Below are 134,869 nucleotides of genomic sequence, written 5' to 3'. Positions count from 1 at the left end.
TGCGATCGTTTAATGAACACTACGTTTGCTTTGCTCTGTGACGGGCGCTGGAGGAGAAAGGCAAGGCCGGATATTCATTACAGTGTGGTAGGGGAAGCCTATACGGTGGTGGCAACTCAGAAGGGGCCTCCGACTCCAAACTGAAGTTGAGGGGTAGAGGGGATGAGGGAGGGGCTCTTGTCTGGGAAGATGTCCCAGAGGTGACATGTAGCTGAAAGACAGACGTAGTTCTCCGTAAACCTGGTGCGAACAGTATTTCAGGTGGAGTGAACCATAGGTTTCAGGGTTCAAAGGGTAGAGAGAATGTGATGAATTTAGAGAACTGAAAGTATTTCAATAGGGCTCCAGGGGACGTTGACCTGGAATTAGGCCGCGGCAAGATCATGCAGGTCTGTGTTTAGATTTTTTTTTCTGTAAGCTATGTTGATGTCCTTAACAGTGTGTCATGGGTGGCGACAGTCAGGCTTTTGTTTTAGAGCTGTCCAGGCGGCAACAGTGGGAATCCGAAATCAGGGAAGGCCGAATGGACCGACGTCCTAGCCTCGGTGTCTTTTCTCTTGCCGTTTCTCCCTTCATCAGAAATCTCCCTCATCTGACTTTCGCATCCGCGGCCCGGGATCGCCAGATGACGTCACTCCCAGGGGGAGTCGGTCCCGGGCTCACCTAGGTCGGTTGCAGCCTATCGCCCCCTGGCGGTCCTCTGGGGAACCAGTCTATAGCGCCCTCTGGAGCCACCAAGTGTCCCGTACTGTTAAAGCGACAAAGACAGGGGAATCTGGTGTAGCCGGTTCGGCTTGGTGATCGCCTTGGTGAACGACCTCGAGTCACCTTGCCCAACTGCAGTGACCTCATCTGGGGGGATGAGGGGTTTGTGCTGAGTCAGTTTTTTCCCTAAACTCATCATTCAGCCGACTGAGATGCTTTTCTAAAATTCTCTCCCGCAGGCCATTAAAATTATACAGGAAAATGATATGTGTGTTTATTGCATTCCTCAATAAAAGCTGTAACGTAATGTGTACTTAGATCTCTTCTGTTTGTTTATTACTGAAAGAATTGTCCCAGAAATAAAAGGCAACTGTATTTACCGCACCGATTCAGAGGCATATACATTGTCAGGAATCACTTTTTAAAGATACCATGGGTTTGACCTAGATTCAAATTCTGACTTCACTGCTTTTCAAACTGCGTGACCTTGGACAAATCACCTAGCTTCTCTAGATCTCAGGCTTCTCCACTGAAACGTGCTTGTGAGAATTCAAAGAAATTGCGTCTGCCAAGTGAACCCCCCAACACATGCTCCCCACCCAACCACTTTCCTTGCTGAATGTTTCTATTATATTTTTTATTATATATTTTCTTTTTTTTTTTCAGTGTATGTGTGTGTGTGTGTGTGTGTGTGTGTGTGTGTGTGTCTTCCCCCACCAGAATGTAAGCTCCAGGAGAGCAAGGAATTTCATCTGTTTGGTTCACCGATGTATCTCCAAAGCTTAAAAGAATTGTGGTACATATCCACACAGATATGGATTGAAGAAATGAATGAGTAGGAACTATTATTCATAAGTTTCATGGACGGGGTGGGGGGGGGTGCAGGAATGTGTCCCACATTGCAAAGTACATGTGTGGGGGGCTGGGGCGAGTCAGGCTGTGCTCTTAAGGAAAGCTCTAGGCTGTACCGCAGTGGGTCCCAAAGAATAGGGCTTGGTGAGGGAGACCCAGGAGCTGTGGCCACTGCAGGTAGGATCTGGCTGAGACTGGAGGTCATAGTAGGAGGTGCAGGAGGAAGAAAGCCTGAGGATGGTGAAAAGAAGGGGGGCCAGCACAGGAGACAGGGAATGCAGGAATTTGGCCTTTGAAAGCAGTTTCCATTTCCATGCCTTGCTCTGGGTGCCTTGGGAACCCTGGGCTCAGGGGTGGGGGAGAGGAGATGACAAGTAAAGCAGGGCTCTCCCTGAAGCACCTGTAATGAACCAACCCATGCTGACCTCCAAAGGCTTCATGCCTCATCTCCTTCCCAGGAAAACCCCTTCCAACCCTGGAAAGCCTGGTGAGGATGGGTGGGGCAGGGAAGAAAGAGGAAATGGGAGAGACCTTGGAGGGCAAGTAGGAGGGCACCCAATCGTTTTTTGGGGGAACTGTAGGAGGTCCAGGAACAAGCTGAGACATGGCCTTGTTTCTAGCCCTTGTGACTCCAGCCAGATCCGGGATCACATCCGTCTCCCTTCCTGGCTGACCTCTGGGGGCGGAGGCACAAAGAACCGCAGGTGTCATTGTGTCCTGTAATCCTCACACAGACCTCAGGCCTGGGGATTTTTATCCCTCTTTTACAGATGAGATTTCTGAGGCCCCGTGTATGGACGTGACTGGCCAACATGCCCACACAGCCTCCATCACAAGAGCCTACGTAAGACCAAGCCCTTGCCTTCAAAGGACAGAAAACACAAAAGCAAACAGAATATGGTGCATTAATTATAAAAGTACTGAAATGAGCTGATGTGAGGAGTGGAGACCGTGTATGGAGAGGCCAGGCTGACCTTTCTGATGAGTTCATGTTTTAGCTGAGAAGGACCTAGCTGTAGGAAGGGTGTCCAAGAGAACAGCAAGTGCAAAGGTCCTGAGGTCTTCCAGCTAAGCACAGCAGTCAGAATTTGAATGGAAGCTTGAGTCTCTGCGCCCAAAGTCTGTGCTTGGCTCCAGGAATCACGATTCCAGGTTCTACTGCTGACTGAGGAGAAAGCAGGAATCAGAAAGCTGATAGGGTACAGGCAACATATAGCATTCAACCTCTTATGTATGTGAAAATGACAAGGGATAGGGGCTCATATTTCCTGAATCAGTACTAGGCCACGTGGTATAAGGAAGATGATTGGACTGATGTATGAATTTACACCAGTGAAAAGCCTCATAAAGTATTAAAATTCAGCCCTGTTTCCCTGTACGTTTAGTGAATCATCTTTATGAAAAAGAATGACCTTTTAGCTGGAAGGAAAGATAAATTCGGTGCAAATATAAAGCCTATATTATGGAAAATGATCTAATTGGTTGTTTGTGATTAAAGCTTTCCCAGAAAATCTGGATTGCCTGAAACAGTAGGTCAGTAAACATAAGATGTGGTTCATGGGGGACTGGGTCATTTCTAGTGTGTAGAGGGAGAGGCCTGAGGCCACCAGGGCAAGGAACTTGTTCATTGAACTTTTCCATGTCCTGGGGGGGTTGGCCAGCGGATGAGCATCTCCCGTGTGACAGTTTGTTTCACTGTCTTTGCTTTGATTCCGTGACAAAGATAATTTGCTACTAGTCATCGACTCACCTCTTGTGTGCCCTGACTTTTACATGTCTATATATCTTTGAGGTGGGGATTAGTCTCCCCATTTTACAGAGGAGGAAACTGAGGTCCAGAGAGGTTAAAGAAAATCTTGACTGAGGCCGCAAGTTAATGGGGTGCTGCCACCAACTTCTGTTTGATTCCTTTTTTTTTTTTTTATGTTTATTTATTTTTGAGAGAGAGAAAGAAAGAGAGCGAGCAGGGGAGGGGCAGAGCGAGAGATATAGACACAGAATCCAAAGCAGGCTCCAGGCTCTGAGCTGTCATCACGGAGCCCAACACCGGGCTCGAACTCACAAACCGCCAGATCATAACCTGAGCCGAAGGCGGATGCTTAACCCACTGAGCCACCCAGGCGCCTCTCTGCTGATTTTCTCTGAGGTGACTACTGTGTCAAAATCCCCCAGGGAGCTGATTAAGAACACAGGCTTCTGAACAACCTCGTATTCAGCTTGGACTCGCTGGGGGTGGGGGGTGGCCCAGGAATTTGCAGCCCATACCCTGAGCTTTACTCTGTGTACAGTCCACCCTGTGCTCCCTGAGCCCTCCTGCACCTGCCCGATCTAGATCCCCAAGGATCCCCAGATCCGAGATGGTGTTACACACTCACCCCAAAGGTCTGACCCCACGATGTGGCCGATCTCTGCAGCATAGTAGGACCCTGGTTCCTGGCCTCCCTCTGCCCCAGCTCGTTGTAACATCAACCTTTCCCCGCTCTGGTTCTTAGATGTACCAAGTGAAGTCACCCTTTCCAGTGACTAGATTGTGTGCCAACCCCAGGGGTAGGGAGGAAGGAAAGGCTGGGGAATGAAGGGTCGTTCCCCCCCCCCCCCACCCCTTTTCCAGTGGGTAGGAAGAGCTGGTTTACAGGAAGTGTGGCCACAGATGCCGACCCTCTGACCCTCACCCTACTGGCTGGGAGGAAACTAGAAACGACGGGATTCACCAATCGGAAGGCAATATGCAAATATAGCCCTTTGTTAATTGCTGATGGACGGATGAGTAGCGTTCATTCATGCGGCCCTGGTGGAATTTACATTCTACTAAACTGATAAACCCAGAAAAGAACAATAGAATTTCAAGCGGGGTGAGGCCAAGAGGACAATGCACCAGGGAGCTGTGAGCCCGCACTATCAACATCCTCTGGGGGTATATTCTAAGTGCTGCAGGGGAGGGCAAGACCAATTATCCTGGTGGTGAACTGAGGGGTGAGAGAGAGGAGGTGCCCGTGAACAAGAAACCAAAGTAGGAGCAGGAATTTCCTCCCCAAGAGAAGAGAGTTATGTGGGAAGTAGGACTTGGCTGGAGGGAAGGGTGTGCAGGGCAGGAGAGAGCAGAGCCGGGCGACTTCGGGCAAGTCACTTCACCTCAAGTCCTGGCTGGCGGAGGATTAGAGATTACATGTACCACACCTAACGTACCGTAGGCACTCAATAAATGCTAAATTAAAGAAAGCTCTAAATGGTAACTATTGCTGTTATATGGGGAGAGGCTGTTATATCAGTTCTCTACGTTCACGGTTTGGGTCCTATCCGTTTGTCCTTTCCTTCCCCCCAAAGCTTGGACCTTCAAGGTATCTGTCTTCACCTCTCCCTCCGGAGCTCTGCACACCCGTGTTTTTGTCTCCCTGCAGGAAATGGACTCCAAGTACAGCAGGAAAGACTCGGATAAGCTCCAAGACAGGACTTCCTTGTCTTTCTGTTGGAGTCGCAGCTGTTGGGAGGAGGGGGGCAGGGCACATTTCCCACAGAGAGAATTCTGGAGCTGGAAGAAGTCTCTGAGGTCATTTATCTAATCCAGGCTTTTTCTTTTTTCTTTTCTTTTCTCTTCTCTTCTCTTTCTTTTCTTTTCTTTTCTTCCTTTCTTTCTTTCTTTCTGGGACAGATACCAAAGTAAGCAATGCATGTTACATCAGGACAGGGTGAACTCGAGTTTTATGGAGCCTGAAGTTTATAAAAATTTGGAGACCTCATTAAAATAAAAGAACATAAAATTAGGTATTCATTGAGACTGAAAAAACACATTCTTATAAATGACAAACTTTAAAAAGCTGACAAATACCATAATCGTAAAGCCAGAGCAATAAGCCATTTTTTCTTAACTGCCTGACATTCCATGTAATACTTTTTTTTCTTTTTCTTTTCTACAATTTGGGCTGCATCCTCTTCAGAGAGCAGTAACTTTATTATATTTTCTATAAGGAGAAAGTAAGGTCAGGCTTCCAGCATGTTTGATCGAAAAGAAGTTTTTCATTTTATTATGTTAGAAAAGTTTTTCTCAGGGCGCCTGGGTGGCTCAGTCGGTTAAGCGTCTGACTTCCGCTTGGGCCATGATCTCACGGTTTGTGGGTCAAGCCCCGCGTCAGGCTCTGTGCTGAAAGCTCAGAGCCCGGAGCCTGCTTCGGATTCTGTGTCTCCCTCTCTCTCTGCCCCTCCCTGGCAGCTCGCACTCTGTCTCTCTGAAAAATAAATAAACGTTAAAGAAATTTAAAGAAAAATTTCCCAGCTTTATAATCTGTTATTGGTAATGTCACATAAATCTCAAAGTTTTTTTAAATTAAAAAAATTTTTAATGTTAATTTTTGAGAGAGAGTGCAAGCAGGGGAGGGGCAGAGAGGGGGGACAGAGGATCCGAAGGGCTCTGTGCTGACAGCAGCGAGCCCAAGGTGGGGCTCGAACCCACGAACCCCGAGATCATGACCTGAGCTGAAGTCAGACACTCAACCGACTGAGCCACCCAGGTGTCCCAAAAGAGTTTTTAAAAAAGGAATCTCTACACCCAATGTGGGGCTCGGACTTACAACTCCTAGATCAAGAGTCGTATGCTCTGCCGACTAAGCCAGCCAGCTCCCCCACCCCCTCAAATCTTAAATTTTTGATATTGTCACATTTGGGGAGGCCAAATTTTCTGTGCTGTTTCATCGGGAGCTGCAAAATTTTGTCAGAACAAAATGTGTCCTGCTATAGAAAACATCTGGCATGACGCACAGACGCTCGCTGTTTGCGCTGCTACGGGCGTGTGTCCTACGACAGAGGTGTTCTGATCCATTCTGTTCCGCGGGATTCCCAGCAAAGAAGAAAATCGTGCGTGGCACATTTACAGTTACATATGCTGTGTGGTCGACTGTCCTCCCAATGGTGCCGAGGTCTCTTGTAACCAGGCATCGGCGGGAACTGAATCCACCCCCCCCCTTGTGATTCCACCCATCTGAAAATTGGAAGAGTTTCCCATACACTCGCTTCTGGCTCTGCACAATGCAGACCTGGGTTCTCCTCCATTGTCCACCTTCTTCCCACATTGGGTGCCAAGGGTTCATATCGTGGTGACGTGGTGATAGGACCTCTTTCCCTGCCCCTTTGTGTCAGGACACCAGCTGAATCTGGAGCGTGGGTATGGGTGATAGGAGTGTTTCTGGAAACCGTTGTCTATAGTAGGACAGCTAGCAATCACCTAACTCTTCCTAGAAGTGACTGTGAGCATTATAATTATAACCCACTAGGGGCGCCCGGGTGGCTCAGTCCGTTGGGCGCCCAACTTCGGCTCAGGTCATGATCTCACGGTCCGTGAGTTTGAGCCCTGCGTTGGGCTCTGTGCTGATGGCTCAGAGCCTGGAGCCTGCTTCAGATTCTGTGTCTCCCTCTCTCTCTGCCCCTCCCCTGCTTGCTCTCTCTCTCTCTCTCTCTCTCAAAAATAAATAAACATCGAAAAAAATTAAAAAGAAAAAAGAATTTTAGTTACACGGAACAATCTCCAAGATATATTGTTAAGAGAATAAAACCAAAGTGTGGGACAGTATGTATGGCAGGCTTTCACCTGAGAGGCATGGAACATATTTCTGGAAGGAAGTAGGAGAATGGTATCCTCCTCTGGGTGGTTGTGGGAACTTGGGTAGGAGGAAGACTCACTTTTCCCTGCACAACCCTCTCAAGCTCTATGAAGTATTTTATTTATTTATTTTTATTTTTGAGAGAGAGAGAAAACGCACGAGTCGGGGGAGGGACAGAGGGCGAGGGAGAGAGAGACTCTTAAGCGGGTTTCACCCTGAGCACAGACCCTAACTCGGGGCTCAATGTCAAGACCGAAATCAAGAGTCAGATGCTTAAGGGACCGAGCTACCTGGGCGCCCCTATGAAGTATTTTTTCAATCACACGTATGTCTTAATTTTTCATTTTTCTGAGATAGATGCTTAACAATTGACAAACTATTTTTCTTGGTAATTAAAACAAATTTTTTTAACGTTTATTTTTGAGAGAGAGAGAGAGAGCATGAATGGGGAAGGAGGGGGGGTGGTGGGACACAAAATCCGAAGCAGGCTCCAGGCTCTGAGCTGTCATCGTAGAGCCCGACCTGGGGCTCAAACCCACAAACTGCGAGATCGTGACCTGAGTCAAAATTGGACATTCAACTGACAGGAGGCAAATTCTTTCTCTCCTGGAGAGAGGTTACCCCTCCCTTCCACAACCTCCTAAAAACACAGTGGCTGTGCCCTGTGGCTGGAGCTCAGACTCCAGGTGCGGCCTTAGGAGGCAAATAAATTAAATAAGTTGCCATTATGAAGTCCAGGGAAGCTCTGATTTTAAAATAACTCAATTGTGGGGCACTCTGCTGGCTCGGTTCGTGGAACATGTGACTCTTGATCTCGGGGTCGTGAGTTTGAGCCCCACGTTGGATGTAGAGGTTACTTAAAAATAAAATCTTAAAAAAAATAGCTCTATCGATATATAATTCACATACCCTATGACTCAGCCATTTAAAATGTACAGTTCAAGGGGCGCCTGGGTGGCTCAGTTGGTTGAGTGTCCCATTCTTTTTTTAAAAAAAAATTTTTTTTTAACGTTTATTTATTTTTGAGACAGAGAGAGACAGAGCATGAACGGGGGAGGGGCAGAGAGAGAGGAAGACACAGAATCCGAAGCAGGCTCCAGGCTCTGAGCCGTCAGCCCAGAGCCCGACGAGGGGCTCGAACTCACAGACCTCGAAATCGTGACCTGAGCTGAAGTCAGATGCTCAATCGACTGAGCCACCCAGGCGCCCCGAGTGTCCCAGTCTTGATGTCAGCTCAGGTCACGATCCCAGGGTTGTGGGATCGAGCTCGGTGTTGGGCCCCGTGCTGCATGTGGGGCCTGCTTAAGATTCTCTCTCTTCCTCTCTCCTTCTGCCCTTCTCCCCCACTCTCATGCTCTGTCTCTAAGATTAAAAAAAAGTGTACGGTTCAATGTTTTTTGGTATATTATTAATTTTTATTTATTTATTTTTTTAATGTTTATTTATTTTTGAGACAGAGACAGAGCATGAACGGGGGAGGGTCAGAGAGAGGGAGACACAGAATCTGAAACAGGCTCCAGGCTCTGAGCCGTCAGCACAGAGCCCGACGCGGGGCTTGAACTCACAGACCGTGAGATCATGACCTGAGCCGAAGTCGGCCGCTTAACTGACTGAGCCACCCAGGCGCCCCAGTATATTATTAATTTTTAAAAGTTGTACCAACTCATGTATAACATAAAATTTCCATTGTAGCCATTTAAACATTTTTTTTAAGTTTATTTATTTATTTTGAGAGAGAGCAAGCATGAACGGGCAAGGGGCAGAGAGAGAGGGAGAGAGAGAATCCCAAGCAGGCTCTGCACTGTTAGCATGAGCCTGACAGAGGGTGGGGGGGGCTCACATTCACAAACCGTGAGATCACGACCTGAGCCCAAATCGAGAGTCAGACGCTTAACCTACTGAGCCACCCAGGTGCCCCGAAATCTGGATATTGAAAACTAGTGGGTTGGTTGTCTGCCTTTTGCCAGGAAACGGACAGACTCTGGTGAGCAATCCCTTATCCTCTTTGCAAATCAACTCCTGGGGGCTGGGCTGACCGTGACCTGGGGCCTGAAGGCTGGGGAGGGCGGGGCTGGGGGGGCTCTAGATATCTGCAGGGGAGAAGGGCATGTGAGTCTACAGGCAGGCCCCTGGAACCTCCAGCTGACAGGTGGGTGGCCAGGGCAGGGAGGAGCAGCAGAGGGAGAAACCAAGACCCAGAGATCTCTGGACATTGAGCTGGAAGGCCATGGCTCCCAGCCCCTCCTGCCTCAGCTGGGGACACCGAGGTTGGGGGCTGTCCTGTGCTCACTGGAGAGGAGGGTTGTCTGCGGAGCTTCTGCCCTGTGAAGGCCCCTGAACACCTCACAGTGAATCTAATGATGTAGGTGAGGGGCCTCGCAATGGCCCGAAGCATGGAAAACAGTGAAATGCCAGCCATTAGCTATTAATTACAGAATCCTAATAGCCGAGCTCCTCTGATGTGCCAGAGTCTGTATGTGAAGCCCACCCCATATGTCCTCTCGTTTAGCCCCGTGGCAATCTTGTGAAGTAGAAATCTTTAAAACGACTTCTTAGGAGCGCCTGGGTGGCTCAGTTGGTCCGAGTCCGACTCTTGGTTCCGGCTCAGGCCATCATCTCACGATTCGTGGGGTCGAGACCCGTGTTGGGTTCCGCACTGACAGCACGGAGCCAGATTGGGATTCTCTCTCTCCCTCTCTCTCTCTCTCTTTGCCCCTTCCCTGCTCATGCTCTCTCTCTTTCTATCAAAATAAATAGATAAAAAAAATAAAATAAAATAACTTTCTAGGTGAGGAAGCCGAGGCGACCTGGCCAGCCCAAGATCACACCGTAAGAGGCAGGGTCAGGACTGGAGGGTGATGTCATCCCACTGAGGCCCCAGGGCAGGGCAGCTGTTCTGGACTTGGGGCCACCGTCCCCGCTGGTGTCCCCAAGTGGTCTCCTCTAGCACCGTGCTGGCAGCTAGTGGTCCCCTGAGAGGCCTCTGGGAGTTGCACGAGGGCCCACAACTGCTCTGGGTGGTGCCTCTCTGAATTGTGAAGTTGACCGTAGAAGTAGGATGGGGCCCAGGTTCTATACTCCTTCTGTCCCCCTGGGAGGCAGAGCATAGTGCCCGGGTGCCCAAGGGTCTCCATGGATTCTGACTAAGGGATGGGCACAGAGCCGAGCTCTCTGTCAAAGTAAATAAACATTAAAAAAAAATTTTAATACAAAAAAAAAAAAAAAAAAAAGAAAAGAGCAGCGGTGGAAGTAAGGGCTGCTCCCCCTGGAGAGAAGCAGCCGGGGTGCCCCAGGCGTCCTGGAAGGACGGGCATTGTTAGGGTGGTTGAGCAGGTGTTCCGCATGGCCCGGGGCAGATCCGGGGCCAGCTGGGCATGGGGAGGAGATTGTCCCCGGGGAAGATGTTGACTCCACAGGAGGGAGGTCTGTCTAGCAGCTTCGTGGGTTCAAGGTGGACTGCAGGCCTTGGGAGGGGGTGAGCCTGCTCCGGTGGGGGGGCTTCCTCTGCCATTTACCACATCAGGGCAGATAAATGCCTGTCCCCCTTCCCTTACAGACACAAAGACTGCCCATCTGCCCTGAGGCAGATATCGTCCTGCCCTAGAGTTTGCCAGCAGCTCTGGAGCAGGCTGGGAATGCCAGGTTGGGGGTTATGATCCAGATGTTTCTGTCCCCCAGGGAGCTGCCCCATCAGCTGTGACCAGGAATCAGAGCGGACCAGACTCCATTGTCCACAGGAAGATTGAGTGGCCCCGGGGAAGAGGGGGGATGGGGCACAGGGCTGGGGTCTCCTCTCCCCCAGAAGAGCCCTGCAGGACCACCCCAGGAATAGAAACAGTTTGATTTACTTGTTTAATTTCTAGAGAGACTTTCTGTATGGAAAATGTCCCTCTCGCTGCTTATACGGAGCCAAACACAGAACATTATGGCCTCTTCTGTAAATCCTTCCAGCCCCGTGTGTGCATAGGTGGGTGTGAGCCTGAGAAGGAGCCTCCCTGGTCCAAAGGGCCTGGGTAGTATTCTGGGTGTGTGTTGGGGGGGGGGGGGAGGGGAGGGAGGAGGTGATGGGGCCGTGCGCCACGAGATTGGAGCCCTTGCAAATACCCATCTGCTGATGATCCGCCATCCAGCCACCCATCCACCCAGCACCGCCCTCCCCACCTTTGAGCTGAGATGGACACGTTAAGGCCCATCCAAAAACTGGGGAGGAGTTCTAGGTGGAGGAAAAAGGCAAGGACAAACGCTTGAGGCTGGAATGAGCTTGGTGAATTCAACGGTCAGCCTGGCCAGGGGACGTGGGGGGTGACTCAAGGCAGCAAGGTGGACAGGACCAGATCAGGTGGGCCTCATCGGCCAAGAGGCGAATTTGGATTTTGTTCTAAATGCCGGAAGAAGCCGCTGGAGGGTTTAGAGCAGGAGAGTGGGGGTGTTTTCACTTCCATTTGTAAAGATCGCAGGGGATGGGAAAAGGGTTGTGGGGCAGGAGTGGAGGACGGGGGTGGGCGGGAGGGGTAGTTAAGTGGCTGCAGCCCATCCCCCACTTCGCCAAACTCCTTCCTCCTTCAAGGTCCCTCCCCAATTCCAGGTGAGGCAGGGATGATCCAAGGGCTCCAGTGGACCTAGGTGATCCCGGAGGGACGCCAGCTGGGCATGTGGCCAGGAACAGCCAGCAGCTGGGGCTCAGAGTGGAGCCAGAGAAACTGGTGGTCAGGTTGAATAAAGAAGATCTCTGAGCCAGAGGAGGCAAGAGCTCTGTGGAAGTTTCTTGAAGGACAGACGGTCAGCTGGTCAGAACTGGAGAATCAAGACTGGACATCCACTGGGGCAGAGCCCGAACACCCCAGCAGGCCTAAAAACTAATATTTAATAACAGCAAACGCTTACTCAGCTCTGAACATGGCTCAGGACTGCGTTTAGCAATTTGCGTACATTCTCCCTTAAGGTTCACGTATGCCCCGTGAGGTGTGACAGTTCCCATACTACGGATGGACAAACGGAAGCCCAGAGAGGTTACGGGACTTGCCCAAGGTCACACAGCTCGAGAAAAGCTTCCCTGTGCCTGAGGCTAACACATCCGAAGGAAGACTGATGGGGCACCCGGGTGGCTCAGTCGGTTGAGCGTCTGACTTCGGCTCAGGTCATGATCTCACGGTCCGTGGGTTCGAGCCCCGCGTCGGGCTCTGTGCTGACCGCCTGGAGCCTGCTTCGGATTCTGTGTCTCCGTCTGTCTCTGTCCCTCCCCCCACTCACACTTTGTCTGTCTCTCTCTCACAAATAAATAAAAATTAAAAAAAAAAAGAAAGAAAAAGACTGAGGCTAGGAGGGCTTTGATCTATATGGAGACCAGAAAGCATACATCATGAGCCCCTGGCTCCGTCCGGGAGATGGAACCCCTAACCTGGTGACGTGAGCTCCTGGCCACCTGGTGGTGGTACATCGGGCTGTCACCAGCATCTTTCCCCTCACCCACCACATGTTCCTGTCCAAGCTTCCCAGGCTCTGGGAGAAGGGACACTGGCTTCCCAGGGAGGGCTGTCCTCCCAGAATCTGAAGCAGGCTCCAGGCTCCGAGCTGTCAGCACAGAGCCCGACGCGGGGCTCGAACCCACGGACCGTGAGATCATGACCTGAGCTGAGGTCGGACGCTCAACCGACTGAACCACCCAGGCGCCCCAGCATAGGATAAGTTTTTCAATTAAATTAAAAACACTTTCACGGTCACCCTGAGAAGAAGGTGCTATCAGCTCCCTTTCACAGATTAAGAAACTGCAGTTGAGGGTGATTTGCCATGGCGACTCAGCTTGTAGGTGACACAGCTAGGACACTTACCCATCTGATACCGGTGCCTCTGTGCCCCCACCCTGTTCTCTCTGCCATCCGAAGGAAGATGTTGGGGAGGGGGTAAGCAGGGAGGGAAGCAGGATGTGTTGGGCTGTTTGTTCTTTAGGAGGAGAAGGACAGGACAGGAGACAGACAGGGATCCCCACAGGCCTCGGGATCAAAGTCTCCCAACGGCAGAAGGGCCAGTGGGCAACAGTCACCAGAAACCGGGGGCTGACTCCCCACCAGGCACCCAACGCATTCCAGAGGCTCACCGAGAGGTTTTGATTTCTTCTAAAATCGGAAGAAAATGAACTTTCGGGTAGAAAAAAGTGTGGGGTTTTTTGCTTTTGTTTTTGATTGAGGTATAATGGACGTGTCATATCATGTTAGTTTCAGGCATGCAACGTAACGATTTGATACTTGCGTATGTCGGGAAATGCCCACCATGGTTAAGTCCAGTGACCATCCAGCACTGTGCAGAGTCGCGCAATTTGTTTTTCTTTCTCTTTTCTTGCATGAGGACTTTAAAGATCTACTCTGTTAGCAGCTCTCAAATATGCAAGAGTATTATTAAATATAGTTACCATGCTGTACCTCCCATAATTTATTTATTTTATAAGTGAAAGTTCATACCTTTTTTAATTAAAAATTTTTTTTTGTTTATTTTTGAGAGAGAGAGAGAGAGAGAAAGAGAGAGAGACGGAGTGTGAACAGGGGAGGAGCAGGGAGACAGGGAGACACAGAGTCAGAAGCAGGCTCCAGGCTCCAAGCCGTCAGCACAGAGCCTGACGAAGGGCTCCAACTCACAAACTGTGAGATCATGACCTGAGCTGAAGTCCGACGCTCAACTGACTGAGCCACCCAGGTGCCCCTGAAAGTTCATACCTTTTGACCCCTTCACCCATCTCACCCACCCCTGAGAAAAAATGTTTAATATATAACATTTTTTAAAAGTTCCATTATAGCTAACATGCAGTGTTATGGTAGTTTCAGGTATATTAATATATAATGTATAATTTATTATATAGGTAATATATAATATACAATATATTATACCTATATAATATATAACTTAAATATAATAATTATAATAGAATTTACATATTATTATAAATTAAATATAATATATTACATATTATACATGATATATAGGTATAATATATTACATATTATATATAGGTACATTGATAGATTCATTCAGTGCAGTTGTAAAATATAATTATATATGTGTATATAAAAATATATGTGCATATATATATATATATATATATGTATTAATGTAAGAAGGGGCCCATGAAGGCAGAAGTGCCTTGAACCCGCAAAAGTCATAATGGGGCCCTGGAGGGTTGCCAGAACATTCCCACAGGCCTGGGGACTCAGATGCACCTGCCGGGTAGGGGCAAGCCACCTTCCTCACAGCCAACACAGGTGGGGCACTGGGCTCCTGGTCATAATAATAAATAATATCTGTTAACTATTAACAAAGCTCCAGGCTCTATCTCCCTTAATCCTTATAACACGTATGGTCTCATTTTACAGAGGAAGAGATCGATCTGAGAGGTTAAATAACTGCTCCCGAGGTCACATAGCTGGGAAGTGATGGCACCCAGATTCCAGTTCCAAATGATATCCGAGGACCTCTTCCTGCCCCAGGATCCTGGAACTTTCTGCAGCCTTTCATTGGTGGGGGTGGGGGGTGGTTTGTAATTAATCGTGTTTTGGTTGTTTCCCGTGCTCAAGCTTGTCTCCCCTCTTAGGCTTGGTCTCTTTAAGGCCTGGCTGTGTTTCTACTTTTCTTCTTGGAAGCTCTCAATCCCATGCATTGCACAAAGTCCTACGTACCCTGTGTGGCCAGCTCGGCGATGTCCTTCTTGGCACCCTGGAGGGGCGCACGCTGGCAGTTTTGCTGTGGCTGCTCCTCGCTGCTGCCTCTCACGGCAGCCTGATGGCCTCCTGCACAATTCAGGGAGGGCAGCTCTGTAAGGCCCATCGCGTAGCCTGGGAACCTGCTTCCGTTGCCACTTTATTCACTTAACGCTGTACCACGAGCAACGGTGGTACATGGCCACCGTGGCCATGGAGGGTCTCCAAAAAGTGTGATTTAGAAACAATTTTTTTAAGTTCATTTATTTATATTGAGAGACACAGAGAGAGCATGTGAGCAGGGGAGGGGCAGAGAGAGAGAGAGAGAGAGAGAGAGAGAGAAGGAGAGAGAGAGAATCCCAAGCCGCCTCCATGCTGTTAGCGCAGAGCCCGGTGTGGGGCTTGAACTTACAAACTGTGAGATCATGACCTGAGCAGAAATCAAGAGTCAGACGCTTCACTGACTGAGCCACCCAGGCACCCCCAAAAATGTGATTAAAAATTAAAAAAAAATTTTTTTTTTAATGTTTATTTATTTTTGAGACAGAGAGAGACAGAGCATGAATGGGGGAGGGTTAGAGAAAGGGAGACACAGAATCTGAAGAAGGCTCCAGGCTCTGAGCTGTCAGCACAGAGCCCGATGCGGGGCTCAAACCCACAAACTGTGAGATCATGACCTGAGCCGAAGTCGGATGCTTAACTGACTGAGCCACCCAGGCGCCCCCAAAATGCGATTTTTTTTAACTTTCTTTCTTTCTTTATTTTCAGAGAGAGAGACGGAGCACAAGTGGGGGAGAGTCAGAGGGAGAGGGAGACACAGAATCCAAAGCAGGCTCCAGGCTCCGAGCTGTCAGCATGGAGCCTGATGTGGGGCTCGAACTCACAAACCGTGAGATCATAACCTGAGCCAAAGTGGGACGCTGAACTGCCTAAGCCACCCAGGTGCCCTGGAAGGTAAGCAATTTTATTTTTTTAACATTTATTGATTTTTGAGAGACAGAGAGAGACAGAGAACGAGCAGGGGAGGAACAGAGAGAGAGGGAGACAGAATCTGAGGCAGGCTCCACGCTCTGAGCTGTCAGCATGGAGACCGACACGGGGCTCGAACCCACGAACTGTGAGATCATGACTTGAGCCAAAGTCAGTTGCTTAACCGACTGAGTTACCCAGGCGCCCCAGGAAGGTAAGCGGTTTTTAAGAGAACCGGGCTGGAGATACAAATGTGGGTGATTTTGATTTTTTGTTTCTTTTCTTTCTTTCCTTCTTTCCTCCCTCCCTCCCTTCCTTCCTCCCCGCCCCCCTTACTTTCCTTCTTTCTTTCTTTTAAAATACCTTTCACTCATATCACACACATACGCAGAAAAGAGTCCGATTCAGAATGTGGTTGTGTTCCCCCGCCTTTAAACATTCTCCCAAAACAAGTGAATGTGTCCGTTCTTTCTACTTTGTGCATTCTTCTGAAACCTTCCACAGTGAGCCCGGATGACCATTATAATCAGAAAAATCCCACCTTTACAAGGGGTAGTTTCTGTTGATTAGGGAGTTTCCGTTTCCAAAGCACTTGGAGACTCCTTATCTCGCTTGGGCTTTTTACCGCAGCCCCGGGAGAAAAGCGAGAAGGGATTGATTTCCTCGTGGCTTAAGAGGAGGAAATCACCCTCCTCCGGGGGCGGGGAGGGGACTGGAGGTGGCGTCCCATCAGCTCCTGGCACCAGAGGGTTCTGAGCAGGGCTCGCCTCCCCCCCACCCCTTCCAGAGTGGCCATTGCCAGCTCCGATGGAAACCGCTCTGGCTTGGCCAAACCAGGGCTCTAGAAAAATCCCGCTTCTGGGAATCCACCCTCAATAAGTTGTCAGGAGGCAGTCAGATTTTATACGCAAATAGATTTAATGCAGCAGGACTTTTAATGGCATCCGTTGAGAATTAATGTAAGTGTTCAGCGGGAGGAAATTGGGCCAATAAATTGAGTCATTGAAAAGTGGCATATTTCACTGCCATTAAAATCTAGTTCTGAAATATAGATTTGTGGGTTTCCTGAATGCAGCAGCATAAACAATTGCCCAGACAGAGGGATAAAAATCCACAGAAAACCGTGAGGAGTGAAGTGTGCCATAAACAGAACAGGTGCCCTCCGGGCGGTAAGGTTATGAATGTCTGCTTCTTTTTTTTTTTTTTTTTAATTTTTAAAACTTTTTTTATTTATTTTTTGACAGAGAGAGACAGAGCATGAGTGGGGGAGGGGCAGAGAAGAGGGAGACACAGAATCCGAAGCAGGCTCCAGGCTCCGAGCCCTCGGTGCAGAGCCCGACGCGGGACTTGAACCCACAGACCGTGAGATCATGACCTGAGCTGAAGTCAGACGCTCAAGCGACTAAGCCACCCAGGTGCTCCTAAAAGAAATTTTTTTAATGCCTATTTAATCTTGAGAAAGAGAGACAGAGTGCAATTGGGGGAGGGGCAGAGAGAGACAGAGACACAGAATCGGAAGCAGGCTCCCGGCTCCCAGCTGTCAGCACAGAGCCCGATGCGGGGCTCGAACGCATGAACAGTGAGATCACGACCGCAGCTGAAGTCAGATGCTTAACTGACTGAGACACCCAGGCGCCCCTATTTTTTTTTTTTTTAAGTTTATTTATTTATTTTTGAGGGAAAGAGAGAGAGGCAGAGAGAAAGGGAGAGAATCTCAAGCAGAGCCCGTGCTGTCAGCACAGAGCCCGACTCGGGGCTCAATCTCACAAATTGTGAGATCAAAACCTGAGCCGAAATCAAGAGTTGGACCCTTAACCGACGAAGCCCCCCAGGGGCCCCAACCGTGTACCGTTTTTATTTTTATTTCAGTTTTATTTTTTCACACCTTTTAATGTTTATTTTTGAGAGAGAGAGAGAGAGAGAGAGAGAGAGTGAGCACAGTTGGGGGAGGGGCAGAGAGAGAGGGAGACACAGAATCTGAAGCGGCTCCAGGCTCTGAGCTGTCAACACAGAGCCCGACGCGGGGCTCAAAGTCACAAACTGTGAGATCATGACCGCAGCTGAAGTCGGACGCTTAACCGACTGAGCCACCCAGGCACCCCTATTTTATTTTATTTTTTAAAATATTTTTATTTTTGAGACAGAGACAGACAGAGCATGAGCAGGGGAGGGGCAGAGAAGGAGACACAGACTCCCAAGCAGGCTCCTGGCTCTGAGCTGTCAGCACAGAGCCCGACGTGGGGCTTGAACTCATGGACCGAGCCGTGAGATCATGACCTGAGCCGAAGTCGGACGCCCAACCGACTGAGCCCCCCAGGCACCCCAACTGTGTATCGTTTTTAAGACTTACACGTACAATCAGAAAAACCATCGGGTGACGGGAGATGACAAAACAGAAGTCTCTCAAAACGAGTCTCGACATCGCAGAGAACGAGAAGCTTTGAGCTTTTTAAAAAAATTTTTAATTATTGTTATTTTTTAAAAATTTATTTTATTTATTACTTATTATTATTATTTATTTATTTTTAAGATTTTATTTTTTTAAAGCTTCCAGCTTTTTAAAATTTTTAATTATTATTGTTATTTTAAAATTTATTTTATTGGTGTGCCTCGGTGGCGCAGTCGGTTAAGCATCCGACTTCAGCCAGGTCACGATCTCGCGGTCCGTGAGTTCGAGCCCCGCGTCAGGCTCTGGGCTGATGGCTCAGAGCCTGGAGCCTGTTTCCGATTCTGTGTCTCCCTCTCTCTCTGCCCCTCCCCCGTTCATGCTCTGTCTCTCTCTGTCCCAAAAATAAATAAAAAACGTTGAAAAAAAATTTAAAAAAAAATTTATTTTATTTATTACTTATTATTATTTTATTTATTTATTTATGTATTTTTAAGATTTTATTTATTTTTTTTTTTTTTAATTTTTTTTTTTTTTTCAACGTTTATTTATTTTTGGGACAGAGAGAGACAGAGCATGAACGGGGGAGGGACAGAGAGAGAGGGAGACACAGAATCGGAAACAGGCTCCAGGCTCTGAGCCATCAGCCCAGAGCCTGACGCGGGGCTCGAACTCACGGACCGTGAGATCGTGACCTGGCTGAAGTCGGACGCTTAACCGACTGCGCCACCCAGGCGCCCCAGATTTTATTTTTTTAAAAGCTTTGAGCTTTTGTAAAATTTTTAAATATTATTATTTTAAAATTTATTTTATTTATTACTTATTATTATTTTATTTATTTATTTATGTATCTTTAAGATTTTATTTTTTAAAAGCTTTGAGTTTTTGTAAAATTTTTAAATATTATCATTTTAAAATTTATTTTATTTACTTATTAATTAATTAATTAATTAATTTTTAAGGTTTTACTTTTTTTTAAAAGCTTTGAGCTTTTGTAAAATTTTTAATTATTATTGTTATTTTAACATTTATTTTATTTATTACTTATTATTTTATTTATTTATTTACTTGTTTGTTTGTTTTTAAGATTTTATTTTTTTTTTTTTTAAGCTTCGAGCTTTTCGCACAGCAAGTCTCCCTGTTCCAGGATGAGGAAGTGGGGCTCAGGACCTTGGGTGGCTTGCCAAGCTCACCTGCTGGTTGTGCTGGCTTGCGATGCCCGGCTGGGCGCTGGTCCTGTGCTGGGCCGGGCACGGGGCAGGAGGCTCCGGGCTGGGCTGGGTGTGCCCGGACGAAGAGTGTCTCATCCGTCCTGGGAGATGTGACGGGGGCAGACACCTGGGCAGGAGGGACCAAAGTCCTCATGTACGGCCTTGGGGGAGTTAATGTGTAATATTCTAGAATATAAACTGGGCTGTGAGGCGTGATCTTGAGCCCAGACCTCCAGGAGTCGCCGGGAGCCACACCGGGAGCTGCCACCATGTCGGTGAGGATGCCGGCTTGCCCACTGCCCACCTCCTCCATTTCCCACATCTGTGCTTCAGTGGGGCAGCTGGCGGGGGGCGGGGGGAGCGCAGCTGGAGGAAAGCCACTGCCCCTCTCCGGGCCTCGGTTTCCCTGTCCGTAGACCGACCAAGTCGGACAGACGGTGTCCACAGCCCTCTAGGGTAGATGTTCTCCGCTCCCTCCACCACCACCCTGCTGGGGGAGCCGGAACCTACCTCTTCCCCTCTCTAGACTCCGTATCTCGTCCGTAATAATAACTGCCAACATCTACTGGGCTTTAACTTTTTTTTTTTAAACGTTTATTTGTTTTTGAGAGACAGAGAATGAACAGGGGAGGGCCAGAGAGAGAGGGAGACACAGAATCTGAAGGAGGCTCCAGGCTCTGAGCTGTCAGCACAGAACCCGACGCGGGGCTCGAACTCACGGCCCGTGAGATCATGACCGGAGCCGAAGTCAAGAGTTGGACGCTCAACGGACTGAGCCACCCAGGGGCCCCTCTCTTCCCTTTTCTTATAAGGATACCAGTCACATTGGATTGAAGGCCCACCCTAAACAAATCTTAAGTTGATTACATCTGCAAAGACCCTGTTTCCAGATAGGTCGCATCCGTAAGTTTCAGGTGGACGTGACTTTTCGGGAGACGCTGTTCAAGCCAGTACCTGTAAGGTGCAGGATGTGACCGTGACTGGAGGGGTCAGTGTGGCAGGGATGAATCACTCCCCACCCCCTGCCTCCCAAGGGCAACTTTGTGGCCCAGAGACCTTCCCGTCTTTCCCCTTCTCTGGTCGTCCCATCCCTGCCCTCTCTTTCCTCCTTCTCCAGAGATCACCTAGTCCAAATATCCTACATTAATGATGGGAGAACCGAGGCCCAGAAAGGGAGGCAGCTGGCCCCAGGTCACTCAGCCAACCAGGGGCAGGGTCGGGACTCGATCCCTGACCACCGACTCCTGCCCCACTCCCCAAACTGGCTTTGCCCCCCGTTGTCTCTCTCAGACTTTGCTGAGTGAGGACAGGGATCCCGGGTCTGCACGCTCCCACCGGCACCCTTCTCTGTCCAGAGGCACCTGCCCCTGGCCTTTCTGGTGCTCCCGTCCCGTAGCAACCCCCACCTCTATCCTTGGGGGCTTTGCTCCTTCTGTTTCAGCCAGGCAGCTCCCAGGAGGTGGTAAGGGAATGGGGTTGCTCTTCCCTACACGGGCCCCAGCCTGACTGGTCCAGGGTCCGGGGGGTGGGGGGGTGGGTGGGCAACTGGGGGGAGACGAGAAGACTCAGCCCGCTCACGATGTCTGCTTGTAGCCGTGTGTGCGCCTCAGAGCGCCCATCTGTGACAGCTTGCTTTGTGGCAGGACATCTATGTTTCTGGTAACGTCTGAACATCTTTGGGAGGGACCGGATAACCTTGTCTCTGAGGGGCAAACTTGTCTATCTGTGAGACGCTGGAGGAGAATTTTAACCCAGCCTGTCTGGTTCTCAAGATGGCAATCCAGCTGTCACACCAAGCGTCCCTCTGACGGGTGAGGCTCTCCTGCCTCTAACCCCCCGTTTTCTCAACGGCGGGGAGATTTTTCCCACCAGGGGGCATTTGGCCACATCTGGGGACATTTGTGCTTGTCACAACTGGCGGGGAGGGTGCTTCTGGCATCTGGTGGATACAGACTGCCAGTTCCACACCCTCGGATGCACGGGCCATCCCCACGACAGAGTCATCCCGCCTCACCAGTGTGCGGGCTGCTGGCTCCACTCTCCTGGGCTGCGCACAGCCTCTTTTCAGACCTGCCTTTTGAAATGTCCCGCCCCTGGGACAGCCGGGCAAGCCCGCCGTGTGTGTGTGTGCACACTGGATCGCCTTCCCCCTTGGTAAAAAGAAGGCAGCTGCCAGTGGGGGAGCATTGACTATCCTCCCAAGGACGCTGCCCTTGGCTGTCAGCAAAGCGCCCCAGCCTGTGAGTTTCAGGCGTGCGGGCTCCAGGAAAAAACCCAAAATCTGTGAACAGAAATCGCACAACGTAAACGTGTTCTCCCACGGGATGTTTGAGATCTTCGGTACCTGCTGCGTGTGTCCTCTCCCCCCCACCCCCAACCACACGCCTTCCGAGCATGGATGTGGGAAAAGGGACATTTTGTAAGTGTTGGGTAATGAGCTTTGAAAATAGCTTCAAGGGGCGCCTGGGTGGCTCCGTCGGTTGGGTGTCTGACGCCCGCTCAGGTCGAGATCTCACGGTCTGTGGGTCTGAGCAGACCCACCCCGCCCCCCCCTCCCCGGGCTCTGCGCTGACAGCTCAGAGCCTGGAGCCTGCTTTGGATTCTGTGTCTCCCTCTCTGTCTCTGTCTCTCTGTCTCTCTCAAAAATAAATAAATAAGCATTTAAAAAAATAGCCATCCTCCTTCCCCATTAAAAAAAAAAAAAGAGAGAGAGAGCTTCAAGACCCTTCCTTTAACCACAGAGCAGCTGTGGGAAACTTGTGCTATATAGAAATCTAGGCGCTGTGCTCTGCAAACGTGACCTTGCCCCTCCCAACGGCCTGAAGATGGGTGCTACTAACCTCAGGGCCCCCGGCAGTGTCTGTCACAGAGGGGGCGGCTTAGCACTGTTTGTGAATGGATAAATCAAATGAGCCCATTTTATAGATGAGGAAATGTAAGGTCTGGAGAGGGACTTTGATAGGACATGTCAAGACATGTGACTTACAGAGCTTTATAGTTCCTGGTTTTGGATGGGCCAAGCCCTGCACGCCTCTGTTACAATCACTTTCTGTTAGTAAAATGGCTCCAAGGTTTTGCAGAAGCTGAACACATCCTCATTTGGGGGGTTCTGCTAAGGGTGCCTTCATCACCTGAACCTATTTGGGAACTGTAAGGTCAGCACAGACCACAGTACCCACTTCACAGATGGGCATACTGAGGATCCCCCAGCTGGGCCCCATGTGTCCACATTCAGCTGTTCTCATCAGGCTGGGTGGATGAGAGTGAAGCAAAGCAGGGAAGAGGGAGTTCTAGAAGGCTCTGACCAGCGCACTCTAGCTTTTTCCCTTCCCAGCTCAGTGCCCCGTGAGAAGGTGCCTGTGAATGGGGGCCGCCAGCAGAAGGGCTCTGGGCATGTGCGTGACGTGCTTCTCCGTTGGCACAGGGAAATTTTGAGATCGTGAACATGGACATGAAGTTGGGCTCAACCCTGAAGATCAAGGGCAAGATCGCCAGTGACGCCGTTGGGTGAGCAAGGGGAGAGGCCGGGTGGGCCCGACCCTGGGAGGGGGGCTGTCCACAGGCCTGGAAGTTGGGGGCAGGCAGGGCAGCCTTGTGAGATGGTCACAGGGGAGAGCGACCTCAGGGGCCTTTTTTTTTTTAAATCCTTTGCTCGTGCTCACATCCCTGCCATGCCCCCGGCTGGCTCCCCTCCTGTTAGGGGCCTGCCTTCACCTCCGAGGCTAGGTTTGGGGACCCCCAGAATTTCACAACTCGTGCTATTTGCTCAACTCCGTGGCCCCCAAAGACACTGAAGGGGGTAGGCAGAGAAGCCCCTAGAGATCTGCCCAGCCCCCTGTGGGTCAGGTGTCTCTAGGGAAAGCCAATTCCACCCCTCCCCCCACCGCCCTCCTCACCCAGCTGAATGGGCAGAGGCCAGCCTTTCACACACGTTACACCAGAGAGAGCCACCAGGGGGCGCCAAGTGGTCTCTTTTGTATCCTCTCCCTTAGAACTAGCCGCACTTCTAATTCCGTTGTTAACAGCTCGGCACTCGGGCTCTCCCGTGGGCAGAACACGGTTACAGAATTTCTTGGGACTGATCCGCAACCGCTTTTGGTTGAGGAGAGGCGGGCAGAGGCGTAGGGTAGGAGCCAAGAGGAAAATCGCTCCTTTCTCCTACTTGGGTTCCCTAAGTATACGGTCATGGTCTGAGACCTCCCAGTGAAGGCACCCTATTCATGACTCAGAATGTTCTACTCTCAGGGACCTTGGCGGTCTGACCCAGGCTGTAGGGATCCTGTCAGCAGGTCACACGGCCCCCTGATCGAATACCTGGAATGACAGGGAGCTCGCCACTTGAGGTTAGCCGTTCATGGCCACACTCAGCGGATCTTCAGATACCTAAGAACAATGCTCTCCCCCGAGGACAGGTACCCCGAACTCCTGAGATTGTCACTATCAGTCCCCCTCCTGTCGAGAGCCTTAGTCCCTGTGCCAAATGGAATGACGCTCCAGTGCTGAGTCCGAGCAGGTTGTCACCTCCTTTGTTTTAAGGCACAGGCCTCTGTTAACGCTTTTCTTTTGGGATTTCTTTCAGCTTGTGGTCAACCAAGACCCCACGACCCAAGCAGCTTTACCCAGGGCCGGCCCCTAATCCTTGTCACCCCCTTTCCCTGCAGATTTGCCCTTAATCTGGGCCAGGGGTCATCTAAAGTCGACCTGCATTTCAACCCACGCTTCAGTGAATCTGTCATTGTCTGCAACTCACTGGATGGCACCTGGGGGGAGGAGCAGAAGGATGGTCACATGTGCTTCAGCCCAGGGTCAGAGGTCAAGGTGAGGTCAGAGGGGAGAGGCGCCCGAGGAGGGTGTCAAAGAGAGAGCCCAGGTGGGGGCGGGGGGCACCCTGGCCTAGACCTGGGTTTGGCACTGTTGAGGCCAACCCCGGGGCTGCCGTGGCCCATTTTCCAGGGCCGCCGGCCTCCCTGACACCCTCCCTCCTGCCGCAGTTCACCGTGACCTTTGACAATGACGGATTCAAAGTGAAGTTGTCAGACGGGCACCAGTTGACCTTCCCCAACAGAATGGGCCACAGCCACCTGAGCTACCTGAGCATACAGGGTGGGTTGAGCATCACCTCCTTCAAGATCGACTGAGCGGAGAGCACCGCACCGGAGTCAAAGACCCCACTGCGGATTCCCGATCCTGAGCTCCCGCTCCGTCACAGATCAGCGGCCGCTGAGTCCCGGCTGCTGGCCAGCAGTTCCTGCCCCTGGGACCCTACTTCCCTCCCCTGAGGCTGAGACCAGACAAAAGAAGCCACCTTTACCTAGCCTTCCTGCGTCAGTGCTTGTGGTCATTCCCATAGCGCTCCCAGCAGCCTCGTGCGACAGGGAAGGAAACTGAGGCATAAGGTCGGAGCGCTGCGAGGTGGGGGTTGGGACATTCTCCCAAACACCTCTAAGCACCCGCTGCAGCCTCTCGGTCCGCAGTTATCACCGGGGCAAGTGATTAGTGATTACGGAGGGGGGGTTACGGAGCAGGCCCCGGTTCCAGGCACCTGGGCCAGGGGCTGTTCCAGGAACTGTAGATAAGGGCTCCCACCTGGGCCTCTTATCGCTGGAACATTCATTCCAGCCTGGTTACTCATTACCCCCTGCTTTGGCCCCTCCCCTCACTGGGGGCCCTGGGGGTGTGGGTTTGGGGGGGGGGGAGAGATTCTTTGGTTTTCCAAACCCGATACTGAAGGTATTTTAAGCAGGTGGAGCTGACTTTGTTCTCCCAAGTCCCCAAGCATCTTGCAGGACGCCTTTTATCAAAAAGCCTTTTTTAATCAGGACCCAGAAGCAGGTCTGGGGTGCACAGGAAGGTGGGATTCCTCCCCTGTGAGGTCGCACCTGACTTTTCTCTGGGGTTGGAATGTTGGGGAAGCAGCCTTAGCAAGGGCTGGGGCTCTGACGGGTGCAGGAGGGACCCTGCTGGGGGCAGCTCTGGGATGAGCTAGGGCAGGACGTCCCTTAGGGAGAGGAGACAAAGGCCCTGTGTGGTATGCTCCCCGTCCCCCCCCCCCCCCCCCCCGCCCCAGCAAGGACAGCTTTTCCAGCACAAAGGCTATACTGTGAGGTTGGGCTCTCCAGCCAGTGGGGGTGGCAGAGGGTGGGGGGTGAGCCTAAGGAACGGCCCTGGGTCCAGAGTGGCAAGGGGCTAGGTAATGCAGCCCAGCAGGGCCCACGGGAACACCCAGGTCCCAGAACAAGCCTGGTCTCCTCCGGCCTCCCTCCCATGTCTGTCCTGCAGAGGCGTGGAGGGGCTTGGGGGCAACTGGGTTCTCCCATCTATCGTGGACAGGACGTAGCTATTCGGTGCTGGCTCTGCACTGTTCATGGGCAGTGCCCTGAGCCCTGGCAGGGTCCTGAGCCCACGGCCAGCTGGTCACACCTTGACTTCATCGTCCTCCTCAGCATCAGCAAACTCAAAGGTGTTTGCTTGCACCGTGCTGGGCACGGGGGCCCTGCTGCCCGCCTGGGGTGCCCCCCACTCTTCGTCCAGGCTCTCCCAAGAAGCCCGAGCCTGGGGCAGGACCCCCGCTAGCTCTCGCCGGGCATCGATCTCAGTATAGCGGTGGCTACCCTGGCTGCCCCCCCAGCCTGCTCCCCAGTGCCTGCTAGGGGCCGTGTCAGCAGGTATACGGGGACCCTCTCCCACCACACTGGCCCTCACCTCAGCCAGAGGGCTCAACCCGGCAGTCACCCCATTGGGGCAGTGTCCACGTGGTTGGGGGTTTGAGGCAGGGGCTGGGGGTCTTGCGGCAGGGGCTGGGGAACTTGAAGCAGGGGCTGGGGAACTTGAAGCAGGGGCTGGGGTCGTCTCAGCTGCAGAGGCTTCTGAAAGGCTCATGACCCCCAGCAGCTCGCTGAGGAGAGATGGCCCCAGGTCGAGGTCCAGGCGGAAGGACAGGAGGGAGTCAGAGCGGCGAAGCTCGGGCTCGGAGGGGAAGGCACTATCACGTTCTCGGTCACGAGGCTTTTCCGGGCGAGGCAGGCGGGAGATAGTGCAGAACCCGGAGTCCGGGCCTAGAAGAATGGGGAGAAGGGTCATAGCTGGGGTCCCTAACCAGGAATCGGGGCGGGGAGGGCCAGGACCAACCCTAGCTTGCTGTGTGGCCTCTAACACGTCACTCTCTCATCCGGCCTCAGATTCTCCCATCTTTCCAATATAGCGAACCCTGAAGTTTCTCACGGGATCTTTCTATCAACCCAGAAGTTGAAAATGGACACAATTCTCATTCCCACTTTGCAGACGTAGAAAGGGAAGGCTCAGTCTGGGACAAGGGGAGAGGCTTGCCCAGGGTCATAGGGTCTGAAGGGGGCAGAGGCAAGCCTGGAGCTCAAAACGTCCTGACTCGCAGTCCCAACTGATGGCCACGGTCCTCTTGCATGACAGTGGCCGATGGCTGCCGGCGAACCCATAGCACGTGGACGGGTTTGTGGGCACGGGGACGGAACTAGCAAGCTGGGGTCTGACTGCACAGAAATCACAGACTCAAAGGACAGGCGGATGCCCTGCGAAGGACCTCTGGTCCAGCCTCTGGCTCCAAAACTACCATGCCCGAGGCACAGTGTGGTCACTGTGGACCAGCCCTCAGCGGAGTTTTGAGCTGCGTTGCTGGGGGCGGAGCACCCGAGGAAGCCCCTGGCAGTGGGGCAAAGCCACAGGGCAGAGAATGGCCACCAGGTGGCAGCAGGGGCCCTGCTTCCCAAGGCGAGCTGTCCAGCCGAGCTAAGGTTGCACCTGCCAGTCCCCCACCACGGCCGGGAGGGCCCCCTGGCTTCTGTCCGCGTGAGTGGTTTTTCCAAATTTGTCAGGTTCTGTGCAAATAACAAAAACACAGCAACAGCCCCGATGTCCTGTCGCTGAGTCTTAGCAATGACCCTAATGGACCCATTACACATACAGGCCAGGATTGAGCCTGCAGAGGTCAGCCGGCGTGCTGGACACCGGGTAGAACCAGGATTCTAATCCAGAGCCCGGACTCTCAGTCTCGCCACCGTGTCATTCTGACACGAGGGGGCTGCTTCCGTGGAAGGGGACGGGCTGGTTCAGCCATGGGCCCAGACACAGGGAGGCGAGTTAGAGTCGGGGAGAGCTGGACCGCCCTCCCCTCCCCTCTCAACCTCAGCGCGCTTTGCGGAGTGAGCTGGTTTGCGACCCTTGTCCCCGCCCCACCCCCCCACCAACCCCTTCCATGGTCTGGGGTTCGGGCCTGACCTCCACGGTGGGACCAAACTAACGCGGGGCAAAGAGCTCACTTGGTGGCTCGGCCGTCCCACCGAACACCCTGGGCCTCGGCACCTGACGAACGAGTGGCCAGCCCAGGCCCTCACCGTAACCGGAGTGGCCGTCTGTGGAGCTGGCAGGGTTGCGGTCGAAGGTGAGTTTGCCGACCACGAGGCTGTCGTAGGCGGCCTGGTTGAGCTGGGGCAGGGAGATGGCGTTCTTGATGATGGGGGACACGGCGGGCGGAGCAGGCGAGGGTGCGGGCGGGGAAGCCATCCGCCGGGGCGGTGCCCCTACCCTCCGCACCTGCTGTAGCTTCTTGGCCAGGAAGCTGCGGGGTGAGCGGTGAGTGCTCCCCGAGCTGCCACCGTGGTTGCTGAGGAAGGACGTGTCGCCGAAGACGTCCCCGCCGCGGCCCACGTGCATGGTGTGGCGGAAGTCGCCGAGTGGGGGGCTGATCATGTCTGCCGTCAGCCGCCTCTTCCCCTGTGAGCCGGACACCCAGCCAACCGGCGAGAGCTTGCCCAGGCTCATGGCAGAGGCTCCTCCGGCCCCCTGGGGGCCTGGCATCAGCTCCCGCTCTTCACGGTGGATGGTCCGGGCCCCCCCCTCCCCGGGGCCGGGGCTCAGGATCCACTTCTCAGCTCCTTCCTTCCCAGAGGAAGGGGGGTGGACGGAGGCTGCTCCTGTGCGCTCCTGAGGTGCTGCCCCCTCGCGTGTCCCTGAGGCCTGGCTCTCGGCCCCGTGGAAACCGCTACGGATGCCTGTCCCGACACGGAGAAGGTACCAGATGCTCCTCTCTGCCCGGCGGTGGAGACCTGAAAGAAAGACAACGATGGTAGGCCCCGTTGGGGATCCTGGGTCACACAGCGAAAGGGAACAAGTGACTATACCCACCAACCCCCATGGGGGATACCGCCCACGTGCTGAGCGGGCGCGCAGACGACAGGCCGGACAATTCCGGGAGGAGGACGACGCTTAGGACCAGGCAAAGCAAACAATAGTGACCCAGTAGGAATTGTGGTTGTTGCCTGTGAACAGGTATGGACCGGAGGGGGGCACGAAACAATTCATCGGGCTGCACGCTTGAGACGTCTCTCTGTAAAAAGCATGAATGGTCCTTGTACGGAGGCCGTTTATGAAGCACCTACTAAGTGCCAAGAAATGACCTGTTACTCGTGTCATTCACACGACACCCCGGAGGGAGGCGCTATTTTATTTTGTATTCTTTCATTTTTTAAAGTTAACTTATTTTGAGAGCGAGCGAGCAGCGAGGAACAGAGAGAGAGAGAGAGAGAGAGAGAGAGAGAGAGAGAGAGAGAGAGAATCCCAAGCAGGCTCCACACCATCAGTGCAGAGCCCGATGCGGGGCTCAAACTCACAAACCTCAAGATCGTGACCGGAGCCGGCGTCGGGCGCTTAACCGACTGAGCTACCCAGCCGCCCCGGGAGGCACTATTTTAGGGAGGAGAAACTGAGGCACAGAGAAGTGAAGTGACTTGCTTGAGGCTACATAGTAAAAATGGTGAGGCAGAGCCCTCCCGACCCAGAGTCCTCGAGCCCCAAGCTACATTCTCTTCTGCGGGCGCGTTGAGCAAATCACCTCCCTTCTCTGTGGGTGAAATTGTCTTTCACTCGGAGAGGCCAGGAGGGAGGAGGTGCCTTGCCACAGGCTTTGTGCACTGCTGTGTAAACAGCCTGCGCGGAGGTTCCTTAGAACCCTCCGCCTTCAAGGTGCTTCCTGGAAAAAGGATCCTGTGGTCAAAAGTGGCTTTTTCCAGCTGCCTACTGCATGCCTGAGCGTATTCAAGGCTCTGAGAAGGCCCGCAGGAAAGACCTTTACCATTAATTTTTCAAATTGACGTAGGAGCCTTGTTGTCAGGGAACAAGTTTTGGAAAGAGCTCAGCAGGTGCCAAAAGCGATTCCTTCCCCACTCCGTCCCCTCCTGATCTCCCCCACCTCCTCCCCAGTCCCAACCTTCTCTAAGCTTCTTCTGGTCTGATCCCATCCCTTCTAGCATCATAGAAAGTGCAGTCTGGAAAGTGCAGACACCTATGAGCCTACGGTCTGACCTCTGGTTTTCCTGTGGCCCACAAAGGGTCCGAGTTTGCTCCAGGTCCTATCAAGAGAGCTAGTTGAGACTTGAACTCAGAGCCTCTGACTCATGGCCCTCTGATCGGCTCCTGGAGCCCCGTCTTGTCTCCCTAGATTGGCAACACACTCTGAAGGTGGGGCGGCTGCCTGGATTTTCCTGCCTTCCTCCCTCCCAGCACCCAGCCTGGGCTCCGCACCAGCCAGGTGCCAAATCAACAGGGGTTCAATCACAGGAGATCTTAGTGATGACCTTCATACCAAAGGATCACCCTTTGCCACCTTCCAAGTGAGGGTAGGTGGGGGATTCAAAGGCCTCGCAGGATGACCTTGAGCAAGTCACTTACCTCCACAGGTGTGGGGCCTCAGCTGATAAAAGTTGATAAGACCTAGATGTGTGCCTCAACTTTTTTTTTTCCGCTTGTTTTTAAATACCGCTGCCACCTCCAACATACAAAATCTCAATACTGCCCTTTGAATGTTATTTGAAATTCAAAATCGGTTAAATAACAAGATAAAAAACAAAGAAAGCAATAAAACAAAGCTAGCTTTGTTCTCGGACTGCATTCTGGTCCCTTCCCACCATCTGATCCACCCCCCAGCCCTAACTCCTCCCCCTTGGAGGGGGGGTGTCTGAATCATCCCTTTCCCTGGCACCCCCAGCACCAAGAAGTCCTCGTGGAATGTTTGCTGAAGTTAGGAAGCACTCTGCAGCTGGCCACCCATTACATGATGTCATCCGACTCCAAAGGCCCCGCTGTTGAGGTCATGAGGGTAAGCCCATTTTTACAAGCAGAGCCGAGGTTCCGAGGGAAGGGACTTGGCCAAGGTCACCTGGCAGGTGCATGGCATGGGCCAGGTTTCCTAGCTCTGCAGAGACGACGGATGAATCTCTGGGCGGGAAAGGAACGGGCCGGGGGTGGGGGCGTCACTCTGAATGCCACGTGAGGGGCCACTGTGTCCGCCGTGTGGCTCCACCCACCTCTCTCCCAGCGTCCACCTTGAAGGAGCCACTCTTCTCTCCACCGAGAGGACTCTGGCCCCCACCTAATCCCCATGGCCGCCTTAACTCTCGAGACCAGCTTCTGCTCCAATCTTGCGACGCTCCCACCTCCCCAGTGCCCCTGGGCACCTCTGAAAGGTCTCTCCTTACCTCTCCACCTTGCCCGCTGCGACAGAGAGACACTGCCGGGTGGTGGGGCCAAGGACAGGGCAGTGCTACTGGGGACCCGTTTTTCCCACGTGGGAAACAATAACAGCATCGAAATCTGGTTTTTTCCCAAAGGAGCGGGAAGAGCGGAAGGTGCTATAATTAAACCCCCAGGTCCCGGAGTCAGGCGGCCCCGGTTCAAATCCAACATATGAACACGAACATCTCTGACTCTGGGCGTCCTTGGTGGGAGCTATTTGGCACCTGACACTGACTTCAGGGTATCGCTGGCAATCAGGTGTGTCCCATCTGGCCCTGGAGGAGGAAGGGCTCCAGGCGTCCTGGTGCAAAGCCTACCTCCCTGTTGATGCGCATGACACCCATTTTACAGGTGAAAACAATGAGGCGTAGAAAAGGGGACCGACTTGCCCCGAGTCACAGAGCAAGAAAAAAAAAAAGTGGTGTGGCTGGCAGCCTCCCCAGGATTCTGTCACCATCACTAGTAAATGCCACGGGAGGGATAGGACCACAGCGGCGGGGCGAGGGGCGGGGGAACAGCTGTGGCAGGAGGCAATGCCCAGCTGCCGAGCTCCAGAAGGGCAGGCCTGGGAAGCAGGAGGCTGAGCTGTGCGGCTTCGGTGCCGGTGACCAGGCAAGAGTGGTCACCAAGCGGCCTGGGTGTCCTAGCAGTCCTCATATTTACCCTACAGAAGACAGTCAGGCGAGGGCACTTGGTAAGAGGTTACTCAATGGTGGTAATGACGCAAGGACAGGGTTTGAGGCCGAGGGCAGGGACCGCGCGTTAGGAGAGGCCGACAGGGGCCGCTGTGGAGGCACCTGTGGTTCAGAGGAGGCTGGGGGCTGTCTGACATTGGGGGAGGGGGCAGAGGCTGGGGCAGCTGCACCCCTGCGCTCACCTGGGGGTCACCCCAGGTACTGGTGCCTGCCAGCTCACCACCTGTCATCCAGGAGGCCACTCACACGCACACAGCCCCTTCCCCACCAGTGTCCAGCTGGTTAACATCCCAGACCGCTGGACAGCATGACGGTGCCTGGATGAGGGCTGCTATGGCCCTGGAATAAAACGTCAAGTCCCTGGGGCCTCTCATACCCCTGGAAGGCACACCCCATCCCCCAACCCGGTCAAGGTGGAGACACGAGCAAAGTGAGGCCAAAAAGGGGCAGCAAGCTGTTTGCAGGGGCAGCGCGGACCCTGGGACAGGACTCTGAGGGGTTAGATGGGAGCACCAGGGGCCATGGGGGAGTAAGAGGAAAGCAGGTTAGAGCCCAAGCCCTCTACTCGGTGAGGCGGGAGGGCCGCGGCCCAAGTGTCGCACAGTCCTGGGTTCCAGCCCCCCCCCAACGCGTTTGCTGCGGTCTCGGGGGGTAGTCCGGCCGCCTCTCTAGGCCTCAGTTTCCCGGGCTAGCAAATGGGCTTCAAGCTGGGCGGACCTTGCGTGGTCGAGGCAAGAACAGAACAATGTCGAGGCCGGTCGAGATTGGAAGTCCGGGAAAGACTTTGGCCAGAAAACGTTCCCTCTGGGAGGCAAGGAGTTCGGATGGGGAGGGTCGCTCCACGGGGGAGGGGAGAAGGGACAGCCGGCTGTCGTGGCCCGAGGGGAACCGGACGGGATGACCTCATCCCTGCTCGGCCTGGAATGCGGCGGTTGGGGAGGGGGCAGGGTGCCTGGTCCATCTCCCCTGCGGTCCCTCCCGCCCCCCACTTCCCGCTCTCCGCGCCGGCCTCGCCAAGGGGCCCGACATTCCGGCACTTTCGCCCCCTCCCCGTTCCTTCCCTTCCTTTCCCAGGGCAGGAAGGAGCGTAGACGGCCCTCCGCGCGCCCCCTCCTCCCGCAGCCGGCTTTACCGCTCGCCCGCTCCAGTGCTCTGCGCCCCTCCGCTCGCCCGGGACCTTGCAAAACCACCCCCAAACTCGGAGGGTCCCCGCGCCCTGCGCGACGGGCCTTCCTGTTGGCACCCGGGGCGCCTTGGGCAGGCTGGCCTCCTCCCTCCCTCCCCCCCCCCCACTCCCCTCCCCGGTCCCCGGGAGCCTAAGAGGGTGCCGGGTCCCCCCCCACCGTCCCGCCGGCGTCCACGCCCACCCGGGGGAGGGGGGCGCTGTTACCTTCGCTCCGCGAGCCCCGGGGGCCCGGGGCCGGGGGCCGAGGGGCGGGCGCGTCGGCCCGGGCGGCGGCGGCGCGTCCCGGCGCGCAGCCCGGGCGAGTGGCTGGGCCGGTCTGCGCCGCCCTGGCCGCGGGCTCCGCGGGCTGGCTCCGGGGGCGGGGGCGGGGTGTGGGCGCGCTCCCTCCCCGCGCCTCGCCCCTCCCGCCTGCGGGCGGGGCCGGGCCCCCTCCGGGGCACCGATCGGGCCGCCCCGAGTGGCGGCGGGAGCTGGAGGGGGGCGGCGGGGGCGCCGGGCTGGCGGGGCGGGGAGCCGCCGAACGTGCGGGGAAGCCCCGGCGAGGCGACTCGGGTCGTGTGCGGCCACCCCTCCCCCACCGGCGCCCCGCGTGGCCTTGGGGCTCCGTGACCTGACAACTCCGGCTCCTGCGCTCTCCAGCCGCTCCCTGTGGGAGTTTGGGAGAACCCAGAAGCCCGCCCGGGGCCTTGAATGCCGGAAAGACTCGCCTGGACCCTGAGCTCTCCACGCTGGGATGCCCGCTGTCTTTCTCCCGGTCCACCTGGCTCTCAATCCTCTACAGGCCGCAGGGGCGTCGGGGGCGCAGACCACAGCAGGCTACTTGCGGAGTGGTGGGTGGTGTGGTGGTCAAGGACGGGGGGGCCCTGGAACCCCACAGCCTGGTTTCCCAGCCTGCCCTAGCCCCTGCTTAGCCTTGCTGTGCCTCGGTTTCCCATCTGTAAAATAAGATAATAACAGTAGGCATCGGAGGTCACGTTCTTAAGTGCTCTCTGCTCTGTCAGCACCTAGGAGGCTTGCGGAACAGGTAGATGAGATCACACCTCAGATGGATGGGTTTAGAAAGCATTATTGCGCACCCCCCTCCCCGAAACCCTACCCAGGAGGGGCAGGGGACAGCTATGCATGGGCACCTGTGTCACCCTCAAGGAGGGGAGACAGGGCTCTGATCCCTGCCTCATGTTTTTTTTTTTTTTTTTTTTTTGCCCTCCTCGGATACTCCCCTCAGACTGTGAGCTCCCTGGGGACAGGCAGAAAATCCTGGGGGCTGTCCTTGCCCGGAGACACCCCTAACAGCCTGCAGGGGAGTGGAGGGGCCCGACAAGTTTTCCCAGAGAAGGTGATACCTGACTTAAGTTGTAAAGGACACATAGGCGGGGGGAGGGCCGTAGGAGTGCACACGCCTGTGTCGTATGGGGAGCCAACCCAAGCAAAGATTCAGAGCTAAGGATCCACATGGAGGAGGCAGGCGCGGCTGGCGGAAAGCCTCTGAATGCTGTCCTGGCTGGAGACGAGGGCCATATTGACACACAGGGGGAGGAGACAAGGTTTGGCTGCTCACGGAGCGCTGGGCCTCTTTCAGCGGTTCCCTGAATGCTCCTGCCACCCAGGGACGGGGTTATTTCCCCAGCTGGAGAGATGGACGGGTGGGGAAACTGAGGCACAAAGAATTCCGGCACTTGTTCAAGTGGCACAGCTGTGGGACTGAGACGCCCGTCGGTCAGAGCTCAGGCTTGGAGGGGCTTTGTCCTGGAGAGAATTGGGGATGGTCTCAGGGGTGCTGCAGAGCATGGGTGAGGAAGAAGGGCAGGGATGGTGGGGAGCACAGTCAAGGGCTAGGAGAGAACTGGGCCAGGTGTTGGGGGCTTAACCTTGGGCCAGGTGTTCAGCCTCGCCCCGGCCGGGATGGGGAAGCCAGCAGGCGGCATGAGTCAGATGTGTATTTTTGTTTTTTGTTTTTTAACATTTATTTTTGAGAGAGCGAGACAGAGCGCGAGTGGGGGAGCGGCAGAGAGAGGTGGGGGGAGACACAGAATCCGAAGCAGGCTCCGGGCTCCGAGCTGTCAGCACAGCACCCGACGCGGGGCTCGAACTCACAGACCGCGAGATCGTGACCCGAGCCGAAGTCGGTCGCTTAACCGACTGAGCCACCCAGGCGCCCCTCAGATGTGTACTTGGACGGTCTTACTCTTAGCCAAGAATGGACTGGAAGGGCAGTGATGGAGCCAGAGACCAGTGGCCACTGTCACTAACAGCGTTAGTAATAACCTGCCTTTATTGAACATCGAATGAACCCCGGGCCTTCCAGTCTCCTACCGGCACTGTGACATTTAGTCATCGTGAGAGCCCCATAGCGACAATCCCGCCCTCGTGTCCGCTTTGCAGAGAAGTGTAATGACTTGCCCAAAGCCTCCCGCTGTGGCAGGATGGCCATACTTCCCTGTTTGCCCAGGTCGGTCCCAGCATAATTATTAACAAGTCTTTCACTCTCGAAGGTGACCTGGTTAGACGATACATTACTTGGTGGTTCTAGTCAGAGGGTCCCCAGAACGGCTGGCCTTCGAGGAAGCAGTTTAGTGCCGTGGCAAAGGCCCTGACCTCAGATCTTGGCCCGGCGGCTTCCCAGGCATCGTGTGACTGTGGGCGAGTCACTTGGCTTCTCTGAGCCTCAAGTTTCTTCTGTCTGTAGAATGGGTATAATGCCAGCGCGGGCATCTGCTAGTTGCTGCCAGCCCGGAGATGGCTGAGAAAGCAGTCTGAGCGGAAACGGTTACCACCCACCGCACGCTGGCTCCGTCCTCTCCAACTCCCAGCCGGGGGCGGGGGACCAGTGCCTGAGAACCTTCCCGCAAGGTGCCAGGCACTCTGTCTCCACTAACTCACGGTGGAGCAATCCATGAGTCAGGACTTCTTTGCCCCATTTCACAGACGGGTAAATTGACGCTATGAGCAGCTCTCCCTTCGTTCAAAGCCTCTCTCCAGACTGAAATACCCTCTCCACGGAGACTGATTCAGCTCAGTGTGCCGCTCTGGAGAATGGGAGGAGTGGAGGGGTCTTGGCACCCTTGTGAAGGCTGCAGGGATGGGCAGTCCCCCATTACCCCTGCTTTGGTCCTCCACTGATTTCTCGTGGTCCCTTTCCCTTCCCTGTGGAGGGGCGGTGGCCAGGAGCGCAGGGGTTAACCCTGGGGAGCCATAATAACCGTGTAAAATGCAGAACAAATGTCTGCCAGCGAGTTACTGGGAGCCCCTAGCTCCTCCTCTGTCCTAGAGGAACCGGGCCCCTTCCTTCGGCCTAATCACAGAGCTCAGCTGCCCCCTCCACTCACCCCTGCAGACCGGGTGGGCTGAGGCTTAGGGCTTATGGGAAGGAGGCAGTTTCTGGGCAGGGAGACCTCTGTGGAGCTAGAGCAGGACACAGCTAGAGCGGGGCACTTCCCCCTTGGGGACTCAAGTAATGCTACCGGCTGTCCACCCGGCTCCAGGGAGGTCTGGAGTGGGATCCTGGAGCTGAGTGAGTTGGCTTGGCCGTACCCGTCAGCCCTCATCCCGGCTTCTCCCTGGGGAGCAGAGCGGGTACCCTTTCCCTCCCAACGTCTGGGTGGGGGTCTGGGCAGTTTGAGCCCATGCTCACTGGCCCATTGATTGGTCTTCCCCGTCTTCTCTCTCCTGAGTGTTCAGGGGTCCGTCCGCCCATGGATGCAATTACCAACCCGTCTTTCCACACACTGCCCACACTCCTACTTCTGCGTCTAACTCCCCCTCTACCCATCTATTTACCTACCCATTCGTTGACCTCCTACCCACGCCCATCCAATCACCTAACTACTTCTTACTTCCGTTGACCCACTGCCTACACCCCCGTCCGTTCATTCATCCACCCCTCCACCCGTCTGTCCTCACCCATGCATCCTTCCACCCCCGTCCATTTATACGCCTGTGTGTCTACCCACCCATTCTATCCATCCAGCATCCTTTGACCCACACCCATTGGCTCACCCACCTGTCCCTTCATGCATTCACCCGTTCTTTTCCCTGTCCTTCCGATGAAGCGCTGGCCTTCACTCCCACCTGGCCTCTGTTGACCTTCACAGGTCTCTGGGCACATCTTCCTTTCTCTCGCACTTACAGACCTCACTCACCTGCTTCAGCGGGTCACCCTTGGGCAAAACGTCCTTAAAGGCTCCTTTGAAATGTCCCCTCCTCCTGGAGATCCTCCTTCAGAGGAGATCCTCTCCTCTACACCTGCTCCATCCTCCATATTGGTATCTGTGAATCTTCCCACGAGATGGTGATGTCCGTACTCCTGGCGCGTTTGGGGAACGAATGGTCACGGCGTAGGAGAGGAGTCCTTGTCTAGGATTGCCGCCACCATAAGGGCAGGTGCCCTCCTCCTGGGACCACTCTAGGGAGAGTCCCTGTGGGCTAGACCCCTGGCAGGGGCTCGGACACACACAGGCATTGCAGGGGAAGGCGACAGCATTGGGTTCTCGAGGGAGTTTGTATGGTAGACCGGCAATGGGGCCAAGGAGACTGTCGCCCACGCGATACCTGTGCGACCCAGCGTGTATTTGCAAGTCACACAAACTGAGTCCAAATCCCGGCTTTGCCTCTCCCCAGCAGAGTGACCTTGGACAGGCCACTTTGCCTGGGCCTCATCTGTGTCGTCTCTGATAAGCCGTAAGTGTCACTGCCTGACCTGTAACTAATGGTCAAGAAAGGGTAGCGAGATCACTATTGTTAACCATCCTCCTTTCCCCTGGAGGTGATTTCATTGAACACGTATGAAGTAAATTCCCTCTGTGGGTCAGGCCCTAGGTTGAGGTACCTTGTGAGGAGGCAGCAGTGAGTAAGGAGTGTAGTTCCTACTCTCCAGAGTCTTCTGGTCTGGGAGGGAAGATATAGGCCAGGATCCTGGTGGGGATGAAGGGCCAAAACAGTGGTAGAAGGGGCCAGGGAGCCAGAGGACTAATGGAGGAGGTCTAGGGAGGCTTCCTGGAGGAGGTGCTATTTGAGCTGGGCTTTGTATCTTGGGGTAAGATTGCCCACAGGTAAGCTGGGGAGAGGACAGGGCTCAGGAGGGTAGGGGATGAGCTGGGAAGGGTCTACTATGGAGGATGGGAGAGAGGCCTTGAACGCCGGGCCCTCTGTAGTGTGGCCTGGGCTAGCCCGGGCCACTGCTCTGCCCCCCCGTGATGGCTGCCCTCAGGAGTGGGGTGCCTTGGGATCCCTGTTGGGGTTTCCTCATTAACAGACTAGATTGCAACCTAGCCCCACGTTTTTCTCCCCTGGTTGATCTTGAGGACAGGAATGTGGTCTGAGGGAGCCAGGGGATGGAGACCCTTCTGGAAGGAAACTGCAGCCCTCCCATTCCTTCCTCTTTACAGCAGAGCCCCAAGAGTCAACACTGGTTGTGGAGTGTCAGGGCCTCAGAGGGCTGTGGAGACACTGAGGCCCAGAGAGGGCAGGCCTTGTCACAGGGCTGCACAGCCGGTCCGCCGGAGAGCTGGCAGTCCCCGCAGCCACACACCCCGTGGCCGCCTTCAGTGTGGGTGAGCATCTGTGGAGTACCTACTGTGTGCCAGCTCCCAGCCTGATATGATGAAACAGACAGGCTCACAGACAGACAAGGCTCAGACCGAGCACGGACCTGGCAGGGCTTCCAGGAAGGCTCCCTGGAAGAGGCGGACGGACGCGTGGAGCTGTGCGAAGCCGAAGGCAGGAGAGCCAGGCTGGGTGCGCCGAGTGTGTGTGCCCCACGGGGAGTCAGCTGGAGTGACAGCTGAGTAATGAGGGGAATCGGGGCCCGGCCCGGGGCTGGCGTGGGGCCGGAGGACAAGGTGATGGCAGATTAGTCCCTGGCCGGCCGGCCCCGGCTGTTTTCTGGAGGTGATGCCTGGGTGTGAGTGGGTTGTTGGGAGCAGTGGGGTCAGGATGGCAGTTAATCCCAAGGGTATTTTGGAGGGCGTGGCCGTGAGGCCCAGAGGGAGAGCGTGGCAGGCAGCTGTCAGGGCCGGAAACGCCTCTGGGGACGGGGCTGGCCGTATGGAACAGTTTTCTCAGCTGGACCCTTCCAGGCCAACTCAGCTCTGATTCCTTGTTCACTGCTCTACAGGGAAATGGGGGCGGGGAAGGGCCTCCCCCCCCCCCGGCCCCCCCAGCCCCCCGCCCCCAGGCACGAGGCTCCCTTTCTCTAGGAGAACAGGACAAGAAGTTGCTTCGGGGACTAGGAAGGATGTAGGGTCAGTTCCTCCAGCCCCACCCCTGAGGAGGACAGTCAGGTGGATGGATGGAGGCGAGGGTGGGGGGGGTCTGAGGCGTCTGTCGTTGCAGGAGGTGGGGAGGGACAGGGTCAGGGCCAGGTGACCCTGTCGTCCCAGGGGTGATGGAGCCAGGTTCTCCAGAGCTGGGCCAGGCGTCCAGGAGCCTGGATGGAAAGGCAGTGAGGAGGGGTCCTCCCGGAGACCTTTGTTCTCGATGTTGGGGGCTGGGTGTGGAGAGAGGAGGGGCCAGGGGGACAGGAAAAGTATTTGAGGAGCAGAGACAATAGCCCATTCTCTGCCGTCCAGCCTGGCCCGAGAGATAGGCCCGTGGGCTGGAGGCCAGTGCTGCCTTGGCCTGACCATCTCCAGCATCCCCCCCCCCCACCCCCGGCCTAGCCCGGCCCTTGGGGCTTCGTGTGGCCCTGTCTGGATGGGGCTGGGGCTCCTTCCTCACCCTAGAGGCTCATTCCTGGGTGCGTGGGTCCATCTATTTTCTTCTAGCAAAAGCTGGCCGCCTTTGGTTGATGAAGGGCATTCACATCCGCGGTCTACAGAGGAGAGACAGGCAACTCGTTCGTGGCACCTGCCTGTTCCCACGGAGCTGGGAATCGAACCCGGCGGTCCTGGCTCTGAGTCTTGGGTTCACCCAATGATTCTCCTCCCTGCCGCTGCTTCTTAGCTCCTGGTTTCTTCCTGCCTCTCCTGGATGGATGGCCAGAGGGCGATCATCAGAAGCCAGGGGAATATTAATTAAGCACCTCCTAAATGTCAGACTCGAGTTGGAGCTCCGGGCTTGGTGCTTGTGTTTGCTGTGGTCCGCGCAGCACCATTCCGCAGGCGAGGGAACAGGCCGAGGAGGTAAAGTTACTTCCTCAACCTCTCACAGCTTGGAAGTGTTCCCACTGGATTCGAGCCCATGCCTGCAGTGTCCCCAGTGCCCTGCTGCCTCGAGGGCAAAGGCTCTGAGCCCCCCAGGAGACCCTGTTCTGTCAGTCTCAGTATGTGGGAAGGAACCTCACGTGCCACACACACACCCTTGTGGGGCTGGACATGCTCAGAAGCATCCCTGACTGATGGGTCGTACCCACTACTTTTCTGGTCCCTGGGAGCTCACCCCAAGAGGACAGCTCTGCTGGTCAAGAACTTCTCTCTGAAACGGAACAGAAATCAACTCTCTGTAACCCCTGCTCACCGTTCCTCCTTCCACCTCCTGGTGCTATACCCAGATGCCCCCGGAGGTTCCCCCTTTCCAAATGTCTGCCTGGGAGTCAGAAGGCCTGGTTCCAATTTGTCCCAAGCTGCGGATCTTGGGCCAGTTCCTTGGCTTCCCCAGGCCTCAGTTTTCTCCTCTGTGAAATGGGAATAATAATGCCCGTGATCAAAGAAGATGCCTAGGGAAGGAGCTTTGCAAACACAGGCCGGGGGAGGGGGGGGTGTCATGACGATCACAGATATTTAGGCTTCTCGTACTTTCCTGAGTCATTCCACGGACTCAGTGGTCACATCACAGCAAGTACTCATTAAGCACCTGCTTGTTGGCCCTGGCAATGGGGCGCCACTCTCGCCTTTGAACCCAGGAATCCCTCCTCCAGCTCGCAGAGGAGAGACACAGTGGCTGGTACACTTTTATGTGCAGAATGACCTTTATTCATTCATAAAGATTCCAACAACATCCTCAGGGGTAAGCAGAGGATCTCACGGGTGAGGCCACTGGCCCAGAGAGGTGGAGTGACCTACCTGAGGTCCCACAGCACCTCCCTGCAGGGTGACCGATCAATTGATTCTTTTTAAGCTTTTTTTTTTTTTTAATGTTTATTTATTTTTGAGCCAGAGGGAGACAGAGCACGAGTGGGGGAGGGGCAGGGAGAGAGGGAGACGCAGAATCCGAAGCAGGCTCCAGGCTCCGAGCGGTCAGCACAGAGCCCGATGCGGGGCTCGAACCCGCACACCGTGAGATCGTGACCTGAGCCGAAGTCGGACGCTTCGCCGACTGAGCCACCCAGGCGCCCCGATGGATTCTTACCACCAGGCCGTTCCTCTGTCAGGCCTGCAGGGGTTAACTGGGCTGGCTGGTGCCCAGACCAGGAGCAGGGCGGGTGGCATGGAGAGCGAGGGATGGGGTATGGGGTATGGGTATGTAGGTCTCTGACTCCACCTCGGTGGGCAGCTTGAGCCCCTGCCAACCTCTTGTTGACTCAGCCCGCCTCTCCTCTGCCAAGGCCTCTGGCCAGAGCTCCCACGGGGAGGGTCAGGCTGCATTCTTCTCTGGCTAGAGCCTGGGGGTGGGGGGGGGGAGGCTGGTACCTCCTGGTGGAGTCTGTGTGCTGCTCTGTGGGTGCCGGAATAGATGCTGGGGGGGGGGGAGGTAAGGAGATGGGGGAGGTGGTCAAGGTGGGGGACCCCAGGAGCCACTGCGGGGTGAATGGACTAGCCCGGGGACCAGGCTACTTGGGCGCATGGCTCAGGTTTGCCATTAATGAGCTAGGTGATCTCAGCAAGCCACCACCACCGCCCTAGGCCCACCCCCTGTCTCAATTTCCCCATCCATCAAATGGATACAGGGATAATAAACCCTGCCTGCCCTACCTCATAGCTGTTGGGAGGCTCAAAGGGGAAAACGAGTTGGGCCAGAGTGAACGCCCTTTGTAGTCCAAGGGCCCACGCACATGGCCAGCCTGCCATTCTCTAGGTGGAGGAAGCCAAGGGGAAGGGATTCAGGGACAGCTATCAGCCTTGGCCTGAGTCTGCCTGACATTCCCGTCTCCTCCCCGTACTTGACATAATGACAATAACAATACCACTCGGAAGGCCAAGTGCACAGCCCTGGAGAGTCTGCAAAGTCCTTCCCTACCCATTATCTCAGGTCATTCCCGCCCCAGGGCCTTTGCACCGCTATTCCTTCGGCCCAGAACCCTCTTCCCCAAGATGAGTGAAAATTTGCCTCCTTCTCAGCCCCCAGTCACCTCTTCCAAAGCCTACAAGACCGCTCCTCTAAATTCACTTCTGCCCCCGCCCCTGATCCCACCAGCACCCTCCTTTCTGTGCCTCTGCGTCATGTCTTGAGTGACTGCCGTGACCTTGTTCATACAGGGGCCCCCCTCTGCCTCCTTCCCTCCCCCCCCCCCACCCCAGGACATTAAGCTCCATGAGGACAGGTCCCATGACTGTCTTGGTGCGTGTGAGACGGCCCACAGCCTTTTGTGGTATCTATCACTGTCCCATCTTACGGGGGAGGAGCCTGATCTCAGAGAGGCTGAATAACTTGCCCAAGGCCACACAGCCTGGAGGGAGCTGGGGACTTCTTCCACAACTGCTTCACAACTGGCCCACCTGTCGCCCCCACAAGGTCGAGCCTGTGCCTCCTTCCTGACGCACAGTAGGTGCGGCACACACACACGTTTTTGGTGGAATTTGGGGAGACAAGATACGCTGTCTAGAAGAACATGCCCCTGGGCTTAACACACAAATCTGGTGGCTGCCCTAGGGGGCCTCTGGGCTGACACCTTGGGCCCAGGGTGGGGGCATCCCAGGGGCCTCCTTACTCTGCCCGGCAGGCTGGCTGGCCTAGAAGTCCTCCCGGAATTGCCTCGGCAGCTGCGGGGTGGCCGGATGCCCCACCCCCAGCGCCTCTGGGCCCTGAGCCCAGGCCGCAGGCGGATCTGTGGCTGGCACGGCTCCTTCGGTTTGGGGTGGGAACACCGCAGGGATTTTAAAAATAAAGGGCCTTGAGACAGTGGCCTGGCCCAGCCAGCGATGGGGTGGGGTGGGGGCCAGACAGGGACAATGGGATGCTGAGTCTTGGGGGCTGTCCACCCACAGGGCGCAGCCGGGCCGGGGGAGCCCCTTTGTCCCCTTCCCCCAGTAGTGCTGTCCCCCAAGAGCACCCCCTCCCTGCCTATCCGAAACATAGGTGTCACATACTTTCTGTGCACCTACTATGTGCTAGGCTTCAGTGAGGGCCGGGGTGGGAAGGTCCAGCCTCTCTCTAACTGTGCTGTTTTCCCCGGGGGCGGGGGGTCCCTCTCCTCCCTATCCAACCGCAGCCCAGGGCATGTTACTTCTCGAGTGCCTACTATGTGCTCTGACCCTTCAGCCTCACTGTGCTCCTCTCTGCTCTCACACTCCCTCAGGCCTCTCCCCATCTCAGGCCATTTCTGTCTCCCTCTCTCTCCTCTGGCCCAGCTAACAGGAAGCAGCCGGAGAGGTCAAGGGCCGCTGGGCCTTCAGAGCCCCGGCCACGGTACACACAGGGGCCTGTCTGCGAGGGTGGGGGGGGGGGGACTTCCTGTTTATGAGAATCATAAGGACCCCTGGGGCGGTGCCTGGGACAGGACTCCCGGGCAGCAGCCCCTCTAGCCCAGACCTCAGTCCCTCCCCCGAGAGGCCCCACGCTGCTAGCTCAGACCCAGGCCATTGCCCTCCCCCTACACTGGGGAAGGCGAGAAGGGAGGAGGAGTGAGGAGTCTTTGGAATGGCCAGGAATGTGGGAGTCCGACGTCCCGAACGTCCGCAGGAAGCATCCGTGGCTCCAGGGCACAGCCCCCTCCAAGTCTGGACGACACGCCCCATTCTCTTCCCCCAACCGTAGGGCCCTCCCTTTGCTTGGATAGGGGAGGGCTGTGGGAGCCGGGAGGGAGGAGGCCAGACCCCATCCTGCCCCGCGGGGGCCACAAGACTTAAGCTCTGGCTTGACCAGCCTCTGGCAGCCACAGTCTCTCATCTGTGGGCAAGGGCCACGGGCCAGCAACTCCGTCAGCCTTCTTTTTCCTTCACCGTCTCCGGAGGGTGGGGCGGGGGCTGCCTGGAGGCTCAGGACCACTGGAGAGACCTCAGACCAAGACAAGTCTTCAACACCTCACAGAATCCCTCCACGTTCCAAGTCCCAGGTCCGAGCAGAGCACAGGTGCCGCCGGGGGTCAGGTGGAGGGGAGGAGCTGGCCAAAGTTGCCCCTCAGGAAGCAAACAGCCCTGCCCTCCTCCCCCACCAGTCAGCCTCTCCCAATCTGTCCTTTGGTTGCCCAACAGGTATTGACCCAGGGCCTGGAGGTCACGGCCAGGGGAAGAGGCAGGGCAGGGAGACTGGCCCTGTCCCTCTTGCCCTCCCTCCCTAACCCAGAAGGAGGTGAGCGACACCTGTCCTCTGTCTCTGCCAGACGCCCCCTTCCCGGCCAGCTTAGAATACCTGGAGATATGGATCCTTCAGCCACAAGGTCATGACTATTTGAGGCAGTCATCCTCTAGACAGTGGTGGGGGCACGGAGAAGCCAGCTAACCCAGAGCCGGCAGTCAGGAAGGGCTTCCTGGAGGAGGCCGCCTCTCAACATGGAAGTCTACCATCAGGCAGGAAACGGTGTGCCTGACCCAGGAACCAGCCTGGTCAAAGGCACTGCCCTTCTCGAGAGGTGCTAGCGACATGATGGGGCTGGAGAAAGGAGCAGGTGAGGGAGTGAGGGGAGATCGTGTGGGGTGGGGGGTGCCTCAAAGCCTGGACTTTCCTTGGCTCTGGAGCACCCGCTTTTGCCCTCGTCCAGGAGGCGGAGGGGAGTCCGGTAAAGGAACCAGCAGGATTCGGTGTGGGTACGTGGCCATGGTGAAGAGAAGGTCCTGGAGACTGGGACTGAGACCTTGGCCTCTAGCTCTGTGCAGCCACCCAGAGAGGCCACAGGCTCCCGAGAGAATTGCCCCGGGGCATCTAGGCACCTTCTCAGAGGACCTGGGGCTATTGGCACGGGCCACACTGTGGCGGCGAATAGAGCCCTGGCTCTTCCAAGTTCCAGCTCTATGACCTTGGGACCTAGGTCTCTGGCCTCAGTGTCCGCCTCTGTAAAATGGGGCTAAAGAGAGAACCGGCCTCAGAAGGCCGTTGGTGGGTAGAATTAATTTAGCAAAGCACCTGGCCCGAGGGAGGGCTTAGACCAGTTTACGAATAGTGGTATTACTAATTGGGAACAAGAGAAAGTTGGTTTTCCCCCAAGGACAGGGTGACAGGTGGGAGGAAGGTGTGTTAACCAGAAGCATCTTCAAAAAGTGACTTGAATTCTCAACTCTTTTGGGATCCCAGACTTGGCTGATTCAAGGAACCCCTGGGGCCCTTATTAAAGATATCAGCTTCCCGCCCCCGGACTCTGACCTGGCAGGTGGAGGGCGGGGGGGACGGGGGACAAGTCTCAGGATTTATAAGGAGGCCCCAGGCCTGAGCTTCTCCCTGACAGGTGTGGGGAGCATTCCTCTCTGATGACAAGGATTCACTCCGCATGCTCATTCTTGGGAAGGGAGTCCTTCAAAAGACCCTTTAAAAAAACAGCTACAGGGGCGCCTGGGTGGCTTGGTCGGTTAAGCGTCCGACTTCGGCTCAGGTCATGATCTCACGGTCCGTGAGTTCGAGCCCCGCGTCGGGCTCTGTGCTGACAGCTCAGAGCCTGGAGCCTGTTTCAGATTCTGTGTCTCCCTCTCTCTCTGCCCCTCCCCTGCTCACATTCTGTCTCTCTCTCTCTCTCTCTCTCTCAAAAAAATAAATAAAGATTAAAAAATTAAAAAATAAAATAAAAAACAGCTACAGTTTGGAGAGTATTGCATCACCGGCTCTAAACCCTTTCTATGTTATTCATAGGAGTCTCACAACAATCCTGTGAGGTGTAGGTACTTAGAATCGCTCCCATCTTATTGACCTGCCTCGAGCCCCTGGAACACTTGACAAGCGGTTTCTAGACTCTTGGGGCAGGAGCTGGGAACCCCTACTTTGTCCTTTTAAGAGGAGGACCTTTGAATCAAGAAATGGCTGGTCTTGCTTTAAACCTCTCTGGCAGGCGGAGAGCTGGAATGCAGCTTCCCGTGTCCTCCTTACCTCCTATGGGTGCTCAGGAGTTCCTTCTCCCTGAGGTGGGTTCCCTACCTCTCAAATGGGGGTGCTGCACCTCCCTGGGTGTCCTCAGTGAGTCGCCAGCCCCGGGATGGGAAACGGGTTTGCAAGCGTTCTGGTTGTAGGTTCACTGGAACCTGGGAGTGGCCGAGTGGGGGTGAGGAGCGGGGACAGTCTAGGAACTGCTCAAAGTCACCTGCGTCCAGGGCTAGGCCCTTTCCACCTGGTGTCGCCCAGGCTACAGAGGCTCAGGAGGCCACTCGCACGGTGATGACGGGGCTGGGGGTGGCAGGGGTAGGATGAGGGGAGGTGGATGGGGCACCTGGTTTCTCCCTTCCTGCCCGACACCCCAACAGGCCCTGGCTGGTGACTGTTAGTGATTCACCAGCTTTAAGCTCTAGTTTCGTCTGTGATCAGGAAACGGGCCACTAGAGAGCCTGGGGCGTTTTCTGGAGAGCCCAGCGCCCTCCCAGAAACCAGGGGAGGGGGGTTGGAGGAGGGAGAGTGGGAGGGAGAAGGCAAAAGTTCTGGCTCCAGAGATTTGCATAATTTATTCTTGTCTTTGAGGAGGCTGAAAAAATTCCCAGGACCTGGAAACCATTCAGTGGTTCACTCCTCCCTTCTGGTTTATTGAAGCCCTTACCCCGCACCGGTTACCGCGGGCCTAGGGAAGCAAAGAAGGTTTTTGGGTGCTTCCTGGTGGGGTGACCACCGCGTCATCGGGTCCCTCCCGCTCAGTGCAGTGAGGGGTGTGCGCACAGAGTCCAGAAGCCACGGAGGGGACAGCGATTAATCTGGGGTGGGGGGCCGCGGGGTGAATAAGGGGAGGCTTCAACAGTGTGTTCAACAGCTCTGAGGCCCCCACCGGGAGGAATGACAGCGCAGACCTCTGCCATTTCTGATCTCTTCTTCCGTCTGGGCCTCAGTTTTCCCACCTGTGATGTGGACACAGTAATGGTGCTTTTTCTCCCGGGGTTGTTATGAGAACTCCAAGGGTCCACACGTAGAAAGCACTTAGATGGGCACCTGGTGGGTGGTCAGTCAGTCCGAAGATGTTTTTAGCTGTCGTCGCTGCAGACTGGTGGGTATTGCAGAGAACGTGGGTCAGAGCGTGCCTGTTATACAGGGAGGGGGCCTCCCAGGGCACTGCTTATGCCAAGGCGCAGAGGCATTGTAGCACATGGGCATGTTAGACATCGCCGGGGTGGGGTGCAAGGTGGGGAGAGGCATGTGAGGTACCTTTTTCCCTTTGGACATCATCCTTAGGGCAGCGGGGAGCTATGGAAGGCTTTTGAGCAGCGGAGTGACAAGACAGGTCGAAGCACCAAGAGCGTTGATAGACTGGAGGACCCGCTTGGGGCAGGAAGACCAGCGAGGAGGTGGCACGAGGGTCTGGTAAGAGATGGGGAGGCCTGAGCTAGGGCAGTAGGTGGGAGGGGGGGTTGGAGAAGGCAGGAGATGAAGGTGGGGGACCCAGAGCTGACCTGGCTGTGATGATACATGGGTGAGTAAGCACAGTGGCTGAGGGGAATGGAGGGGAGCCCAGCTGTGCTGGGAGTCAGGATACACGAATATACTTAGGAGAGGATGTTTGGGGAGGGCTTTGAAGGGTGTATAGGAGTTCTACAGGGGACCCATAGGGAAGGGCACCCTAGACAGAGCACCAGCGAAAGCAAAAGTGTAGAGGTATGAAAGAGCCCATGTTTGGAAAGCAGTAGGTAGGTTGGAGTTGGGATCTGGGGAGCAAATAGTGGGGTCAGGAGGTGGGGGGCTCGGGTACCACCCTGTAGGCTACTGGGGGTGGGATCCGCAGGCCGAGCAGCAGGGGGGGATTTTATTTATTTATTTTCTTTAAATTTTTTTTTTTTTAACGTTTATTTATTTTTGAGACAGAGAGAGACAGAGCATGAACGGGGGAGGGCCAGAGAGAGAGGGAGACACAGAAGGAAGCAGGCTCCAGGCTCTGAGCCATCAGCCCAGAGCCCGACGCGGGGCTTGAACTCACGGACCGCGAGATCGTGACCTGAGCTGAAGTCGGACGCTTAACCGACTGAGCCACCCAGGCGCCCCAAACGGGGGGGGGGGGGGGGGGGATTTTAAACATCCGTGTTAATTTCCTGGGGCTGTTATAACAAATGGCCACAAACGAGGGTGGCTTGAAACAGAAATGAACCCTCTCACAGTTCTGGAGGCCAGAAGTCTAAAATCAAAATGCCGGCCGGGCTGTGCTCCCTCCGAAGGCGCCAGGGGAGAGTCCTTTCTTGCTTCTTCCAGCTCTGGCGGCCTCCTTGGCTAGTGGCCGCACCCCTGCAATCTCTGTTCCCATACGGTCGGTGTCTGCTCTCGCAAGGACGCTTGTCATTGGTTTTGGACAGTCCAAGATAATCTCATCTCTAGATTCTTATCTTGATAACATCTGCCAAGATTCTTTCTCTAAGTGAGGTCACAGTCACAGGTTCCAGGCGGGACCTATCTTTTCGGGGGCCACCACTCAACCCGCGGGCAAAATCCTAAACAAGATCCAGATGGATCGTCTTTCCCCTTCTCCCTCCTTCCGGGGAGGCCAACCCCTCCCGCCCTGCCTCCTTGAGCAGAGCCACCCTCCGTCGCTCCCCCCTTCCACCCCCAGGGCCCAGAAGAGCGCGATCGCGTGAGTCCACGCGGATTTCCCCCCCCACCCCCCCCTGCTCTCCGTCCCTGCAGGAGCCAACGCCCTAGAGGCTGGGACCTCGCGGGACGCGCGGGGGGAGGGCGCCACCTTGTGCCCCTTTCGGAGCAGTGCGGACGGAGGCTCCGGCCGGGTCCCCGCCCCGCCGTCGGCTAGTGGCGGCCACTTACAGAGCTCCTGCTGTCCGCGGCCGCTCCGCCCCCGTCCATCGGTTCTGCCCGCATCAGTGGGGAAGTGGGGGTTGTTACCGCCACTTTTCAGGCTAGCGGACCCCGGCCCAGAGGTCACACAACCTTCCACCCCCGTCTGACTCCAAAGCCGCAGCCGCTATCCACAAGCAGAAGCTAAACCTGTGCTCGGGATGGGGGCGGGCGGGGCCGAGCTGGGCTGCCGCCTTCTCCTTGGGTCTCTGTTTCTCCATCGGCAAAGGGGGTCCGGGTGCACGTGTGAGCCCCCCACCCCCCTCGGGCCTCAGGCGGCCCCCTGCAGTTCTCTGATCCCGACCGAATCCCCCCCCCCCCCCCCCAAACTCAGAGCTCAGCCTTTCCCTGAGGCACCCTTTTGGGCTTTTGAACATTTTTTTTTTTTTAGGTGTCCATTTTTTTTTTTTTTTTTCTGTAAATACTTCCAAGTGTGTGCGAACTAGCTTACTAGTTTTGAAAATACACTTGAGCAAACTTCACGCAGGCCTCCAGCTCCCCCCCCCCCCCACGGAAAGGCAGTCCGCCGACGGCGGCTTCTTCCACACCCTTCGGGGGATTACAGACGTGCACGTAGACACGCCCACGCGCGTATATTCGCTGCCGCCCCTCCTGCTCTAAACGCACGGTGGCACGCAATATACCTTGTGCATTTACTTTTGTCCCTTAATTACATGTCTGCATTTGATCCAGACTACTACGTAAAATCTGCTGTTTGGGGTACAATTTCCTTTTTTTTTTTTTTTTTTTTTTTTTTTTTTTTGCTTTTAAGTTTATTTTGAGAGAGAGAGAGAGCTGGCGAGCAAGGGAGGGGCAGAGAGAGAGGAAGAGAGAATCCCAAGCGGGCTCTGTGCTGTCGGCAGGGAGCCCGAGGTGGGGCTCGATCCCACCAACCGTGAGATCAGGACCTGAGCTGAAATCAAGGGTTGGACGCTCGGCCAGCTGAGCTCCACCCCCCCCCCCCCCCCCCCCCCCCCCCGGCGCCCACTGGGTGTAATTTTCTATTGAAATGTAACTACCCACACGCATATATCTTGTAAGCACATATAGACAGAACACAAAATGCAGCCAGCGCCCGGATACAGCCATGGAACCCAAAGCCTCATGAACCCTCCCTGGGCCTCCTTCCCACTCCCCACAAAGGGAACCACGGTCTCGACCTGTCAAATGTTGATCTATTTTTGTTCCCTGTGTAAATGGGATCATACCCTCTTTCGTCTGCAGCGTCTTTTGCTCGACATCCTGTTTGTGGGACCCCACGTTGTTGCCTGCAGTTGTACATTAATTTACTCTCATCGCTGTGTGATCCTTCAGTGTGGGCATACACCACACTTTATTTCTACTCTTGATATTCTACTCTTGATAGACACTTGGGTAGTTTACGGGTTTTTGCCTGTTACAAATAGTGTTGCTGTTTTTTTAAGTTTTTTAAAAATGTTTTTATTTATTTTTGAGACAGACAGAGACAGAGCATGAGCCAGGGAGGAGCAGAGAGAGAGAGAGAGAGAATCTGAAGCAGGCTCCAGGCTCTGAGCTGTCAGCACAGAGCTTGATGTGGGGCTTGAACTCACGAACTGTGAGATCATGACCTGAGCTGAAGTCGACGCTTAGCCGACTGAGCCACCCAGGCGCCCCACAAGTAGAAACTTTTTACTGTATATGTGGATTGCAAATATCCTCTCCCACTTTGTGGGTTGTCTTTTAACTCTTCTAAAGTATATTTTTTTATTGAACGTATTTCTTCACTTTAATATAGTCTATATATCTATATTTAAATTTTTTGTTTTTTTAATGTTTTTTTTTAATTTATTTTTGAGCGAGAGAGACAGAATACGAGTGGGGGAGGGGCAGAGAGGAGACACAGAATCCATGAAGCAAGCTCCCAGCTGTCAGCACAGAGCCTGACGTGGGTCTCGAACCCATGAACCACGAGATCAAATGGCTCGAACCCATGAACCACGAGATCATGACCTGAGCCAAAGTCGGATGTTAAACTGACTGAGCCACCCAGGTGCCCCTATATATATCTATATATTTGAATGGTTAGTGCTTTTGTGTTCGGTTTAAGAAACCTTTGCCTGTTCTAAGATCGTGAAGATGTTCTCTTGTATTTTCTTCTAAGGCTTTATTGTTTGAATCTTTCTCACTTAGGTGTAGACTTTATTTCTGTTTATGGTGTGAGGTAGGGGTTGTGGTAGGCTTAAAAGTGGGCTCCCAAAGACGTGCACATCCTAACCTCTGCAACCTATTACCTTATATGACAAAGTGTTTGCAAATACGATTAAGTTAAGGATTTTGAGATAGGGAGATTATCCTGGATTATGTAGTGGGGCCCTAAATACAACCACATGTATCCTTATAAGAGGAGGGCAGAGGGAGATTTCACACACACACACACACACACACAGTCACGTTTTCCCCAATTCTGTCCAGTTGACCCAGCACTGTTTACTGAAAAGATCATCTTTCTGCACTGCAGTGACATTTTGTCATAGATCAAGTGTGTGTTGTTTCTGGACTCTGTTCTGTTCCACTAGTCTGTTTGTTTGTTCTTGTACCAACACCACACGGCCTGAGTTTCTATACTTTCAATAGTTCTTGTTATCTGGTATAGTAAGTTCTTCAGTTTTGTCCTTTCTTTTTTTTTTTTTTTTTTTCTTTTTTAGAGAAAGAGAGAGCAACAGGGGAGAAGGGCAGAGGGAGAGAGAGAGAGAGAGAGAGAGAGAAAGAGAGAGAGAGAGGGAGAGGGAGAATCTCAAGCAGGCTTCTTGCTCAGCATGGAGCCCACTGTGGGGCTCGATCCCATGACCGCAAGATCATGACCTGAGCTGGAAGAGTTGGCTGCTTAACTGAGTGAGCCATCCAGGTGTCCCTTGTTCTTTATTTTTGTATTTTAGGGAAAACACTTTTGCTTTGCATCTCCATATAAGTTTTGGAATCAGCTTGTTAATTTCAGGGGGGAACTGCTTGGGATTTTGATTGGGATTTCGTTGAAACTGTAATTTGAAAAGAATCAATATGTTTACAATATTGAGTCTTCTCGTCCATAAAAATGATATATCCCTCAATTTATTCAGGTCTTATTTTTTTTTTAACTTTAATGTTTATTTATTTTTGAGAGAGAGAGAGAGAGAGAGAGAGAGAGAGAGAGCGTGATCAGGGGAGGGGCAGAGAGAGAGGGAGACACAGAATCCGAAGCAGGCTCCAGGCTCTGAGCTGTCAGCACAGAGCCCGACGCGGGGCTCGAACCCACGAACCGCGAGATCATGACCTGAGCCGAAGTCAGATGCTTAACTAACTGAGCCACCCAGGTGCCCCTATTTAGGTCTTATTTAATTCCGGTTCGTTTAGATCTTATGTAACGACACAAAATTGTTCTTTAAAAATGAGAAATTGAGATATAATTCACATACCATAAAACTCGCCATTTTCAAGTGTACAATTTTTAGTACATTTACGAAGTTATAAAGTCATCACCACCAATTCTCGAATATTACTAACACTCCCCAGAGAAACTCCATACCCAGTAATGGTCATTCCTTATTGTCCCCATCCCCCGCATTTGACAACCACTGGAACCTTCTGTCTCTATGGCTTTGCTTCTTCTGGACGTTTTGTATACACGGAATCAAACAACGAATGACCTTTTGCGTCTGGTTTCTTTCACTTAGCATAACGTCTTCAAGATTCATTCACGCGGTAGCGTGCGTCAGGACTTCATTCCTTTTGGTGGCTAAATAATATTTAATTGTACGAATATACACATTTTGTTCATTCGCGAATCAGTTGATGGGCATTTAGGTTGTTTCCACTTTGGGGCGATTATAAATAGCGCTGCGGTGAACATCACGTGTAAACCTGTGTGTGGGCAGATCTTTTCAATTCTCCTGGGTATTTGATACCTGGGAGTGAAAATTCTTGGGTCATATGGTAACTCTACCTTAAAATTTAACTCTACCTTTAAATACCTGCTAAACTCTTTTCCACCGTGGCTGCCCCTTTTTGCCTTCAGCAGTGTGAGGGAGGGGGTTCTAATTTGTCCGCATCCTGGCCAGCCCTTAGTACCGTTTGTCATTTTGATTACCGCTATCCTAGTGGCCGTGAAATGGAATCTCACTGTGGTTTTTTTTTTTAGCATTCCGCGGTGGTTTTTCAAGGGGCCGTCACAGAGGCCGCACGCTCCCTAGGCAGCAAGAGGGGCCCCGCCAAGCTCCTGCCCTGAGAACCCCACTCAGCCTCAAGCCGCCGGAGCTTTGAACTGTGTCTGCAAATCGGTCTGGATTTATTTGGTGCGTCTATTAGCAAGATGTGTCCTAAGGTATCAGCAAAGCCTAAGAGAGGTTGTTTTTTGGGCTTGGGAATGCTAAAAAGTGTTTCCATATAAACGAAGGGTAACTGTTGTTCGCTTTATAGCATTTCAGCTTACAAAAGTTTCATAGGAACACTTGCGGATAGCAGGAACCTGTATTTCTAGGAAGTTGATGTTTTTGACGCTCCCATAGATGGTTTGGTTTAATTCTCTAACATAGATTTTATTTTCTGTAGAGCGGTTTCAGGCTCACAGCAAAACTGAGTGGAAAGTTCAGAGAGTTTCCACGTGTTTCTTACATGCAGAGCTCCCCCCACTGTCAACATCCCGGTTTAATCGAGCAACTTGACACATTGTTACCCAAAGTCCGCGGTTTACATTAGGGTTTGCTCATGGTGTTGAACGTTCTATGGGCTTGGACGAATGTGAGATGATATGTGTCCGCTATCACGTACCCCACAGAACAGTCCTCACTGTCCTAAAAATCCTCTGTGCTTGTCTATTCACCCCTCCTTCCCCTGCCCCCATCCCAGGAAACCACGGATCTTTTTGGCGTCCCCACAGTTTTGCTTTTTTCCAGAGTGCCGTAGACTTAGAATCCTATAGTATGTAGTCTTTGGTTTCTTTCATCTAGTAATATACATTCGTGTTTTTCATGGCTCGATGGCTCGTTTGTGTTTGGCATTGAACAATATTCCATTGTGTGGCTATGCCACGGTTTATTTACTCATTGACTTACCGAAGGGCGTTTTGGTTGCTTCCAAGTTTTGGCAATGGTGAATGGAGTTGCCGCAGACGTCCATGCTCAGGTTTTCGTGTGGACTCACATTTTCAACTCCTCTCGGTAAATACCCAGGAGTGCGCCCGCTGGGTCTTATGAGAAAATTGTGTTTCATTTTCTTAGAAACGGCCAAACTGTGTTCCCAAGTAGCTGTAGCGTTTCGCGTTCCCAGCAACCGCGAAAGAGCGTTCCTGTTGCTCTACGTTCTCATCAACGTTTGGTGTTGTCAGTGTTTTGGATTTTGGCCCTTCTAATGGGTGGGTGATCTCATTATTGTTTTAATGTGCCGTTCCGTGCTATATGCTGAGCATCTTTAAAAAAAATTTTTTTTAACGTTTATTTATTTTTGAGAGACAGAGAGAGATTGAGAGCAGGGGAGGGGACAGAGAGAGAGAGGGAGACACAGAATCGGAAGCGGGCTCCAGGCTCCGAGCTGCCGGGGCAGAGCCCGACGTGGGGCTCGAACTCATGGACCGTGAGATCATGATCTGAGCTGAAGTTGGACGCTCAACCGACTGAGCCACCCAGGCGCCCTGATGCGCATCTTTTAAAAAAAAATAGTTTTTTACTTCTTGTTTGTTTTTAAATATCTTGGAGTAATTAATATCCGTATTAATTAATTAATATCATATTAATCCATATCCACATCCATATTAATTAATTAAGCAATTAATAGCCAACATCAGTATATATAGCTCTACTCCACCTTTAATTTTTTTAAATGTTTATTTATTATTTAAAAAATTATTTTGAGTTTATGTATTTATTTTGAGAGAGAGAGAGAGAGAGCACGAGTGGGGTAGGGGCTGAGAAAGAGGGAGAGAGAATCCCAAGCAGGCTCCGTGTCAGCGCTAAGCCTGATGTGGGGCTCGATCTCGTGAACCGTGAGATCATGACCTGAGCTGAAATCAAGGGTCAGATGCTTAACCGATTGAGCCACCCAGATACCCCAAGTTAATTAATTTTTTTTTTTTTTTAGTAACCTCTACGCCCCACCTGGGGCTCGAACTCATGACCTAGAGATCAGTGTCTGTGTCTGTTCAGATCTTTTGTCCCTCCTCCCCCCCTCTTATTTTTTTTAGTTTTCATTTGAATAATCTCTACACCCAACGTGGGGCTGTAACTCGTGACCCCAAGATCAAGAGTCCACCGACCGAGCTGACCAGGTGTCCCTGCCCCCCCTTTTAAGCTGGGCTGTCTGTTTTCTTTTTGTTGAGTTTTAAGAGTTTTGTATAGTTTGGATACCAGACTTTTATCGGATATGCCTTTAGGACTATTTTCTCCCAGTTTGTGGCTTGTCTTCTGATTCTCTTGAGGTTGTCTTTTGCAGAGCACACGTTTTAAATTTTAACGAAGTAACACCTTGGAGTAATCACTTCTCTCATGGATTGTACCTTTGGTGTTGTATCTAAAAAGTCATCACTGAACCCAAGGCTGTCTAGATTTTCTCCTATCCTATCCTCTGGGCGTCTAATGGCTTCAGTTTAAAAATGTTTTATATTTGTGGCAAGTGGACAGAAATGTAAGGTGATTTTGTATACTGACCCCATATTAGTGACTTTGCTAAATTCACATAAAGTTGTTGAGAGATGTGTTGAACTCTCTTTCCATGACTGTAGTTCGTCTGGTCCTCCTGTTAGTGCCATTAAGGTTTTTTTTCTTTCTCTTTTTGAGTTGGTTTTTTATTTTGAGAGAGGGAGAGAGAGAGAGAGCGCGAGAGAGCAAGTGTAGCGGGGGAGGGGCAGAGAGAGAGAGAGGGAGAGAGAGAATCTCAAGCGGACTCTGCATTGTCAGCACAGAGCCGGATGCAGGGCTCGATCCCACAAACCGTGAGATCATGACCTGAGCCAAAATCAAGAGTCAGACCTTTAACCGACTGAGCCACCCACGTGCCCCAAGGTGTTGTTTTTTTTTTTTTTTCCAACGAGGTCTTTTCTTTTTCTCTTTTTTCTTTTCTTTTCTTTTCTTTTCTTTTCTTTTCTTTTCTTTTCTTTTCTTTTCTTGTAATCTCTACAGCCAGCATGGGGCTGGAACTCACAACCCTGAGATCTAGAGTCGCACGTTGCACCCACTGAGCCCACCGGGCGTCCCAGTTCCGTTAAGTTTTGCTTCTATTTTGAAGCTCTGCCCCTGGGCGCATATAAATTCGAGATGATGATATCTTTCCTGACTGAGATGTCCCGTTTATCTCTAGTCATGATTCTTATCTAAAAAAAAAAAAAAATTTTTTTTTTTACTGTTTACTTATTTTTGAGAGGGACGGAGTGTGAGTGGGCGAGGGGTGGAAAGCGAGGGAGGCAGAGAATCCGAAGCAGGCTCCAGGCTCTGAGCCGTCTGCACAGAGCCCGACGCGGGGCTCGAACCCACAAACCCGCGAGATCAAGACCTGAGCCGCAGTCGGACGCTCAACCGACTGAGCCACCCAGGGGCCCCTGTGTTCTTATGTTTAAATCGTATTTATTGTAAGTATGTATGTATGTCCTTATTTATAGCGCGAGCAGGGGAGGGGCAGAGACAGACAGGGAGAGAGAGAATCCCAAGCAGGCGCTGTGCTGTCCTTGCAGAGCCCAACGCAGGGCTCGATCCCCAAATCAAGAGCGGGACACTCAATAGGTTGAACCATCCAGGCGCCCTAAAATTGTGTCTCTTGTAAGCAGCATGTCTTTGGGTGGGTTATTTGTATCCAGTCGGCCATTCTCATCTCTCCCTTGGAATATTTGGAGTGATGGGAAAAAAAAAACAAAAAACTACATATTTCAATTTAATCAGAATGAACCGACTCTTTGAGGTGGAAGATGGAATGACCCTTGCCCTTGAACCCGCTCCCCTCCTTCCCGCTTCCCAGTTAATGTTGTTTATATTATTTTTGATCTGTTGGCGTTTATAACACTTGAATTCTGTGTGTGTGTGTGTGTGTGTGTGTGTGTGCGTGTGTGTGTGTTTCCGCCGTAACCTCTTCCCTTGTTTAGTTTTAATTCTATACTGAAGTGCATTTCAGGCTGGCCCCAGTCCCCACAGCTTCTCCATTTCTGAGCTCATTTCTTTAGCGACGTCCCTGGGGTGGCTAGGGTCGCGATTGTCTGCAGCGTTTGCTTTCGCTTTACGTCCCCTTTCATTTGTCTTAGGAACTGGCTCGTGGTGAGACTTCACTCGAAAAAGTGGTTTCCACTTCACCTCCAGGGGGTTGGCTAGAATTCAACTTACTGCCGCCTGTGTTGGTGGGGATGTGGAACTCACTCCTGTGGCAAGACTGCCTGGCGGGTGGCCGGGGGCCGAACAGAGGGCCCCCCCCACCCCCCCCGTGACCGAGCAAGCCCAACCTCGAGTAGGAACCCGGCAGAAGCGCCTGGATGCCTGTAGCGCGAGAAGTGGCCCCGAATGTCCACAGCAGCAGCCGTCGGACAGCGCCCCCAACGGGATCTACCGCCATGCGCGCTCGACGGTATAGTCCCCCGAGGGAATTCTCTTCCGGAGCAAGAACAATCTACAGGCGCACGTGCCCACATGGAAGGTTCTCTCTGACACGCGGTGACTGAAAGACTCCAGGGACTAAAGAGCGGACGCCGGGTGCTTCCATTCGCGTGAAGGACAAAAATCGTTGGAACGAATCCCCGGTGATGAACGACGGAAGAGTTGTTGCCTCTGGAGGTGGTCTTGGCCGGGCCATTGGAAACGCTCCGTCTCTTGGTTTGGGTCGTGGTCACCTGGGTGAACACCTGAGGAAAAAATCGACTGAGCGTTTGCTCAGGATCTGTGCCCCTTAGTGTGTTTTATGCCTCAGTAAGTAATTTCTGCCTCCATCGTGGGCTTTGAACTCACAACCCTGGGACCAAGAGCCGGATGCTCCTCTGAATGTTACCAGTCCTTCGTCGAGAGGTGCAGTCCGTGCTCTGCGCCCGTCCCCCCCACCGCCCCGTACCTGGGTGAACTTACGACTGCTCTGACCAGCGGAGGGTGACCGAAGGGACACTGGCTGACTTCCAAGGCTAGGTCGTAACGTGTGATGGTTTCCCCTGACTCTCTTTAGACATGCGTCTTTGGAACCACCATGTAGGAAGCTGGCTGTCCCGAAGCCACCGTGCCGTGGAGACAGACTGTGCAGGGAGACCGCAGGTGGAGGTGCCCGAGGGGCCCCAGCCGTCCAGCCTCTACCACCCTTTCATGGGTCCCAGCTGATGCCACGTGAGCAGAGACCAGCTATAGGTTCGTCAACTAAACAAGCTGGCTGCTGTTTATGCGGGGGTGGGTTGATATGCGCCAATAGGCGACTGGAACACCCAGTGACTTCATTCCCCAGGGCTCCCTCCAGGCCCTCTCTGCTCCACTCATGCCAGCTGCACCCGGGCACACTCAGTTCCTTGCTGCGGGAGCCAGCTCCCCAGTCTGTGCGCACAAATCTGCTCCACTCTCCCAGGCTCAGCCTCTGCCCTGCCTCCTCCGGGAAGCCTTCCTCTCTGCAGCGTTGAAAAGCAAGCTGATGATAATGGGGGGAGGTGGAGGGTATATGGGAAATCTCCGTACCTTCCACTCAGTTAAAAATTTATTTTTCCTAATGTTTTATTTATTTTTGAGACAGACAGAGCATGAGTGGGGAGGGGGGCAGAGAGAGAGGGAGACACAGAATCCCAAGCGGGCTCCAGGCTCCGAGCCGTCGGTGCAGAGCCCGACGCGGGGCTCGAACCCGCAAACCGTGAGATCGTGACCTCAGCCGAAGCTTGACGCTTAACCGACCGAGCCACCCAGGTGCCCCAACCTTCCACTGAGTTTTACTGTGAACCTAAAACTGGTCTAAAAAACAAAATCCATTTTTTAAATGTTTATTTCTTTTTTTTTGAGAGAGAGGGGGGAGTGAGGGAGAGAGAGAGAAAATCCCAAGCAGGCCCCACCCTCGGCACAGAGCCCAACATGGGGCTGGAGCTCATGACCGGGAGATCATGAGCCGAAATCAAGAGTCAGACACTCACCCGATTGAGCCACCCAGGCGCCCCTAAAACAAAGTCTATGAAAAAGAAACTCGGGGCGCCTGGGTGGCTCAGTCGGTTAAGCGTTCAACTTCGACTCAGGTCACGATCTCACGGTTTGTGGGTTCGAGCCCCGCGTCGGGCTCTGTGCCGACAGCTCGGAGCCTGGAGCCCGCTTCGGATTCTGTGTCTCCCTCTCTCTCTGCTCCTCCCCTGCTCGTACTCTGTCTCTCTCTCTCGAAAATAAATATTTAAAAAAATTAAAAAAAAAAAAAACCCAAGCAAACTCAAGCTGACTCCAGAACTAGACCGTGTCTAGGTTATATTCCCAGATCCCCTACTCCCAGTTGGGTGCCCTTAGGCAAGTTACTTAGCTTAGAGCCTCAGTTTCTCCATCCATCAAAAGGGGTGGTAGGAGTAGCTTACTTCCCAGGTCAGTGGTGAGGGCTGATCTATGGAAAGCACTCAGAAGGACCCCAGCACGCAAGAAGCCTTCCACTATGTTGGCGAGTATGGGAGGCGGAGACAGAAAGATGACGGGCAGGGCCTCCTTTCCTCAGGGTGGACAGGGAAACCTCTCTGAGGAGGGAGCATGTGAGCAGAGAATTGAAGGGTATGGAGGAGAAGGGAGGGAGAGCGTTCCGGGAGGAGGAGGAGTACTCCAGAGAGACTAGCGCGGAAGTTTCTTTGGAGCTCAAGTGTGCACGCACTGAAGCCAGGAGGGGCGCGTCGGTGGGGTGGCCGGGCGGGGGGCAGCATATCCGCTGGGGTCGCGGGATTCCCCAGAAGACAGACCCTTGTGGATTGCAACAGCCGCTACTCTAGTGAACACCTGTTACGTGCAGGGCACTGGGTGTGTTAACTCATTGCACCCTCAGAATAGCCCTACCTGATAGGTACTATTATCCTGGCCGTTTCACGGGTAAGGAGCCTGAGGCACCGAGAAAGGGGTTCGAGGGGGGCCTGGCTGGCTCAGTCGGTGGAGTGGCCGGCTCTTGATCTTGGGGTCGTGAGTTTGAGCCTCACGTTGGGCGTAGAGATTACTTTATTATTTTTTAAAAAATGTTTAAATATTTATTTTTGAGAGAGAGAGAGACAGAGCACGAGCAGGGGAGCGGCAGAGAGCGCGGGGGAGACACAGAACCGGAAGCAGGCTCCAGGCTCTGAGCTGTCCGCACAGAGCTCCGTGCGGGGCTCGAACCCACGAACCGTGAGATCGTGACCTGAGCCGAAGTCGGGCTCTCAACCGACTGAGCCACCCAGGTGCCCCGAGATTCCTTTAAAGTAAAAAAAAGGGGGCTTTTGAAGGCAGGTAGTCAGCTTCCAGGGTCCGCGCCATGGGACGGGTTCCTTTTGTTCAGGCCGGCCCCACCGCATGGGTAGGGAAAATGAGGCCAGGAAAGGAGGTTCCAGCTCCCCGGAGCCCAGTAACGAATGAGGGGCAGAGCACGGGTTTCAGCTGGGTTTCCTCGTCCACACGGAGGCTGCTCCTTCTCCCCAGGGCGTGCTGACGTCATCGGTTTCCTGGTTGGGATGGGACAGTCTGCCCATAGCCTTACCTGAGCTCGGCTTCCTCATCCTGGGAGAGCGACAGGCCTCCCCTCTGGGTTTGCGTGAGATGGAATGAGTTCAGATCGCTGCACAGGGTCAGGGCTCCCTGGGTGAAGCCAGTGGGATGATTATTCACCGGCCTTCTGGGCAGGACCGCCCACTCACCTCATCTCTACCCCTGGGGGTTCTGAGTCACAGGGACTTTGGTGAGCAGGACCGATGGCTTGGAATGGCGCAAGTTGCAGCAAGCGAGGGGAACGAAGGGCCCTTGGGAACGTAAAGTGAGATTTCCCGCCCTTGGGCCTTTGCACCGGCTGTTCCTTCTGCACAACCGCCCTTTCTGGTCATGCCTCTTCCTCAGTTTTAGTTTTTCCCTATTCTTAGTGCTGCAAGCAATTTAATTTGCAGTGGTTAGCCCAGGGCACCGAACAGGACTGCTTGCTCCAAGAGCCTGGGGAGGCACCTGTGCTGGCAGGTGGCGGGGTCTCCCGCAGGGCAGGGCAGACTCCCCCCCTTCCCCCCAGGCTTCGCACGGCACCACCGGGATCACCCACGTGGCTCCCTATGTTTTCGCTGTTTCCTCACCTGGGAAATGGGGATAATAGGAGAAGCGACCTTGCGAGGTGGTTGATTTAAGGAGCTCGAGTCTGGAAAACGAGGGGACACAAATACGTTCCATACATAATAAGAGCTCAAAACCGTTTGCTCTTGTTGCCACTGAGTGCCAGCTTCGTGCCAAACACTTTACAAAAATTCTGTTATTCACTGGTTTATTACCTCTGCTTCTCAGTCCCGCCCGGGATGATGACTTCCCCGAAGGGTCAGGGTTGGGATTTGCCCCCTCCTGGTCTTCCCTCCCAGCAGGCACCACGGGCAATTTCTAATTCGTGGAGAGATGATGGCACATGTGTCAGTAGATATGGGTATCGACTTTATCTTGGTAAGTGACCATGAGTTTCCCAAGGCGGGAGGGGGGGGGGAGGATGGCCGCAGTGTTTGTCAAATTTACTTGACTTTGACCGCAGAACCACTCCCAGGCGTTTCTGAATCCAGCCTCTGGAGGCACACCCTTTGGGAAACATGGGACCCCTGGCCCCCCGTGTTCTTCGATGAGACTTCATGCCTGGGACAGGCGTTAGCAGTGGTGTCCTGAGAGTTCAGACTCCCATCTCTGAGGCGGCCTTGACCTCTGTCCTTTGGTGCCCACCCAGGGGCTGCCCTGCAGCTTGAGGGAAGGTGCCAGAGCTGGCAGTCTCTTTGGGGACACTGAGGTACAAGAGGGGAAGCGCTTGCCCGCTTGGGCAGGAGGCGGTCAGAGAGGGACGCTGGTGGGAACCAGGAGGGAGTGCTCCCAGGCGGTGCTCCGGCACCGAGGGCCTCGGTGGCCCCACTCTAGACCCGGGAGGGCTCTGGGGCTGGGGGGCGGGGTTCTGTCGGCCCGCGAGCCCTCGCCCCACGCTTCACGGCCATGGCCACGGAGCACACAGGGATTGGGACTGGGCGCGCGGCGTCCGGACGGACAGAGCGGGTGCGCGGTGGAGGCTGGGTGGGACCGTGGCGCCGTGGGAGCCCCGGGACAGTATCCGCCGTGTGCGGGCGGGACGCGGGCCCGCGTGGCCGCGGTGCGGGCTGCGAGCCAGGGGCGGCCGGTGCGGCGCGCCGCGGGGAAGGTGTGTCGCGGCGTGGGCGGGGGGTGGGGGGGGGGTGGTGAGCGTGCGACGCCCGCCCCCGCCCCGCCCGGAGGCCGGGCAGGTGTGGGCGGGCCGCCCGGACCCCGCCGAGCCGGGGCCGGGAGCGCCGGCGGGAAACAGGAAGCGGGGGGGAGGCGCGCGGCCGGAGGGCCGGGAGGCAGGGCGTGCGGGCGGACGTGCGGGTGGCTGGCGGGCCGGACGCTCGGGCCCGGGCCGGGGCGGCGATGTGGGGGGGCCCGGGCAGCCCCGGCGGCCGCGGGGACGGGGGCGGGGCCCGGGGCGCCGCGGACGCCGCCCCCCTGCGCCGGCGGAGCCGCCGCCCGAGCGCGGAGCCGGGAGCCCGAGGCGGCTGCGGCGTGCGGGGTGAGTCCCGGGGGCGCGGGGCGGGCGGGCCGGGCGCCGGCGACGCCCCCGAGGCGGGGATCGGCCGGCGCACCCCGGCCCGTGGGCGACCCTGCTGATCGGCCCCCTCGCGCCTCCGGCCCGCAGACCCCGAGGACGCGGCCATGCCGGGCGGGGCCGAGGCTGGCGAGGCGGAGGACGAGGCCGGGGCCGGCTCGGGGTCCGAGGCGGAGGAGGACGCTCTGTGGGAGCGGATCGAGGGCGTCCGGCACCGGCTGACCCGCGCCCTCAACCCGGCCAAGCTGACGCCGTATCTGCGCCAGTGCCGGGTCATCGACGAGCAGGACGAGGAGGAGGTGCTGAGCACCTACCGCTTCCCGTGCCGCGTCAACCGCACCGGTGAGCCGCGGGGGGCGCGTGGGGTCGGGCCTCTCCCCCGGGGCTGACTGTCCTCCGAGCGCGGCGCACGGAGCCTTGGAGCCGGAGGCCAGGGGTTCTGGTGCCTCCCCCCACCCCCATCCCGCCTCCGCCTGAACCACCATCACGACCCAGCGGATCTTGGTGCCCAGACGGGCATCTGGGTTTTGTCTGCCTTGCAGTTGCCTCCCGCTTCCTGGGCCCACTCTGGAGCAGGGAACTTGGATTGTGGTTGTCAGCCGCAGTCTCGATCTGGGACCTAGTGGATGGACGCGGCATCTTTCTTGTGCCCTTTGATCTCTTGGGTTCTCTCTGCCCTCTCCTGCCCCTGTGCCACGCATTCCTTGGAGAGTTATTTCGCCCTAAGTGCTCAAGACCCGTCACAGCTTTGTGAGGGAGCCCTCTCCCGCAGGGTTGTGTCCTTGAACCAGAGCTGGCAAAGGGATGAGGGTCTAATGGTGGCATTTCAGGCCTTGGCCGGTGGGAGAAATACAGTGTATTACTTTGCGTTTGGGGAGGGAGGGGACTCCTCTGTGCCATTGAAAAGGCAGGGAGTGTTCGCTGGCCCTGTATCTGTGTGTGTGTGTGTGTGGGGGGGTGGGGTGGGGGTAGGCCGGGGGTTGGGAAGCTGTTGCAGCACAGGTACCCTGGCGGGAGGGTCCTGGCTTTCCTGCCTGTGGCAGACAGGCTCTCCCCACCGATGTGTCGAGACAGGCCCCTGTGTGTGTCACTGACTCAAAAATCTGGGGAAATAAAAAGTCTGGGGAACGTGGGCCCTGGAGCATTGGGGAGGGAAAGGGGAGGAAGTGGCTAGGCACTGGGGAAAGTCCTGACCTTGACCCCTGGGTATCCCCTGCCACTCCCCAGGGCGCCTGATGGACATCTTGCGCTGCCGCGGCAAGAGGGGATATGAGGCCTTTCTGGAAGCCTTGGAGTTCTACTACCCCGAGCACTTCACGCTGCTCACGGGCCGGGAACCTGCCCAGCGCTGCTCCATGATCCTCGGTGAGTTGAGTCCACAACAGGTGCTGGTGCCTCGGACACCAGTACAGAGTTTCCTTACTCCATCCCTGTCGGGAGGCACTCTCATTATTCCTGTTGAACAGATGGGGAAACTGAGGCATGGGGCGACCTGAAGCAGTTTGCCCAAGTTGGGATTCAAATCCGTTTAGTCTGAACTCAAAGCCTGAATACTTTTATTTTTTATTTTTTTGAGAGAGACAGGGTGCGAGTGGGGAAGGGTCAGAGAGAGAGGGAGAGAGAGGGAGAGAGAGGGAATCCCAAGCAGGCTCTGTGCAGTCAGTGCACGGAGCCTGACACGGGACTTGAGCTCCTGAAACCATCAGATTGTGACCTGAGCCGAAGTTGGATGCTTGACTGACTGAGCCACCCGGGTGCCCCCGGGAGCGTCTTTTCTGTGTGCACGTTTGTGCAAACGGGTGTCTCAGGAGGAGAGGATCTGGGAAGGAAAATTTCTCAGAGACTCCTATGTATTTTAAGTGTTAAATCAATGTTCATCCCGCCACCAGTGTATGAGTGCACGTTTTGCTCTAGTGTCACGAATCCTGGGGAATCATGTAAAAACACTCTGGCCAATTCTGATCTGTCAGAAATAATACCTTATTATTTTAAACTTGTACTTCATTGAGACATGTAGTTCACAGCTTACTAGTTAGTAAACCTTGGGCAGATGACTTGACCTTTCTGTGCTTTGGTGTTTTTGTCTTTATTTTATTTTATTATTTTTTTTAATGTTTATTTATTTTTGAGACAGAGAAAGAGAGAGCATGAGCAGGGGAGGGTCAGAGAGAGGGAGACGCAGAATCGGAAACAGGCTCCAGGCTCCGAGCGGTCAGCACAGAGCCCGACGCGGGGCTCGAACTCACGGAGTGTGAGATCGTGACCTGAGCCGAAGTCGGATGCTTAACCGACTGAGCCACCCAGGCGCCCCAGTGTTTTTGTCTTTAAAGTGGATGTAATAGCAGTACCTACCTCATGATGTTGTCATGCGGTTAACTAAATTAATTTCTTTAGCACAAAGAATGAAGCTAAATGTTAGTAGCTGTTACTGTCACCATTATGATTATTATTGCTGCTGAGTTGGAGCTTATTTTCCTTTGTTTATGAACCGATTTTGTTTTGGAACTCGCCTATTAATAGTTGTCCCTCATGTATTTGTTTGCTTTTTCTTATTGATTTGTAGGAGCTCTTTATATATCGTGGCTCCCAGTTCTCTGTTATATTTGTTATACTTTCTCCCGTTCTGCTGTCTGTCTTTTAACTTCTTTGTTACATCTTTCACTGTTCAGATCTTCAACAGACTTTTGTACGGACTTGTCCAATTTCTCTTTCCTAGGGTCTAGATTCTGTACCTTCTTCAGGAAGGCCTTCTCCACTCCAAAATTAGCAAACTACATGCCTGAATTTCCACCTAGTGCTTTTGTGGTTTGGGTTTTTCTGTGCAGGCTGCCATCCCGCTGGATTTTTATCTGCTCGCCCTGACTTTTCTCTCCCCCGTCCCTGGCAGATGAGGAGGGGCCCGAGGGCCTGACCCAGTTCCTGATGACGGAGGTGCGACGGCTGCGGGAGGCTCGCAAGAGCCAGCTGCAGCGGGAACAGCAACTGCAAGCTCGGGGTCGGATGCTGGAGGAGGAGCGGGCAGGACTGGAGCAGCGGTTGCGGGAGCAACAGCAGGCACAGGAGCGCTGCCAGCGACTGCGGGAGGACTGGGAGGCGGGCAGCCTGGAGCTGCTGCGGCTCAAGGACGAGAACTACATGATCGCCATGCGCCTGGCACAGCTCAGCGAGGAGAAGAACTCAGCCGTGCTGCGCAGCCGTGACTTGCAGCTGGCGGTAGGCCCTGGGGAGGTGGGCAGGGTAGAGGGGGGAAGGGGCAACCTTTGCAAAACAGTGACGGCACTGCGGTACCCAGCGTGTGTCCCCGAGCCACCGTGTGCCAGCCGTCGGACAACGGGGCAGGTCCCTCCACCGTCCTGTGCCTCCGTTTTCTCATCTGCGTCATGGGGATGTCGGTAGCGAGCGCTTCTTTCATTGGGTCATGGTGGTGGCTGTCAACCAGGGGTGATTTTGCTCTCCCCTGGAAACGTCTGGCTGCGTCCGGAAACGTTTTTGGTTGTCGCGACGAGGAGTGTGTTAGTGGAGCCCCGGGACGCTGCTAACCAGGACGGCCCCCACACCCGAGAATTATCTAGCCCCAGATATCAAGTGCCGAGGTGAAGAAGCCTTGGTTAATGACGGTTCCGTGAGTTGAAGACCCAGGGTTCTAGACACATTGAGTGCCTGGTGCTGTTGGTGTTCCAACCCGTGTCGTCATCAGTCGCTGATGGCATATGAAGCGCTGCTCTGCGCCACGCAGTTTACACGCGTCGCGTCACGTGACCCCGCTGCGCGCGATTTCATTTTGAAACATACACACTGAGGCTTGGAGCGTGGAGGCCCTTGCTCAAGGTCACCAAACCCGGAAGCGGCACAGCCCGGCTTTGCACGGGTCCGCCTGGCACCGGGGCTGGCCTCCGGCCCCTAATGCTCTGCTTGCTGCCTGCTCCCGTCCAGGTGAGAGCTCACCAGTCCCCCCTGAGCGGCGGGTGAGGGGGCTGAGACACCAAGCCTCGCTTTCTTGCTTCCTTCCTGGGGCTTAGCGGAGGGGGTAAAGCCGGTGTTTTATTGCTTCAGGGAGTTGTCCAGAGGACTTCCTGAGTTCGTGCTCGTGGAGGCTTTAACAGGTGCCAACAGCACACGGTTCGCTCTCTCCCAACAGTCCTGTACGAGGTTCCCTGGGGTGGGTTCTGACTGTGTGATCTGAAGCCCCCCGATCTGTGAGCCTCAGCTGTCGTCGTGATGCTGCAGGTGGTGGGTACCCGGGGACGGAGGGTGGCAGGTGGGAGGTGCCGGTGCCTTATTGCACCAGAGCCCGTGGCCGTGCATGCTCGTGGGTGGACGTCTGGGGAAGAGAATCCTGATCGGAGGCATCGAGGCCACAGGTCGAAAGGCAGCCAGGCCCGCTTAAGGGTGCAGGTGGCCGATGGGAGGGTGTGAGGTGAGGTGGCTGGGAGGCGGTCGTCTGAGGGTCTGCTTGGTGTTTAGCACGAGATGGGCCAGCTGAGGCCTCTGACTGTCGGCAGATTGACGAAAGGCTGGCACTTGCAAGGCGCCCCCGGTTGCCTTATCCTGGCGCCTTATCCTGTCCTTATCCTGGCGTCACGGACGAGGATGCCCTAGGAGTGGTTCGGCACCTCCAGTCTCCGGGCTCAGTCCTCAGCGTTGGCCCTGTACCAACTCCCTTACTTTTTCAGTTAACTCTCTTGGGACAGGGTGGGGGGCACGCTGCTCTTGTCCCCGTTTCTGGATGAGGAAACTGAGGCACGGAGAGGCTGGCTGGAGCATTTCCCAGGATCCGAGGAGTGAAGAGGGTGGCCTAGGCTCCCCCCACGCTTCACTGCGTCTGCTTCCTCTGACATGGATGTGGGGTTTGCTGTGAGGTTTTCCTAGAAGAAAGTTCTGCTTCTCAGAGAGGAAAGTGTGACGGCCACCGGTCCAGCAGCGTCAGGAGGGGCGTGGCCTGTGTCACCGTTGGGTTGGGTCCCCTGAAGTGGCAGACGTGTGCCTGCGACTGGGGCGGGGGGGGGGGACGTCCTGTGTGTGCACAGCTGTCTGGGATCCCCTGGGGTGCGGTAGAGGGTTGGAGAAGAGGTTCAGTCCGTGTTATCTGCACGTTGGCTGGCCCCCTGGGGGGGGGCAGGTAATCTGCTACTTGCCAGATAGGGACTGCTTTTCCCTAGTTTAGGGGCCAGAGGGTCAGGGCTGAATTCGATGAACAGATAAGATTTTCTTTAGACGTAGCTACCGTACATTTGCCTGAACTTTCTGGAGCTTTTCTGCCCCAGAATTAACAGAGGTGTTGCAGGTGGAAACGAACAGAACAGCTGAAGGTGCCTGTCTTGGCCGCTTGGGTCGCCTCCCCCTCCCTCCCCCCTCCCGGGGCAGGTGTGTGGCGGCCGGGATTTAATACTGTGTTTTATAAGGTGCAAATTTAATGAGCTGTTATTTCTGAACAACATCAACTTAAGGACCGAACACTGTAATTTTGTGCTAAGTGAGTTTGTACACCGGGATTAAATGTATCCCTGCTTCCTGGTGCTCGGGGAGGGGGTGGGGGGGGGGAGACTCCCCAGGGCCCCGTCCTCTGAGCTCATCAGGGGCGCCTGCTGGCCGCGGGTCAGGCTGGAGGCCGCGGTGTGTGGCCGCAGTTCGCTGGAGAGGGTGTGACCACACTTGGCCCTTGGAACTGGCTGTCTTTCTCTGGCGGTTCACAAAGCGTGTTTTGTGAGGGGAAAGGAATGTGAGAGTCATGAATTTCTTTCTGAGTTCTTTGTGGAGGAGGAGTACAGCTGCTTGACCCGGCATCCAGACCCTCATGGGGTGGGTGGGTGTGTGTGTGTGTGTCTGTGGGGGGGGGGGGGCGTGGCATTGCCTGGCGCTGGGGGGGGGGGGGGGCGCGGGGGCGGGGCTGCAAGCCATTTTCCAAGCGAGGCCGGGGCACTCCCGGGGCACCAGACGTTGACACGCCTACGCGGGGGACCAGAGGTCATCGTGCCCTTACCCCAACAGTGACTTCCTTTTGCGGCTTGCCACCTGCTGCTGCTCTTGTCACCGTCCAGACGCCTCAGACCCCACGTGGAAAGGAGCTCTGGCCAAGTGCACCGATAATCCAGCAGGCTGCCCGTGCAGCCCTCTCTGCGGGGCCACCACTCGGCCGTCCGCCGCCCACCCCGGGCCGGCTTCTGGCTACACACACTAAACTGGTGGCAGGTTGGGGCTCCAGGATTTTACTTAAAGCTGTGAAGACAGCCACTGTCACACCCCTGGCAGCTCTGGAGGCAGCCTCTGGTGGTTTGAAGGCCTCTACCCACCTACGGTCTTGTTGAATTCTTTTTTTTTTAATGGTTTTTTTTTTTTTTTTGAACTTTTTAAAAATGTATTTACTTTTAAGAGAGAGAAAGAGAGAGAGAGAGAGCGCGCCAGCATGGGCAGAGCAGAGAGGGAGACACAGAATCTGAAGCAGGCTCCAGGTTCTGAGCTGTCAGCACAGAGCCTGACGCGGGGCTCGAACCCACAACGGTGAGATCGTGATCTGAGCCGAAGTTGGGCGCTTAACCTACTGAGCCACCCAGGCGTCCCATGAATGTTTTAAATTTACTTTGAGAGGGAGAGAAAGAGAGAGCGAAGAGCGTGCGTGTGCCACACACACACAGAGACACACGCGGGGCTGTGCCAGTGGGGCAGGGGCAGAGAGAGGGAGAGAGAATCCCGAGCAGGCTCCACGCTGTCAGCAGGGTCCGATGCGGGGCTCAAACTCAAGAACCGTGAGATCGTGACCTAAACTGAAATCAAGATCATGACTTAAACTGAGCCAGCCAGGTGCCTCCCCGCCCCCTGCCTGCCTCTCCCTCCCCCCCCCCCCCCCCCCCCCCGTCTTTGTGGAGTTTTACAGTGACTTTGGGAGGTAGGATGTGGAACAGGGGGATCAAAGGGGCCCATCTTACTGGTGAGGAGATTGAGGCACTGAGAGGGGCCACGACTTGCCCGGGTCATGCTGGGATAGAGGCAGCGCCGGGCCTGGACCCCGGCTCCCCCGATTGCTGGCGTGGCCCTCCTCCTCCGTCGTGCTGGCACTGGGCTGAATTGCCTGTGCTCTGTGTCCCAGCTGTGGGGCAGACGAGCCGGATGGAGGACACCCACCTGAAAGTCCTGGCAGCAGATTCCCCGGGGACAGCCCAGCCCAGCCCCAGCTGCTCAGGGAACCCCAGAGGCACCAGGAGTCAAGAGAGCAGAGCCTCTCCCCATGGCCTTGCCGGTGGCCCCTCCCTGGGCCTTGTCCCTCCTTGGGCTGACCCACGTCTTGGGCCCCAGGTGGATCAGCTCAAGCTCAAGGTGAGCCGGCTGGAGGAGGAGTGCACCCTATTACGGAGGGCCAGGGGGCCGCTCCCCGGGTCCGAGGACAAGGAGAAGGACAAGGAGCCAGACGGTGTGGACCTGGTCTCGGAGCTGCGCGCGGAGAACCAGCGACTGACGGCGTCGCTCCAGGAGCTCCAGGAGGGTCTGCCGCAGGTGTGAGGGGTGGCGAGGCGGAGTGGGGGGGGGTCAGACCGCCTGCCGCTCACCCATCCTCCTGAGACCTGGAGAGCGAGGATTCTAGAACCAGAGGCGGAACCCCGGCTAGCCTCTTGTCTCCAGCTCCGAGCGGAGGGCTCTCAGCGCTGGGCCCTCCCCGGGTGTTTGGTCTGGGGCCCGTGGGTGACCCCAGGAGGTCTCCGAACTCCCTGAAACGGTGCACCTGATTTTGCGTGTGAACGTTTTTCTGGGGAGAGGCCCCCAGCTTTCCTCAGATTTGTAGAGGAGCCTGTGACCCTGGAAAGATTCAGACCCCTGAGGTCTGGATGGCCCTGGGGCTGGCTTGGGTGGCCCCCGGCCAGTCAGCAGGCCTATTGCCTGGCCGGTGCTCCACACAGGAAGTGGGGGATGGGAGCCAGGACTCCCACAGGGTCGGGGTGCCCAGCTGGGGTGTGGCTCTGTGGGCTGGATCTCGGGCCCGTGGGCCACCTGCCTGGGCCAGGCTCAGCCCCCGTGAGGAACCAGTGTCAGAGGGGTGGGGCTAGGCTTTGGAAAAGGCACCCATCTGCTGCCCTGGGCGGTCTGGCCGGGGGGCCGGAGCGAGAGCGAGCGGGCCTGGTTCTTGTTTAGGAATAAGATCCGGGCCAACTTGGGCAGGCACGTCCTCATTCACTTCATTTCCACCCCAGATGTTCCCTCGAGGGTGCGGGGCTGTGGGCCACACCTCCTGCACAGACTGGGACAGGGAGGTCCAGAGAGGTCAAGGCCCGTGGCCACGGTGGCAGAGCTAGTGGGGCGGGCCTGAGGGGGCGGGGGCGAGGGCTGTGTGTCCCCCTCCCTCCTGCCACAGTCAAGGTGGGCCCTGGGCCGGAGGCTGAGGCGGCCTCTGAACTATGACCCTCAGGAGGCCAGCAGGCTGGGGGCCCCAGGCTCGGAGCGCATCCTCCTGGACATCCTGGAGCATGACTGGCGGGAGGCGCAGGACAGCAGGCAGGAGCTGTGTCAGAAGCTGCACGCCGTACAGGGGGAGCTGCAGTGGGCCGAGGAGCTGCGGGACAAGGTAGCGTCTGCCTCACGCCCTACCCTACCCCTGCCCGGTCCCTGCCGCGTTCCCGCTTCCTCCTTGCTCACAGACCGGCTCCTGGGGAGAGCAGGGGGGAGGGCGGGCATCACCTTCTCTGACATCTACTGTGCGCCAGGTGCCTACCGGGGTAAGAAAGGCGCACTCGTCTGTTCTCAAATACTGAGGTCGCTAGCGAACAGAACAAAGGCTTCGGCTCCTGCGGAGGCTAAATCCTAGCAGGGGAGACCAACAGCACTCTGCTTACACGAGTCTGTTACTTGACGTAGCAGAGGGTGATAAGTGCTGTGCATGAAGGAGAGCAACAGGGGGAGGGGGCAGATTGCAGTTTAAATGGGGAGGCCGAGGGGCGCCCCGGTGGCTCAGTCGGTTGAGCGTCCGACTTCGGCTCAGGTCACGATCTCACAGTTTGAGGGTTCGAGCCCCGCGTCAGGCTCTGTGCTGATGGCTCAGAGCCTGGAGCCTGCTTCGGATTCTCTCTCTCTCTCTCTCTCTCTGCTCCTCCCCGACTCACGCTCTATCTCAAAAATAAATAAACGTTAAAAAAAAAAAAAAGATAAATGGGGAGGCCGAGGTTGGCTGGGAAGGTACCATTGTTATGGTCGCCCCCGTTTTACAGGTTGGGCAACTGAGGCCCGGGGTGGTGAAGTCGGTCGGTGGCCCAGGCCACTCAGCCAAGGGAGGTGGGGCGCTTGTTATTGAGGCTCAGGCCTCTCTCCCTGGACCCGCCGGGCACCTGCTGGTGAGCTTGCCCGGGGGGGCCCCAGGCCTGTGGTCTGAGCCGGGCACGCCCCGCCCTGCCCCCTCCCGGCCCCGCAGTACTTGCAGGAGATGGAGGACCTGAGGCTGAAGCACCGCGCGCTGCAGAAGGACTGTGATCTGTACAAGCACCGCATGGCCACTGTCCTGGCCCAGCTGGAGGAGGTGGAGAAGGAGCGCGACCAGGTGAGGGCGGCCACCGCTGCTCCCACCCGGGAGACAGGGGGAGTGGGCGGGGCCAGAACCGTAGCCGGAGACTTCCGCCCGGCCCGGAGCGCTGATTGGTTTAGGAGGGGCGAGTGGGCCGAGGTACCGGAAGCACTCAGATAGGCCAACCTTCCCCCCCCCCCATCCCGCACCCCCCAACACACCTGCCTCACCCCAGCTCCTGGTCGAGGAGAGGGGGTCCCGGCACCCATCGCCTCCGGAGCCCTTGTTCCCTTCACGTCGAGGGCAAGGCCTACACAGGGCGGTGCTTGCTAATATTTGCCGGTGAAGGAAATTCACCGAAGTTGTGGCTCGCGGGCCCTGGGTGCCATGGCCTTCACCTCCTGAGGCCACAGGGTGAGCTATTTCCTCCAGGTCACCGGCCCTCCTTGTACGGGGCTCCCCGCGCGGGGGGGAAGGGCGGGAGGTGCTGCCCTTGCACCAAGTTCGAATCCTACTAGAGGAGTGGAAGTCTACGTGTTAGAATGGGCCTCGGGGGCCCCCTGCTGGGTCGGGGGAAGGTGCAGGTGACCCAGGTGGTCCGGAGGAGGGGGGGGGTGGGACCCAGGAATCTGCACCATCTCTGGCTCCCGCTCCTTTTGAGACATTGGGTGGCAGGTCCCGGTCATGGCCCAGCTCCCAGGGACCCTGGTCTTCCTGGTGGGGAAAAGCGCTTTGGGTGGAGTGGGCTGGGTTTGAACCCTGGTTCCCCCGGGAGCTGGGATGCTGTGAGTAAAGGCCGAGGCACACAGGACGTTTCCCAGAAGAGGCTTCCGTTGCTCTTGGGAAACAGTAAGAGCCTGGACCTGACTCTGGATCCCAGCTCTGTGCCCGCTGGCCGGGCTGTCTGTAAAATGAGGACAAAGAGAATCTCCACCATGGAAAGCTGGTGCAAAGATTGAGCGGGCGGCCTGATACTTAGCACAGGGCCCGGCGCCCAGGAAGCGCTTGATAAACGTTAGCGGCTGGTCTTGTGCCGCCCCTGTCCGAGAGGGCAGGACGGTTGGGTCAGGGCGGCCCCTGCACCCTCCCTCTCTGGCCGCTCTCCCCAGGCCATCCAGAGCCGTGACCGGATCCAGCTGCAGTACTCACAGAGCCTCATCGAGAAGGACCAGTACCGCAAGCAGGTGCGGGGCCTGGAGGCCGAGCGCGACGAGCTGCTGACCTCGCTCACCAGCCTGGAGGGTGCCAAGGCCCTGCTGGAGGCGCAGCTGCAGCGGGTCCAGGGGGGCTCCTGCCTCAAGGTGAGCAGGGGGCAGGAGCACGAGAGTTCCGGTGGGAATGCTGGGATCCTGGCAGGAGCTCTTGGCCGGGGCTGGGAACAAGCAGGACCTGGTGGGAGACCTCAGTCTGGGGGGTGGGACCCCCTGGGATCCCTCAGCTGGGCTTGGGAAGATGCAGGTTCCAGGAGGCAATGTGTGGGTCCTGGCTGGAGCCCTCGCCCTGGGTCAAGAGCATGCCGGTCTTGGAGGGAGCTCTCGGGCAGGACAGAGAATATACAGGCCTGGTGGAAATTTCAACTGGGGTGGGTGTGGGTCGGTGCGTCAGGGGACAGGAAAGGGTCTCCGGGTTTCTGGGGTTGCTCCTGGGGCACTAGGAATAGTTTGAAGTTAAAAAAAAAAAAGAAAAGAAAAGAAAAGAAAAAAGAAGGGTTTCAAGTTTGTTTTTGGATATTCTTGGAGAAGCCCGGCTGCATGAGGCCCGAAGGCCGCTCAGAGACCAGCTAGTTCAATTCCCTCGCTGTATAGTCAGAGAGTGTCAGGGGCTTGCCCAAGTTCATACAGCCAGCCAGCACCCCTTGTCAACCAGATAGGAGTCCTTGGACCTCTGTTAGGAGCTCTGCCTTTTCCTCTCTTGGGTTTGCTTGAAGATGATCCCTTGGCCAAGCATTTGATGCATGGAGCCTGGAGGAATAGAACAAAGGAAGCATGAATCTGTCATTTGTCACTTTTTAAGATCCTCAGTGGCTTTTTTGCTCTTAGGCAAAGACCAGACCCCTTATCAGGCCCTGGAGGCCTGAAGGCTGGGCCCTTTCCTACCTCTAGCCTTGTTCTCTGGGTCATAGTCTTTTAATTCCTGGACTGTGTCACAGTCCTGCCTCAGGGCCTTTGCACATACCATTCCAGCTGCCTAGACCATCCTCCCCAACTTTATCTGCTTAACACCTACTTATCGTTGAGTCCTCAGCTCAAACCACACTTTCTCTGGAGAGCGCTCTGATGCCCCCAGGCTGGGTGGGCCCTTGGGAGTGCCTTCCCCACACTAGGCACCTTCCTTCCCTGGTCTCTTGGCAGTTTGGGGTTATTTCCTTAATCTGCCTGTGTGTTTATGGTCGGTCTCTGCTGGGCTGTGAGCTCCATGAGAGCAGGGATCCAGCCGTCTCATTCTCTGCCGGGTCCCCGGTGCTGGCCCTTGCCCTGCACCGCTCACCTCCTCCCTCCCCCTTCTGTTGCCAGGCTTGTGCCTCTTCCCATTCCCTGTGCTCCAACCTGAGCAGTACCTGGAGCCTCAGCGAGTTCCCCCCGCTGCTGGGAGGCCCGGAAGCAGCTGGGGAAGCAGCCGTCATGGGGGGATCTGAGCCCCACACCTCGGTAAGACACCTGCCCTCCCTGAGCGTGTCGGGGGTGGGGTGCGGATGCTGACAGCATTCGTGTAATGTCATTACCGACCTGTGGGTGCTTTCCAGTTCGCCGACAGTCCCATTTCTCATGTGAGGACACCGAGGCCCATGAAGGCCAAGTCCCCTACTTAAGCTCGCCCAGAGCCAGCTCCGCGCTAGGCCTGGGTGCCAGGAGCCACGGGATCCCCACTGTACTCGTGCAGAGCCCACGCCTCCACCCCGGGCCCTACTTGTCATCTGGGGAACGGGCACAAAGTAGGTGCGTTGAGGTGGGGGAGGCGGATTGGAGGTGACCCAGGCCCTGTCGTGGCGTTGGCAGGAGGAGGCCACAGATAGCGAGAAGGAGATCAATCGGCTCTCCATCCTGCCCTTCCCCCCGAGCGCCGGTTCCATCCTCCGCCGGCAGCGTGAGGAGGACCCCGCACCCCCTAAGAGGTAAGCAGGATGGGGAGGCAGCAGTAGAGGCTCAGGGAGATGCTGTTGCCGTTTCTGAAAACAGCCACGTCCCAGAATCCCTAGCGCCAGCACCAGCATCGGAGCTAGGTGGGCACCTCCCCTTACCGCCTTTAAATGGCCGGGGCTCCGGGGACCTGGGTCCTCAGAGTCATGGCCATGACCCAGGTCGGGGGCGGGGGGGTGGGTGATGAAGTCACAGTCTGGTATGGGAGCAGACGTGGGAGCCACGAATGACAGAGGCAGAAAGAGGTGAGATGAGGGGTGAGAAGTCCAGGGAGGCTTCCAGGAGGGGGTGGCGTTCAGGGACAGGTCAGGGCATTCTAGAGGGAGGGGCGTGGGGCAGAGGTCGGACCGTTAGCTTCTCGCCCTGTGAGTTTAGGGGAGCTGGTTGGCCCAAGTGCCCAGTGCCTGGGACCCCTGCCTTGGCTGTAGCCTACCTGTGCTTGGGGGCGGCAGGACCTCTTGGTGGCCAGGCGGCAGGAGAGGAGGGACGGGGGCAGAATGCCCCCTGTGCCTCAGCTCCTGCCTCCCCTGCCCTCCTCCCCCCAGGTCCTTCAGCAGTATGTCGGACATCACAGGTAACGGCCCTCGGGGACTCCGTGGGGAGGGCTCATTGCCGGGGTGGCTTTTTAGCCCACCTGAGGTCTGTGCTGCCTGCTCTGCCCTTGCCTGCGCCCCCCTTCCTGAGGCCCCCTCACCCTGTGCCCTGACCGGGCGGGGCGGCTGTGCCCCGGAGGCCCCTGGGGAGTTGGGCCACGCCGCTCACCCGTTGCCCCGGCCTGCTCCCCTCTCCTGGGCCTGGCTTCACTGTACCGGCTCCTCAGTCCCGGCCCTCCCTCCAACCCCTCCCAGGGAACCGAAGGGTCACCTTGGCCCTGGCCCAGCCCCGAGCCCAGTGGGTGCAGTGTGTTCCTGGGGTGTCAAACCTGCCAAGGTCCTGGGAAGGCCCTGGGCTCGAGCACCTCACCCCCTTCTCACGGGCCCCGGCTTGCCCTGGTTGCTTGGTCTGGAGCCCCGGAACCTCCTTCTTTCTCCCCACCCAGGGAGTGTGACGCTCAAGCCCTGGTCTCCTGGTCTCTCCTCGTCCTCGTCCTCTGATAGCGTGTGGCCTTTTGGGAAGTCGGATGGCCTCCTGGCCAGAGGCTGTGGCCTGGATCTCCTCAACAGGTACTGCGGCTGCCTGGGGTGGTAGAGCTGGGCCAGGCAGGGCTGGGTGGGGGTGGTGTCAGACCCCTGGAGCAGGGTGAGGGGGTGGGAGGGATCAGTAGCTCAGCTTTAGCCTCAGGCAACCGTAGAATATTCGGGCTTGTAGACACCTGGGATTCAAATCCTGTCACTGCTGCTTATCGTCTGGGTGACGGGCTGGTCACTTCCCCTCTCGGCGCCTCCGTATTTCCTCACCTGCTGAAGGTGGTCAGTGATCTCTTCTGCGTGGGGGTGTTTGGGGGTTCAGGACTCGTGTCAGTAAAGCACCCTGCTTTGCCAGCTGTTAAGTAGGTGCTCAGTAAATGGTAGTCGTTACTCGTACCCCCCTCTGCTTGCCGTCCTCCCGGCGCTGAGCCCCCAGCAGGACCGAGCCTCCCGGCAAGGCTTCGCGCTGTGGGTGGGGTGGGAGCCCCGCCGCCGCCGCCGCCGGGCTGGCCACAAGCCCGTGACAGGAGTCGTGAAGCAGACGGGCCCAGCATGCGTTGCGGTTCTGTCAGTGTTGGTTGTCGAGTGACCTCCCCGGTCGGGCTCGCGGATGGGTCCCAGGAGGGCGGGCGATAGATGAGTCGAGAATGTGCACTTCGAACTCCAGGTAGGGAGGGCAGCTGGGTGAGTGGGGAAGAGCAGAGGGCAGAGGCTGTCCAGGGATGGCCCGGAGCTTGGCGGTGACTGGAGCCGGAGGGGGAGGGGGCCGGGGCGGGCTTCATGAGTCAGGCTGGCCGTGTGAGTCAGGGGAGTGTGGACTTCGGCTTGTGCCCGCTGGGAAACATAGCAAGATGTGGCTGTTACTAAACGCGAGGCCGGCCGCTGGCTGCCTCACAGCGTTCTCTCTGTCCTGGGAGGCGGGTGTTATGATTACATCCCTGTTTTATAGAGGAGAAAGCTGACGCTCAGAGAGGCTGAGCGACTTGCCTGAGGTCACACAGCTGGAAAGTGCCAGGGCTAAGACCCACAGTGACCTCAGCAGGTTTGCGTTTGGGGAAGGGGCCTGGGGAGCACTGAATGTCAACAGCCGCAACGCGGGGGTGCTGGATACAGAGGGCAGATCACCTGAGAAATGGGGGCAGAGCAGGACCAGGGGCCCGAAGCAGCTTGACCAGGCCCAGGTCCAGGCCCCTGCCCCCACTCTAGCCCTCCGGCAGCGGGGCCAGCACGACATTGTTTCTCCCGGTGCAGGACGTGCTTCTAGGGGAAGGGGTGGAGGCGCCTCCCTTCCTGCCTGCCTTGGCCCTTCCTCCAGCTCGGTTCAGCCTGCAGCAGGGGTCCTGGCTGCTGTCCAGGGGGCACCGGAGCAGGAGGTTCTGGCCCCGTCCCTGCCCCCCCCCCCCCATGTGATCATGGGGCCACCTCTGCAGTTCCTGGGGAGGAGGGAGCTGAAGGGAGGACACACACTGGGGCGGGGGCAGGGACGGGGGACTGAGACAGCAAGATGTGGACAGATGCGGGGGTGGGGGGGGGGTAGGGAGAGCCTGGCTGGTGCGTGGGGTGGTGACTGCGTGCGTCCTGGGGCAGTGTCCCCGCACAGAGCACAGTGGGAAAGAACAAGACACTGGAGCCCTGTCACTTGCTACCGAGGGGCTTGGGGCAAGTCACTAAATTCCCCAGGGCCTCGGTTTCCTGCTCTGTAAAATGGGGTTGTCACGGGCTCCCGGTGTCCCCCTTAGGGTGTTTTGAACAGTGCCCGGCTCAGAGTGAGCGGTAGTGTTAGCCCTTTGCTGTTTTTATCGCTGCTGTTGCTCAGGTTCCCCGAGTAGCCCGGCAAGGCTGGTGTTTTTAGCCTCATGATACAGATGACCAGAAGGAGGCCCAGGGAGAGTCGGGAATTTGTCCCAAGGCCACTGGGCGGTGGAGTTGGGGATTCCGATGGACCTTCCTTCTGGTTAAGCTGCTTTCAGCTCCCGGTCATGGTGCGACCTCACCGTGCGCTGGGCCTTTGCAGCCGTCCGGCCTCCCCTGCCCTTCTGGGCTCCTAGGGCCTTGGGGGCAGGGCAGGGGTTGCTGGGGCGGGCTGAGGGCTGGACGGACAGACGGACAGGTGGGAGAGATAGCGAGGAAGGGCCAGAGAATGCAAGTGGGGCGCTGAGGGGCGAGTGCTGGGTGAGGGTCACTAGGGGAGGGTCAGTGTGAGTCTCCCTGGCAGGGCCTGCCCCCCGGTCAGTCAGACTGTGTTGCTAGAGACCCAGGAGTCCAGAGATTGGACTGCCCCCCCTCCCCGGCCTTGTGTTCCTCTCTCTTCCCTCGTCCACTTGTCTGCTGAGGCCTGGTGCTGAGAGGGACCCGACTGGACCTGGGAGCTGCCAGGCGGACTCTCCCCCCTTCCCCAGGGGGATTCTGGAGGCCCAGAGAAGTCACTGGGTCCCTCAGGAAGGTGGGCAAGGGTGTCCTGAAGGAGGCGGTGCCTGAGCCAGGTTGGCAGGGAGAGCCTGAAAACTTGGGGTGAATGGCGGGGCTGGGGGTGGGGCTGGTGTGCCAAGGCAGGGGGTAGGGGGCAGGGGGCCGATCAGCTGGTACCAGGAAGGGCTGAGTGCAGCTGCCTCCTGGGGGAGCCCTGATGCTCGGTTGTCTGTGGCTTTGAAACAGGTGGGGGAACTGCCGGCCACGGAGAGGTGACTTTTCTGAGTCACCCTGGTAACAGTAGCTGGGTAACCTCTCTCGGGCACCTAGTTAACGTGGCACCGTTCTAAGAGCGTCCCACGCTTAATTCCCTGAGTCGTACGTACGATGAGGGAGGCGGAGGCCGATGGGGCTCTTGAGGACCACAGGCTAAGCAGCCAGGCCGTCTGGCCCCGGAGTCCCTGCAAGTGCCACTTTTCTCAGAGTCCCCTGACCGTACCCCACCTGACAGAAACTCAGGACACGTGCCTGGAACAAAAGGGTCACGGGACGATAGTTGGGTTTACTCGAGGGGAGGCTGGTGTGCGTTTTCTATTCTGTTCCGATAAAACACTGCGTTGGCCGTGACCTTGTGAATTTCACAACCCTCTTAGGGGCCAGGCCTGCAGTTGGAGGTTTCCTGGAGGCCTCTGGTCTCCACCTCCCCTGCATCATCTTTATGTTGGTCGGACCCTCACACCCACGGTGGGAGACAGTGTCCTCATCGTCCTGGCTTTATGGATGTGGTGACAGAATCAAGCGGCCAGCTCGCTCGTCCACATCTAGGGCACAGTTAAGGCTGGGGTCTGGAGTGGGACTGTGTTTCTCCAGCCAGGGGGCAGCATCGCCAGACCCAGCTTCGGGCCTCCCATCTCTGCCCTGGCCCATCAACTCAGCCCGGACATTCCCAGGGCCGGGGGAGCCTACGAAGGTAGACTGGCACCCGTGTCCGGTCACAGCCCCGTGGGCGTGGCTGTTTTGACTGAGAGGGTGGAAGCCGAGAAGGGCTCCTGGGGCCAAAGATTCCCCCCCCCCACATGCGCGCAGATGGTGTTAAAGTCCTTATAGCCTTGCCCACCCTGGGCGGACAGCAGGGGGCAGTGTGGCTGCGTGGGCAGCAGTTGCCAGGGTGGGTGGGGAGGCGGGCGATGGTGGGGGACGCTTGGGCCTCTCCCCTGCGGACTCTGGCCTCCCCTCTTCCCTAATCCTCCGGCCAGGGGGGCTCACAGAAGGGAATTTCAGGCGGCTGTGTCTGCGCCGGCCGCAGGGCCTCACAGGTTCTGATCCAGGGACAGGAAGAACCCCGCCACGATGGGGATCTGGGTGACTCTTTGTCTTAACTGTCAGTGGTTTCCACTGCCCACAAGAGGAAGGCCAGACGCCTTCCTTGTGTGCCCTCCACAGGCTGGCTCCAGCTTGCCTTTTCTGGGAGCTGTTTCCCATGATGTTCAATTAGCTAATTAGGGCAAAGCGCTTAGCATGGTCTCTGGCACACGGGGAGCACTCGGTAAGCATTTGCTGCCGCTGTTATCACTGTTGTTATTAAATCCTTCCGCACATCCTGTATTCTGTCCTCCACACCTCTGCCCCTGCCAGCCCTTCAGCCTGGAGCACCACCTTCCTCTCTGTCTATTCCTGAAGCGCCTCTATTCGTCACCGCCGGGTAGCCCCGCTGCCTCTTCCTCTGGGAAGCCGCTCCCCTCGGTGCTCCCACGGCCGCCTGTAGCCATCTCTGGTCTGTGTTGTGTCCTAACGGTGACCTCCCCCGCTAAACTGTGAGCATAACGAGCTTTTACTTGTCGTCTGCCATGTGCCGGACGCTGTGTTTGGGGCTGGGGACCCAGAGCTGAGCACGATGGTGGGCTGGTCCTGAGGGTGTTCTTTCTGGGCAAGCGCAGAGGGTGTGATCCTGCAGGAAGCTTCGCCTCAACCTCGTGCGGGGGTCGGGGAGGGAGAGGTTGCTTTGGAACTGAGCTTTGAAGGATGAGCAGAATCTGCCAGGCAGAAGAGAGGGGGAAGGGCATTCCGGGCAGCAGGCACAGCGGGTGCAATGGCCCTGGGGTGAGTTGGGGGAGGGTTGGTGAGAGTCGTGGCTCGGTTGGGGAATTGCTGTGGTTCTCCTGGGAATGTCGCACTGAGTCGAAATATTGACTGAACTCTAATTCCTGGTTCCCTTCTCTCTTCCCAGGTCTCTGGCCATCCGAGTGTCTTGCCGGAGCCCCCCGGGGGGGCCTGAGCCCCAGGACAAGGGCCCAGACGGCCTGTCATTCCTTGGGGACAGCTGGTCTGGGGCCGTGGTGCGGAGGGTGCTCTCCGGGCCAGGGTCTGCCAGGGGGGAGCCGAGAGAGGTGAGACCCCCTCCCTCTGAGTTGGGGGAGGAGCCAGTGCATTAGCTGGGGCTGGATGCCCTCTGATTGGTGGATCTAGGTCACTGGGCGGAGTTTCTGGGGGTTGCCCCAAAGCAGAGGCAGGCTCAGAGATGTCACCCAGGTTGGCCTGCCTCAGCCAGCAGTAAATTAAATCTGACTGGGCAGGGGCTGGACGGATCCCCACCCTTAAGCATGGAAAAGAACAGACACCCTGGGTGAGGACGACGCCTGTTGATGGGGGAAGGATCTGATTGGCTAGGTGCCCTGTGAGGTGGGGTATCTGAATTACCGGGATATGTCACCACCACCCCAGTCTCCCTTCAGCCCCAGGGCTGCGGTGGCCTGGGAAGCTCACTTCCTTCCTTCCCTGCCTGCCTGGGTTTCTTTCCCAGCCAAGGGCAGAGGCTGCTGGCCTGGACGGGGCAGGCCTGGAAGGTGAGGCCCAGCAGAGAACCTTGCTCTGGAGCCAGGCGTCCACACTCCCCTTCCTGATGGACTTCAAGGGTAAGTCTGGCCGAGGGCCGAGGGACTGGGGACTCCCGGGTCCCAGAAGGTCAGAGCTGAGAGCCCACAAGAGGGCTTGTCCAGCCCGTGATGCAGGTGGGACAACTGAGGCCTGGCTGCAGCCTGGCTGTCAGCAGTGCCCTTCCCTCGCCCACTGTTCGCCCTTGCGGGCTGTCCTTTGTCTCCTCCTTAAGGAGCTTATCATGACAGGAGTCCAGAGACCCGGGTTCAAGGCCTGGTTCTGTTCCTAGTGGGCTTGGTAGCCTCGGGCAGGTCCCTGTCCTCTCTGGGCCTCAGACTCTCACTTTAAGAGGGGGGAGGTAGGGTTCTGGCAGCTCAGGCCTTGAAAGGGGCGTGATGGAGCCCGAGGCCGATCCCTGACTTACTTAATCCTCCTTTTGCCCTCCCTCCTGCCCCGGCCCTGCCCATGTCCAGCCTGTCAGTCCTTCCACGAGGCCCTAGATGCCTGGACAAAGGGGCTGAGCACTGAGCCCTTCTATATTCGAGCCAACCTCACCCTGCCCGAGCGTGCAGACCCTCATGCCCTCTGTGTGAAAGCCCAGGAGATCCTGCGGCTGGTGGACCCGGCATACAAGCGGCGGCAGGAGTGGTTCTGCACACGGGTCGACCCCCTTACGCTGCGGGACCTGGACCGGGGCACTGTGCCCAATTACCAGAGGTGACGCAGAACCGGGAGTCTGGGGGCGGGTCCCGCAGGGAGCCGGGACCAGGATAGGAGGCTTTTCCCCTCCCCCTGCAGTCCCTCACTATCATCCGGGACAGGATAAGGGGGATGGAGGAGAGGAGGTGAGGGGCTCCCTTTCTCCCTACAAATGTACCATGTGACCCCACCCCACCCCCATCCCTACCCCGCAGAGCCCAGCAGCTCCTAGAAGTTCAGGAGAAAGGGCTGCTCTCCAGCCGGCACCGAGGGCCCCGAAGTAACGTAAGCAATGCTGGGCGGGCTGGCAAGGGTCTGGGGAGAGGGCCTGCCAAGGGTGGGGTCCAAAGGGGGGGAGGCCAGGTTCCGTTGTCTGACAGCCCTGGGGGAGGAGAGGAGGGAGGCTCCCACCTTGCTCCTTCACCCGGACACGGTTGATCATCTCCTACATGCCCAGCAGACAGGACAACGGCAGGGCTCACTGTCCAGGGTAGTTGAGAGGATTAAACGAGGCAGCTCAGGAGCAGGCCTGGCCACGGCCAGCACTTGACAGAATGGCAATCACACCCCCTTTTCCAATCCCTGGGTAGGGGCTGGGCCGGGTGAGCCTCCCCCGGCCGCCCTACACACGGGCAAAGTGAGGCTCAGAGAAGTGAAATCACTCAGAAGGCCAGAGGGGCTGAGAACTCTGGAGCCAGACTGCCTGGGGTGGAATCCCAGCTCTGCCATGAGCCAGCCAGCCCACCGCGCCACCTTGGACAAGCACCTGACCCTCCCTTGAGGCTCTGTTTCCTCATCTGTAAAACTGGGGAAGTTACGTTGCCTGCCTCGTGGGTAGAAGGCTTCAGTGAGTTCGTGACATCTGGGGCTCAGTGTCTGTCACGTTCCCTGCTGGCCGCTGGTGTCATCGGTGCTGTCATTTGTCGGTGCCGTTTTTTTTTTTCGTACCCAGGGTCACGTTGCTAATTCATTGGAAGAGGTTCCAAAGGTTGCCTCTCAGGCGACATTAGGTCGCTCTGGTCTCTGGGCCTCAGTTCCCCGTCTGTAGACCTGAGGCCCCTCTAGCTCTAACTGGCTCCCACAGGCTTGCTTCCCTGGGCCCATAGGGATGGTTACCCTCAGCTGCCTGGGGAGAGGGGGGCTGTGCTGGGCCGGGTGGGGGCAGAAGGCCTGGTGGGGAGGGGACCTCTCGGGCTGACCCAGGGGGCAGCCGGGCCCCCTCTGCCGGGGTGGGGGGGGTCCCATTCATCTCTTCCCCGCTGAGGGTGGGATGGAGGCTGGGCCCTCAGGTGCTCCTCTCTCCGTGCCCCCCTCTCCCCCGCCAGCTGAAGAAGCGAGCCCTGGACCAACTCCGGCTGGTGAAGCCCAAGCACGTGGGAGGTTCTGCCGGAGATTGTCCAGAGCAGCTGCTGATGGAACCCTGCTCAGGTGAGCACACAGCTGCAGAGGCGCGTCCCGTGCTGGTGTCTGGGAGGGTGCACGTCTGGCTGTCCTTTGGCCCTGGTGGTCCATTCTGCCTGCAAGAGCCCGTTGAAGGGCTTCCGGTGGGGAGCAGGGCAGGGTGTCCGGGGCCTGAGACATGGGCTCCCCCTGGTGGGAGACGGGCCACTGGGGTTGAGGGAGCCAGTTGGGGGGAGGCACCGGTGTGCGAAGGTGACCGTGGGGGTGTAGGATCCCGGGGCTCACGCGGGCCCGGGTCTGTTCTTGTCTGGCGGAGCAGTTGTAGTGGTGTTTCTCACGTGTGTGTGCCGGCCGGTGCCAGCAAGATCCCCGAGCGGGTGTCTGAGAGGCAGTAGGGGGGAGGCCTTGGGTCAGATCGGGGAGAGGGGTTGGCGGAGCCCGGAGGAGGGAGTCGGCAGTTCCGAGGGGCAAGAAGATGGTGGTGAGGGAAGACTTCCCGGAAGGGAAGTTGCCTGAGGTGGGGTTTTCGGGGATGAAGAGGAGTTTGTTCCCGGCACAAGGCGCAGCTGTGCAAAGGCACAGAGGTATGGCTGTGTGTGACGCGCGTGCAGAACACCGGGTACAGCAAGTGCGAGCCGGACGCCAGGTCTGTCACAGAGTGTGCTTGGTCCAGGGGACACAGTGGTCCCTCCCCTTGGAGCATATGGCCCCGGGGGTGGGGGTCAGGGGGAGGCAGCTGCCCGCCAGTCAGATCATCGTACCCGTAAACATAATTTTGAAGCGTGACACGTGTAATAGAGGAGAGCTGGGTGCCTTGGAGCGCACGCCAGAGGCCCTGCACGTCTGGGGACCAGGGAAGGTGCAACCTGGGCTCTGAGGGGAGCGTGGGGTCTAACTGGGCCAAGAGCTGCCGGGCTGGGGCTCTGGCCTCCCCGAGTCACGCAGAGGCCCTGTGCTTGGAGGCAGTCGGTCCGTGTGCTGGGGCACGTGACTCGCTGCCCCTCTAGGCTCTGGCAGGGCTGGGTCACCCACGTGGGGGATGTGCCCTCTTTCCTGAGGGTCGCGGGAGGTCACTGGCACGTTGAAAGCAGGGGACTTACGGGATCTGACTGTAGGTTTAAAGCCTCTGTCTGGCTGTTGAGAGGAGAAGGACCTGGAATTGGGGCTGGGCAAAGGTGAGGCGGGCGGGGGATTGGGGGCAAAGCTCCTGCAGGGGGCTGCTGTGTGTGTGTGTGTGTGTGTGTACATGCGTGCATGTGCACAAAGGAACAGCAGCAGGTCTTAGGGGAAAAAAAAGGGGGGGACTTGAGAAGAGCGGATGGGGTTTTGAGGCTCGAGGGGCTGGCCACCCTAGGACGGAGGAGCTGGGGCCCTGCCTGCACCCTCACCTACTCTGCCCCCCGCCCTGCCGTAGAGCCAGAGCGGAGCCTCAAACCCTACAGCCTGGTGCGGCCGCTGCTGGTGTCCGCCCTGCGGCCTGTGGTGCTCTTGCCTGAGTGCCTGGCGCCCCGGCTCATCCGCAACCTGCTAGACCTGCCCAGCTCCCGGCTGGACTTCCAAGTGTGCCCGGCGGGTGAGCCTGGGTGCCCGGGGAGGGGAGGGCCGGGCGGCACCCACGGGCGGCCGGGCCCACGGGGCCCTTCACCCCTGCCTCTCGCCGCTCTGCAGAAAGCCTCTCTGGGGAGGAACAGTGCTCGTCCTCAGCACCGGGAGCCCCCAAGGCCCAGCCCGCCGCCCCTGGGCTGGGCAGCAGGATCCGCACCATCCAGGGGTCTGTCGGGAAGGTAGGTGCTGGGGCGGCGGGGAGCTGCCCTTCTGGGGTAGAGAGCCGGTCTGAGTGTGGGCTCTCTCGCAGAGCCGCCGGGCGAGTCCCGTCCCTTCCACGGGCCTGTCTCCTCCCCTGCGGGTGGGGGGGCCGGGGCGGTGGAACGCGGGTCCCCTTTGAGGCGTTGGGCTGGCACACCTCACCTGTCCGTCCCATCCCAGACTCGCTGCTACCTTGGGGGCCGGCTGGGGGCTGTCAGACATGGGAGCGCCGGTGGGGTCCGCTCCATCCCGTCGATGGCGAGGCTGAGGTCCAGAGCGGGCACGTGACTTGTGTCCCCAGGTCTCCCACCTTCCCCCGGGGTACTTTCCTCGTTGCCAGGGCCCTTCTGGTGGGGGACACGGGACCCTGTAGGGGGCTGTGCCTGGAGGGCCTAGTGGGGGCAGGGAGGTCAGCGTCTCTGGGCTGAGAGTGAAATGTCGCCTCCGTGTCCTGAAAAGAAGCACTGCCTGTTGGAGCTGGGCGCACGGGGCGTGCGGGAGCTGGTCCAGCACGAGATCTACCCCATTGTCATCCACGTGGAGGTGACGGAGAAGAACATCCGGGACGTCAGGTGAGGGAGGGTGAGGCCAGCGTTTCCTCCTCCTTGAGGAGGTCCCTGTCTCTCCGCCTCCGTCCGCTGCGGTGTCTGTCCCCTCCTCTGACCGCCGCCTGTCCCCTCTGCCGGCAGGGGTCTGCTGGGCCGGCCGGGCACCCGGGACTCGGAGCTGCTTCGGCAGTGCCGCAGCTCGGAGCAGGCGCTCTGGGAGCTGCCCTGCTCCTGGGTGCGGGTGCCGGCCCACGCGTGGGGCCACTCCGAGGAGCTAGCCAAGGTGGTGCGCGGCCGCATCCTGCAGGAGCAGGCCCGCCTCGTGTGGGTGGAGCAGGGCAGCGGCAGCATCGGCGGGAGCAGCGAGGCCTGAGGGGCCCCTCCAGACGCCTGCTGACTCCTGGCCCGCTTCAGAAGCCGTCGGCAGCGGGGACCCCGGTGTCCGCGGTGGAGCTGGGGCCCCGGCCCATCGCGAGCCCTCCTAGACCCTTGGACCCTCCCACAGTGGATCTGTGGGAGCCCTCAAGGCGGAGCCCCCCCCCCCCCCCCACTCGCTGCTCTGGGCCTCCCGAGTGCCTGCGATTCCACTCGCGGGCCCCACGCGCGGGCCCGCGTCCTCAGCCTATCGCTCACCCGGAGCTTCCGAGCTCTCCTTCGCACAGGTTTACGCGCCCAGGTTCTCAAAGGCAGGCACCTGAGGACTCCTGGGTTCTCAGCCAGTTCTGCTCAAGGAGCCCCGAGCTCGTCCCGCGTGCCCCCGCCCGCCGCCGGCCCCCCCGCCCCTCTCGCCTTTCTGCTGTGTACTTCCACGTGTGGGCGCCGCGGCGTCCCCGGCCCTCCGTGCCCCTCGCGTCTTCCCGTCACACGTGTGTCTGTGGTTCTCTCCCGTGTAAATGCCCCACCCCACCCCGTGACACTTGGGCACCGACACTCCTGTGTTCCTGGGGAGCACACCGAGGACCGTGTTCTCACAGCGCCAGCTCCCTGCGGTGACTCACCTCTCAGAGGCACGGGTGGGGAGAAGGGCCGCTGCTCCGTCACCAGAATGTATGGCTCGTTGAGTTCTGAGCGGGCCTTTTTCACTCAGAAGCTGCACATGATGTAACATTAAACGGTTTGTCATAGAAGCTGGTGGCCTTTTGCTTGCTTGCCTCCCTGGCCCCGGGGCCCCCTCTCCACGCTCCCGACTTGTCCCCACCCCCCGATCAGGCTGATAACCACCTCTCAGGCCCCTGCTTACCCACGGGGAGGGTCAGATTTCGTTCCTGACTCATCCCAGAGCCGCCTGGCATCTGTGCTGGCATCACCTTACCTGCCCCCGAATGACCGGAGAAGGGCCCCACAGACGGGCCATCTCCATGCTCAGCCCTGCCCGTGTCTGATCATCAAAGGAGGGTCCCCTGGAGAGGGGACACCAAGGCTAGCAGGGTCCGGTCTTGGCTTAAGGGGCCCAGCTGCTGAGTGGAGGGGGCCAAGCGCCAACCCCCCCCGTGCACAGTCAGGTCCCTGAGACAGTTGGACCAGAGAGGATGGTCTAAGCAGGATGACCACGGGGGCTGCCACTTACGCCTAGGGTCTGGGATTCCTTTCTTCAAGAAGTACTTACTGGGCCTGTGTGCCAAAGTGCTGTCCTTGGTCATCCTATGACCATCCTCTGTCACAGTGATGAACTTGGGTCGGCCCCTGGAGATTTCAGGGGGAATGTTTACTAGGTGGAAGGAGCCTCCAGAGCAGAGTCTCAGAGGCCGAAAATGCATTGAGTGTGGCCCCCTGGGGAGTGGTAGGAAACGAGGCTGGGAAGTCCAAGTTCAGAGGTAGGGGCTGCCTAAATCGTAGTGTCCTTTGAGGTCTGGCTCAGACACCGTCTCCATGAAGGCCGCTTGATTCTCCCAGGCCTTGGGACTTCTCTGTCCTGCCGTGTTCTCTGCCTTGTGGCAGGACGGTGGGTGCCTGTGGCTCCCTGGGTGTGGAGACTGGGTAATGATGCTCATTTGGGTCAAGGAACCTCCCCACTTCCTTGCTGTGTGTCTGGCCCAGTGCTTGGTCTATGGACATAAGAATCTGGGTGACATTGCAGGATCTCAGTAAGGCAGCTGCCTTTGCCTGGTCTCATGTTAGGTGTCCTTCCACTGGGGTGGAGAAGCCCACTAACCCCTTAATCCTCACCGGGTCTTATTTTTGTCCCCACTTTATAAATGATGAAATTAAAGTTCAGAGAGGTGAAGCAACTTGACCGAAGTCACATGGCTAGTAAATAGCCCCGTCAGGATTTGAACCTTGGTCTGTGTGGCCCAAAGCCTGGGATCAATCCCCCGGAGATGCTGTTCTGGGAAGATGAGCCACGAAAGGGGCTTGGCATGGGGCCAGCACACAGGAGGGTGATTCCAAAGGGTTGGTTTTCTTTTCCTCTCCCTCAACAGCCACGGTGCAGGTGTGGGTCACAGCAGGCCCAGGCTAATTCACCAACCATCTGGTACTTTCTTGTGTTTAACGAATATTTCTTGAGCTCCTACTATGTGCCAGGCACTATTCTAGGCAGTGAGGATTCACTGAAGAAAAAAGAATTCCCTGTATATACTCATGAGAAAGACAATAGAGAAGTAGAATATACAGGGTGTTGGGAGATGAAAAGTGCTGTGGAGGGAACATAGCAAAACAGGATAGGTCTGGGGGGCTATGAATGAGGGGAGAGAAAATATTGTAATTAAAAAAATTTTTTTTAACATTCATTTTTTTTTGAGAGAGAGCATGAGCAGGGGAGGGGCAGAGAGAGAGGCAGACACAGATTCCAAAGCAGGCTCCAGGCTCTGAGCTGTCAGCACAGAGCCCGACACGGGGCTTGAACCCATGAACCGTGAAACCATGACCTAAGCCAAAGGCGGACACTTAACTGACCGAGCCACCCAGGTGCCCCAAACATTGCAATATTTTTTAATGTTTATTTATTTTTGAGAGAGAAAGAGCACGACTAGGAGGGGGGCAGAGAGAAAGGGAGACACAGAATCTGAAGCAGGTTCCAGGCTCTGAGCTGTCAGCACAGAGCCTGACGTGGGGCTTGAACTCACAAGCCGTGAGATCATGACCCAAGCTGAAGTTGGACGCTTAACCGACTGAGGCACCCAGGTGCCCCCTCAAACATTGCAATTTTTAAAAAAATGTTTATTATTTTGAGAGAGAAAACACATATGTGTGCAAGCAGAGGGGCAGAGAGAGAAAGAGAGAGAGAGAATCCCAAGCAGGCTCCACACTCAGCACGGAGCCCGACGCAGGGCTTGAACTCACGAACCGTGAGATCATGAGGTCATGATCTGAAATCAAGGGACGCTTAAGTGACTGAGCCACTCAGGTGCCCTGACGTCGCAGTTTTTAAAAAGTGGCCTGGGAATGCCTCATAGAGAACATGACATCTGTGTCAAGAAATGAAGGAGGTGAGGGAGCGAGACATGCAGACCTCTAGGGAAAGGTCCAGGCAGGAACAGCACGTGCAAAGGTCCTGAGGTAGGTGTGCACCTGGACTGGCCAGAAGCCCAGTGGGTCTGGAGGGGACGGAACAAGGGGAGAGTAGTAGGAGGTGGGGTTGGGGCCTGCAGGCTGCCGTATGATCTTTGGCTTGTGTTCTGAGGGAGATGGGGACTCCGTCAGAGGAAGGATGAGACGTGAGTGGCCTTGTGTCCAGCATGATGGAAAAGGTGGCTGGAGAAGGCCCTCTGTCCACAGCTGGCCGGGAGAAGGGCGGCAATACAGACTGCTGAGTGAGATGGGGTGCGGCGGACTACAGCAGGAGAGATACGCTTCGAGGCCTCCTGTGGCCCAGACGAGGCCCAGAGACCTGGGTTCCACTGGCTCTGTGGCTGAGCTGCTAGATCCTTCCACGCCTTTTGTGCTCAGCGATCAACTGGGAATAACTATCCTAGCGCCGGCGGCGTGAGGAGCAAAGGAACTGAGCCACCTACCGTAGGTGCCCCGGAGACGGGGAAGGGGGCAGCAGGGAAGGCTTTGTGGCGGAGGGGACCCTTCCTTGAGCCGAGCCTTGACGTCCCAACGGCATGAAGCTTGGCCAGAGGAACCTGGGTGACGACGGGGAGGATGGGGGAGAGCACGCAGGAGGAGGTGCATACAGCCAGAGGACACGCCGGGAGGCTGGCGAGCGGGAGCCCCGAAAATAACGGGTGTTGAAGGGGCTCAGCCGACGGTCTCCGGGGAGTGGGGAGGCTGGGGCGGCCCCTCCCTTCCACGGGGCGTGGAGGGTTTGTTGTCGCCCCCGCCCCCACTAGAGCAGCTGGCCGGGCCGGGGGCTGTCCCTTCCGCGGTGCCTGTGTCGTTTCCAGCCGCCTCGGGGACTCCCCAGGGCCGGCCCCGCCCCTCGGGCTGCGCTGGAGGCAGGGGCGGGGCCCGGCCCGAGCGCCGGGGCGGGAGCGCGGCGGGAGCAGGTGGAGTGGCCGCGGCGGCGGCGCTGCCATGGCTCCGCGTCCCGGCCCAGAGCACCAGCCCCCACCTCGGCCCTCCTCGCCTGCCCCTGGGGCCCACCAGACTTTGGCCTTTGCCGGCGCCCCAGCCTAACCAGCCTCCCCTCGCTGTCCGGTTGGGATTTGGGGGCTGAGCCGTCTGGGGTCCCGGGGCCAATGCAGTGCCGCCTCCTCCGGGGCCTGGCGGGAGCCCTCCTCACCCTTCTGTGCACGGGGCTCCTCTCCCTGCGGTACCACTCGAGCCTGTCCCCCGACGGCGCGCGGGAGGCCGCCGCGCTGGGCCCGCCAAGCCCTCTGTCCCCCGAGCTGCAGTTGCGCGATGTCTTCATCACGGTCAAGACGACCCGAGCCTTCCACCGCTCGCGCCTGGAGCTGCTGCTGGACACGTGGGTCTCCAGGACCAGGGAACAGGTGACAAGTGGGCAACTGTAGGCCCCCAGAGTGGCCCCTGACCTGAGGGACTCGTGGAAGCCTTTCCATTGGGCTGGGGTCCCCGGCAGCCTCCAGGGAGAAGCTGCCTGCCCACCTGCCCTGTCTGGACTCCACTCGCGGCTCCTCCTTCCTCCCAGGATCAAGGGCTCCTGCGGCCCCTGCCTGTGCCCCTCACTGGCTCTGGAGCCAGGTGGTCCTCATGCCCACTCCTCAGTCCCTCCTGGGGCAGGGTGGGGGGTGTCCCTCTGTTCCCTGGCTGTTCTAGCACAGGCTTTGCTCCTGCCCACCTTGGCCCAGCCCCGCGATGGGGACAATGTGGGGGGCGGGGTGGGGGTGGGGTGTTGGGCGGCTGGGGTAGAGGCCTCTGAGAGTCCTGACTCTGACATGTGCCCAGGCCAGGCTGCACCCAGTCCAGGCCCCGGGTGCTGTCCTACCGCCCTGGCTGGGAGAGTGGAGGACAGGGGCTGAGCTGCCGAGGACACGGGAAGGTCTAGGTGGGGCCTGTTTGGGAGGGAGAGGGGCGGGGGGCATCCTTTCAGAATTGACGACGACCCCTGTCCCCTTGCCTCTGCTGCCCAGGGTGTGTCCAGGGCAGCGGGCCCTCATCTCCTGTGCTCCTTTCCTGTGGGGCAGTTTCTGAGGGAGGGAGGGAGAGAGGGAGGTGTGCTGTGGGGGTGGTGGTTGAGGCTGCCGTGGGGGAGAGGTCAGAGCGGGGGCCAGCTGTGGGATCGTGTGTGTGTGTGTGTGTGTGTGTGTGTGTGTGTGTGTGTGTGTGTGGCGGGGGCATGTGGCTTATGTCTTTCCGGGCACAAGCTGAGTCCCTTCTGGCTCTTGCCCTCCCCAGACCTGGTGCCCTCCCCAAGCAAGGTCAGTGATTTGGGGTTGTTGGGGAACCATCTCTGGGAGAGGTCGAGGGGCACGTTTACACACACACACACACACACACACACACACACACACACACTGTCCCTACGGCGGGCGGCTGGCTCAGTGGGAGGAAGTGACTGAGCCTTGGGAGGGGGTTGGGGGCTCCCGGGACACTGAAGAGCCGGGAAGGTGATGTCTGCAAGAGCCCAGGGCCTTCTGGGGAGAGGGCACCCCCACCCCTGACTTCCTGGCCGTGATGTCCTGGCACCCTATTTAAACCTTTCTCCACTGGGACCCCAGCACCCAGGTTCTTCCCTGGGGCGCCCCCACACACAGCTTCTCCTCTTGGGGAGAGTCTGGTTCCTCCTGCGGAAGCCGCTGAGCCTGGCCCTCCCCGCAGACCTTCCTGTTTATGGTGCTGTGTCTGTGTGTACCCGGGAGCGTGCCTCACGTGGTCTGAGGCCCTTTCCTGCCTTGTCTTGATCGCCATGGTGGTGCCCTTGCCCCGGATGAGGAAACTGAGGCCAGAGGGAGGAAGTGCTTGTCCGCAGCACCCTGAAGGCCTGGGGGCGCAGAGCCCTGGTCCCACCTCCCGGTTGGGACCCTTCCTTCTCTGTTGAGACCCGGGATCTCAGAGCTGCCTGGTCACTGGGCCCCAGGAGAGGGTCCTTGGGTGCCCAGCCTGGGTGGCTGGCCCTGGCAGGACCAGGTCTGCAAAGAGAGGAAGCAGCTGCCCACTCCCTGCCTCGAGCTCAATCCCAGATGCCAACTAGGCAGCCAGAGGGAGTACCTGCCGGGTAGCTCGGCAGCCAAGGGGCCGCACATGCCTCACTCCGTTTAACCCTCACAACAGCCCCCGAGGGGCAGGCACTGAGGGTCCTGTTTTATAGGCCAGGAAACTGAGCACAGTTAAACAGAGGTAGGAGATGAGTTCACTCATCACACTCTCATCTTCCGCCCCCAGCACGAGGGGCAGAGGCTAGAAACCTCGTCCTTTGAGGCAGAGTTGAAAAAAGGCAGGATGCTCAAATTGAGGAAGAGGAAGGGAGACCGGGGGACACCCTGCCATCCCACTGCCTCTGGGTCCTCTTCGCCTCCACCCTTTGAGCCCTTTGGCTTATCCGTCTCTGTGATCTTGGCCAAGGCTCTCTCCCTCTCAGGCCTCAGTTTCCCCGTCTGCACAGGACAGGAGGGTCTCGGAGCCTCTCTCAGCTCTGCCAGCAGGAGCAGGCCTGAGCTGGTTAACTCTCCAGGGCTGGGCGCCCGCCCCAGCTGGTTAAGGGCGGCCGGGTGGCAGGTGGGCCTTTGTGGCAGCTCTCGTGCGGCCTTTGTCCCGGGGAGAGGGGGTGGGCTGGGGGAGGCCCTTTTTTGTGATCCATGGGGAGCCTTTCCCTTCCCCACAGTCCCCTCGAGGGCGGTGGGTGGGGGTGGGGGGAGCACTGTGGGCCCCACATCTCCCCTCCCCTGCAGCAGATGGCCCCCAGCCGCCCCCTCCCCTGACCCCAGCAGGCTGACTGTCCTTTTGTTTTCCTGTGAGGTTTTAACCATTGTCAGAGTCTCCTCCTTAAACAAATTAAATGCAACCCTTGGCCCAGAGGAAACTCTGCCCACTGCTCTGTGCCAATCTCCGGGTTCCCAGGGACGGGAACACGGGCCTCATGCGCCCCGCCCAGCCCCCCGGCCCTGCTGCGGGACCCTCTCCTTCCCCCTCCCCCCACCGATTCCGGCTTATTCATCCATCGGCAAACATCCCTGACCCATTTGGCCCATGCTCCCAACTCGAGAGAGTTCCACTATCTGGTGGAAAGTTTGCCAAGGAGCAGGGCAAGAAAAGCCTGATTTATTTTACTGGCTCTCTGGGGGCTGTGTGGAAAACAGGCTCCCGGTGGGGGCAGGACCGAGCAGGGAGACCAGGGGAAAGGTGACTGCAGCCAAGCAGGCAGGAGTGGGCTGGGCCGCTGGGTGGCCGTGGAGGCTGGTGAGGAGAGGTCGCATCCTGGGTAATTTGTAGGTTGGGTGAGCAGAATTTGCTGACACGACTGGATGTGGGGTGTGAAGGAAAGAGAGGAGGCATGGTGACCCCAAGGTGCTGGGTCCCAGCCAGATGGGGAGGGCCCAGAGGAACACAGGTGGGTGGGTGGGGGGGCTCCGGCACTGAGTGTGAGGCACCTGCTAGCCCCCCCCCCCCCCCCGAGAGGTCTTGGATGAGGTGGGATTTCATGGTTTCTTGATGGTGTTTAAAGCCAAGAGGCTCGATAGCATCCCCGAGGCAGCGGATGGGATAGAGAAGGGGACCAGCACCGACACTTTCTGCGGGGATATCCAGGGACCTACAGTGTCAGCTAAATCTGAAAAGGTGGGGGACAGACCCGAGGGAGAAGGGCTCAGAAGGTGGATGCCACCCAGGCCTCCCGGAGGTGAGCCAGTGCCGGGACAGGGGGGCGTAAATCAGACCAGGCCCGTGCCCTTCAGCGTGTCACTGTCTGGTGGGAGAGACCAAAGGGTAGATTTCCATAACCGAGGGGCTGCTGTTACCATAAGGAGGGACAGGAGGCTGAGGGGCACATGGGAGGGGTGTCGGGCAAGAAGAGGGCACAGTATATGCAAAGGCTCAGAAGGGTGTGCGTGTATGTGGCACATTTGGGGAACTGAAAGGCCTTTGAATTTAAGAGAAGAGGTGGGGCAGGAAGTGATGAGATAGGCTGCATCAGGCACAGGGACTGGGTGGCCCCTCATGGCCGCACTTAGGACGCTGGCCTTTATCCCAGGGGCAGTAGGGAGCCACAGAAGGTACTAGGTAGGGTGGTGGGTAGGGGGTATTATCTGGTTTTGGTCCTGACAGGAAAAGAGATCTGACGGTCTTGCAATAACCCGTTGAAAGATAATAGTGGCTCAGAACAAGGGCCATGGGTCCTGGGGAGATAGGACTGGTTCCCTCCTGCCTCTTCCTGTGCCCAACCCTGGCTTCTGGCCTCCTGTGCCTCAGTTCCCCCCTGAGATAAGAAGCTGAGCCCGACTTCATTGCCAACTCTTTCTCGTTCTTTCTCACGCTATTTCACTTTGCCCTCACAGCTACCACTACTCCCCATTTTCCGGCTGGGTAAACTGAGGCTCAAAGCCGGCGCTGATCTGATCTGAAGGGCTGGTTCCTGGAAAGCAGGGAGGTGTTTGTGGCTGAGCGGGGAGGGGCGTTGCGGTCAGAGGCCCTAAGTCTGGAGGGAGGGCAGGGCTAGCGTGGCCAGAGTGACAGATGGGGGTGTCGAGGCCCTTTAAACGGGTGAGATGCTTTCTCCTTGGTCCTCACTTGGAAAGAGTTCAAAGTTGTCAGGACCCTGGGCAGGGCCACCTAAGCGTCAGAGGAGGCCCTCGCCGTGCTGGGCGGGTGAGGGGACCTGCTGGAGCAGGGAGAGGCGCTCGTGCTCCGCTCGGTGTGGAATGGGGGTCAGACCAGTCCCCGGCCGCCGGTCTCTGTCTTGCCATCAGCTGCCCGTGGAGGGTTTGTCTCTGCAGCTCATTCGGTTTGTGTTCAGTTTCTTTGGGGGTTGAGCGGCTTCTACCTGCCTGGGAGGTGGGGAGGAGAGGTCCAAGGCCTGTGGGCTCGAATCCCAGCTCAGCAGTCGCCAACTGTCCGACCTTAGTCTGTCACTTAGCCTCAGTTCCGCCATCTGCGAGGGAGACAGATCACAACACCTGTCTTGAGGTTAAGTGAGGTCCTCAGGGACCAGGAGCGTGCAAGCTGCTGGTGGGGCGCCTCTCCAGTCTGGGAGAGAGCTGGACTGGATCACGATGTAAAATTTCTGAGCTGCGCAAGGGCCCTGTGGCCGCCCAGAGAGCTTCCGTGGCTCTGAAAGCCGTGACTGTCTCCCCAAGCAGTGCGGTGTCCCCGTGCGTGGGTCTGCACAGTCTGTCTCCTGTCAAAGCGTCTAGGGTTGTGTAAGTGTGGTTAGGGAGGGGCCACGTGGGACTGCAGTGTGTGCATGTGTGTGACATAGAAGACGATGTGACTCTGGTAGGGTCCCCGTGGGTGCTGGTGTGCACCATGAAGTCGTGTGGCTTTGACAGCTGGGTTGTGTGTGTTGGGGGGGGGGGGTGCGTAGCCGAGAGGGTCATGTTGTCTTAAAGGCACGTGTGATGGTGGGAGGGGGTGTGTCTGTCACTGATGGAGGACAGAGGTCTGGACAGGTGTTTTAGCAGGGGCTTGGCTGTGAGCGACCCCCGGGGCCTGCCCTTGGCTGACTCTAGTCCTGACTCCCCTTTCTCCTTCTTAGACCTTTGTCTTCACCGACAGCCCAGATGAAGGCCTCCAGGAGAGACTGGGTAATTCTGGGTGGGGTGGGGGCCCCTCAGCTGTTACCAGGGAAAGGTGGGGTGGCTGTCCCCTGGCCCGGGGCCCTCAGGAAACAGGGCTGCCCACCCTTAGCATGTGGGGATCCCCCTTTGTCCAGGATGAGGGGCAGGCTTCTTTGTTGGAGACGGGTATGGGTTTGGGGAGGGTCACCTCTCCCGGGCCTCAGTTTCCCCGTGTGTAGAATGAGAATGCTCCAGGCTGTCTGAGGTCTTGCTCTGTATTCTCACAGGGTGCGGGGCTGTGGGAAGGACCTGGGCAGGGTCCTCTGACTCGTCCCCACTTCTCCAGGGTCCCACCTCGTGGTCACCAACTGCTCCGCTGAGCACAGCCACCCCGCCCTGTCCTGCAAGATGGCTGCTGAGTTCGACACCTTCTTGGCCAGCGGGCTGAGGTGAGTGTGCCTGGGTCTCTGGGGACAGGTGTGGCCTGTGCCTCAGGCTGGCTCCTGAATAGGGTTTTGTGTCAAGAAAGTGAAGTTTGGCTGGGTCTTGTGAATTTCATCACGTAGGGCCTCCTGGGGTCTGTCTCTGGGCAGACTGTCTGGGTTCAAGTCGTGCCCTTTACCGGCTGTGGGATCTTGGGCAAGTGTCTTAACCTTGCTGAGTCTTGGTCCCCACGCGTTAAGCGGGCACACTTTTCTCGGGAGCTCACACGAGATGCTGTCTGGCTTAGACCGTGTGCCTTAAATGTCAGCTACTCTCCCTGATTTTGTTGACTTATTATGGGGGGGGGGGGCTCAAGGGGAGCCTGGTTGGCCAGCAGCCCTTGGGAACCCTCCTCCAAGCTTAGCATCCCCCCCCTTGGATCCCCACAGGTGGTTCTGCCATGTGGATGACGACAACTATGTGAACCCAAGGGCACTGCTGAAGCTGCTAAAAACCTTCCCACAGACCCGAGACGTCTACCTAGGCCGGCCCAGCCTGAACCGGCCTATCCGCGCTTTGGAGCCCAGGCCGCACAACCGCACGGTGCGTCCCTCCCTTCCTCCTTGTGCAGCGGAGGCCACGGGTGTGGGCTGCGGCCAGGCCGGGGGCGGGGGGATGGGCAAGGGCAGGCAGGGGCAGGGCTCGGAGCCCCTGGTATCGTCATGTATTGTACCAGCTGTTCAAGTGCCCAGCGCCGCTGGGCCAGCTGGCCGATTGCGCTGCCCGCAGCCCCTGAGCCCCTCCCCTGCGCACCCCTCCTGTCCACAGACTAAAGAGGTGACACCTGGCCCAACGGGGTCCCCAGCTTCAGCTCCAGACCTAGATGGGCACTAACGAGGACTGTCAGATTTGGGGAAAAAACCAAGCCCCGAACCAGGATGAAAGTTACATTTGACTTTCAGATAAATAGGGACGCATTTTTTTAGTAGCCGTGCGTAGCATGGTTCTCTCCGGGTCCCCAGGCCCCGCCAGGCCCCTAGGGGGCTCCCTTGGCCCCAGGGAAAAGGCTACTCAGGGGGTCCCCCTCCCTGGAGGCAGCGTGTGGAGCAGGAGCCCCAGGCTGTAGGGCTCTCTGCCTCCCCGGCTCACCATCTGCTTCATCAGGGAAACCAAGAGCAGGAAACACAAAACCTTAATTATCAGCGGCTAATGGGGCCTCTGAGCCCTAATTAAATCCTCCCGGGCCCTAAGGGTGTGTGTGTGTGTGTGTGTGTGTGAGAGTCGGCTCCGGGTGCCCCAGGAGGCCCCCGCACCACCACACGCTTGGATGGAGGGGTTGAGAACTCTGCTCTGGAGCCCGACTCCCTGGGTTCACGGGCCACCTGTGCCGCCTCCTGGTTTCGTGACCTTCGTTGAAGTCGTCCCGCCTTTCTGTGCCTCAGTTTCCTCACCGGTGAAACGGGCGATCAGCGTCCCCACCTGACAGGGCGGTTGTGAGCAAGATAAGAAACAATTTAGCGAGGTCACCCATCCAAGTGCTTGGGATGGGACCCGACATGTGATGACACTAGTGAGTGTTAGCGACCAGCTCGGCCTTCCTCTCTGAGCCTCGTGCTTCCCGAGCAGGGTCAGTACTGCTGGGCCCGCCCAGGCCCCGACTCCAGGACGTGCACGAATATTCTTCTTGCACAGACTCCTAGGCGGGATTCCCTAGACTCCGCCCCAAAGTGTCCCAGCCTGTTCGGATTCTGGGGTACCCTCTGGGTTGTGGGGGGGAGGGCAGCAGAATCGGGCAAGAGCTCCGGCTTGGGCTCAGTCCCAGCTCGGGGACCTCGGTTCTCTGCACCTCACTTCTCTGTACCTCGTCGGCTCATCTGCAGCACAGGACCCCATATATCCGTGCGCAGGGTTAAGGCACGTATACAGTGACTGCTGTTGTTACTTTAATTATCTGGGAGCAGAAGCCCTGAGCCCACAGTTCACCAAACAAGCATCAATTGGACACCTACTGTGTGCCAGGTCCTTAAGAACCTGTTTACCCTGCTTTATCTAAGAGGGCGGCATTTCCAGAAGTAGCTCATTGAGGTGGTCAGGAGGAGGGCACAGGGCCAGGAGAACCCTTGGGTTTCACAACCGGGGCAGATGCACTCACAGGTGACAAATCTGCGATCCAGAGGGGAGCGGTGACTTTCTCAAGGTTACACGGCTGTGCAGTGGAGGTGGCCGAGGCCCCAGACTCAGGCTTCCCGACTTCCTGCCCAGGGTTCTCACTGCTGCATCAAGAGGGATAACCCCCACCCAATGCCGCATGCATCAATTAAGCACCAACTGTGTACTCGGGAGAGGGTAACCTCAGGGTGTAGCCGAGAGGGTACGGTGCTTGCCGAAAGCCTTAGAGAAGCTCAGGAGTTCTGGCTTCACAAATCCCCACAGAGGAGGTGGGGGCAGAGAGTGGTTTACACCCCAAAGGTACACTCATGATTCCTGAGATTGCGATGTCAAGGGGTTTGCTGGCCCCGGGGGCTCGCGGGCCCGTCTGTCCTTCTCTCTTTCCTCCACGGGAGGCCCCCTTCTCTCCTCGTGCAGAAAAGCTTTCTCCCTCCCAGGAGCTGTAAGTGGCGAGGCCAGTGCCCCTGGCCGGTGATTGTGGTGTCGCTCCCAAGCCTGGAGCCATGCTGGTTGGGGGTGAGGGGTGGTCTGGCCGTTGCCCCCACCCCCCAGGCTCACCCTGAACCTTGGCCCTCCCCTACCTCTCCCCCCAGAGGCTGGTACAGTTCTGGTTTGCCACTGGGGGCGCTGGCTTTTGCATCAACCGCAAACTGGCTTTGAAGATGGCCCCGTGGGCCAGGTAAGCAAAGCCCCAAGGTGGGGCGGGGGGGAGGGGGCAGGGGGAGGAGGGGAGGGCCTGGTGCGGGCGGCCTTTGCAGCAGGAAGGGCTCGGGAGTGAGCCCCTGAGGAACTGTCTGGCATTCATGCCGTGTCACGGAGTTACACAGTTAGTGGTGAGCAAGCCACCTGCCTTCCTGCCCTCAGGGATACACTCACAGGCGAGTTGTGTCATCTCTGGGAGCCTCCGTGCCCCCCTCTGTAAAACCTAATAATTTAATAGCTAAGGGCTGTTGTGGGGGCTAAATGGGGAAATGTTTGGGTCGGCACCTGGTCTGAGCCAGGCAAGTATTAAGTCCCACGTGCAGCCCTCTTCTTCCGGGTAAACGTCACAGGGGAGGTGAAGGCCAAGTTTAGGGGCATTCAGAGGAAGGAAGATGTAGGGCGCCTTCTGCCTGGAGACGGGAGGAGGGCTTCCTGGAAGAGGTGGTGTTTGGACCGGGATAGCCCTAGAGGCCCCCAGAGTGGGTTTTTGGTGAGTACGTGGCAAAGGCCTGGCCTCTCGAGGTCTGCTTGGAGAGGCTGCTGAGAGAGGCTCTGAGCCAGGCCTGTGCTTCCCCAAGAGTAATCACAGCCCCTGGGAGGAAGGTGTGTTAGCCTCCTTTCCACAGCTGAGGAGACTGAGGCTGTGAGAGGCCGAATAAGTGACTAGTCCAAAGTCACTCAGCTGCTGGCTCTGGCTCCAAGGTCTGCACAACCCTGGCCTGCTCTGATCTGGATGGGCGGGGTCAGAGCGGTCCTCCAAGTGCGGGGGGGTGGGGGGAACTCAGGTCCCGGTTAGAGGTGGTAATGCTGTCCTCGGGCATGCCGACGGCAGCTATGTACTCGTGACCAGGGGTCATCCCTGTGCCTGGTGCCCCCATCTGGGCTTCTGCCCACCTTTACGGGGTATTTGTGTGAATTGGGAAAGGTACCCCCTCCGGGCAGGTGCAACCCTCGGGCACGGGCTGGGATGGGGAGGGAAGGCTGGACCCTGTGCAGTGGGGCAGGCTGGCCCCCGGGGGAGCTCGTGGGGTATGCAGTCAGGTGGTGCCCTTAACCTGGGACACTGCTCCTCCCCTCCTCGACATCTGGCTGACTCCAGAATACCCTGTGCGACTCTGTTTAAAGACTGCCACTGTCAGAGTGACATAAAAAGCAGAGCAAAATACTGCCACCTCCTCTGGGAAGCCCACCTTACCCTCCCGGTGTCTCCCAGGCCTCATGCTTCCCTCTTAGTGCCAGTCTTAGTCTGGAACGACCTGTCCCCCCGTCTCCCTTCAGAAGAGGGCAGCAAGCATTTCTTTCTCATCTCTGTATCCGCAGCCCTAACATGGCACCTGGCACCAGCCAGATCCTTAAGCTCAACAAAGAATGAATGAATGAGTGAATGAATATAAAGAAAAGAAGGGACACATTTAGAAGGGGCTTCTTCTTACCACTCTTCCTCTTAATCTACACAATGGCCCAGTGAGGGCAGGGCCGTTATCACGCCCATTTCACAGAAGAGGACACTGAGGCTCCCCAGGTTGGTGGCTTGCCCAAGGTCACCCAGTGCACAGGAGGCAGATGAGGGAGGGCCTTCTGGGAGGCAGGGAGAGCTCTAGGTGCCGAGGGCCTGGGCCGGTGGCCACAGCACAGCTCTGTCTCTCAGTGGCTCCCGCTTCGTGGAAACAGCCGCGCTCATCCGGCTGCCCGACGACTGCACCGTGGGCTACATTGTCGAGTGCAAGCTGGGGGGCCACCTGCAGCCCAGCCCCCTCTTCCACTCCCACCTGGAGACCCTGCAGCTGCTGGGGGCCGCCCAGCTCCCAGAGCAGGTGAGCCGGCCTCGGGGCAGTGGGGGAAGGGTGCGGGTGGGGCTGTCCCCTACTGATGGGGAAACCGAGGCCCACGGTGGCAAAGGACCCTCAGAAGGGCACACAGCGACTCAGCCCTGTCCACCTCCAACCCTCAAGGGTTAACGTTTGTGATGCTCAAGTTCTTTGCTCTGGTCCTTGAATGCCAGCTGGAAGGACCTGCACGGAGCAGAAGAAGCTTGCCTTCAGCTTCAGACCGCTCCCCTCGCTGCCCGCTCCCCCTTGTCCCTCTGTCCCTTCTTCAAACTTCCATCCTCCCGCATCCCTCCAAGGGGCCAGGCCTGCCCTTTGCCACGTTGCCTGTTGGTCGTCCCCCCTTCATCAGAGGTTGCCTGCCCGCAGCCCCCTGCTTTCTTTCTCACCCAGACGTGGCTGGGAAAGCCCCTGGGGTCCTCCGCCCAACAGCTCGAGTCAGAATCCTTTGGTGGCAGAGGACAGAAACGCAACCCAGGCTGGTCAAACAAACGAGTACGCTTATGGGCTCGCGTCCCCGAGAAACCGCGGGCTGGCTTGCCAGGCGGGGCTGAGTCTGCCTGCTCACGCTGTGCCCGCTGTCACCTGTCTTCCCAACACTGGGCTCACCCTCAGGCAGGCTCGCCCCTCATGCTGGCGGGGTGGCAGCCCCAGGGTTCCACCGCACCCGCCAGAGGAGAGCTCCCCCTTCCGCCCAGTCCCGGGGCTGGTGTTCATCAGTTGGAAGGCCTGCTTGGGTCACACCTGTCTCCTACCAGGGCCAAGACTTAGTGTTGATTCTGCCGGCAGGGTTGGTCCCAATGGGACTGCAGGGCCTGAAGCCAGGAAAAGGGGGACAGATTTGGGACAACCGAAACCAGGTACCCTAACGGTTGGGACTTCCAGAATACTCACTGTGCCAGGCACCAGGCCGGTGGCTTTATCTGCTGTAACTCTCTGGTTCCTTACAACGTTCACACGAGGCCGGTACTGACATTCCCATTCTGTAGGTAGGGAAACTGAGGCCAGAGAGCTGAACTAACCATGGCACGGGGCATGAAGGGGATTTGAGCCCTGTCTGGATGGCCCCTAAGCCTACAGTCTTTAACCGCTGCGCTCTGCTGTCCCTCGACAAGGGGCATCATCTCATGTCCTCACTGCGAGTAGAGTGACCTGAAGCTCCTGGAGGAGAGGGAGGGCCACGGCCCCGCCGTGAGTCTCAGGCAACCTCTGTCCACGCATGGAATTTGCTGGAACTCACTTCCCTTGTCGCGACTCAGTTTCCTAGTCTGTAGGCAAGGGACTCATTCCAGCCTCACAGGTAGGGTGGACTGTTGGGCACCCAAATGGAGTCCGGGCATGGCCGTGCCCTCCAAGCTTGAAGAGCCTTGTGGAGTGGGGTGGGCTCCTCAGCGAAGCTCTCAGGGCTAAGGGTGGGATTTCAGGTACAGAGGCAGGCTCTGCGTGCCCCTCATGAGGCCTTATGTGCCTTCCCTGCTTCTGCGCAAACACTGCCCCCTTGTGGGGTCCCCTAGAGGGACACCCGGCCAACCTGCACTTCCGGCTCCGCTTTTCTCTGCCCAGGTCACCCTCAGCTATGGCGTCTTTGAGGGGAAGCTCAATGTCATTAAGCTAGAAGGCCCCTTCTCCCCTGAGGAGGACCCTTCCAGGTGAGTCCGGGGGCCCAAAGTGTAGGATTGGAAGACAGGGAGCTGAATCCAGGCGTCCAAAGATGGGAGAGCCCGAAGGGAAGGAGGGCCCTGGCGGCTGAGAGCAGAGAACCGGGAGCCGAGGGGATGCATTTCAGTCCCTGCTCTGCCCCAGGGTTGCTGCGTGACCTTGGGCAAATACCTTGCTTTCTCTGGGCCTCGGTCTCCCCATTTGTAACACAGGGAGGCAGCATGTTGTGGATCTGAAGGGCTCTCCCCGTCCTGATCCTCTGGGAGCCCCTGGAAGACTGAAATGCCTTCGCTGAGCAGAGGAGATGCTCTAATGGAAGAACTTCAGGCCCCGATGGGAAATTTTTATTTGAGCTTCTGTAGGCTCTTTGTTTCCTTGATACTCTTCCGTGGTTCTCTTCAGTGGGTAGATGGTTGGAAAGAGGGCTACAATGCCCCCGAGGCACCTTCCGGTTCTGCTCTCAAACAGGCCACAGGAACATTAGGCCTGGCAGAGCACAGCCTGTGACTCGATGTGCTGGGAGGGCGGGCCTGCTCAAGGAAGCCGGTGTGGCTGACACGCAGAAGAGAGGGGAGAGAGTTGCCAAATGTGGTTGGTTGGAGATGGGGCAGAGGATTCCCCAAGGCCTTGTAGGCTCGGTCTTGACTTTGGATTGACCTGAAATGGAACCCTTGGGGGAACCAGGCTGCCTGGCTCTGAACTTGTGCAGAGCGGTCTGCGTGGAGCAGAGGGCTCACAACCGTTCAAGGGCCCTGGGGCCAGGGCTGCATCGAACAAGTTGGCCATTACAAAGAGGCAGAGTTTGGCTCAACATAGGGAAAAAATTCAGATTTCTAAGATGAAGGGAGCTGCCTTCTAATGGGGGTGGGCTCCTCATCAGTGAGGGTGTACGTGCTGTGGCTATACTATCAAGAGGTTTAAGAATGGATGTTCAGTTCTCTCTAAGCCTGAAGATTCTAGAATCCAAAGGTTCCTGCCTAAAAGAGCTGGAGCTGACTGTGGACTCAGGTACATGTGATCGGATAGTCTAGCCTCGGCTGGGGTCTCCTCATGACATCTCTGGCCCTTGAACTCTCTCTAAACGGTTGGTTTTCAGTAGGGGCCGTCCCCCCAGGGACATCTGGCAATGTCTGGAGACATTACAAAAAACATTTTTTTAATGTTTATTTATTTTTGAGAGAGAGAGAGAGAGAGAGAGCAAGCATGAGCAGGGGAGGGGCAGAGAGAGAGAGAGGGAGACACGGAATCCGAAGCAGGCTCCAGGCTCTGAGCTGTCAGCATGGAGCCTGATGCGGGGCTTGAACTCACGAGTCTTGAGAGCATGACCTGAGCTGTAGTCGGACGCTTAACCGTCTGAGCCACCCAGGCGCCCCAAGGAGACATTAAAAAAAATTGTTTTCAATGTTTATTTATTTTTGAGAGAGACACAGAGAGAGAGAGAACGGGGGAGGGGCAGAGAGAGAGAGGCAGACACGGAATCCGAAGTAGGTTCCAGGCTCTGAGCTGTCAATGCAGAGCCTGATGTGGGGCTCAAACCCACAGACCGTGAGATCATGACCTGAGCCGAAGTCGGACGCTCAACCGACCGAGACACCCAGGCGCCCCTCCAAGGAGACAGTTTTGATTGTTATGAGTCAGGGGGATTCTACTGGCTTCTAGCGGGTAGAGCCCAGGGGTGCTGCAAAACATCCTACCATGCACAGACCGCCCCACAACAAAGAATTATCTGGCCCTAAATTTTAATAGTGCCGTGGTGGAGAAGTTCCTCTCCAAACCATCTCTGAGACGTGTACCCCCACCCCCCCCAGGAGCCCGTGGACTGAGCGTGGGGGTCAGGGTGACCATCTTGCCCATTTCTGGTCTCTCCACAGGTTTCGTTCCCTCCACTGTCTCCTCTACCCAGATACTCCTTGGTGCCCACAGCTGGTGGCCAGATGAACCCTGAACTGCTGGGCAAAGATTGGGCTGAGGCCTCTGGTTATCCTTCGCCTCCCCAGGCAGCCCTGGGGACCTGTGGCAAGTGCCCTTTGGTGGACAGTCCCTGGCATGGCCTCTGAGCGGTGGGCCAGCCCAGGGTTGGATGGTGGCTGGCAGTGAAGGCATGCTAGGCCCCCGGGAAGTGGATTGGACAGCCCGGGGAACAGGTGCACCAGGTGAGGGCCAGAGAGGCCCCAGGGACTGGGCTTCTGTGGGTCTTGAGTGGCTGGATTGAATAAGCATGGGGGAGGGGGGGCCCTTGAGCTGGGCTGGGGCTCAGGGGTCCTAACCCTCTAGAGAATTACCTGGGCCCCTGGTGGGGTCTGGCCTTCCACCCCCAGCTCTGGTCTCTGTCGTTCCCCCTGGGGCCAAGCACTGGGCCGGCCTACTCCTGGCTCCCTCGGCTGGATTCCCAGTCACGGAGGGGACCCAGGTGGAATAGTGGCAGAATCCAGGGTCTGTGGCAGATACGGGTGTTGCCGACCAGTCTCCAGCTCCTTGCTCCCACCCCTTGCTAACAGATCCCATTTTGTCTGGAGAATCAGCCTGCCCAGACTCAGATCCTGGCTCATGATGGACCCCAGCCGGTCGTGATGATCTTTTTGGTCATTTTCCCAGCCTCCCTTGCTCAGTCTATTAGTGTGAACTAAACGAAGCCAATAGGGAGGCTTCTGGAAGGGCTTCTGGGGAAGACCAGGCCCGTATCCCCTCTTCCTGCTGTGAATGTGGGTGCGATGTCTAGATCTGGAGTGGCTGCCTCGTTATCACGAAGGAAAGGCCATGACAATCATGCACGCTTGTCCCTTTTGGCATCTGGTTCTGTAAGAAAATTAAACCCTTATTTGTTTAAACCTCTCTTGGTCTAGTTTCCTGTTAGATCTGCAGCCACTGTGTTCCTGGCTGGGGCGGGGTCTTTGCTCTGCCTGTCACAGTGGGGATGGTGGTGCTGGTTTGGGTCCTGAGCTACATGTCTCTGCTCTACCCTTGCCGGCTGCGTGACCTTGAGGAGCCCACTTGGTCTCTCTGGCCTGTTTGCCCATTTAATAGATAAGAAAAGGAATACCTTCTTCATGGATTGATATCTGCGTGAAATGCACAGAGCCGGGCGCGGGGAAGAAAGGGCTCAGTGAACAGTGAACGGTGACCGTTACTAGCGTGTGCTTGGGTCACGGTCAGCCGGGGCGTGTGAGGGTGTGCATGGGCGTGCGAGGGTGTGCGTGCGGCACGTCTCCTCTCTACACAGGTCTGTGCAGAAGGACACGTGTGTGCCATGAGGTGCTGGTGTGCCGGGGGCTGCTCCTTCTCTCTGCCCTCAGAGCCTGGGTTGGGGGTAGCCAGAGAATTGGGAGAGGCAGAGAGGAGACTCAGCTGAGGGAGTCAGCCTCTGGTGTCAGATAAAGGGACGGTTTGACAGCCACGGTAGGAGATAAATCAATGCGAGCACCCTTAGGATTGCAGGTCCCAAAGAGGTTGCATGAATGAACGAAAGCGATCACAGTGAAATTTCAGGAATGCCAGCGCAAAGGTTGGGGAGGCTTAAGGATGCAAGGCCTCTTCTGCCCGCCCATCATTCCGGGTGATATCGGGCCACCATGGGGCTCTGGGCTGGGGGCAGGAGGGAAGACAGAGGAGAGATCCTGAGGCATGGAGGGGCCTTGAGCCAGACAGCCAGGGCTGGGGGCTCCTTGGAGCACACCCTCCAGCCCTTGAAGAACCTTGTCCTTGATGCAACTCCGTCTGGGGTCTTTGGAACCACTGCACGCCAGTTCAGTGCCTCAGCCCTGGTTTCCACGGAGGAGCTTGAGGCCCAGAGAGGGACTGCCATGTGCTTGTGGTCACACAGCAGGTCAAGTGCAGAGTCGGGCTGCTTGGGCTCTTCCAAGGCCTCCTTTCTTTCTGGGCTAACCCAATGCTGGGTTTGTGGGACGTGAACCGAGTAGGGGTGGCCCTGGCCCTGCAGCCCTGGTGGGGGATGGAGGGATGTGCTCCGCAGCTGTTGTCCTCTCCACCCTGTGTGTGGAAGGCTGCCGGCCGGCCTGCTTTTAGAAGCAGCAGCAGATTTGCGGGTTGTTCCCAGATCCTGGGGGTCGGTGGAGGGAACAGGGCTCGGGCCATCTGCTGCCTCCATTGTCCCAGAATAGCTGTGCTAGGGAGGGGGAGCAGAGTCAGCAAGGATCAGAATTGGGATGGAGGAAGGGGGTGGGTGTCTGGATTTAACCCTTTGTATGTCTGTGTGGGAGAGTATAAAGCTGCCTGCACTCTGGACTAAGGTGGCCCGCGTGGGCCCCACGGGCAGGATGGGCAGTGGGGGAGAGGGGCAAGGTTGGACCACCCTGTACTGGTCTTGGGCAAGTACCATTCCCATTTTGTAGATTAGGAAACTGAGGCCCAGAGAGGAAGAAGGCCGTGGGTCCAGGTCCCAGGGCTTAGAGGTGCCAGAAGCAAGGTTTGGAGCAAAGTGCGGGACAACTCTGGAGACTCCTCTCCTTTCCGTCTCTGGCTCTGTGCCTTGGGCAGGTGACTTCACTATTCACTGGCCTCACCGGTGGGATTGACACAGTGACTTTTACATTGAGTGCGGAGCGGTTTTGAGAGGCTGCAGAGAAAGCTCCTCGCTCAAGTAATGCCTGCTCAAGAAACAGCAGCTCCCCGCCCTGAGTTCGGTTGTTCTCGGCTGTGAAAGGGGACGGCAGGGGTGCTGGACCGGCCATCACCTCCACTCCGCCATCTGGGTCTGGGCCACTGTCAGTCTCGCCTGTGTTACCGCAGTGGCCTCCTCGTTTCCCCTGGTGGATGCCCAGGTGGTTTCACCCAGGTGGGTGATCAGCCTGGTGACGCTCATCATTTTTAGTATCACCCCAAGGGGGAAAATCTGACCTTCAGTGCTCCTGATAATGATGCCATAGGAAAGAAACAACACCACCCAGGAAGTCGGCTGGCCCAAATAATTGACCCTACACCAGCCAACCTTCTGGATCTAAATACCAGTTTGCAGGAAATGGGGGGACAGTGGAACGTGTTAAATGACACCACGAGGGTTCAGCCCACCACAAAGGGGATTCTTCTCCAGGATGGACTTTGTTTCTTCGAGTAAAGATGGAATCAAAGGCAGAAGGAAGGACTGTTACGGATGATAAGAGATTGAAAAGGCATAGGAACCAAATGCAACGCATAGACTTTGTTAAGATCGTGGTTCAAATAAATGGACACTAAAAGGGTGTTTTTTTAAAAAAAATTTTTTTTAATGTTTATTTTTGAGAGAGAGGCAGACAGACAGTGAGCTGGGGAGGGGCAGAGAAAGAGGAGGAGATACAGAATCCGAAGCAGGCTCCGGGCTCTGAGCTGTCAGCACAGAGCCTGAGGCGGGGCTCAAACTCACGGACTGTGTGTGAGATCATGACCTGAGCCGAAGTCGGCTGTTTAACTGACTGAGCCACCCAGGTGCCCCTAAAAAGGTGTTTTTGTGAAAAGTGAGGAAACTTGGACATGGGCTTTGTAGTAGATGGTATTAAGAAATTGTTAATTTTATTAGGTATGATCATGATATTGAGGTTCTTTTTTTTTAAAGTTTATTTAAGTGATCTCTACACCCAACGTGGGGCTTGAACTCATGACCCCAAGATCAAGAGTTGCATGCTCTTCCAACGGAGCCAGCCAGGTGCCCTGAGGTTCTTTTTTATTTATTTATTTATTTATTTATTTATTTATTTATTTTTTAACGTTTTATTTATTTTTGAGACAGAGAGAGACAGAGCATGAATGGGGGAGGGGCAGAGAGAGAGGGAGACACAGAACCGGAAGCAGGCTCCAGGCTCTGAGCCATCAGCCCAGAGCCCGACGTGGGGCTCGAACTCACGGACCGTGAGATCGTGACCTGAGCTGAAGTTGGCCACTTAACCGACTGAGCCACCCAGGCGCCCCTCTTTTTTATTTTTTTAAATAAGAAATGTTCTAATATGTAAGAGATACATTCTGAAATATTTATGTGTGAAATGATGTAATGTTGGGAATTTTCTTTAAATTTTTTTTTAACATTTATTTATTTTTGAGACAGAGAGAGACAGAGCATGAACGGGGGAGGGGCAGAGAGAGAGGGAGACACAGAATCGGAAACAGGCTCCAGGCTCTGAGCCATCAGCCCAGAGCCCGACGCGGGGCTCGAACTCATGGACCGTGAGGTCGTGACCTGAGCTGAAGTCGGACGCTCAACCGACTGAGCCACCCAGGCGCCCCGGGAATTTTCTTTAAAAGAGAGCTTGAGGGGAAGAAGGAAATAAGAATGGCTAAATAGGGGTGGTCTTTGAAGTTGTGTGATGGGAACGTGGGGGTTCGTTATACTATTCATTTTACTTTGGGGTGTGTTTGAAACTTTCCATAATAGAAAGTAAAATAAAGTGGGTCTGTGGATGTTCCATTTGTTGGCTCTGGACCTCCCCCTTCTCTTTCCCCCTTCCTTTCCCCCTCCCCCATGTCCCACATTCAGGGCCAGATAACATCTGTTCTCATCAGACACAGCCGTCCTGGTTCCACTTCCTGTTCTCCCCAAACACCCAGAGAAAGGAGAGGCAGACCTTGACCGGAAGCTGGCCCTGCCTGAATGGCATTTGGCCCATTGCCTGGTTTCCCCAAGGCCAACCCTGATTTCTTTTGGTTCTGAGCACCTGTTCCAGCTGCTGTGTAACCCAGTGGCTTTCTCCCTGAGCACAGCCATTGGGCACATTCCCCCACCCACTTACCCCTCCTCCTAGCCACCCATCCAATAAGAATTTACTGCTCACCTCCTCTAGGTGAGTAGGGGGAGGCATCCCTGTGTTAGAGGTTATACAGGGGAATCAGGTGCAAGCCCAACCCTTGAGAGGGAGCTCAGATCCTAGTTGGGACGTATTGAAACCATGGCACATCATGTAACGATGAGGAAACAAGACCATGGAGCACAAGGAGGAAGGACTCGGATCTGGGGAGCCTACAGGGCAACAGGGGTCAAGAAGACTTGATGTGCGAGGTGATGGTGGATCTGGGTCTCGAGCCATGAGGAGATCAGAAGGAGGAGAATGTATCACACACCGCCTTTGCAGATAGGGCTAGGGAGACCCCAAGGAAGGACACAAATGTTGGTTATGGTTATGGGGACTACTGTTTTCAGGTGACTCCTTATCACACCTTGCAGGCTAAAGGTGAGGTATGGACCTACCACAGTGTCCACATAAGACAGAGGGAGTACTTTCCATCCTTGCCTCCATCATCTCCTCCGGAATGCTTTGTAAGTTTCTCCCAGAGCAGAGACTCTGCTGGGTGCATTTCTGTGCCTCACAGTATCTAGTGCAGCGCTGGGCACATAGCAGATACTTCATCAGGACCAACGACCGTTTCAGCGAGTCAACTTTAGCCGGTATCAGAACGGCTGCATTAGAATCATGGGTACTTGGTACAATGGGATTCCAGGGCCCCATCTTAGATCCTCAGAATCCCAGTCTCCAAAGAAGGGGCTCGGGAATCTGTACGTTCACCTGGTTCCCCAGGAGGCTGTAAGTTGCCGCTGGGCTAAAGAACGAGATGGGACCCGAGGTGAGTTCAGCACCATGGACAGAAACCTCGCTCTCCCCTCCGTCTATTCTTCCTGGGACTAGCTGGGGCAGAGCATTCTACGTGTGTATGTGTGGGGGCTCATGGTCTAACCCAGATGCGGAAGAGGCGACACCTGTGGCCTTGGCCTCCTTGTCACGCAACCCTCATATGTGCTTCAGCAGTGAGTTTCAGGGCAAGCGCTGGTCCTGCTGTCAGAGACAGCTCTGACTGCGCAGAGAGGGGTCATAGAATACATATCCCCTCCATTTCTTGTATAAGATGTAAATGACCCCCATACTGTGCAAGCAGCAAAGCATGGAGCCTGAGCCTGTGTGAACAAATGAATCCCCCAAACATGGTTTGAGTGCCTACTGTGTTCAAGGGCTGTGCTGGTAGCCAAGGGGCACGTAGGGATGAGCAAGATGTAGCTGCCACCCCAAGGAACCCACAGCTTGTCAAACATCGTTCATTGATTGTTAGAAAGGAGAGTGGTCTTGAAGATAACCTTGAAGATAACGCCCTGATAACAAGTCAGCAAGTGTGTGTACTGGAGAGGCAGCCAGGGGAGTGGAAAGGACAGACATCTAGTAGCAGAGGCTTTCTGGGGCTAAGACCTGCCCCTGGCACAGACTAGCTGCGTGGTCTTGTGCATGCTGCTTAGTTACCAGAGCCTCAGTTTCCCAATCTGAGAAACGGGAGTGATGACACCTCCCCCTCCCCCATCCCAGGGCATTTACAAGGAAAGTGCTCACTCAGTCCAAGGCCCATGACACAGCTCAAGCACCACTGATTTGCTGACAGACTCCAAATTTATGCCAGGCATGATGTCACATACCATGAGCTAGGTGGATGCGAGCTGGCATCCAAGGATCTTATACTGGGGGTGTAGGGCAGAGGGGGTACTTCTTATCTTTCTGGCCCCAAGGTGGACTCCATTTCCAGCCTCCCTTGCAGTGAGAGCAGCCATGTGACTGACTTGGGCTGATGGATGTCCTCTACTTGTAACACCCTCCCACACAAGAGGTCTCTGTTCTCACTGCTGGCTGGCTAGGGAGGACCATGGGTTAGGGGAGGGCAGAACATGGAGATGGGAGGAACCCAGGTCCCAGGATCTCCCCGTGGAGGCCTGTCCACCAAAAGGGCTGCACTGAATTGTCAGAAGAACCAGAAGTGAACTTGTGTTGAGTCGAGCTCTTGGGTTTGGGATGCTTATTACAGTGCTTAGCGGACCCTGACTAATACAGGGAGATAAAATAAACAGGTAAGCAAACAAGCAAGAGTTCCAGAACACGATGGTGTGATGAGGGACATACACAGGGATGGAAGAGTGGGGCACACACTATCCCTTTGTTTTTAACTTCTTCTAAGTTTACCTAATAAACCTTTTGCCCTTCAATGGTCCTGATCAGAAATTCTCTTGCTTTGGCCGTATAACTTCCATCTCAAGCTTCTCGAAACCCCACCTTGTGTGATACGTACATCACTCATATAACTTCTCCACCTTCTGTATTTTATTTCAAGGACCTGCTGGCCAGGTTTGTCTTTGTTTAATGTTTTATTTTATGAGAGAGAGAGAGAGAGAGAGAGAGAGAGCAATTTGGGGAAAGGGGCAGAGGGAGAGAGAATCTTAAACAGGCTCCTCACTCAGCACGGAGCCCGACGCGGGGCTCAATCTTATGACCCTGGGATCACGACCTGAGCTGAAATCAAGAGTCGGACGCTCAACCAAAGGAGCCATCCAGGTGCCCTGACCAAGTTTATTCTGAGTTTGGCCCTACCGAGTTGGAAACATATCCCTTCATACCATGTAGTTCCAGCAAACTTTGTCTTTCCCACCCATATCCTCGCCTTCTGGGGTAAAGATCCCAGCCTGAGTGTGTTCCTAGTCGGCTATGTCTCTGCAGCCCCTTGACTTCCCCGACTTCGTTCAGTATTCAGGTGAAAGTATCCTTGCACCTTTAATGGCTTTATAGATGCGGCATACAGACCATGAGAGAGAAAATACCCAATTTACCAGCTGGTTGGCATGAGGCATTTTATGCAGTCTAAATCTGTCGTATTTGTATCTGATTATTTTTAAATTAAATCGAAATAAACTCTAATACATAAGGAATATGTTTACTGTTCCATTTACTCAGCGCTGCATAACAAAGTACCCCCAGCACTTAGTGGCTTAAAACAGCGACAGCACTTACTTCGCTCACGGATCTGCAGTTTGAACAGGATTCGCGGGACAGCTTGTCTCCGCTCCACTTGGTGCCAACCGGGGCGGCTCAGGGCTGAGGCTAGGGTCACCTGAAGGCTCTCTCACGTGGCTCACACCTGCTGGCCTTGTCCTCTATCTCTGTGAGGTCTCTCTGGCCTGACCTCACTGCGTAGCTGGGCTTCGTACAGGTTGGCTCGGGGCTCCCAGACAGGACCGCTAGGTAGATGCTGCTTTGCCTCTTACGACCTGGCCTAGGAAGTCGGGCAACATCGCTTCATTAGAAGCCAGTGACCAAGGCTGACCCCTAATCAAAGAGGAGGAGTTAGGTCCCTGCACCCCTTTACAAAAATGCCATCATCAATTGAAAACATTGTGTTAAAACCTACGTCACATAAAATTTGGCCTTTTAACCGTTTTATTTTCTTATTTTTTTTTACATTTTGTTTTAGAGAGAGGGTGGGGGAGAGGGGCAGAGGGAAAGAGAGAGAGCAGAGCCCACGACGGCGGGATCGTGGACCCGAGTGGAAATCGAGAGTCGGGGGCTCAGCTGACGAAGTCCCCCAGGTGCCCGTTAACCAGTTCAAATGTACGATTCAGTGACGTTCATCACGTTCACAACGTTGCGCGACCGTCACCAAAATTTTTTCATGTTTAAGTATAATATGTTCAGCGCTCATCTGTGCCGCAGCATGTATCAGACCGCCTTCCCTTTTACGGCTTCAGACTATTCTACTGTCGGTGTATGTCATTTTGTTTATTCATCCGTCCACCGACACTTGGGACTCTTTTCATCTTTTGGCTGCTGTGAATACAGGTGATGTTTGAACACAGGTGTCCAAATATCTGTTTGCATCCCTGCCTTGAATTCTTTTGGGAATATGCTCGGGGTGGAATGGCTGGATCGTATGGTAATTCTACATTTAATCTTCTGGAGGAACTGCCATACTGTTTCCACGGTAGCTGTGGAATTTTCCATTCCCACTTGCAATTCACAAGTGTTTCATTTTCTCCACACCCTCGTCAACACTTGTTATTTCCTTCCTTCCTTCCTTCCTTCCTTCCTTCCTTCCTTCCTTCCTTCCTCCTTCCTTCCTTCCTCCTTCCTTCCTTCCTCCTTCCTTCCTTCCTTCCTTCCTTCCTCCTTCCTTCCTTCCTCCTTCCTTCCTTCCTTCCTTCCTTCCTCCTTCCTTCCTTCCTTCCTTCCTCCTTCCTTCCTTCCTTCCTTCCTCCTTTCTTTTCTTTCTTTCTTTCTCTCTTCTTTCTTTCTCTCTTCTTTCTTTCTTTCTTTCTTTCTTTCTTTGTCTTTCCTTTCTTTGCCTCTCTCTTCTTTCTCTCTTCTTTCTTTCTCTCTTTTCTTTCTTTCTTTGCCTTTTCTTTCTTTCTCTCCTTTCTTTCTCTTTTCTTTCTTTCTTTCTTTCTTCTTTCTCTCTTTTCTTTCTTTCTCTCTCTTTTCTTTCTTCCTCTCTTTCTTTCTCTTCTTTCTTTCTTTCTTTCTTTCTCTTTTCTTCCTTTCTTCCTTTCTCTCTCTGTCTTCTTTCTTTCTCTCTCTTCTTTCTTTCTTTCTTTTTTTCTTTCTTCTTTCTTTCTCTCTCTTTTCTTTCTTTCTTTCTCTCTTCCTTCTTTCTTTGTCTTTTCTTTCTTTGTCTCTCTCCTTTCTTTCTTTCTTTCTCTCTTTTCTTTCTTTCTTTCTCTTGTCTTTCTTTCTTTCTTCTTTCTCTCTTTTCTTTCTTTCTTTTTCTTTCTTTCTCTCTCTTTTCTTTCTTCCTCTCTCTTCTTTCTTTCTCTCTTTTCTTTCTTTCTTTTTCTTTCTTTCTCTCTCTTCTTTCTTTCTCTCTTCTTTCTTTCTTTGTCTTTTCTTTGTCTCTCTCTTTTCTTTCTTTCACTCTTCTTTCTTTCTTTCTCTCTCTTTTCTTCCTTTCTCTCTCTTCTTTCTTTCTCTCTTCTTTCTTTCTTTCTTTCTTTCTTTCTTTCTTTCTTTCGCTAATAGTCCTCCAAATGGGTGGGAGGTGGTAGCTCATTGTGGTTTTGATCTACATTTCCCTAATGGTTAGTGATGCTGAGCATCTTTTCATGTGTTTATTAGCCATTGTACATCTTCTTTGGAGAAATGTCTTCTCAAGTCCTTTGCCCCATTTTTAATTGGGTTATTTTTTGTTGCTGACGAGTCTTCATTCTTTTTTACAGCCACGTAGTGTTTCAAAGCACGGCTATCCAGGTTTTTATTAACTGGCCCTCTGTTGATGGATATTCAGGTTGTCCCCAGTCATGTGCTCTGCAAATGACTGCTACAGTGAATTATCTTGTACACATGTTATTATGTTCAGGTGTTGAGGATTTTGGAGGATAATTTCCTAGCAGCAGGACTGGTGAATTAGAGAGAAGGTGCATTTATCATTTAGATAGATACTCTCCAATTGTCCTTGAGAGAGGATGTACCGATTTATATTCCCTGTAGCCATGTAAGAGAGCAAAGGCACAGCTTTAAAACTAACACGTATGTTTTCAGCCTTGTGCCAAAGATTTCTTCTTCCTTGGGGATGCTAATCTGACATTTCCTAATACCGATTAAAACATTGGCCCAACACCGCACTCTGTTAAGGGATTTGCAACTTAATTGCATTTGTTCATAAAAGGGAATTAATATCGAATAACTTGCCATCAACAGGACTAATTTTTGACCCCGTGCTATGACAAATCTATTCACATTTTATGTTTTACAAATTCGTTCAAAGTTCAAAAAAAGGATAGGGGGTATCTGAATACCATTAAACTGATATAAAAAGTTAGACTCAAATCTCAATGTGTATGTCAATCTTTGCAAATAATACAGAATTTATTTCTCTCAATTCTTTCCCAGAGGAATAGCCATGAAAATTCACGACTGGAAATTCTTTTTTCTTATTAATAGTATCTAACAAGATAACAACTCACACATCAAATATGAACTCAACCTGCATTTTCTAGACTATGTGTAGCTTTGGAAGGCTCTTTACAAAGCCCACCCCAAACCACTCGCTCCTTCAACTTCTACTCAACAAAGTAACTGAAAATTGTTATGAGGAAACCAGGATCCAGTTAAAACAGATAAACAGATTATAACTACATTAACTACCTTACGTTGATAATTAACTAGTCACAGTTTTCAATAAGGTTTTTTTTTTTTTTTTTTCTGTTTAAGGGGAGAAACTTCCAATAAATGAAAATTTCAATAAGTGAAGAGCTAACGTGTCAATAAACTTAGGACAGAAAATTCTCTGTGTTCTGAACAGCAATTAATGTAACACTGACTGATAGTAAAGACACATGCTAAATAAAATATGATATGCAGGGTGAATAAATGAGAAATAATTAGCCATTATGTTACAATCATAGTAAATGCACATCAACTTTACACATTGTGTTAATTAGAAGTACTTTACATAAATATAAGCTCACTTCTCTTCCCTTGAGTGATAGCGTCAAGTTCCTTGTGGCCGACCGTTCACCCAGCGAGTGGATCCCAGGTCGCCAAATGTGGCTTGCTTCCTCTGATGGTGGCAGTTTCACGCTCTCCAATGGCAGTGAAGTCAGGCTGCTCCTTAATACGGTGCCCCAACTGAGTGCCCAAACACACGGGCTCCCTCCTCAGCCACCTGACGGTCAGAGACTCATACCTGCCCAGAGATGCTTTTTAAAGCAGGTGATTCCAACATACAGCCGAGTTTGGGACCCATATACTGTTCTATAAGACCATCCACAGTCTGCCTGGCCGTGTCTCCATTCATTAATTTATTACACTAGCATTAATCAAACACCTCTTTGCTGGGTCCTGAGGATACCCACATGTTTTTTACCTAAAGTTCTTTTTTTTTTTTTTTTTTTTTTGCATTGGCCCTTTTTTACCTAAAGACATCTGTTTTATATTTGTTTGTTTGTTTATGGTTTTTTAGAGAGAGAGCACGGCTGGGGAGAGGGGTAGAGGGAGAGAGACAGAGAGAGAGAGAGAGAGAGAGGGAGAGAATCTTAAGCAGGCTCCGTGCTGCATGGAGCCCAGTGCGGGGTTTGATCTCGCGACCCTAGGATCGTGACCTGAACTGAAATCGAAGGTTGGACGCTCAACCGACCGAACACCCAGGCGCTCCGAAAATACACTTGATACAATTAATCCGATGGGCCAGATATATAATAAGTAACACACGTAAAAAGAAGTACATCGCTTTTAAAGGAGTTAATCAATATTATCTAAACATCAGCTTGCTTACTGATAGTGATATTCGCACTATCTTTTAGGAAACAACGAATTCATTTATTCACTCATCCGCTTATTCTTTTTTTCATCCATCCCACTGATGCTGAACATCTTTCCTGCCCTCTTTCTTGACTGTGCCTGGTGTCCACCTGTCACCCAGGGGCCTTCGTGCTGCCAGCTGCTGGAACAGGGATGGAGCCATCTGCAACTTCCTCGGGCCTCGGGTCTTTGTGCTTCTTCCACAGATTCCCAGTCTTCCCTTCGCCCCGACAGGCAGGCAGTCCGGGAGGTGCGGGTGGGGAGTGAGGCTAGCTAGACCCCTGGCTGGAGTCCCAGTGGGCGGTACAGGCTATCACCACCAGGGGGCACTCCTGCATCACTGCTGGCTTCTTGCCCAGGCCAGGCTCAGGGCAAGGTGGGCCAGGCAGGAAGGTTAAGATGCTTGGGTGGGGGGAGCTGCCATGGGGGGACCAGGCCAGGCTTGGGAAAGGCCTAATAAGGGGGCATGAAAATGGACCACCCGCGCTCAGATGCTGAGAAAACCCGCACTGCTCCCTGCCAGGGAGGAAAAGCACACGGCACATTGACCGGGCTCGGCAAACCGTGACCAGCTGGGGACAGCAGCCATCGGTGAAATAATTCTGTCATTTGCTGCAGGGCAAGGTCACCCCCGTGCAGATGCCAAGCCCACCGCGAGCCCCAGACAGCATGCCCGTGTACCTCAACCCTTTGCCGATTATTTTCAGGGAGAGGAGAAGAGCAGAGAACGGGACGGAAAGCCATCGGGGACCTCTCCCGGGGACTGGGGCCACCCTGATCCCCGCCTTCAGCCGGGAAGATCCGGCCTGTGGCCTGGACGCGCTCTGCAACTGTTCTTCCCCATCCCTTGGGCCGCAGTCGCTTCTTCTATAAAATGGGACTGAAATCACCTCCGCCCCGTCTGCCTCTCTTGGGCACACTGATGTGAAAGCTGCCGCAAACAGCAGAGAGCAGGTTGAAACGGAAACAAGAGAATCTCAAATGGAACTTGGCTCCCCCCTCCTGCCCCTCCCTTGCTTTGGAATTTGTGCAAATCTGTCATCTGTGTGAGTGAGTTGGTGCTTCACCCGTGTCTTGCCGGCCCTGGTAATTGGGTGTCGTGGTGGCTCCTGCCTTGCCCTCTGATGACTTTTCTCTAATTGCTCTAATCTCTGTTGTCACGCGCTCGCTGGAAAACGAGAGGAGCCGCCAGCGGCTCCCCAAGGGGGGGAGATGAGGGGGTGAGCCCTAGGCAGGGGGAGGGGAAGGTTGGGGCCCTGCACCTCCGTGTGTAGCCCTGTGGCGCAGCGGGGGGAGACGAGGGCAGACGTGGTTCTTATGCCTGGGTTCTTACAGTCCCAGGGCTAGGAGGGGGCGTTAATGGGGAAAGTGGGAGGGGGGGGGTGAAAAGATTCCTGGGGGGCCTTGAGTGCTGGGAAAGGGGATGAGTGGGAAGGAGGACCCTGATTGGGCTTGGTTCCCGGGGAGAGGATATGGGTCTCCTGTGGAGGAGGGGAGCTGAGAACTTCTGGGGGTGCAATGCCTGACTAGGAGCAGGGATGGGGGGGCACCAGAGGTGGGGGGCGGGGAAAGATCTGGGTGGGAGCGGTCCTGTCTGTGCAGCTGCCTTGTTTCTGGGAGCACACAGACCAGAGCCTCCTCCCGGACAGGACGGTTCTGTGTGGCCTGTCCCCCTTTGTCACACCTTTGGGAGGACAGTTTGGTGCGCCCGTGTCTCGCGTGTTGCCTCCGACTGTGCGTCTGGGCATGACTGCGTGTGCGTGAGAGACAGAGACAGAGAGAGGCTGTGTGTTACTGGCAGCTGACTGGCTCTGTTGAAACCCCATCAGCCGCCAGCCCTGAAGACGTCCCTTGCTGAGCCTCTGGGAACCGAGCGCCTCGGGACAGAGGTGACTGGTGCAGCTGGGGGACGGGGGGTGCTAGCCTACATAGCCGCTTAAGCCCCTACTGCTGGGGTAAAGTGATTATCAGTGTGTGTGTGTGTGTGTGTGCGCGCGCGCCATGTGTAGGTGGGTGAGACTGAGCTCACAGCCTCTAGAGGCTGCAGGCTTCTCGCACTGCCCCGAGAAGATCCAAAAATTCGCCTGCGGCGTTGCCCTCCCTTTCCCTGCCGAGACTGCCTCCCCGACGCTGACCTGAGTACGTGCATTTACTCCAAGATGCTGTGCTTCTAAATGGCTTCTCCTCCTAGGGGTCCTCTGGCTCTAGTGTGGAATTTCAGTCAGTGTCGGTGGGGAGATCGTTTGGGACGGAGGGAGCTTCCTGACGCTGCCTCAGTGGCACGGACGCGTTGAAGTTTCTGCCCTGGCGCTTGGCAAGCGAATCGCCTACAATCACGCTTGGGTTTTGCTCGCGTAAACCCAAGCAAGAGGAAAAGGTCTGGGGTCCACCTCCTGGGCCAGGAGGCTCTTCCCGGGGGTTGATTCCAATAAGGGCAGTGAGTATGAAGCGGGGGGGGGGGGGGGGGGGGCGGGGATGAAATGTTCCAAAACTGGAGAGTAAGTTCAGTTTCGTGTTACAAGCAGATGCAAAGAAAGAGAGTTCTAGGGGCGCCCGGGCAGCTTGGTTGGTTGGGCGTCCGACTTCGGCTCAGGTCACGATCTCACGGTCCGTGGGTTCGAGCCCCGCGTCGGGCTCTGTGCTGACAGCTCGGAGCCTGGAGCCCGCTTCGGATTCTGGGTCTCCCTCTCTCTCTGCCCCTCCCCGACTTGTGTTCTGTTTCTGTCTCTCAAAAACAAATACATGTAAAAAAAAAATTAAAAAAAAAAAAGAAAGAAAGAAAGTTCTCAGCACGAACATGAGAACCGTGGCTGACAGTCTCGAGACCCTCCTATGCACCAGGCACCGCTCCAAGCTCTTCCCAGGTCGGGCTCTGTATTCCTCACCCTAGGGCACCCATTTTACAGGCAAAGAAACCAAGGCACAAAGAGGGCCGCAGTTCGTGGAGCAGGGACCTGAACTCAGGCTGTCTGCTGCCCTTGCTGAGTTCCCAGCCCCCGGGCCCTGCATCGTAGGACGGTCATGTAGGGAGGTCACAGCGTGGCTGAACAGTGCCCCTTCTTGCGGGAGAACCGCAAGCCTCGGTTTCCCTGGGGAGCTTCTTGCCAGCTACTCCGCTTCACGTGGCAAAGCCAGAGGAAGACCATTTTAAAGGAGGATTTTATCCCATCCTGTGAGCGTTTCGTTTGTTGGTGTGTTTGCTCTTTGTGATGTGCAAACGTTCCTGCGCTCCAGGCCAGGAATTGCAACCTTGCAGGGCTTCTGTGTATCAGTTCAGGGTTGCTTCCTGTTGCGGATAACAGAGAGTGGAAGTCATGGTGGCTTGAACCAGACTGAGGCTTACTTCTGTTTCACACAGAGGACGTCGGGAGGTAGGAGAGTCCAGAGGTGGTGGGGGACCCAGCAGTGTCGTCAGGGACCCAGGTTCCTTCTTTCTCTTAGTTTCACCAACTTTGGCACGCGGCTTCCGCCCTCAAAGTCGCCTCATGCTCCAAAGTGGCTGCTGGACCTCCATCGTCACATCTGCTCTCTGGGGTGGTGGGTATAGACTGGCTGAACGTTTCCCTCGGTCCCGCCTGACAACACATGTTTCCCTCACTGGCCTTGCCTCACCGCAGGGGAGGCTGGGAAGTGGAACCTTTCGCCGGGCACATTGCCACGTGAGTTCATGACTAACGTAAATGGGAGACGGGACACGAGAAGGGCACTTTGCCACCTCGGCCCCAGGGCACAGTAGTGTCCTATATACCCCGAAGTGAAGCCTGTGGCTTTTTTTCAGGTGCTGTGACTGTTTCAGGCAAGACAGCTGGACAGGGTGAGGGGAAGGAGCCCTGCCTGCGAATGCCGGGACCCAGGCCCTTCGGGGCCTTGCTAGTTTGGGGGTTTTATCTCCCCCTCAGTGTCCTATGGTAGTTCCAGCTTTGGGGGAGGGGTTCTGCCAGGCAATGATGGCAGGGCAAGGGGGAGAGAGGAGAAGGCCGTCAAGCAGGGGCTCTGTGCCTTGCAGGTATGTTCTGGAAGGAACCATGATGACAGCAGTGACGGTACCATTTAGCACTGGGCTGGAGGTCTGGATGGTCTACCTGGGAGGGCAGGATAGGAGTAGCCTGGAGTCTTGAGGATGTGGGTGGCCAGCAAATGGTAGCCTGTCTGGGAATACCTCTTCACACTCCTCCAGGCCCATCCCCAGGCAGCCCAGGTCCAGGGATCAATTTCATGCACCCTACCCCACCAATTTCTGCCAGGCCCTGAGAGGGGGTCACAAGGGTTGTGACAATCCAAGAGAACATTTCGCCTCTATTTCACACGGATCCTCCCCACAGACTGGGGAGGTTATTGGAGATTCTTTCCTTTTTACGGATGAGGAAACTGAGGCTGAGTCAAAGCCACGCTGTGGCAGAGCTGGGCTGGGTCCTGGGTCCTTTGAGTGCCAAAGGGGAGGGGGATGGTCTGAGTACATGTTTCAAATATAGTGTCTTTTCATTTCTTTTTTACTGTTGCTGAAAAAATATTGAGGTATAATTTGCATCTAGGAAAGGAAAGTGCGGGTTTTACGTGTACAGTTCAGTGAATTTTTACCTATGTTTGTGGAACATTCCCGGCACCCCAGAAGGCTTCTTACGCTCTTCCTAGTCACTAACCTTTCCTCTCTCAAAGGGCAACCACGATCCTGACCTCTATCCCCAGAGACTGGCTTTGCCTGTACTTATATTTCATCTAAACAGAGTCATGCAGATGTTCTCTTGCTTTTGACTTCTTGGACTTAGTGTGATACTTGTGAGATTCGTCCAGATTGTGGTATGCATATCTATAGTTGATTTTTTAAAATTTTTTGATGTTTATTTATTTTTGAGAGAGAGAGAGACAGAAAGAGCACGAGTGGAGGAGGTGCAGAGAGAGAGGGTGACACAGAATCCGAAGCAGGCTCCAGGTCCTGAGCTGTCAGCACAGAGCCCGAAGCAGGGCTTGAACTCATGGACCATGAGATCATGACCTGAGCTGAAGTCGGAAGCTTAACCAACTGAGCCACCTAGGAGCCCTGATTTTTTTTTTTTAAGCGCTAGGTAATATTTCACTGTGGGCTATGCCATCATTTGTCTATTCATTTATTCTGTTGATGGACAGTTGGGTGGTTTCCTGTCTGGAGCTATAACGAGTAAAGCTGAAGAAAGTATTCATGTTCAAGTCTTTGTGTAGACATATACATTCACTTCTTTTGGGCAGATACCCAGTTGTGGAATGGCTGGGTCATAAAATAGATATATGCACAACTTTGTAAGAAACCGTCAGACAGGTTGAACCATTGCTACTCCCACTAGTCGCATATGAGAGTTGATCCTCGTCTCTCCTATATTTGATATTTTCAGTTTTCAATTGTGGCTGTTCCTGTGGGTGTGAATGATAGCTTGTGGTGGTTTTAGTCTGCATATCTCTCATGGTTGATAACATTGAGTGTCTTTTCATGTGGGTATGGGTGATTCTGAGATTTTCTTTTGTCAAATCCCACTTCATATCTTTTGCCTATTAAAAAAAGGTTTTTTTCTTATTAATTTGTAGGAGTTCTTTATATATGCTGTGTACTAGTCCTTTGTCAGATATATGTATTGAAATAGCTTTTCTGCATCTGTGGGTTGGCTTTTCTTTCTCTTAGTGGTGTCTTTTGATGACTATTACTCTTAATGGCAATGAACCACAACGTATCATTTCTCTTTTATGTTGTTTTGCAATGAAAGCTTGGCTTCTCCAAGTGGAGTCTTTTTAACATGTGATTCCAACCTAGCCTTACCCCATCCGTTTGCTCTCTCTGCCTCCTCATCTCCTATGCGGAGTGCGTCTCAGGAGCCAGGGGTGAGGAAGGCAGAGATGGGATAAAAGATCCGTGATGAAATGCAGGGTTAAAAGCCTGGATTACTCTCCTCGCCAGGACAGGAGATTTGTGTCCCTCCCTCCCCCTTCCTCCCCCCACCCCACCCCTGCGGATTTGGGTTTATGCTGCAAGATTAAAGCCAAAGAGATTAAAAGATTACCTCTGGCAGGGAAGGCAAATTCTGCCTCTTTGCTCCTGGAGTCAGTGGGGAAGGTTGGGGAGGAGGTCGCACACACTCCCCTCCCCGGGCCTTAGTTCCCAAGCGGTAAAGGGGGTGGGGCAGCTGAGCTGGGTAGTGAGCACTGACATGGGCTTCAGTTGTTCTCACCAGACTAGCAGTCCCAGCCTTGGCTGGTGATGTGTTAGACATGCAAACTCCTGGCCCCTCCCAGACCTACCGAGGAAGAAACCAGAAACCCTAGGGAGTGGGGATGAGAGGGCAGCAGTGTGGGTTTTAAAAGCCCTCCAGGGCATTCTGATGCACTCTTGGGTCTGTGTACGAGCATCTTTAATTATGGTAACAGTTGCTAAGGTTTAGAGCATTTGACTGTGTTCCTTGGTGACTCTTCTTTTTAAGAAAAAAATTTTTTTAATTTATTTATTTTGAGAGAGAGAGAGGTGGGGAGGGGCAGAGAGGGGCGGGGGAAAGAGAGAGAGAATCCCAAGCAGGCTCTGCACTGTCGGCGCGGAGCCCGGTGTGGGGCTCGAACTCACGAACCGTGAGATCGTGACCTGAGCTGAAACCCAGAGTCTAACCGACTAAGCCACCCAGGCGCCCTCACCAGTGACTCCTCTAAAGGGTACGTGCCCACTCACCTATGATGGAGGTACTATTCCTCACTCCACTTTACCCAGAAGGAAACTGAGGCACAGAGAGGTGAAGCAGCTTGCCCAGGATCACACAGCTACTCGGAGAGGCTGGCTCCAGAGGCTGAGCGGCTAACCACGGTTCGTGTGGTTTTGAATTCCCAGCGCTGTGCGCCCTGGACCTTTCCCGAAGTCCAGTGTCTTTATCAGCTGTTCCGAGGAGTGATAGCTCCAAAGGCCTGACCACCCTGGGGGGCCCCTGGCTCTCAAGGTTCTTTCCCGGGCTGCCCCCAGGGCCCGCTGAGTCTGCTTCGACCACGCAGGGGCACCTTCCCGCTTCCTCTTCCTGCGTCCTGGGGAGGTGGTGGCAGCTGGGAACCCCCTGGGCTGAGACCGAGGGAAGCGGGTGCTGTGAGCTGACCCCAGCTGCCCTGTCCGCCGGACCCAGAGACAGAGGGCCCACGGTGCGCTCGGTGAAACTCATTCATGTCTCGGGTCATTTCCTCATTTGGTATTTAGTGATCCCAACCGGAGAGAAGTAGAGGCCAGCGGAAAGCCAGGCGCAGAGAGAAAGGGGAAGAAGGGAGGAGGAAACCCGTCCATTAATTTTATGAGTCTTCCTGTGAGTCCCCTCCTGCACGGGGGATGGTTGAAAATAACAACGCCGGAGCTGGCGAGGGATCAAGGAACAGCCAAGGCCCAGATGGGGAGGCTGATTTATGGGGGCAGCACTGGGGGGGTGAGCACGCCGGGTGGAGAGAGCAATCTATCACTGCTCCCTAGGAGAGCGGAAAGGCCCCCCACCGGCCTGGCCCTTACCGGGGTGCGGGGTGAGTCGTGCTGCAGGCCCGCCCTGCTCTCTGCCGGGTCATCAAGGCCCCTGCTCTCAGGGGGAGGCTTGGGGGCCCTCCTGCTCCCTCTCCCACTCCCCCCCCCCCAACTTTCTTGGGTCTAGAGCCCTTCAAACCTTTGGGTGGGTGGGGGCAAGGGTGGCTGCGAGGAGGAGGAAAGACGGCCGGATGCGACCTCGGACAAGTCCCTTCTCTGAGACTCAGCTTGTCTGTAAAACGGGGGCCTCGGCCCAGCCGGGCCAGCCTCGCGGGGCTGCTGTGGGGGTCAAGCGGTGTGGGCCGTGAGCTGCAAAGCTCCGTCCCACCCGAGACGAGTGTGAGGTTGGAATGAAGACCTTGCCTCCTAACCGCTGTGCTCCCGGGCGCGCGCTGGGCTCTGCGGGGGGGGGAGATACGTGCGGGGCACGCGCACACAGGGGCCGCGACAGCCCAGAGTGCATCTATGAGGCTTCCAAAGCTATAGCTATATGCGTGGTGCCTGTGCGTGTGTGTGTGTGTGTGTGCGTGTGCGTGTGTGCTACACTGATGGCCTGAGCTGCCCGTAATCCCTTTACTCCTGCCAGCTTGGGAGGACCCCTCGGGGGTAGTGGTGGGGGTGTGGCCGGGTGCTTCTGCCCAGGCCCCATCCAGCTGGTTATTTATTGATTAATTCTGCTGCCAGCTGATGGATGCCAAGCCTGTGCCAGGCGCAGGCCCTGGGCTGATTTACATAATTAAAAACCATCAGTAACGGAGCCAGGCCTCACCCGCCAACTGCTTCCTCTAGCGTGACAACAGGCTGAGCCTCCCTCCTCCCACCCCCACCCCGTCCTCTGCACCCCCAGGCTTCCTCACCTCCCTGACCGCCCCCCCCCACCCCCCCCACCCCGGCTCTCCTGGCCTGCCCTGTGTCAGCCCGCCAGCCTGGGCCGCTCCGCGACAGCAGCCACTGCCCGGTCCGTGATGGAGGGATGGTGGCGTGCCGGGATTCTCGAGTCACTGACTCCGAGATTCTCTTAGTCGATGGTCGTCAGGCGCTTTGATGGAGAGTCTCAGATTATAAGATTCAGCTGTGATCCTCCAAGTATGTGATTTTTCAAGAGTCTATTACTCTATGTGACAAAGGGGAAAAAAATGTTTGCTCTCGGCAGTCCTGCCTGCCCTCGAGGAGGTGGGGCCGCTCTGGGGAGAGCCGCCAGGCTTTCCGGGGAGGCCGCCGTGGGGGGTGGGGCGTGTCAGCCACTGCTTTCCAGAAGGAGCGGTTCATCACCGCCACAGGCTCCGGGCAGGGGTGGGTGTTGAGGAGTCTGGGCAGAAGGACGGTGGACCCAGGGACACCTGGGGAAGGGTCGGGAAGCTACCCCCGGTAGACTCCGGCCCTCTGAGAGGGGCTTCGGAAAATACCGGATTCTGTGCCGTATGTGACGTCACCCTCCTTGCCGGTGTTGCTTTCGGTGTCTTCGGGGAAGGCTCTCGGATTTAGAGAGGCCGTTTGGGGCGACCGGCGTGGGCTCCCCCAGCTCTCAGCTGTGTGACGTTGGGCAGTGACACAGCCTCTCTGAGCTACAGTTACCTTCTCACCTGTAAAACGGGGGTTGTCGTCAGGATTGGGTGTGAATCCGTCTGACGCGCTTAGTAGGCCCGTGCTGAACTCTTCATGGACGGTGGCTGTTACTGCGTGGAGGTGCGTGTTTTGGGGGAGACCTTCAGCAGGCTGGTCGCACTTGGCGAGAGCAGAGACTCGTGGCAGGGCTGGGGACTCAACACAGGAGGGCTGGGTCTGCCTGTGTCTGCAGGCCGGCTCGCCGTGAGGCGGGTGTTCAGAGGACGTTTGTCGAATGAATGCATGATTTTCTCTTCTCTCGGCCCGTCCCAAGCACGGTGCCAGCCGTCTGTCAGTTTAGGCAGGGGACGCGGGATGCGTGGCTTCTCATAGGCGGGTCCCCGGGCCTTGCTCTCTCCTGTTCCACCTGTCCCCACGCTGTGCCACCTATCTCCGCCTCTTCTCCATGCCCACGGCCCGGCCCCAGCCACTTCGCCTCCAGCTGCCCTTCCTCCGGAGCAGTTTGGGGGAGACACAGCAGACTGACCCCACGCCCAGCACCGTGGCCTGGACGTGCGCCCACAGACCCTCTCACACAGCGCCACACATCTTAGTCTGAGCACGACAGGACCTTAGAAGCTCAGGTTTCTTTTTCTTTCTTTTCTTTCTTAACATTTTTTAAATGTTTATTTATTTTTGAGACAGAGAGAGAGAGAGACAGAGACAGAGCCAGAGAGACAGAGAGACAGGGCGTGAGCTGGGGAGGGGCAGAGAGAGAGAGAGAGAGAGAGAGAGAGACACGGAATCCAAAGCCGATTCCAGGCTCCGAGCTGTTAGCACAGAGCAGGACGCGGGGCTCGAACCCGTGAACTGTGAGATCACGACCTGAGCCGAAATCAAGAGTCAGATGCTGACCCGACTGAGCCTCCCAGGCGCCACCAGCAGCTGGGTTTTTCTGATCCAGACCCACAAAACTGAACACCCGCAGAGCAGTCTCGCTCCCCAGACTCCATAATGGCACAGGTGAACCACCAATCTTCGGTAATTAGGAAAAGATCTGTCGTAAATAAACAAAGCTAAATAAAATATGTTTATAGTTAACGGTAGAACGTAAGATCGGGCAGCGGCTGTGGAAAACAGTTGGGCGATGCCTCCGAAAGGCAAGTGTAGAATTACCACGAGATCTGGTGGTTCCGGTCCCGGGTGTAGACCCAAAGGAATTTGAAAGAACTCTGAAGGCCGAGACTCACATGTGTAAACGTATCAAGAGTATAAGATAAACAGGGTACCTGGGTGGCTCAGTCCGTTAAGCGTCCGACTTCGGCACAGGTCGTGATCTCGCGGTTCGTGGGTTCGAGCCCCCGCTTCGGGGGTCTGTGCCGATGGCTCGGAGCCCGGAACCTGCTTCGGATTCTGTGTCCTCCCCCTCTCTCTGTTTCTCCCCTGCTTGCTCCCTGCCTCTGTCTCTCTCTCTCTCTCTCTCAGAAATAAACATTTAAAAAAAATTTTTTTAAGTATAAGACAAACACATACAATGGAATATTATTCAGCCTTAAAAAAGGAATAAAGTTCGGATCCGTGTTATCACAGGGATGAACCCGGAAGACATGATGTTAAGTGAAAAAGAAGCCAGACCCCTAATGACAAGTTCTGGAGGATTCCCCTTACGTGAGGCACCTAGAAAAGGGCCTTCATGTCACTGGAAGGGATAAGTATGTTTGTAGTTCTCCGTCTTTTATTGTTTTTATTTTTTAATTTTTAAAGAGAGAGAGAGAGGGAGGGAGAGAATCCCATACGATGCAAAGCTCGAACCCACAAAGCGTGAGATCATGACCTGAGCTGTTCCCATCCAGGCAGCTGTTGTCTCGACTTCACCATCGCTCGGCCACGGGTTGCGGGGCCGACGGGCACAAGCGCCTGGTGGCGGTCAGGTGGTCCCGGACCTGTGAGGATTGGACACAGCCCCTGAGCGGATGAAGAAGCGATTTCACAGGGCAGCCTCTTCCCGGAGCCATCAGAAGAGAAGGTGCCGCATTCAGCCCACTCGAGGGCTGGGATGTTGTCGGGCCAGCCGCCCGGGCCCCGCTTTGGATGCATTTCACCCTGGAAACCATTCCTTCTTGTGCGGTGACAGCTCTCGGATGGGGCTTTTAATATGCTCGTTGCCGTGTCATCGATTTCTCCCCCTGAGCAGTGGAGAAAATCGCCCAGTGCTGGGACAGACTCAGGCCGTGGGGGAATCAAGAAATTTGCCCCACAGTCGGTCTTTCAAAACCCTGGTATCTTTTTATCAGATGTGAAAATGGGAATTTAACCCCAAGGCGGCAGAATCCGATTATCCCAGGCGCTGACTTGTATGGCCAACTCATGTTTCTTAAAATCAAAGGGATGGGTTACATTGGTTTTGTCGTGTCCACGGAGGAAGACTTTGAATCTTGTCCCCCATTTTAGTTTATTATCATCATTGAAAATACTAGTTATAAGATTATAAAAATATTGTACGATATAGAATTATAAAATTTTTTTCACGTTTATTTATTTTTGAGAGACAGGGACAGAGCACGAGTGGGGGAGGGGCAGAGAGAAAAGGAGACAGAATTCGAAACAGGCTCCAGGCTCTGAGCTGTCAGCACAGAGCCCGACGCAGGGCTCGAACCCACGGACCGTGAGATCACGACCTGAGCCAAAGTCGGACGCTTAATCGACCGAGCCACCCAGGCGCCCCATATTTTTATTATTTTTAATGTTTATTTATTTTTGAGAGAGAGAACGTGTGCATGAGCCGGGGGGTGGGGAGCAGAGAGAGAGGATCCAAAGCAGGCTCTGCATTGACAGCACGGAGCCCGACGCGGGGCTCGAACCCACGAACTGCGAGATCATGACCTGAGCCAAAGTCGGACGCTTAACCGACCGAGCCCCCCGGTCCCCCCGTCTTGTCCCTCATTTTAAAAAAAACTTGACGTGCACCTTCATTCGACAGCGAGAGTTGCTCAGGTTGGAAAGGCAGACTTTTGTTCGGCCCATCTCTGCTGACAGCTGGCTCAAAAGACGTCCACTCGGTGGCCTTGGCTTGATCGCACTTGTAATTTTCTCCATTTCTCTCGGCACCAAACGAAGACGAGGAAGCACGTCGTCGCCTGCCAGCCGCGCGGTGTGAATACGCTGTGAGCCAGCAGGTGCCTCCATCCACGTAGCTCGCACCCTTCCTTGCAGCCTATGTGGTGGCCGAGAGTCAGTCCTGATCTCAGCGGCCCCTTCCAGTCTGCACCGTGGCTCGCGAAGTTAGCATCGGCGTAACCAAAACACGCCCTCCTCTGCAGCACCCGTGTTGAGTAATTTATTTGGGGCCCAAAGACATTATGGAGGACATTTCCCTCACATAGGGGCAGATCAGGCTGCGGGTGTTGGAAAGACTCGAGCCACAGATTTAATTTTGTAAATTAAAGATGCATTCCTGAGGACACAGGTGTGCTATAACAAAAGGCTGAATAACCGTGACTGAGATAAGAGAGAAACGTACTTTTCTCCGAGATAACAGTCTGAGCACGATGGGACCCACGCTGATAGGTTGCAGCTTTTTATTATATTACCTGCCTTCCTCGACCTGCAGGTGGCTCGCCTACCTGGCTTAAGATGGCTGCTCCAGCTCCTGCCATTGCAACCACATTCCAGCCCCGGGGAAAAGGGCAGGAAAACAAAAGGAGAGGCACGCAGGAATAGGCAATGGCGCCGCTTGTCTCTGCTCTCATTTCCTTGGCTAGAATCCCGTCACGTGGCCACGCCCGTCGGCACGGTCAACTGGGAAATAAAATGTAGCCTTTATCTGGGCATGTACCCGGGAAAGTTTCTATCTCTGCAGACGAAAAAGAGAGAAGGGGAATAACCACCAGCACGTATGTGCGAGAACTACCCATCTTCTCCATCGTTGGCCACTAACTGTCCCGACCACGCCCACACTCCCTAGAGTGTCACTGGATGAACGATAACGTCATTGAACGTGTTCTCTCTGACTTGTCATTCACCGTGTGGCTGGGTCTGTAAATTTCCCGACAACAGAATAGCTTCTACCTGGCTTTTCCACGAGGCGAGCGTCTTTGAATAACGCCTCTGTGCTCTCGGTCCCTTCTCTGCCTTTAGTGACGGAAGTCATCAATTTTGTGCCGGAAAGCTTTATTTTGGGCTTGCTCCGGAAACACCCCCGTGGGTTCCCAGAGCGACGCCTTGATTGCTTCGTGGGGAAAAAGATGTGCAAACTTCAGAGGCTCGCCCCTGGACACCTGGCCGGACAACGTGACATAAGAGACCCCACACTGGCCCGGGGTATGACGCAATCCCACGTGCAGGTATTTAAGGGCTGTGTCTCCTGTTTTTACTTTTCCTCTTTCCTTGTGCGAAATCCTACGTCTCCAAACCAGCACATTCCACAGGCGTAATCAAATTCCTGTTCACAACCGATGGTTACGCCTTATTCTGAAGTGGAGAATTTTTGTTAATACTTTCACCCCTACTTCAGTGTTTCAACAGACCATTTTGTACGACCGGCCCATTTTCGTTATGTGGGGCTATGATCCAACAGCAAACACGTTTAAGTTCTTCCTGGGTGCCCAGCGTTGTTCCAAGTGCTTTGTGTGTATTGTGACAGGGTTTTTTTTTTTTAAATGTTTATTTATTTTCGAGAGAGAGAGAGAGCATGCATCGGGGAGGGGCAGAGAGAGAGGGAGACACAGAATCGGAAGCGGGCTCCAGGCTCCGAGCCGTCAGCACCGAGCCCGACGTGGGGGCTCGAACTCACGCACCGCGAGATCGTGACCTGAGCCGAAGCGGGACGCTTCACCGAGCGAGCCACCCAGGTGCCCCGTATCGTGACGGTGTTGAAACCCGCTCCCAGGTTTCTGGACACTTTTATTTAAGGAGCAGCATCTGTGTCTTTTCCCCTTCAATCTGGGCCAGAGTGAAGGGACGCGCTCATCACCAACGGAAAGCCGTGGAAGTGATGGGCTGTGATTTCTAAGGCCAGGTACGAAAAGGCCGCAGAGCTGCTGGCTCCCGGGACACTCGTTCTGGAAAAAGCCCAGCTGCCGTGATGGCGGTAAGCGTATCGGTCACCGGCTCCAGCACGGCTGCCAAACTACGGCAGGCACCAGAGGCCAGCCGTGTGAGCCAGCCGCCCCGGACACGCCACACAGCCCCGCTGTGACAGCGACGGCCGCCCCAGATGGCATCTGACTGCACCCACATCAAAACCCCAAGCGAGAGTTGCCCGGCTGAGCCCTTCCGGGCTTCCTGCCCCACAAAACTGGGAGCAGAGTCAGACAGCGGTGGGTTTTTTCCCCCACCGCTAGAAGTTTTAAGCCAGAGTAGTAACCAACGACACAGGGCTAATTCAGTCTCGAATGTTCGGATGAGGAAATTGAGCCCCAGAGAGATGCCGGGAGCTCCACGTGTTTTCCTGGCAGCGGTAAGAGATGCGTGCAGGCTGGCTGACGACTCTGATATCCTGCCTCTTGACCACAAAGGGGTTGGGGAAGCAAAGTTAACAAGTGAGCAGGAACGGGGGCGCCCGGGGGGCTGAGTCAGTTGGGCGTCCGACTTCGGCTCGGGTCACGATCTCGCGGTCCGTGGGTTCGAGCCCCGCGTCCGGTTCTGTCCTGAGCGCTCAGGAGCCTGGAGCCCGCTTCGGATTCTGGGTCTCCCTCTCTCTCTCTGCCCCTGCCCCGCTCACGCTGTCTCTCTCGCTCTCAAAAATAAACATTAAAAAAAATAATAATAAAATAAATAAAATGACACCAAAGGAGGAGTAAGGCACGAAATGTAAAACTGGGCCAGCCAGGCTGACGAGCACCCGGTTGAGGGAAGGTTGGGACCCTTCGGACCCACCGTCACAGACCGACGGGCTTTGGGAGACACGTGGCACTTTTCTAGAACCCAGCGATTTCCACACAGATCCGCAGTTAATTTTACATTTCAAATTTGCAAAACCGTAAGTGACTGAAATCCTTGCCACAGTTACTTTGTCCTCTAATGCCTGCACCCTGCCTGGGGACGGCAGGGATTTCGACACCACACGAGGGAAGCCCTGACCCCATGACTCTTGGCATCTTAGACACGGGAGCTCGGAAGCTTCCTGACAGAAGATATTAAAGCCATAAAATTAAAGGACATCAGATCGAACGGTCGGGAGCACCTTGGAGTTCACCTCACCCAGCCTTCCGCCCAGGGCGAGACAAGGACAAATCACGTGAGGGCAGAACAGCCACGACGGCCCCAGCGGTGCCAGGGATTAATGGCCAAAAGACCGCAGAGAAAATACGGCCGTCAGATCGCCGGGTCAGGGTGGTCACTGAGGGCCGGGAACCGGCTCAGCTTCCTGGGCATGTGACCTGTGCCGTCACCCCCCACCTTGAAGGACCCCGCGCGTGCTGTCGGGTCCTGCCTCACCGTCCTGAAAGTCTTGATCGTTTTTGAACACGGGAAGGGGTTCCAGATTTTCGCTTGTCGCTGGGCCCTGCGAAGAATGTGGCTGGTCCGGCATGGAGTGGTCCGACGGCAGGTGCGGGAGTGAGCATTTCGGGGGAGCAGGGCAGGCAGAGCCCGGGAGACAGAAAGCCCCAAAGCAGCTTGGGAGGTGGCCACTTGCCCAAGACCCCTCTTCAGGCGGCGATATGCAAGAGACTGAACCCAGTCTTGTTGGAGGCTACCGCCCATGGTTTTATAAACACTTTGCTCTCCCGTCTCCCGCGACAGCCCTCGCACGTAAGCTGCCTTCACTGTTCTCAGCCTTCTCTTCCCGGGAGCCTTCCCGGATTGCTGTGGCCTGGTCATACTTACCATTCCCTCCCCCCTTCATTTTTCCTACCTGGCTGAGCCCCTGTCTTTGTGCCAGCCTGTCTCCTTTCTCTGCCCCTGCTGGCTAGAGTCTCCGGGGGTCTCCTAGGCCCGTCCCCACAGGGCCTCACACCTGCAAGATGAATTTTTTGTTTTTGTTTTGAGTGAGAGAGAGAGTGCAAGCGGGGGAGAGGGGCAAAGGACGGCGAGAGAGAGAGAGAGAGAGAGAGAGGGAGAGAGAGAATCTCAAGCAGGCTCCATGCTGAGCAGGGCTCGATCCCACGACCCTGAGATCGCAACCTGAGGCGAAATCAGGGGTCAGATGCTCAACCGACTGAGCTACCCAGGTGCCCCGCAAAGAGAATTCTTGGTCTTTGTCTTCTTGCTGCAAAGCCTCAAGAAGATTCCGTGGTGAGCCCTTCTCACCTTCCCATGCCTAGAGCTGGGCTCCTGCCTCAGTTTCCCTGTCTAAAACTCCTGGGAACTGTGGGATAGTGGGAGCCAGACAGGACTGGTTCACAGTCTGTCTCACCACTCGTTCTAAAGCAAGCAAGCCGCTTAGCCCTCGCAAGCCTCAGTTTCTCCCTCCGTAAAATGGAGGTAAGGCCCCACCATACCCAAGTGATCAAGGTTGGCATCGCCAGTCATGTGGATGTCACGGACCCCCCAATAGACAGCGGGTGACAAGGGCGTCACAGCTCTGTGCTCTTCTCCCCGCCCCATGACCCACGGTGCGAGAAAACATCAGATAAGCCCCAGTTGAGGGACCTGCGACAGAACACCTGATCGGCACCCTTCAAAACTGCCAAGGTCATGAAAAGCAAGGGAAGAATGGGAACCCGCCGGAGAGCAGAGAAGACTCCGGGGACGTGAGGACTGAATGCAGTGTGGTCTTGGGGTCGGGATGCTGGAACAGAAGAAGGACGTCAGCGGACAGACGGGCGAATCTACGTGAAGTCCGGAGTTGGGGCCGCAGCAACCTACCAGGGCTAATTTCTTAATTTTGACAAAGGTGCTGTGGTTACGTAAGACGTTAACGTCATGGGAAGCGGGGGTGGGGGGGGGTGGGGGGGGGGGAGGTATACAGCAAAGCCCTCTGTGCTCCCTTTGCATTTTTCCCCCCTCTAACTCTAAAATTATTCCCCAATAAGATGTTTATTAAACACACACAAAACCGGCCCTGCTGCTCTCACTTGTGTCCGCCCAGTGTCCCTCCCTCCTCCAATTCTTCTGCTGACGGGCCCTCCCCTGGTGACAAGGGTGCGGATGCCTGACCCAGGCTGGGCCATTAACTTGCCCTCCTCGTCCTGGTCACAGCGATTGGTCCAGGGGGTAAGCAGGTGACCCACGCTGGGCCAATCAGAGTCCTCCCCTAGGATTGCTCAGTTTGGAAGGGGAAGCGAGGCTCTCCCTGTCTCCCCGTGAATCTGCGAGGCTGTCAGCCTGGGGCTGGGGGGACTCTGTCCCGAAAGAACTAAACGAGAGAGAGAGAGAGAGAGAGAGAGAGAGAGGTGGAGAGAATACTGATGGCATTCCAGATGGCCTCTCCCAGTCCTCCCCAGGCCGAGCCTCCCCAGCCTGCCCTGTTATGGGAGCCCATGTATCTCTCCTTTCGAGTTTTAAGCCAGTGCAGCCTGGGCCCGGGGTTGGGTTTCTGTCACTGGCAACCAATGAGTCCTGACTAATCCCTTCGCTTCATAGTCGCTTTATAGCAGCCGTGCTATAAATGGTGGGGGGGGGGGGGGGTGTTGGTACCCTCCCCAGGGATCCGGGGCCTGCCCGGAACCGCAGCCTGCTTGGCTGTGGCCTTGACACGTGCCTTGTTCCCCTCCCGGCTCCCACACGGCCCCCTGACTTCACACATACCTTCCTACCCCCAGGCCCGGCGCAGGGGGGCCTCTTTCTCTCGGTGCTGGGGGCCGAAGCGTGCCGCTGTTAGGGCACTGCCCCCATCACCCCCAAGGCACCCGGGAGGAGGAAACGGAACGGGGGCCTCTGGCAGAAAATTCCCTCCGCTGAAATTCCCCACGCCGGCCTGGTCGGACCCAGGGAAACCCGGTGTATTTGGTGACGGGGAGGCCAAGGCTTGTCTAGTGGTTGTGCTGGGGGTAAAATGAGGGCGCTGGGGGACCTGGTTCCACGGGTCCCAAGTGAGGAAGTGGTAGAG

General features: G+C 55.9%; 4 protein-coding genes and 2 long non-coding RNA genes across 15 annotated transcripts; 4 read left to right on the top strand and 2 right to left on the bottom strand.

Moving 5' to 3' along the window:
* Positions 1-19,545: 19,545 nt before the first annotated feature.
* LGALS2 (galectin 2) lies at positions 19,546-24,714 on the top strand. 2 transcript variants are annotated; one of them, XM_060656404.2, is made up of 4 exons: positions 19,546-19,674; positions 22,824-22,906; positions 24,061-24,217; positions 24,391-24,714. In XM_060656404.2, the coding sequence occupies exons 1-4, from the start codon at positions 19,669-19,671 to the stop codon at positions 24,535-24,537; spliced, it is 393 nt and encodes a 130-aa protein (XP_060512387.1). In that variant the 5' UTR covers positions 19,546-19,668; the 3' UTR covers positions 24,538-24,714. The 2 variants fall into 2 exon arrangements, with proteins under 2 accessions (XP_060512387.1, XP_060512386.2); XM_060656403.3 differs by lacking the exons at positions 19,546-19,674; positions 22,824-22,906 and adding an exon at positions 23,515-23,912.
* Positions 24,715-25,191: 477 nt separating this feature from the next.
* On the bottom strand, positions 25,192-33,154 carry CDC42EP1 (CDC42 effector protein 1). Its single transcript, XM_078449469.2, has 3 exons — positions 33,026-33,154; positions 27,766-28,476; positions 25,192-26,454 (listed from the first exon to the last, which is right to left on the bottom strand). The coding sequence occupies exons 2-3, from the start codon at positions 28,226-28,228 to the stop codon at positions 25,814-25,816; spliced, it is 1,104 nt and encodes a 367-aa protein (XP_078305595.1). The 5' UTR covers positions 28,229-28,476; positions 33,026-33,154; the 3' UTR covers positions 25,192-25,813.
* Positions 31,257-59,039, top strand: LOC144616868 (uncharacterized). 4 transcript variants are annotated; one of them, XR_013556646.2, is made up of 6 exons: positions 42,242-44,519; positions 47,207-47,335; positions 52,944-53,126; positions 53,883-53,961; positions 57,024-57,678; positions 57,926-59,039. It is a non-coding gene; the product is annotated as an uncharacterized LOC144616868 (long non-coding RNA). The 4 variants fall into 4 exon arrangements; XR_013556647.2 differs by lacking the exons at positions 42,242-44,519; positions 52,944-53,126 and adding an exon at positions 31,257-31,634 and having other exon boundaries at positions 57,926-59,033; XR_013556644.2 differs by lacking the exon at positions 52,944-53,126 and having other exon boundaries at positions 42,245-44,519; positions 57,926-59,027.
* Positions 45,838-48,539, bottom strand: LOC145715625 (uncharacterized). The gene is made up of 3 exons (XR_014137983.1): positions 48,122-48,539; positions 47,180-47,332; positions 45,838-47,018 (listed from the first exon to the last, which is right to left on the bottom strand). It is a non-coding gene; the product is annotated as an uncharacterized LOC145715625 (long non-coding RNA).
* A 97-nt stretch (positions 59,040-59,136) lies between the features above and the next one.
* On the top strand, positions 59,137-87,109 carry CARD10 (caspase recruitment domain family member 10). 4 transcript variants are annotated; one of them, XM_060656407.3, is made up of 22 exons: positions 61,920-62,464; positions 62,591-62,842; positions 63,728-63,865; positions 65,388-65,713; positions 69,791-69,988; positions 70,896-71,051; positions 71,892-72,017; positions 73,091-73,282; positions 74,495-74,629; positions 74,978-75,093; positions 75,664-75,692; positions 76,158-76,281; positions 80,882-81,041; positions 81,455-81,566; positions 82,002-82,245; positions 82,443-82,512; positions 83,553-83,655; positions 85,043-85,201; positions 85,297-85,412; positions 85,615-85,703; positions 85,894-86,006; positions 86,124-86,237. In XM_060656407.3, exons 1-21 carry the CDS (start codon positions 62,326-62,328, stop codon positions 85,979-85,981), a joined length of 3,072 nt encoding a protein of 1,023 aa, XP_060512390.2. In that variant the 5' UTR covers positions 61,920-62,325; the 3' UTR covers positions 85,982-86,006; positions 86,124-86,237. The 4 variants fall into 4 exon arrangements, with proteins under 4 accessions (XP_060512391.2, XP_060512390.2, XP_060512392.2 ...); XM_060656408.3 differs by lacking the exons at positions 61,920-62,464; positions 85,615-85,703 and adding an exon at positions 59,137-61,681 and having other exon boundaries at positions 86,124-87,109; XM_060656409.3 differs by lacking the exon at positions 86,124-86,237 and having other exon boundaries at positions 85,615-85,755; positions 85,894-85,989.
* A 3,263-nt stretch (positions 87,110-90,372) lies between these two features.
* Positions 90,373-117,885, top strand: MFNG (MFNG O-fucosylpeptide 3-beta-N-acetylglucosaminyltransferase). 3 transcript variants are annotated; one of them, XM_060656411.3, is made up of 8 exons: positions 90,376-90,859; positions 96,016-96,064; positions 96,384-96,486; positions 96,910-97,063; positions 99,223-99,308; positions 100,980-101,145; positions 102,721-102,806; positions 104,688-104,876. In XM_060656411.3, exons 1-8 carry the CDS (start codon positions 90,605-90,607, stop codon positions 104,752-104,754), a joined length of 966 nt encoding a protein of 321 aa, XP_060512394.2. In that variant the 5' UTR covers positions 90,376-90,604; the 3' UTR covers positions 104,755-104,876. The 3 variants fall into 3 exon arrangements, with proteins under 3 accessions (XP_078305596.2, XP_060512394.2, XP_060512393.2); XM_078449470.2 differs by lacking the exons at positions 102,721-102,806; positions 104,688-104,876 and adding an exon at positions 117,450-117,885 and having other exon boundaries at positions 90,373-90,859; XM_060656410.3 differs by lacking the exon at positions 102,721-102,806 and having other exon boundaries at positions 104,688-105,648.
* Positions 117,886-134,869: the final 16,984 nt, after the last annotated feature.

This window comes from Panthera onca, chromosome B4, assembly GCF_046562875.1.
Source record: "Panthera onca isolate mPanOnc1 chromosome B4, mPanOnc1 haplotype 2, whole genome shotgun sequence".
NCBI classification, from domain to species: Eukaryota; Metazoa; Chordata; class Mammalia; order Carnivora; family Felidae; genus Panthera; species Panthera onca.
This window is presented reverse-complemented; position numbering and strand designations above follow the sequence as displayed.

What these genes read in the sequence shown, in the direction of transcription:
- LGALS2 (XM_060656403.3), top strand. Translation starts at nt 23,719, where the DNA reads ATGACAGGGAGCTCGCCACTTGAGGTTAGCCGTTCATGGCCACACTCA. An exon ending in CCAGTGCTGAGTCCGAGCAG is followed by an intron (nt 23,913 to 24,060) that starts GTTGTCACCTCC and finishes CTTTCCCTGCAG; the next exon opens with ATTTGCCCTTAATCTGGGCC. An exon ending in GCCCAGGGTCAGAGGTCAAG is followed by an intron (nt 24,218 to 24,390) that starts GTGAGGTCAGAG and finishes CTCCTGCCGCAG; the next exon opens with TTCACCGTGACCTTTGACAA.
- CDC42EP1 (XM_078449469.2), bottom strand. Translation starts at nt 28,228, where the DNA reads ATGCCAGGCCCCCAGGGGGCCGGAGGAGCCTCTGCCATGAGCCTGGGC. An exon ending in AGACGGCCACTCCGGTTACG is followed by an intron (nt 26,455 to 27,765) that starts GTGAGGGCCTGG and finishes CCATTCTTCTAG; the next exon opens with GCCCGGACTCCGGGTTCTGC.
- CARD10 (XM_060656406.3), top strand. Translation starts at nt 62,326, where the DNA reads ATGTGGGGGGGCCCGGGCAGCCCCGGCGGCCGCGGGGACGGGGGCGGG. An exon ending in TGGAGAAGGAGCGCGACCAG is followed by an intron (nt 72,018 to 73,090) that starts GTGAGGGCGGCC and finishes CGCTCTCCCCAG; the next exon opens with GCCATCCAGAGCCGTGACCG. An exon ending in CCAGGGGGGAGCCGAGAGAG is followed by an intron (nt 81,042 to 81,454) that starts GTGAGACCCCCT and finishes TTTCTTTCCCAG; the next exon opens with CCAAGGGCAGAGGCTGCTGG.
- MFNG (XM_078449470.2), top strand. Translation starts at nt 90,605, where the DNA reads ATGCAGTGCCGCCTCCTCCGGGGCCTGGCGGGAGCCCTCCTCACCCTT. An exon ending in AGGCCTCCAGGAGAGACTGG is followed by an intron (nt 96,065 to 96,383) that starts GTAATTCTGGGT and finishes CCACTTCTCCAG; the next exon opens with GGTCCCACCTCGTGGTCACC. An exon ending in CCGCCCAGCTCCCAGAGCAG is followed by an intron (nt 101,146 to 117,449) that starts GTGAGCCGGCCT and finishes CATTTGCTGCAG; the next exon opens with GGCAAGGTCACCCCCGTGCA.